The sequence below is a fragment of the Raphanus sativus genome, chromosome 1 (genome assembly GCF_000801105.2).
Source record: "Raphanus sativus cultivar WK10039 chromosome 1, ASM80110v3, whole genome shotgun sequence".
NCBI lineage: Eukaryota > Viridiplantae > Streptophyta > Magnoliopsida > Brassicales > Brassicaceae > Raphanus > Raphanus sativus.
The window spans coordinates 24,291,679-24,432,934 of NC_079511.1; the positions used below are offsets into that span (position 1 = coordinate 24,291,679).

Here is a 141,256-nt window from a genome sequence, read left to right on the forward strand (position 1 = left end):
TGAACTAACTAAATGAATAATTGTGATAACTATATTTTTATGTATATATATATATATATATATATTATATATAATTAATTATTGTGGTCTAAATATAATAAATATAATTGAAATAATTGAAATGAGCTAATTGTATGAGATGTGAATTTTATAATAATCAGTAGCCATATATGGGTTATTAATTATGATTTATCCTTAAATTCCTATATTGAACAACAAATATTTCATGTTAGCTATAATTATATGATACCGTACTTCTAATAATATTTCATTTGATATTTGTAACATATTAGGTTGTTAGGTTGTTTGTGGAGATGGTGATATCTACATTTTCAGGATTTTTTTTTTGTCTTGATTGATATGTTACTACAAATTATGAGAAACGTTACATAGACGCGATATTACAGCCTACAATACTACCTGTCTTGTGAAGATTCACGTCTGACTGCATCACTCTGAGTCGCTGTGTGAGATCCATTTTCTGACGGTATTGCTTGCACCATGCTGAAGATCTCTTGTAAGCTTTTTTCGCTAATTTTCTGCATAATCTGTCTTTTCCGGGAATTGAAACCCAGACTTCCTCCTGTAGAAATTGTATTGCCTGGGATTTGAACCCCAGACCTGGGTGTAAAAACCTTTAACCTTGACCATTAGACCACGACGCTTCAACACATTTGTAGGATTTACATGTAGGTTTAAAGGTTTAACAGGATGAAGATCATAAATTCAATATATTTAAAATATTCTAAAGCACAAAATATGGAATTAGACTCTTTCTTGTTACATAAGGTTGAGTCTTTCTAAAATTATGGTACAGAAAAAAGTTTGGAATCATTCAAAAGAAAATCTCTTTGAGCAATTCTTGGGTTCATTCTCCTATAGTGAACCTTATATGTTCACCAATCAATAAGAATTCATCTTTTCATATTTAGTATCTTTTGAGAAAGGAAAAAATATTATCAATCTATATTATATTTTTAAAATAAAATAAATAAATAAAAATAATAGTAGTTGCAAATAATTTAAAAATTTTAAATAAAATTTTAATACCATCAACAAACACACTAAACCCTAAATCCTAAACTCTAAAGACTAAACCCTTTGGTAAACCCTGAAACCTTGAATAAATCCTAAATCTTTTAAAAAAAATTAACATAGTCAACAAAACACTAAACCCTAAACCCTAAATCCTAAACCCTAAAGTTTAGAGTTTTGGATTTAGGGATTAGTGTTTAGTGTTTTGTTGGCTGTGTTAATTTTTTTTAATTCAAGGATTTATGATTTATCCAAAGGTTTAAGGTATAAAATTTAGGGTTTAGTGTTTAACTGATGGTACTAAAAATATTTTTTGAAAATATATATATTTTTCTGCACTTACTATTATTTTTATTTTATTTTTATTAATAAAACATAATATAATTTGATAATATTCTGTTTTCTTTTTTAAAAATTCTGAATATAAGAAAATAAATATTTATTGGTTGGTGAACTTAGATGTTCAGCCTTAAGAAATGAACCTAAGAATTACTCTATCTCTTTCCCCATCGCTGATCCAGATGACAGGTTGTTATCATTCAAATATGTCTCCTTTGTCGTTATAATTTGAAGAGGTACATAACAATTTTTGAAAGCCATTTTGGCAGACCATGATACCCGAAGCCGACGACGACGTTGAACCGCTGCAGAAACCGAAGAAGACGAATGCTCAGCCACTGTCATTTTATTACTATAAACAGTGATGTTTTGCGTCATAGTTTGAGTTAGAGATCCATGAATCAGAAAACACACAAATGAAAGCTTTGAGGAAAATGTATCAAATGGTTACAAACTGGAGAGAAGTGGAAATGCAACAATGAAAGTTTCCAGTTTTGAGAAATACAACTTGAGAACAGTGACATTCAAGCAAAAGCACAACATAAAACCAAAACCAAGTTTTTCTTTTTCTTTTTTTTTTTCAACACCAAAACCAAGTATAAGAACTGAAAGGATACACTCACACACATATGACATATGCAATGGGGCTTCGTAGCCTCATTCAAGCAAAAGCACAACATAAAACCGAAACCAAGTTTTTTTTTTTTTCAACACCAAAACCAAGTTTAAGAACTGAAAGGATACACTCACACACATATGACATATACAGTGGGGCTTCGGAGCCTCATTCATCAACTTCATTATTCCTGTTCATGCTCTCGGAAACTCTCCCTGGCGGCTCTCGGTAGATTTCGGCAGTGTTCCACAACAAATTTTTTCAGGGATGGAAGAGCCGGAGGAGTTGAGCATATCATCTTTAATTTGTCCAAACCCCTTAAACTGAGGGATTCTAGCTTCTGAAAAGGAACCTTCATGTCAGGATGCACATTGCCAATACGCATTCCCTTCTCCGTATTTATTATTTCTTCTAGGCTTCCTGAACTTCCCACATGTAGATGCTTGAGATTTGGAGCAAACAATAACCAGGTCAATTCTTTTGGACCTTCCAGATTGCGTAAAAAAATACTTGAGAGGTTCTTGAAGCATGGAGAACTGTTACATAGAAGATCTTCCTTCTCTTTGTTTTTCCAGTCTATCTTTATCTCTGAGATTTTGGACAACTCAATATTAAGTTCTCGAAGACCACCCAGAGCTACCGTGTTCAATGTTACAACCTTGGTGAAACAACTGATAATCCAAAGGCGTTGAACACAACTCGCCAGTCGCTCCACTCTTTGGATACTTTCCAACATTAAAGCATCTATCACGTTTCCTGTTAAAATCTTCAAGTGCTCTAAAAGTTGAAGCTCTTCAATTGAACTTGCATCAAATTGAACACTAGAATGATATAGTTTCAAGACCTGAAGATTTGGTAAGCTTGTTCCTATCCCATCAATGCTTTCAATCCAGGTAAACTCCAGGTCCAGGCTTATTAGTTTCCTTAACCTCTTCAAACCAACTGATAAAGAACTTATACTTGTGTATGATAAATTGAGGTATTGCAAGGAAGTCAAGCTGCAAATTTCTTCAGGCAATTCACTAAGATCACGGTTACACGAAAGATCCAAGACGACAAGGACTGGCATAAACTGAAAGAAGTTACCCGATATACCCTCCAACTTGTTATCCCCGAGAAGTAGAGTCGAAAGGTGGGGGCATTCGGGACAGTAAGCTGTCTGTTCAATTAGATTACTCATCAACGAGATCCTTCTCAGACCTGACCAGTCGATGTCCCCTGGTATAAGGCCTAGCTTCACACCGGTTTTGACGCATTGTTTTTCTTCCTCTTTTCCAAACGTAGACCCTACCCAAAGAGCCATTTCACGTAGCACATCATGCATTTTCACAGCAGGCGTGAATTCTTTTTCGAACTCCATCAATAGATGCGCACGAACTAAGGAACCAATTATAACATGACCTTGGTTGTTACTTCCATCTTCATCTCTCTTTCCCTTTATAAATCCTTCGCTGATCCAATATTCGATCAACTCCTCCTTCGTTATTTCATAATCTTCCGGGAACAAAGAACAATATAGGAAGCATGATTTCACCTTTTCATCCTTTAAACCATCATAGCTGAACTTCAAAATTGAAAGAATCTTTTCTTCCATACCTGGAAACTCGTGGCTCTCCGTACTGATAACATCAATTGCATCACGCCATTCGTGTACATCCTCTATACTTGACATGGCTTTGCCAATCACATTGAGTGCAAGTGGCAAGCCATAACATTTTTCGGAAATTTTTTTTGCAAGTGCGGGAATATCCGGATGGCGCCGCTTTAATGGGACTCCTCCAACTGCATTTTGAAACAGTTCCCACGCTTCATTCTTTGACAAGCAATCAATTTTCAGCTCCTCATCAGCTTCCATGTCTCTGCAAACTTTCTTTGAACGAGTGGTGAAAACTATCTTCGATCCATTTTCCTGAGTTGGATGTGGAACTCCAATCTTGCTCAAATCTACCTCGCTCCACAGATCATCTAATAGCAGTATAAATTTCTTTCTTCCTAGGATTTTGGCTATGGAAGATACTTTCTCATCCTCTGTTTGATCTTCCCATTCCTTGTCAACACGTAATCTTCGTAGAATCTGATCCCGAATGCTCTTGTATTGCAAATCTTTAGAGACCACAACCCATATCACAACATCAAAGTCATTCAACTCTTCCGAGAATTTGTTGTTGATAGCATATAAGAGGGTTGTTTTTCCAATTCCCCCCATGCCATATATACCTAACGTTCTTCGTTCAGTTTTCAAGATGCTGTCCCATGCCTTTCCAACCATCGAATCCAAACCTACTGTTGTTTGGATAAATTTCTTCTCCACCTTTGGTAAAGGTCTCATTCCGGCCACATCTTTGAAAACTCCTTTAGATAGAAGCTCTTTGACTTCTTCCAACTTCTTCGATACCTCTTTTCCATACTCATAGCTTGATATGCAATTTTCGGAAAAATATCCAAAAAGAATCAATCTATTGATTTCAGTTGGTGTATCCTCAAGCAGAATACTGACATGAGAGTCAAGACTTTCTACACTTGACAACCATCCTTCTACTTGAGCAAGCCGCTCCAAACCTTTATCTTCTTCTACGGAAACTCTTGTTAACAGATCAACTCGCATACGTCTAAGTTCTTGTATAGTTCCCTCCAGAGCCTCGAGATTAGCCTTTATCATATGAATGTAATTTCCATCACCAAATAAGCAGTTGCAGGCTTGCTGTACCGCTTCTTTCCATGGTAAATCTAGTGATAGACAGCCTCCCATCTTTGCTCAAACTTTCAGAAAGAAACCAAAACCAAACTCACTGCTTTGGTGAATGAACACCAATAATTTTGCTTGACGTGATTAGAAAATAGTAAGACACGAGAGAAGACCAATAACTCTACACCAATAATCCATAAACAATAATAATGAAGACCACTTGGATTATATTAACATGAGATGAGGTACACCAGCCAGATTATATTAACCACTCGTGGACTTTAATTTTATATCCTTTTGTTATCTAATAGATAATATTAACAATGAGATGAGTTACAACAGCCGGATTATATAAATATTAACCGTTTGTGGACTTTAATTTAATAAATAGAATTTGATATGCGCTTCTAAAGCGCGGAATATTTTGCATTGTGAAAAATCAAAAAATGTTTATGCCACTTAGTCACAAATGTTAAAACTGTTAAAGCTTTTTTTCTGTCATTAGTTAAAATAGATAAATCTCTCATATTTAAATTCATCTCATTTTTATCGATTTTTCTTAAATTTCAAACCCGTGTCGTGGTTCCCCAGAATCATTCCTTTTAGACCTTTTTTTCTATTAGGATTGATCATCTAGTTCTGTATAAAATTATTTTTTACAGGAAACTTGCGTATAAAAATGTTAGTACAAAAATATTGATCGCTTTTGTTTATTTATGAAATATAATATTAAAAATAAAATAGTTATATATATCATAATAATTTAAATATTATTGATAGTAATTTTGAAAGCAAACAAATATATTAATAAAAATATTACGATTTGAAATAATTGATTTGAAATAGTTTTTATAATATGAAAAACATATATTATTGAAAAAAATATAAAAGTTGTATGACTAAATTGGTTAGAAATAGATTTCACATTATTATCATAAATGAAATTCTAAAGAGAAATATTTGGAATGACATATTTTGTAGATTACATAGATGAAACAATTTTTAATAGAATATTTATGTTTCAATAAGAAAGATGGATAAAAAAGGAAAATTTGAAGAAATACACTCACATGAGATTATAATTTGAAAACTACACTATTGTTTAAGTTTTTGGAAAAATACACTTATGGTATATATAAATTTACTAAATTGTCCAATTTTAATATTTTCTAATTCCTAATTTATAATTTATTTTATATTTAAATTAATCCTTTTACAAAAAAGATTATTTTTTAAAAAAATCTATAGATTATCTACACAAAATCTTTTAATATCTTAAAATTTTATTATTAAAAAAAACTCATGATAACGTCTCGTCTCCTTTTCAATTTCTGAAGGTCTGGGTACGAGACATTGGTTTTTGGTCATCAAAATTCAAAATTTGCAACTTCACTTGGATATCACAGAACAGGAATAAGTCGCAGATCATCTTTCGAAATTGGATGTACCTCAGTCTTGTTCTTTTATTAACATTTTTTAATGTACCCAGACCAATTTTAACTTTTCTCAATCATGACTACACTGCTGCAATAATATAAATCAAGTTGTCCAAAAAAATCAGTGTTTTCTAGTGTTGTTGGATTATATAATATTCAAAGTCAAACAAATTAAGCACATATATGAATAGACATTTAGAACTTGCTCGTACATAATGACTTCTAGGAAATTAATATTATGTAGAGAATGCAAACAAACATGACTTGTTTATATAAGGTTAAGAAAATAAAATAAAATATATAAAATATACAAACTTTATGGATCTTGATAAAGTCAAACAAATCATAATTTATTTATTTTATTATATTTTGTTATTGTAAATTTTAAAATGCTAAAAAAACATATTTATCTCAACACACAAATTATCTTAAACATAAATAATTATAACTAGGTGTTTACCCGCGATTTCACGGAGTAATATTATATGAAGGTAAATGTATTTTTTATAATGTTATAATTATTGAATAATAATTAGAATAATTAAAATTTAACTTTTAACTTCATAGTTTGATAATCAAAAGTTTCACATTAATTTTTTAAAAAAGCTGTGAGATTTAAGATAATCTAACAATATAAATCGGGAAAATCGCATTTTAAACCCTCAAGGTTAACAAGAGACGCACTTTAAACCTTGGCGCTTAAAACCTAACACTTTAAACCATCAAACCTACAAACTTAACACATTTAACCTCTAAACTGTCCCCCGTGTTTCCACCGTCGAAATGTTAAACGGAACAGTAAACGGAGTTTACAGACATATTAACAGACGTTTTAAATAAAAAAACGTGCTAAACATGTGCTCTATTAACTTGACGAAAATCAAAATCAAATTGGGGATCTAGGGTTCATAACTCAAACCCGACAAAAACAGAGGAGAAACGAGAGAGAGGAAAAGAAAGAGAGAGTTAAAGAGAGATTCTCGCAGGGAGCGAAAGATGATGTCTCAAAGCGATAATTTCCAAAGTGTGGGTTCCCAGAGTGCAATTTCTTCTTCCTCGGTTGAGCATAGAGTTCTTTGTCACTGTGATCGCAAGGCAAAGATTGAGAGAGCTTGGACTCGTGAAAACCCTGGGCGTAGATTCTTCGGTTGCAAAGGGCGTCGAGTTGGGAATGGGTATGAGAATTGTAACTTTTTCGTTGGTTTGATGTGGAGAAACCACATGGATGGCAGCATTTGGCTTTACTGGCAGCGAGAGACATAATCCGAGAGCAAAAGGAGGAGCTAGCCGTTTTGAGGAACAAGGTAAGTACTCCAAATCATGAAGGCTCCAACTTGGACATTTCGAATGAACTTGCAGAAAAATTTAAAGAAAAAGTTGAAGAGTGTTAAGCCTTGAAGAAACAAGTGTTGATACTAGGTGAGAGGAGTGATGTGTTTCGTAATGTTCTTGTGGCCTCCTCGGTCGGATTTGCTATCGTTTTGGGAGGGATAATTGTGATGTCCAAGTACTGATGTTGTTGTCTTAAGGCTTGTAGTGGATGTGTTGTAAGGCTTGTAATGGATGTGTAAGACTTTTCTTTTGTTATTGTGTTGTAAGGCTTGTAGTGGATGTGTAAGACTTTGTTCCTTTGTTATTGCAGTGTTTTGTAAGACTATTTTTAAGTTAAAAATTGCATTGGATTCTTCTTGATTATGATAACAAAGAAAAAGTTTAACACAATGAAGTTCAAAACATGAGTCTGAAGCCGATAATAGAGTAAAAACAAGAGTCTATAGCCGATAATAGAGTCTACCAAACACGAAATAGATGCTAATATCAAACACCAAAACAAGTCGAAAATTCAAACAATTTAGTCTTCTGTTGGAGGATGGCTGCTTTCGCCTTGAGCAGGCTGGATGTTAGGGTCTTGTGGGTTGAGGTTAGACCTATCATAAACCCGGTCGCCAAAAACTTCAAAAGGACGATCAGTGTAAGGGCTCCAAAATGTCCCAACACCATATGGAATGGTAGCAGTTTTCCTTATCTTCAGTGGTCGCCCTGTAGGGGCCTTCTTCACATGTGGCTTGACCTGATTTGTTGAGGACGAAGGTTGAGGAGCACTAGAACTTACATCAACCACTCTGTTATCAGTTGAAGGTACAGGCTGAGAGCTGCTTACAGACACTGTTGTTTTCTTTCTTCCTTTTGGCTTTGGTGGTGGTTTCGGATGGTCCTGAAACATAATCATTATTTTGAGACAATTTATGGCTTCAAGAAAGACAGCAAAACAGATGATAATATACCTCATTTGGATGCTTTCGAGGTCGGCCCCGTCGGTTCTTTGGTCCTTCTACAGCAACAGGTTCATTCTTGCAACTTGTTTTAATGTGACCAGCTTGCTTGCATTGGCTGCAATGTGGAATTCTTCCATGTCTTGTTGATTTTCCTGCATTTTTCAGGTCTTCAAACGGTTCTTTTCTCCTGTCTCTGGTCTTTGGACGTCCTCGTGGTTTACGTACTTCAGGAACGGCAATTGGAGTCTTGTATGTCTTCTTCCAGAACTTCTCTCCATTCACAGGTTTGATGTTATCTTCGTATGTTGTCTTCAAGACACTCGTGTAGTAGTACTCTGCTACATACCTCGTTGCATCATCTTCATTATCATCCAAAACACACACAGCATGCTTGCACGGTATACCAGTTAGATCCCATTTTCGACAAGCACATTGGTGAGTTGCTAAATTCACCGTATAACCACATTCGAACTCATTCACCTCGTACACATGCTTGCTACTGCGTAGTGTCGAGCAATATTGCTTAGCAACTCTAGCCTTCTCTAATACCGCCATTGTAATTGGTGTGACAAAGGTGTCACATTTCTCAGCTTTCATAAACCTTCTTGATACCCTTCTCATAGCCTGTCTTCGTATGTCCTCTAGAAGATTAATCACTGGTTTCGACCTGGCCATCTTGATAGTCCTGTTGAAACTCTCGGATAAGTTGTTGTGAACATCTGCACAATGAGATTCCACACTGAAGAATGCACGGCACCATCTACGTGGTTCTGTTGCTAGTAGAGCATCGCAAGCTGTTTGATCATAGTCCTCGAGCAGCTTCATTCGCTCTTCATATTCTCCTTCTGTAAAGCTGTACGCCACCCCCCAAAAGAGATTCTTGTATTCTGACCTTGAGAATCCTTGTTTTCTCCAATTAGCATAGATATGCCTCGCACACATACGATGTTCAGCGTTAGGAAGCTCAGTCTCTATCGCAATCACTAGCCCTTTCTGCGTATCAGATATAATAGCCAGCTGCTCTCCATTTCCTAACTCTAAATCTGCTTTCAGCTTCTTCACAAACCAGCCCCAAGTATCTTTATTCTCACCTCTAACTACTGCCCATGCAATTGGATACATTCTGTTATCTGCATTTCTCCCAACGGCTGCAAGCAAATCACCAGTCAACTCCCATTTCAGAAAACATCCATCCAACCCAATCACTAGTCTACAACATTTTTTCCAAGTAGTCCTAAACTCCTCGAAACAGATATAGAAACAATCAAACATTTCCACACCATTTTTCATGATAGTGCAGAGATCAGTTTTGATACCACTGTGCGTTCGCTTGAGCTCATCTTCATAATCCCACAGCTTACCAAACTGAGTTGTTTGCGCTTCCAATATGGAGTCCAAGGCAATTCGCCTGCCTCTATAACACTTTGAAAGTGGAACCACAATATTGTATCGCTCCTTGATTGTGTCTTTGATGACAGAAGCTTGTAAGCTAATATTCCTGCGTATTTCTTCTCTAAATAACCCTGCAATGACGCCTTGCTTCAGCATTGAAACTCTGCTTGATTTGCCATGATTGTGACGTATATGGCAGACCTTAACAATTCATTTATTGATAGGTGGTTCAAAGGAGCAGTATACTCTGAATTTGCATTTCTTACCGCAGCAAACAACAGCAATTCTGTTTGATTCCGACCTAGCCATCTTCACATCGTACTGTGTCTTCAAGGAGTATCTAAGGAGTTGGTCTTTGAACTCCAAACCTGAGTTAAACTTCTGGAATAACCAAATGTATGGCGGTTTTTCCAAATCGCCATGGAACTTTGGCTTTCCATTCCTTCTCCCTTTTGGATCATCCCATTGCTCCCACTCCTCCTCTGATCCTATTGGTGTATCTGGACAAGCAGCATCTTCTTCCAACACACATTCCTCATCACTTTCTTCTGCTTCTCTTTCAGCTGCTTCTTTTTCTTCCAAATTTTGATAAGCTTCTTTTCCAAGATTTGCCATAGAACCTTCTTCAAAAACTGCCCTAAACCTTTCGTCTTCATCACCATCTCCAGCATCTTTAACCCCTTCATCACCAATATCAGCTGTTTCTTCCTTTTGGCCTTCTTCAATCACATTCTCATCAACTGTACCAGCCTGAGGAGCCACATTCTCTTCGCCTTCTTCAGTCTCATTCTCATCAGCTTGAGGAGCCACATTCTCTTCACCTTCTTCCTCTGATTGCTCAGGTTCGTCATCTTCTATTGGCCTCTCCACTTCTTGTTCTCCATCGCTCTCTGAAAGCTCTTCTTCTTCATAATATCTAACATCAGAGACATCATGTTCAATGAAGATATCGATCTCACCAGCTTCTTTGCCAAGACATATCAAGATAAATATATCATCAGGATTTTCTTCAAACACATAGTTCACTGTGTTCATATCCTTCGCAATATCTTTGTACCATACAAATCTTATTGGAGCACTAATCTTTGCATCTTCTCTGCTGAAGCGTACAAATTTATCCCAAGAGATGTCATACAATTCCCACCGCACAGAAGTTACAAACAACTCTCCCATGAACTTGTAGTCACCGTCTTTTTTCTCCATAGTTCCACCGACGTGGATTCTCAAATCAATCATCGACCCTTCTCTGTAGAGTAGAGAAAAGAAAAAAATGTTAGAACACAGTGAACAATCATCAAACACCCAAAATCGATATATGGAAAGAAAAGAAAGCTTACCCCATTTCGAAAGAGCATTCGATTTCGTCTTCTTCCTCTCCCTTCGTTGTCTCCTTTGTTTCTCCTCTGTTTTTGTCGGGTTTGAGTTATGAACCCTAGATCTCCAATTTGATTTTGATTTTCGTCAAGTTAATAGAGCACATGTTTAGCACGTTTTTTTATTTAAAACGTCTGTTAATATGTCTGTAAACTCCGTTTACTGTTCCGTTTAACATTTCGACGGTGGAAACACGGGGGACAGTTTAGAGGTTAAATGTGTTAGGTTTGTAGGTTTGATGGTTTAAAGTGTTAGGTTTTAAGCGCCAAGGTTTAAAGTGCGTCTCTTGTTAACCTTGAGGGTTTAAAATGCGATTTTCCCAATATAAATCTAAGTCACTAAAAGTTTTTTTTACATGAAGTCTATTATAATTGGCTCAGGTAATTGACTGTATAATTAAATTTTATTTTATTTTAATTTTTGAAAATTCAAAGAGAGAAAAGTGTAAATACTCTAATTTTCACAGAAAAAAGAAGAAAATAGTTTTTTATTTATTTGTAGCTCCAAGATGAGGATCATAAGTTTTTATAACTCTGACATCAAATTTGCTTATTTTTTTTACTTATGTTTTTTATTTGTTTGAATATTTAAATATATTCTGAATTTAAAGAAAAATTAATTTTTCTTTTATGTGTGTTTTTAAAATATTTTTCCAAAACAAAAGTTTTGGTTATGATTAAAAATAATAAAATTTAATTTTAGATTTATTAAAACTTGGACGACTTACAGCATAAAAATAAAACTTGAACATTTAATTATAATTAGACGACTTTGATGTAAGTCGTTTTAGGTTACTTTTGAAATTGAAAAGTAAAACTTAAATATTTAGTTTTATCTGGATGACTTACACGGAAGTCTTCTCATAAAAAACTTACACAGAAGTCTTTTAGGGTTTTATTCCGAGATTCTGATCAAATATTGGTTATTATAGAAGACTTTCGTGTAAGTCTTCTACCAGAAGACTTCCATGTAAATCGTCCAGATAAAATTAAATATTTATGTTTTATTTATCAATTGCAAAAGTAACATGAAATGACTTACATGGAAGTCGTGTAACTACAGTTAAATATCGAAGTATTATTTTTCTACTGGACGACTTTCTTATAAGTCGTCTAGGAAAAATCAAATTTCTTACACAATCCGGTCAAATGCAAAACTAACTTGTTTATCCTAGATGACTTGCCGGAAAGTCTTCTCTGGTATTTTTGAAATTTTATCGTTAACAAAAGTAAACTAATATTTACAAGGGAAAACTTCCAAAGAAGTCCACTGTAGAGTAGAATTTTCTGGAAGTATTCTTTTGTAAATTTTCAATTGCAAAAATGATCCACATGGATGACTTCCTAGAAAGTCTACCAGAAGACTTCCACGGAAGTTTTATGCGTCAATGTTTAATAAAGTTTCATTTTCTCTAAAGCTATAATGAATTTTAATATTTTCTTGTCAATACATGTATATTAATCAATATTGGGGATACTGAATAAAATTTATAACTTAATTGGTGATATTTATGAGATTACCAACATTCATTTTTATTAAAGTTTGTAGCTGATCCGAGAAGACTTCTGTGGAAGTCTTCTACGTTAGCTTTTGTAAATTTATTAAGTAACTTCAAAATGTGTTCTTTTAGCTTTCAAAAGTGTTAAGTAACTTAAAGAATATCAAAGTCATATGTTTTAATGTGTCTTCTTAAATCATAGAATATATATATATTTAACTTTCATGAAAGTTGAAATTTTAATTTTCACTTAAAATTTGAGTTTTCCTCTTAATTTTTAATTTCCTCCTTAAAAATCCCGTTTAAAATTTAAGTCGTCCTAGAAGATTTCCAAGAAGTCTTCTAGAAAACTTCCCAAGAAGACTTCTAGTGAAAGTGTTCTATCTTTGAATTTATTAATGCTTGTTCTTTTGTGAACTTGACTAAGTTTTATTGAGAAGTCTTCTCCATTTGTTGTAATAAATTTGACTAATTTTTTGTGTTATTGTTTTTTGCTATTGAAGTTGTATCAACAACCTCAATAATGTCAAGTAATTTTGGCAAGATAATATTGTAAACAGTGAACATATTTACCAAATTGTTTCATTAATATCTGTTCAAATTTTCACAAAAAATCACAACTAAAAGAGTACACATAGAAATCACAAGACAGATCACAAACAAACTATTATAGATCAATCCTCCACAAAGACAGGCTTAGAATCCACTTGATATAAGACAAGACTCGTCAGAGGACATCTAGGAAGTCTTCTAGCACATTATATGTTAGAATACTTCTGAGAAGTCTTCCCATAAGTCTTCCAAAGTCTGACTCATATTTGAAAAACCTGCAAATCCAAAAATGTTCAAATGGTTTCAAAAAGAGAAAATAAGTGGAAGATTAGATATATCTACCTTAAAGAACACACAATAATATATATCCAAAAAATTTAGATCTACCTCTTAAGGAGTTAAAGATGAGAATCATGTGATAAAAACCTACAAAAACAAGATAAATAGTAAGAAACACATGAGAAAAAATGAGAAATTGATATAAAATTTTGTGTTTTCCTGTTTAAAGAGATTACAGATAGGTTGGAGAATTTTAGTTTTGGCAAAAGGTAAGAGCTTTATGCAACAAAGGGTTACTAAATGAAAAAAAATCAGATATTAAAACTTACCAAAACGCTCAGATATGTTATGATAGAGGAGAAGTTGAAGAAGACTCTGTTAGGAAACTTCTTGGAAGTCTTCTAATGCATTATATTTTAGAAGAGTGCCGAGAAGTCTTTCAAAATCTCCCGAATCTGAAAACATGCATATCAAAACCCAGATATGAAAAACCTGCATATCCAAAAACGTTCAAATGACTTCAAAACAGAGAAAATGAATGGAAGATTAGATACATATACTTTTATATATCACACAAGAATACATATCCAAGTTGAAGATGAGAATCATCTGATTAAAAACCTGCAAAAAAAATATTAGTGAGAAAGATATGAAACAAAAAATGAAAAATTCATATAAAATTTGGTATTTTCATGCTTAAAGAGATTAGAAAGAGGTTGAAGATTTTAGTTTAAGAAGAAAATAAGAGCTTTATGCAACAAGAGGTTACTAAATGAAAAAAAAATCAGAAATGAAAACTTACCAAAATACTCAGATTTGTTATGAAAGAGGAAACATAGGAGAAGACTTCAAGGAAGTCTTGAAGTCTTCTAGTGCATTATATTCTTGAAGACTTTCCAGAAGTCTTCCAAAGCCTTCTAGATCTGAAAAACCTGCAATTCATACTAAGATCTGAAAAACCTACATATCCAAAAATGTTCAAATGGCTTCAAAACATAGAAAATGAGTGGAAAACTAAATAAAAATATTATTATAGAACACACAAAAATTGATGCTAGGAGTTTCAAGGCTCCTAAAACAAATTTTGTAATATGAGTGAAATGTCGAACCAATTCCAAGGGATTCAAAGCACCAAGAATGCAAGTACTTCCTTAATCTAAGTGCAATCGATGATTTGATGATTTCTAGAACCTAAAATGCAATAACTAAACAATAAAAACAGTAAATCAATGAACTTTCTTTTATGAGAAAGGAGAACTCATGGGTATAGGAATTTAGACCTTGGGTGATCAAGCTTCGAACTAATGATGGCAACAATCAATCAAACTAATCAACCTTAAGCTTAGACACAATCTTAAACAAACTCTATGTCTAGATGAATGCTCATTTGCTAACATATTTCAGACATTAAATGTCTTTGGCTGAATAATATAAAAGCAATCATTAACAAACAAGTCTATTGGCTATCTTAACACCCTTAACAACAAATATCTTTGGTAAAGTGTGTTAAGAGCTTAGGAGAGTTGACTCAGACATATCATCGAACACCTTGTGGGTGGGAGATGTCTAAAGATCAACTTTTGAGAGGCCAACTCAACAGATGCATTACGAATACTCTCCTAGGCAAGGAATAAGGCTTGATTTATACTAAAACATCCTAGAACTAACTTAATCACCCTAAATCTTCCTAACCCATGAATTCAATGGTGGATTACTCACTAAAGTTCATGATCATTCTTAAACTCATATTGAGTTTCAGATTGATCATAAACAGAGATGAAATAACAGAAATCAACAAGAAATAAAATAAGAACAAGAGAATCAATGATCCAAAAGATGAAATCTCCAATAGTTTTTGATGTTTACCAAGTAACAAAAGATAGATTAGCCTCTGGTGGCTTACACAATACTTAAACTTAGGTTTTAGAACAGAAAAACGTGCATAAAAATGACTAAAATGCCCCTGAGAAATGTTTAAGTTCGAGATGAAACGGGCTCGGAGCGACCAGGAGGGGTCGCTCCGCACGGCCGCTGCAGATGAGACGAGCGAGCTGGCCTTCTCGCTGGCTCGGGACCGCTCCAGTTGATGATTCACAGCGACCAGGATGGGCCGCTGGGACGGGTCGCTCCGGAGAAGACGAGCGAGCGGCACGGGCCGCTGAGGTGAAGCCGCTCCAGGCTGGTGAGGTCGCAGCGGGTGGTGGGAGTCGCTGGGGTGAGGCCGCTCCAGGTGATGAGGTCGCAGCGACCGACGGGACCCGCTGGGGTGAGGCCGCTGTGGCTTTGGTCGACTCTAAATCAGTCCTTTTGCCTCTTTTGAGTCCCCAATGCATCCCAAATGCTCCATATGGTACTCCAACACCTGATAAAGACTTTTGTATGCAAAATGCAACATAAACATGCCTAAATCCTATTCTAGATGATCAAAATGCATGCGAATATGAAGATAAAACAATGGAAATATGCAAGACATCAAAAATACATATCTAAAATTTCTAGATCTATTTTAAAGGAGTGGAAGATGAGAACCATGTGATCAAAAACCTACAAACAAGATAAATTAGTGAGAAAGACATGAGACAAAAATGAGAAATTGATATAAAATTTAGTGTTTTCAAGTCAAAGAGATTAGAGAGAGGTTAGAGAGTTTTAAAATGAAAAACACTACATTTTTTCTTGCAACCATTCGAGAGGAAGAGAAAAAATGTGTAAATTTTTTTTTTATACGGAGACCAAAAATTTCATTTAGGTCAAATATTTTCGATTCCGAAAATTTCAGGGAAGTCTTCTAACCCGTAAATACTATTCATCAGAAAATTTCATGGAAGTCGTCTAAACCTGTAAATACTGTTCATCAGAAGACTTATGAAGTCATTTAGACCTTAAATATAAACCCTAATCTTAGTTAACTAACTAAACACTTCATTAAACTTAAATTCAAGTTAAAAGTGTTTATTACATATAGAATTGAACACATGTATGTCAAAATTTAATATTTTTAAAAATATTAATTTTCCAAATTCGAACCCTAAGAAAACATACAATACTACAACATATGTTACCAAACCCTAAACCAAAGAATACTATGACTCACTATATTCATTCATCTATGTTGAAAACAATTCAATTGTACTTCAATTGTACTATATCTTAATTTATATAATTTACAAATGTATATAATTACATGATTTTAGTTTTTCCCCCAACAAAATATTTTTCATAAAATTTATAAATTATTTTAAGATCTACTATTTGAGAAGACTTCCAGAAACAAATTTCGAGAAGACTTATAGAACCTCAGAAGACTTACAAAAACTCAGAAGACTTTCCGGAGTTATATTCGTAAAAATGAATTCTGGTTTTTTTTTGTCGTAAGAGGCTTGTTGTAATTTCAAAAAAAAATTATGTTAGTTTTGAATTTGATTAAAATTTGAGTATACTTTTGCATTTAAAATCAAGTTTTGAGTCTTATTTGGCAAATTCTCCAAAATATTTTACGATATTGGTTTTTCACATTTCATCAAAACTTATGTCAACAAAAAAACAAAGAATTAATCTCATGAATTATTTTTATCTTTTTGACCACCAAATTTAATCCTATAAAAAAGAAATGATGGAAATCACATCAACATTAATATATAATCCAAACCTAGATTAGAAAGAAGCAGGTAAAAGTAAAAAAAAAACAATAAAATTAATAAAAATACGTAGTAGTATAGCTTAAGTTTGTTGAAAAGTTTAGTCAAAATAAAAATTTAATGAAAATTACATGATATAATGCATAACATAAAATTGAATGATAAATAAAGAAAAATCATAACTAAGAACAAAAAATAAAAATAAATAAATTTACAATATTGTTTTCTCACGTTAAATCAAATCTACGGTAATGAAAAAAGAGTGAATCTAATTAAATTTATTTGTTTTCTTTGCCACCAAATTTGAACTTAGATAAATTAACAGAAATCGAAGGAAGTTATAACAAGGATTAATACATAACCAAAACAAAGATTTACAAATTAGTTTGAAAATTAAAAGCAACAAGATATAACAAATAAAACAATAATAATTTGATAAAAATACATAATATAAGTTTAATTTGGTGAAAAAATTTAGTAAAAAATATAACTTAGTAAAAGTATACTATCTAATAAAAATGTAAACATCAAGTATGAATAGAAAAAATCATAAGAACACAAAAGAAAAAATCTATTTATGATATTATTTTTTCTTATTTTATCATACCTAAACCACAAAGAATTCACATTTATATTTTCTTTCTTTGTGGTTGCGATCTCAAGTTTAGAGAAATGAACATGAAAATGATGGAAAAGTACAACCCATGTCTAATACATAATTAAAACAATTTGTATTTTGGTCTCATGGCAAAGTGGCCAGCTATCCGACAATAAATGCCAAATATGCTCATTACCGGTTATATATGAAATTCAACGTTAACGTTTTATATGTTGCCCGTATAGGCAAAAATCAAAGGATGTATCATTTGGTCACTAACATGTTCTTACTATTTGGTGATGTTTGGTAAAAAAAATGAAAAGATTTTACAACTAGGAGATTTGGAGGAGCAGGAATATGTTCTTTCCGTAGATTTTCAGGGTCTTCGACTCTTCATGGAGCAACATGTGTACTACATGGTATGTAACTTTACAATCAGGATTATTGTTGAGAATTTGTATTTGGGCAGCTATTCTATAATTATAAGGATCATATATGATTGATGTACGTTTTTTTTCTAATTTCGGCTGTCAGGGTATCAATCAGAATTTTTGTAATTTAAATAAAGATTGGTGGATAATAACTGATGCAGAGGATCAAATTGAAAAATGTGGAGGAGAATTGATGTATATATGATTGACTTTGCTCCGCCACTTCATCCTGAATTTTTTGAATGTTCAACGGATTTTATCTCTGGATATGCAGAGGCTAACTCTTCCGGGACTTCAAGAATAAAGAGAGGAAGACGATACAGGCCACCAAAGCGAATGCGGAGGTTTAAGCCAAAACTGGTTGGTGCGGAGAGAGAGGATGTTACGGGGAAGGAGAAAGGGGAGTCTGTTGTTAAACAGGCTGCTAAAAGAAGAGCTGAAGCTGTGGCGGGAGAATTTACAAGAGTTGCGAGAAGGTCAAAATCTGAGGTGGTCCCAAATGGGGGACTGCCCGATCTTTAATGCGACTTCTGAGTTGGAATTGTCGAGGTTTGGGACGGTCTCAAGACTCGACAATTCCCCGTCTCAAGGAGATACGTAAAATCTTTTTCCCTGAGATTATGTTTTTGATGGAAACTAAGCAAAGTAAAGACAAAGTAGTTGATTTGAAAGTTGTGTTGGGTTACGATAGAGTAATGGTAGTGGATCCTATTGGTTTGTCGGGGAGATTAGCTCTAATGTGGAAGCGGGAAGTCAGTGTGGAGGTGAAATTTGCTGATAAGAATATCATAGATTGCTGCATAAGGTACAGAGGACAGTGCTTCTTTGTTACTTTTGTCTATGGTGAGCCAAGTCAGCAAGGAAAGAGGAAGGTTTGGGAAAGGTTAATGAGGCTGGGAGCTGGGAGGAAGGAGAGTTGGGGTTTGTTGGGAGATTTTAATGATATCTTGCACAATGGAGAGAAGATTGGAGTTCCGATCAGAGGAGATAATTCTTTTCTGGATTTTGCTCAAATGATCCAGGTCTGCGAGATGAAGGAACTAACTGGGTTTGGTGATAGTTTTACTTGGGCAGGAGTAAGATATAAGAAGTATATCCAGTGTAAGCTTGATCGTTGCTTTGGAAACAAGCAATGGAGAAACAGTTTTCAGAACTCAACACAGACGTTCATGGAAAGGCTAGGGTCGGATCACAGACCAGTTATGGTTAATTGATGTGTGAGCAGGACAGTAGAAGATCTGACTTTCGTTTTGACAAACGAATGGTGGGCAAAAACAGAGTCGAAGAAACGATAGGGGAAGCATGGAACAGAGCCAGAGGGATTGGGAACCTATCGATAGTGGACAGTATAGGAGCTGTTAGGAAGTCTCTTGGAAAGTGGAAAAGAGACAATCATCTTAACTCAAATGAACACATGAAGAAGTTAAGACATAAATTGGAGTTGGAAACGTCTTCTACAGCCCCTTGTTGGGAGTGTGTGTGTGTGAGTTAAACACAGAGATCAATAAAGCGTTTCAAGAAGAGGAAGAATTCTGGGTGCAGAAGAGTAGAGACAAATGGTTAGTGGTGGGAGATAACAACACCAGTTTCTTCCATGCCTCTGTAAAGGCATGTCGTCAACAGAACCATCTGTCAAAGCTTGTTGATGATGAAGGTAGAGATCAGAGCTCGCTCCCTCAAATGGGGAAGATTGCCACATACTACTTTGAAAAGCTCTTCTCTTCTTCTGCGTCGAATGAGGTTATGGGTTTCTTTGCTAGTCTAGCGCCTAGGGTCTCAGAGAATATGAACCGTAAGCTGATATGGGAGGTCACTGATGAAGAAGTGAGATCGGTTGTTTTCTCAATCAAACAGTCCAGTGCTCCAGGCAGTGATGGGATGAATGGACTGTTCTTTCAGGAATATTGGGGAATTATCGGAATGGAGATTGTGAAAGAAGTTAAGGCTTTTTTCAGTACTGGTGTGTTTCCATTGGAATGGAACTTCACACAGATATGTTTGATTCCAAAAATCACAAATCCTACTTCAATGGTTGATCTGAGACCGATTAGTCTATGTTCCGTGCTATACAAGATTGTGGCTAAGATTTTGGTCTCAGGGATCAAGCCACTTTTGGAGCACATTGTGTCGCCTAACCAATCTGCGTTTGTTCCGGAGCGTTTGATATCAGATAATATCATCATTGCCCACGAGATGATACATGGGTTGAGGACGCATGATCATATATCCAAGGAGTTTATGGCAATAAAAACTGATATGTCAAAGGCGTATGATAGAATTGAGTGGAATTACTTGGAAGGTTTGATGATGGCGATGGGTTTTCACGCTAAGTTCAGAGAGTGGATCATGTTCTGTGTACGCTCGGTCTCCTACACGGTGCTTATCAATGGTGAGGAACAGGGGAAAGTCTTACCAGGTAGAGGGTTGAGACAAGGAGATCCTCTGTCTCCTTTCCTCTTTGATTTATGCACTGAAGTTTTATCACATCAGTTAAATGAAGCAGAGAGAAGAGGTGAGATATCGGGGATTAGATTCTCCGCGGATGGTCCTGCGATACATCATTTATTCTTCGCGGATGATTCCCTATTGTTGCTAAAAGCTAATGAGGAAGAGTGTGGTGTGGTTTGTCGGATTCTTAAGGAGTATGAGGTGGTATCTGGTCAGATGATTAGCCTTACAAAGTCAGCCATCACTTTTGGAAGTAAAGTGGAGAATGGAATGAAAGTGAATATCAAAGAGATATCTGGGATAACAAATGAAGGAGGTACCGGAAAATACTTGGGATTACCGGAATGCTTTAGTGGCTCCAAGGTAGCTATACTGCAGTACATCCACGTGAAGATGACGGCTCGCTTTCAAGGGTGGCATGCTTTCTTTTTATCTACTGGTGGAAAGGAAGTACTACTAAAGTCTGTGGCTATGGCCATGCCGGTGTTTGCAATGTCGGTTTTTAAACTCCCGAAAACTACTTGCAAAATGCTTACAAGTGCAATGGCTAATTTCTGGTGGAATGCACAAGATGGAAAAAACAAGATGCATTGGGTCTCTTGGGATAGGATGTGTCTTGATAAGAAAGATGGGGTCATGGGTTTTAAGGATTTGGAAAAATTCAATCAAGCCCTGCTGGCTAAACAGGGTTGGCGTCTCCTAATGGACCCAAACTCTCTGTGTGCACGAGTGATAAAGAGCAGATTCTATCCTACTGGTGACTTCTTAGATGCAAAGATTGGGAGCAGACCATCCTACGCTTGGAGGAGCATGTTATTTGGTAGAGAGCTGTTGGTGAAGGGGCTAAGAAGTAATGTAGGGTCTGGCAAGAGCATTATGGTTTGGACTGACAAATGGCTCTTTGATAAAGAACCCTTGGCACCTATGAGGAAACAAACTTTCTTCAATGTAAATTTAAGGGTGTGTGACCTTATCAATACTCAAACAGGATCTTGGGACCGAGAGAAGCTGGAGGAGGTTTTCTTCCCAAGTGATATTGAGCTGATCATGAAGATGAAACCTGCTTTTGGGAAAGAAGACTCATACGAATGGGTACACAACATATGGGGAGTATACTCTGTTAAGTCAGGGTACTGGTTAGCTTGTTCGATTGATAAATCTGCTGTAATAGTTGAGGCACATAGTAAACCATCTCTGAATGATTTGTGAAGCCAAGTTTGGTCAGTGAACACTACTCCAAAGATCAAAGTGTTCATGTGGAAAGCATTGTCCAATGCCCTTGCGGTTTCAGAGGAGTGCATCGCAAGAGGGATGAAGGTTGACCCTCGGTGTCAAAGGTGTGGAGATGATGGAGAATCCATTAACCATGTTCTGTTTTCTTGCCCTGCAGCTAGCCTGGTGTGGGCGGCATCAGGTTTTCCGTTTCCACAACGAGGTTTTGAGAACAGGTCTCTGTTTGAAAACTTTAGCTACTTGTTGAGTATTGGGAAAGATTCTCGAGTGCCAAAAGAACTACGGCAGGTCTTTCCTTGGATACTATGGATGCTGTGGAAGAATAAGAATGCTTTCTCTTTTGAAGGGAAAGATTATGCAGCAGAAAATACAGTGGCAAAGTGTCGGGAGGAGGCTACACGATGGACTGAAATAACGGGTGTAGCAAAGGCGGAAGAAGCTAAGAGGAATCAATGCAAAAAGGTTGATTCAACGTGGAGGGCTCCAGAAAGAGAAAGACTGAAGTGCAATATTGGGATCTCGTGGTGTAGAAAGACGAATTTGGCTGGTATGGGATGGATTGTTAGAACCAGTAGTGGTGATACTGTTCTACATAGTAGAAGAGCTTTTAATGGTGTCTCATCACTCATGGAGGCTAAACGCTTGGGACTTATATGGGCTGTGGAGAGTATGACTTCGCTTAAGCTGCATAATGTATCTTTTGAGGTGGAGGATAGGGATTTGGTGGCTTCGGTAAATAAGCCAAAGTCTTGTCCAACGTTGCGAGCATACGGTGAGGAGCTTAAAGAGGTTCTGAACTGTAGTCGTGAATGGGAACTGGAATCGGTGTCGAGAAGGGCAAACACGGTGGCGTTTAAGATTGCAAGGAGCGTAACAGAACAAAAGAGGTACCAATCCTATGTAGCACAAGGGAGTCCTTCTTGGCTACGAAGCTTACTTGTGGAGGAAGGTTTGAGGTCACGAGGATGAAGATGGGTCTCTTGACAGTTGGAGGTCGAATAAGGTGTAGGGGTGGTAGTGCTTTAGGCCGTGACCCCTGTTTCTGTTTTATGTTTTTCATCGTTTTGTTTCCTGTCTATGTTGCGAAGCTTTGGCTTCATGGGTGTGTTACTTCTTCATTCAAACATTTCTCAAGAGTTAAAAAAAAAATAACTGATGCAGAGTACCTGTGGTTGGAAACCACATTATTTCAATGAAATATAGTGGACGTTTGGTTTCAATGACTATAAGAATTGGATATATAAAACATCCTTTTGGTAAAAATAGAAAACATATATTCTTTTAAAAAACTTAAGTACATTAAATATAACTAAATAATAATGGAAATATAATGTATACAAACTATAAAATATAGTTTAATATATCCTGAATATATTTTCTATTTGATTTATTATAACAAAATATTTGCAAGAATATAGCAACTAATTACAATACATTCAATAACAATATTTAAACCATTTACTATAATAAAAAATACTCTAAAATATTGAAAAATACATATTGACACCCGCACGGATGTGCAGGTTGAGATCTAGTATATATTATGACCTCCGCTACCATTTGAAACATTTACTTAACAAAGACTAATGAGAAGATTAATTTGTAAGTTATAAACTTTTATGGTATAAAGTGAACAACAACATTCAGATAGAAATGGGACACATTGTTCTTTTTCTTTTGGAGTGTCTATAAGTTTTAGAATCCAAAGGAGAAAAGTTAAACCAGACAGTATTTCCGGAAAAAAAAACAGATTCTATACAGGCAGTAAACATATGGTGGCTTAAGAAGCTTTCATGTCGTCCATACCAACACTAGCCTGCGAATAAACAAAAACAAGAGCAATAGAATCAAAGGTAGTGGTGAAATTCGAAGATATTGCAATTATTTGAGGTTTTAAAAGTCCATGTTTACCAGAAATTTGTGATTTTCTTGAAGGAACATACCAAACTCTGAGCAAAACCTTTCCATGTCGGCATTCATGTCACCAGAACCAGCTGTAACCTCCATGAACTTCTTCCTGTCTGGGGCAAGCTTTAAACCCATCTGATAAAAAGGAAAAGGTTTACCATTTATCAGGAAATTAAAATGAGACAGGTTGGTAGAAAATGCGGTTCAAACAGTGAAAGGAGTGCAAGTAAAGTTGGTACAGAAGAGGTAGAGCTAGAGAGCCATCCGTGCCATTTCCTAAGTGTTTTTTGGTACGAGTCACTACAAGCTTGTGACATTGACCAGTCTTGATGTGCTAGCAAGTTGCGGAATACCTCCACTAAGAAATCCATTGCTCTGAAAGAATCAATATATGTTATTTTCGTAAGAAAAGTGGTGTATTGTGTTTACATGCCGATGTTGTTTACCTGGTTAACCAGAGAAGAGCGTTGGTACAACTAGACGATCCTTTTGCTGTCTCCGACTCGACTTCACCTTGAACAACGGTGTACAAGCACTTGTACTTGTCTGGATCAGACAAGTAGTTCTTCTCCAACCTCTACAGAAGAGACGGACAAACAATTTCTAATGTAAAACAACAATCCAATGCACAGAGGTCGTGACGCAAGTACATGACATTTCTCTACACTTATATATTACTAGGTCGGAAGAGTAAGAACTGAGACAATGCACTTTTATCAATGGTTTGTACTATGAATGCTAAACAGATTTGTGATCTACGATTACCAAAATCATGAACCAAAAAGCTTACTTCCTTTTAACCTAATCTCTCTTAGAGATTAGGTTAATTCTTGGAAGCTTTTATATTATTAATCATATGAAATCCTTATATAGGAAAACTTCAAGTACTTTACCGATATGTTGCCACTAATTACAAAAACTCTTAATGTAAAATATACTAATCTATCTAACCATAGTCAAACTTTACCGATATGTTCCCACTAATGTCAGCTTTCACGATAGTCAGAGCGAATCCAAACTTACCTGGGAAAACAGAAACCAAAAAAAACAATGAATCAGAGTTATTCTTGAGTTCACCAACCAATAGGATTCAAGTATTTTATATTGATATCTTATAAAATATTGTTAAATTATATTATGTTTTCAAATAAATAGCTCAAAATAAATAAAAATAGTAGTAGTTGCAAAAAAAAATATTTAATAAAAACCCTAAATCCTTAATCTTAAACCCTAAACCCTAAACTCTTGAGTAAATCCGGAACCTTAGGTAAATTCTAAACCGTTGGATGAATCATAGTTTTAAAAATTAAAAAAAAAATATTTTTTTTGCAACTACTACTGTTTTTTATTTATTTTTAGCTATATATTTTAAAACATAATATAATTTAACAAGATTTTCTTTTCTTTTTAAAAGATATTAAATAAGAAATACTTGAATCCTATTGGTTGAACCCAACAATAAGTCAATGAAAAATCATCCAAAAATGTCAAAATCTCCACTCATAAGCATTTAGAGAGCAGAGAAGTATAATCCTTTTGTTACCAATAGCGGGCAAGAGGTTCTTGCAGAGGTCAAGAAAAGGCAAAGTAAGCATCTCGCCTTGTTCAGATTTGACATGTTTCATTCCTTCCAAACAAGGCGTTAACACATTCCCTTCCATTTTCATCTCTTCACTGAACTGAAAACGAGAAAAAGAGGAAATCTCAGATATTGTTTCATTCCTGTTCATGTCTGGGAAACTCGCTGTGGCAGCTTTCGGGAGCTTTCGGCAGTGTTCGACAACAAATTTTTTCAGGGATGGAAGAGCTGGAGGAGTTGAGCATATTCTCTTTAATTCATCCAAACCCCTTAAATTGAAGGATTCTAGTTTCTGAAAGGGAACCATCATATCAGGATGCACGTTGCTAATATGCATTCCCTTCTCCTTATTTATTATTTCTTCTAGGCTTCCTGAATATGCCACCTCTAGATGCTTGAGATTTGGAGCAAAAAATAACCATGTCAATTCTTTTGGACCTTCCAAACTTCGTAAAACAATACTTGAGAGGTGCTTGAAGTATGGAGAAGTACTGTTACATATAAGATCATCCTTCTCTTTGCTTTTCCAGTCTATCTTTATCTCTGATATTCCCGACAACTCAATATCAAGTTCTCGAAGACCACCCAGAGCTACCGTGTTCAATGTTAAAACCTCGGTGGAGATATTAATCATCCAAAGGCATTGAATACAACTCGCCAATCGCTCCACTCTTTGGATACTTTCCAACATTAAAGCATCTATCACGTTTCCTGTTAAAACCTTCAAGTGCTCTAAAAGTTGAAGCTCTTCAATCGAACTTGCATCAATTTGAACACTTGAATGATAAAGTTTCAACACCTGAAGATTTGGTAAGCTTGTTCCTATCCCATCAATGTTTGTAAGCCAGGTAAACTCCAGGTCCAGGCTTATTAGTTTCCTCAACCCCTTCAAACCAGCTGATAAAGAACTTATACGTGTGTATGATAAATTGAGGTATTGCAAGGAAGTCAATCTGCAAATTTCTTCAGGCAATTCACTAAGATCGCGGTTACGCGAAAGATCCAAGACGACAAGGGATGGCATAAACTGAAAGAATTCACCCGGTATACCCTTCAAATCGTTATCCCCGAGAAATAGAGTCAAAAGGTGGGGGCAGTTGGGACAGTAAGATGTCTGTTCAATTCGATTACTCATCAACGAGATCCTTCTCAAAACTGACCAGTTGATGTCCTTTGGTATAAGGCTTAGCTTCACACCGGTTTTGACGAACTGTTTTTCTTCCTCTTTTCCAAACGTAGACCCTACCCAAAGAGCCATTTCACGTAGCACATCATGCATTTTCACAGCAGGTGTGAATTCTTTTTCGAACTCCATCAATAGATGTGCACGAACTAAGGAACCAATTATAACATGACCTTGGTTGTTACTTCCATCTTCATCTCTCTTTCCATTTATAAACCCTTCGTTGATCCAATACTCTATCAACTCGTCCTTCTTTATTTCATAATCTTCCGGGAACAAAGAACAATATAGGAAACAAGATTTCACCTTATCGTCCTCTAAACCATCATAACTAAACTTCAAAATTGAGAGAATCTTTTCTTCCATACCTGGAAACTTCTCGTGGCTAGACTTATTGAGAACATCAACTGCATGACGCCATTCATGTACATCCTCTCTATATGACATGGCTTTCCCAATCACATTGAGTGCAAGTGGCAAGCCATAACATTTTTCAGAAATTCTTTTTGCAAGTGTTGGAATATCTTGATGCCGCTTTAATGCGACTTCTCCAACTACATTTTGAAACAGTTGCCACGCTTCATTCCTTGGCAAACAATTAATTTTTAGATCATCATCAGCTTCCATGTATCTGCAAACTTCCTTTGAGCGAGTGGTGAAAACTATCTTCGATCCATTTTCTTGACTTGGACGTGGAACTCCAATCTTGTTCAAATCTACCTCGCTCCACAGATCATCTAACAGCAGTACAAATTTCTTTCTTCCTAGGATATTGGCTATGGAAGATACTTTCTCCTTCTCTGTTTCCTTTTCCCATTCCTTGTCAACACGTAATCTTCCTAGAATCTGATCCTGAATGCCCTTGTATTGCAAATCTTTAGAGACCACAACCCATATCACAACATCAAATTCATTCACCTCTTTGTCAAATTTTTTGTTGATATGAGCTAAGAGGGTTGTTTTTCCAACTCCCCCCATGCCATAAATACCTAACGTTCTTCGTTCAGGTTTCATGATGCTGTCCCATGCCTTTCCAACCATTGAATCCAAACCTATTGTTGTTTGGATATCTTTCTTCACCACCTTTGGTACAGGCCTTTTTCGGGCCAACTCTTTAAAAACTCCTTCAGATAGAAGCTCTTTAACTTCTTCCAACTTTTTCCATACGTCTTTACCATACTTACAGCTTGATATGCATTTTTTGGAAATATATCCAAAAATACACAATCTTTTGATTTCAGTTGGTTTAACCTTAAGCAGATCACTGACCTGAGAGTCAATACTTGCTACCCTTGACAACCATCCTTCAACTTGAGGAAGCCGCTCCAAACCTCTATCTTCTTCTATGGAAACTCTTAATAACAGATCTTCTCGCCTTTCTTGAAGTTTTTGCCTAGCTGACTCCAGAGCCCCAAGATTAGCCTTCATCATATATATGTAATTTCTATTACCAAATAAGCAGCTGCAGATTTGATTCACCGCTTGATCACATGAGAAATTTAGTGCTACACAGCCTCCCATCTTTGCTCAAACTTTCAGAAAGAAACAAAACCAAACTCGCTGTTTTGATTAATGAACAGAGAAAGAGGAAACACCAATAGTTTTGATTGAATTAGGAGAAAAGCCACCAACGAAGACCAATAACTCTACACCAAGAATTCATAAACAATAATAACTAGGAGATGTTGACAAATTAAATATACTAGATTTTTGACCAGTGCCGTTTGTGTTTGTATTCTTTTTGCTTTTATGTATTTGTTACTTTTTGTTATTTTACTGATTTTTTATTGCAATATTTTTTAAGGGTAAATTTTTGTTTATTTTCTACTATAAAGATATGTGATATGTTAGGTTATTTATGAATTTGGTTCAGTTTTGGTTTTTTTTTGTTTGTTCTGATAAATGTATCCATATCTTTACAATATCTTATATATAATTTCATATAAAAATATTTTTTTTATTCCAAAAAATCTACATTTTGAAAACGTGAATCAAGTGTAGTATAGCATAAAGTTTTTTTTTGTGGTAAAAATATATGTATAAAGTTGTTTCATATTTTTTTCTTGAAGCTTCATATATGTATAAAATCTTGACTGATTTTATGGTGATAGCTAACCTTTCTGTTAAATAGTTTTTTTTTTTGTTTTTGACATGTTAAATAATTTTAAGGTGATAACTAACCTTTCTGTTAAATAGTTATTTTTGTTTTGTTTTTAACATAGTTAAATAGTTATATTAAACATTGCATATGGTTATTTGATATACCAAAATGTTTTATTTATAAATGAGAACATGGGAAATGGAATATATCTTGAATACATTATTTTAAACATTGGCATCATTTGTCCAACATCGAATTATATTTATATTTTATATTAAATGTTTTATTGGTCTTTAACATTTATTTTAATACTTCTCTGAATTATAATGTATTTATGATTATTTTTATATTATGTATTTTGATTGTGTCCTTTTCTTACATATGCTTTAGATTAAAAAAATTAGCATGTATTTTAAAAACCTACCTTACTAAAATTAAAGTTATGTTGTACCAAATAAAATTATGTAGTTATTAAATTAAAATATAATTAAAGTATAAATTAAATATAGTATTGATTATTTAATTGATCTTTAACTTATTGTGTTTGTTAATTGTTATAGTTAATAATCCACATCTACATATTTTTAATAAAAAAATCCTGAGAAACTAACATATTTTAATTGTTGGTGGGGAAAATAACCTTACACATCAATATATACTATACTAAAAGCTAAATAAGCTTCATAGATAGAGTGTCCACGTCACTCTTTTAATTCCAACCAATGAGAGCCTTTGCATACATCCACGTCAACACTTCTTTCTCTATGATGGGCCTGAACCGAACTCGGTATCTGGGCTTCGAATTCGCGGTCTGTCTAACAGCCCGTTAGCCCAGAACAATCTCACATCATTTTTTTTTTCTGGTAAAACACATCACTTCTCTTGCGTTAACCCTAAGCGCCGCCTGCGATTGACGAGTCGACTCCTGTTCATCTTCCTCTTCCTTCCGTTTCAGAGCCAATCGGCTGTGAATTCAATTGGTGTGGAGATTCTTCTTATGTATGAAATCATGTTCTACCCCGATAGTTTTGTTCATTTTGTATATTAGTTTCTTTCAATTTTTGAGTTTCCTTTCGCTTCATTCTTCAATCAAAAGATAGATCAATGTGTGTTTCCTTCTCTTCTTTTGATTGGCAATTTTGTTTGCCCATGGCTGTTGGAGTACTTTAGATATGGAAGATATAGACTTTCGCTTTTCAATGATTGTGGTGACTGAGCTGCGCAGTTGCTATATGTAAAATCAGTTCTTCCTTCCAGTAGGATGCTCACTACCAAGTTATAATCATCAACACTCATGTGCTCTTTCCTCATGATTAAAAACTGTCTATGGTAAGAGATTGCAGCATGTACATTGTTTCAATCTTAAATCTTTGTTGTATCAATCCCTTCACTATCACTGCTGATGATTTGGATCTGTCTGAACAAGACTTTTTGGACAGGTTTATAAGATTCTCCAGTAGAACGATGAAAACATTGCCAAGTTTGATGCTTTTGGTCTGTTTGTATCATAAAAGCTGTTTCTTTCTTTCACAGTATGGCTTATTTGCTTAAAGTTGTTTGTTTGTGTAGCTAATGAGGGCTCCTTGATGGTGTTATAGTCTACTGGAAGCTAGGTGGGAAGCTGATAACAGCTCCTTCTTTACCAGAAGTACAACTCTCTCAATATGTTCCTTCTTTGGAGAAGCTTGCTACTCTGAGCCTACTTCATCATGTAAGTTGCACTCATGAAAAAGAAAAAATTGCACTCATGTTTTTTTAAACGTAGTGTATATATGTCTCCATCTAACCACAAATCTAATGTTACAATTTTTTTCAGGTGTCTAAGATGTATCAGACGATAAGAATTGAGTTTCTAGCTCAGCTGGTCCCTTTCTTGGACTTCTCAGACGTTGATAAGATATCAGTTGAAGCTGCGAAACAAAATTTTGTGGCCATGAAAGTTGATCATGTGAAGGGTTATGTAACTTTGGAAATCTGGTTAGCCAATTCTGCATTTAAGTAGTTTTTTTTTAACTAAAACTTTTGAAAGTTTTGATTGATTGATTTTGACTTGTGTCATGTTTCAGGGTATTGAGTCTGATGCGTTGAGAGATCCTCTGACCATATTTGCTGAGACTATGAACAAAGTAAGAGCCATGTTATTCCCTGCTTCAAGTAAGCTTGGTGACATAGTAGTAGTACCAACTCTAGGGGAGACTGTTGAAAAGGAGCATAAAAAACTGCTTGCTCGGCAATCAATCATTGAAAAGAGGATGGTAATGTTTCTTTCACGTACGTGTTAAGGCCTTATTCATACTTGAGACAAAGTCTCACTGTGCTGTGTTTTTTTTTGTTTTAAAGGAGCATGAAGAGGAGAATAGAAAGCTTAAAGCTGAAGAGGCGGAACAAAAGAGACTTGCCTTAGTTGTTGAAGAGAGGAGGAGACAGAGAATCCTTAGGGAGGTTGAGAAAGCTCAGGCTTTGCTAGAGAAGACTGAGAATCACCAGGTAAAGGTAGAAGAAATGGAGAGGAAGCTCCTTAAACTTCCTAAAAGAATGGATACCTGGAACGAGCAAAGAGAGAAGAGTCTATCCTTTTGATTGAAGCTGCATATCAGCAATGACTCGTAGAGTAAATAGAATCTCATGAGCAGGAGCAAAAGGTTAACTTTTTTTTCTTAACAGTGGTTTCTAAGTTTGAGGCATACAAAGGTCCTTATAAGTCTCTTCTGTTTTGTGTAGCGTGAGGTCGGGCTCAGCAGGGAACGTCATGAGAGTGATCTCAAGGAGAAAACTAGAATGTTTTCAGAATCTTTTGTTGAGAACATGGTCAGTGATGATGTCTTCATTATGCTAATTTTTTATGTTTTATTCTTATTGTCAAGTAACTCAAATCAAAATATTTTATTTCCAGGAACTATTCCAAAATAGAGTGATAAGGCTTCGAGAAGCTGAGTTTGAGAGACAAAAGAGAGAGAAAGAGGAGCATGTTCAAGTCAGGAAACAAGAGAGAGATGTTAAAAAAAAGCAAATATATTATTTGAAATGTGAGGAAAGAATAAGAAAGAGGAAGAAGCTCGCAAGCAGAGAGGTAAGCAAGTTTTTTTTATATAAGTTTTGGTTCTCATTCTGTGTAATTAATATAAGTTTTGATTGGATGTTCAATTAATATAAGATCAAGGTACAGAATGAGAACCAAACATGAAAATAAGAATTCGATAGTGGCGAACGATAAAACAATAGTTTAATCTAAGGTGCAGCATCCACATCTCTGTGTTTATTTATTCCTTTTGTTCAGTTATCTCTTTTCTGTCTCAAATCAAAATCATATTAAAAAGATTCTAACTTGACGAGACTGTATACTGCTTTTAACCAATGTGTACTCTTTTAGCTCCTCTCCGTATTGATTATGTGAATAAACACTTTTACTATTGCTTCCAGGAAGTGGGAGACGATTCCTTATGCTGCTGGTGTCATTGTCCCTCTAGCTTTAACCCTTTTGGTCCGTAACGCTAAGAAAGATAAGAAACGAGGCGTGATTGTCGATGTCGTCGGTGGAGATCCATGTCATACCGTCAGGAACCACCAGTTCAGAGATCCCGTCAGCTCTCACTGGGAAGACATCTCCACTCTCCCAGATCTTTCTTCGAGATCTCGTGCAAGAACCACAGCGACAGGTTTTTGCGGGTACGAGAGAAGAGTGGTTCATTGTGTTACAGGGTTGATTCAGGTGCAACGTCACTGTGGTTACTATCTCTTCATCTTTGGGAGAGGAAGCTCTTTGTCAGTGACAACGTCACTGTGGTCACTCGCTCAATGAGGTTAGCTCTTTGCTTCTCTTCTCTGTTTGGCCATTTAAGTTAATTTTAACGGAATACATTATTTAACCAAGCTGTGTTATCTCTTTTACATTTATTTTGCAGATATGTTTGATGCGTCTGTTTGAGAAGTGACACTAAAGTATATTCTTCAGATGCTGCAGGTCCTTCACAATCTTCTTCAAAATACATTCCTAAGTTCAGGCTTAGCCACCAAGCCACTGAAGTTTAACAACATATGCTGCACCTCTGGTCGAAAGAGACCAATGTGGCAATGGAGGTGAGCGACCTGGTGGTGATTCTTGGCGCAGTGAAGAAGGAAGATATGCAGTCAGAAGGAGCGGCGCCCCAAGGTCTTCCTTCTCATCAAGAACCTCTCAACGAGGTATTGATAGATGCCATAAGGTGTTTGTGAGGAAGATAAGAGGTGAAGTTGAGAAAGTCAAGGAGAGTGACGTGGCCGGAAGTAGGGGCGCGAAAGATTTAATGAAGAAGAGGAAACCTTCGGAGGGAGTGAGAGGGTTAGCACTTAGCCGTTAGAAGTTGCAACGGAGCTGGAGTGTTCGTTGGATTTAAATAAAAGGAGAAGAGATTGCAGATATTTTCTTATGCTTTGTATGTTGTAAGTTCACTTACGCTATGAGTCTTGAACAATCCTGCGTAGTAGAATTTTGGTCTCAGTTCCCATAAAATAAGAGTTCAGTGAAGAAACAATTTAATCAATTATATACATCCTTTTATAAAATTAAATTTATAAGAAGAAATTTACCCGGGCGTAGCCCGGGCAAAGACCCTAGTGATAATAACAATTAAATATTGAGTACATGATATCAAATGTGCCAAAAATATCCTGAAAATTGACGTTAATCAAAAACTAATGTAGATTATCTCAAGTCTTTACTATATAGTACACGAAGTTATTCTTCTAAATGATTTCTTTTTTCTAATTAATATAACTTAATAAAGAATGTTAGTTTATTTATTATTGTATTATTTGTTACTATAGTTCAACTGGAATTTGTTTTAATGAATTTTAGGATTTTTATTATTTTATTTGCGTTAGCAAATCTCCTGTTAAAATTATTTTTTTATGAGTATGTCATATTCTGGCAAATGACTTTGTAGTTTCACTTATTGGTCAATATATAAGAATATTTATTTAGGAAGTTAAGACGAATTCTGAACCACACAACAAAAACAAACATAAAAATCATTAAAATCATTAACCCACAAAAACAAAGACCGAAGAAAAGAAAATCAAGCAACTGAGATAAAAAAAGATGATTGATGGTTCAGACTTGCCAGAAATTATGATGCATGAATAAAAGCAAATGGGCAAGCCACGACTTGGGAAATATATGGACGAAAGAGAACAAAGTTTCAAACCCCTAGAAGAAACTTAGCAGGTTGACTCAAAAGATTGTTACTGCTATTCCTCTGTTGGTTTTGGAGCTGATGCTTCCTTGATCTCATCCGCAGCATCATCCTAGTAAATATCATCCAACAATATATAACTTAGTCCATTAAACTGGGATAAATGAAGAGAGCCTTCAAGGATTATATGGGAACATAACCTGCATGTCGGATGTCCAGACTCCAGAGAGTGAGGTTGTCACGGAGAAGCTGCATGATCAAGGTGCTGTCTTTGTATGACTCTTCACCTAGAGTGTCCAACTCTGCTATCGCGTCATCAAAGGCCTTCATGATACATACACAGCAACGCGTATAGATGAGGAATACAAAATAATACAGCAAAGATGAGCAAGGCAAGTGCTTATATTCAAAGGATGGTGATTACTTGACAGATTAGTGGGAATCAAGTACCTGTTTGGCGAGGCTGCAGGCACGATCACTAGAGTTAAGGATCTCGTAGTAGAACACAGAGAAGTTCAATGCCAGAGCTAGACGGATTGGGTTAGTTGGTGCGAGCTCTGCATTCACAATATCCTGTAAAGATAGTCCACAAACAAAGGCTCAAAGATCCCCTAACGAAACAATACATGAAAGGCTTATGAATCCACGAATCACAAGCTAGATCGAAACCAAGCCAAGCTCAAAGATCTTGTTCACATTCGAACTATTCTAGACGATGCAGATCCCTAAATTAATCGAATATAATCAACAAAGGCTTACTAATCAGCTTAGATCTGAGATTACCTGAGCAGATTTGTAGGCGGAGAGAGTGTTTTCAGCTGCGTCTTTCCTCTCTTGACCAGTCTTGAACTCAGCCAAGTAGCGGAAACGAAGAAAGGTGAAAGTGGATGTCGAGTCGGCGAGATATCAGTTCATCATCTCTCAGTTTTGATGGGCTTCTTGGCCCAAACGTATATCACGACGGATGAATTAAAAAAGTAAAGCCCAAGATAGGTAAAACGTATCTGACATGGCAAAACGAAGCTCCTTTATTGGATGATTTTCGGCGATGACGTGGACATCCTCCCCATGGCTTATATTTGCCGTTTAGTAATGTATTCTAGACGATGCAGATCCCTAAATCAATCGAATATAATCAACAAAGGCTTACTAATCAGCTTAGATCTGAGATTACCTGAGCAGATTTGTAGGCGGAGAGAGTGTTTTCAGTGGCGTCTTTCCTCTCTTGACCAGTCCTGAACTCAGCCAAGTAGCGGAAACGAAGAAATGTGAAAGTGCAATGTCGAATCGGCGAGATATTAGTTCATCATCTCTCAGTTTTGATGGGCATCTTGGCCCAAACGTATATCACGACGGATGAATTAAAAAAGCAAAGCCCAAGATAGGCAAAATGTATCTGACATGGCAAAACAAAGCTCTCCTATTGGATGATTTTCGGCAATGACGTGGACACCCTCTTCATGGCTTATATTTGCCTTTTAGTAATGTATATACTTGGTATGTTGCCCGCATATGCGGGCATAATCCATAATTTTCTAATGCTGTTTATTTATCAAAAAGGTAGATACATATTTATTCCTAAAATTTTGGAAGATTTTGGGGATCTTCTCATTTAAACCAAAGTCCAACACTTAGATCTCCATGAAAATAGAATAGAGATTAATAGCAACTCAGCTACCATTAATTATTCCTAAATATTTTCACATAAATTTAAATCTAGCAATTTTTAACTAATTTATATATTTGTTCATAAATCTTAGAAAAGATTTGACGTGAGTATCTCCTCATTTAAATCTAGATCTCAAACTTGATCCACACGAATAATAAATGTTAATAACTACTAAATTGCCATATCTTTATTGAAGAGTGCACATGAAGCTACTCCATTGATGGACATCGAACACAAGTTTTGGAGGGGAAACTCTAGAATGTATTTTTGCTGATGAAATAGTAAGTCATCACCTTACTAAATTGTCAAGATATGTTTTATATGTTCGTACAATTTTGATCATTGTTAATTTCGTGTGTTTAGGGTAGCAAAATACACGCAAGTTGCAAAATAAATCTGATGTTTCGCCTGAAACGAAATCTCCCAATTAGTGAATGGAGATTCGTTGAACACTTCAAGGTTGTTGCTTCTAGTGGTACAATTACGAAATACAAAGTTAAAATAATAAACAATAAGCAATACAGTTTCGTTCAACCAATTTAAAGTTCTGAAATGTTTATATATATCATAAAAATAAAAACCAGCCCAATATCCATGCGGATGCGCGAATCAACCTCTAATATTATTTACCACAATAAACTAAAGTAGTAAAGATTGTACCCATTAACCTTTTGTTTTTCAAGATTTTATAATATCATAAAAATAAAGATCCGTCCAGTTGGGCGGGTTAAGATCTAGTTTTCCCTTAATTATATTGCTCTCCTAACTTTTTTGGTTGGATTTGAAAATATCAAAAAGTGACATGAAAAAATTAAAATTATAACAATTGTGAAATAAAATATTTTAGGTTAATTGAGTATAACATATGATAAACTTATCAATCACTTCAACTATATGTTGCAAAAATCAAACAGTAGATTTATAAATACTCATTAGAGCTTTATTTCAAACTTTAAGAGCTTAGTTTCATATATATAAACTGGCTTAGCAATTTTAATCATTTTTCTTTTACAAGTTCAGAGATTTTGTTTATTCCTAAAGCGAATTTTTGATATGGCCCTTCTCAAATTCATTTTTAGATCAAAATAACAATATATAAGGCTTTCCTCCTTATTTATATAATTCAGAATAGTTGATCTTTTAACTAAAAGAATTAGAATATTATCAAGAAATCATATCTTCTAAGAACCCGGCTGATAATGGAGTTTTCAAGGTTCCTTGGATCAAATCAATGTAGTATAAAAGATTGTCGAACCCACAGAGAACTAGAGATCTATACACCAAGAATATACAAACTCTCTTAATCTAAGCAAATAGAGAGGTGAGGTGAATTATAAACTATGAAATCAAATGTAAAGACAACTAATAGCTACAACTAGAAATAAGCTAAGAAAGACAAGCTTTTGGGTAAGGTAATTGATCAGAGATGATTGACTTCAGATTAAGATACCAGACATCATCGATTAACGAATGCTCTAAGATCTAGATCTCATTTAAATAGATTCATCAACTCCTGTTGGCCTAAAACAAGCAAGCATGCATGAATCACAAGTCTACTAACCACTAAACATCTCGGGCATCAACTTCCGTTGGCCAAATATGTAAAGGACAATACTAAGTTCGTTCAAGCATTTCAACAAACACCTTCCGACGTGAAATAACTTAGAATCTAAATCTGAGAGATCAAGTCAAATCTAGCATTAAGAACCCTTAGCAAGCTTAAAACAATGTTAATCTAATCAAAAGCATCATCAATCATCCATCTTTCACTCTAATCCACCAACCCAAAAGCTCTAAAAACTACTCACTAAAAGTCATAGAAACCCAAGAATCTGTCACCAATTCTTGAAGATTCATGTTTAGAGAAGAGTAGAAAAAATATAAACAAGATAAGTACTTAGATTAATACTAGAATCAACAAGAGTTTTTAGATCTAAAAAAAGAGAGAAAATGTGGTTGAGGTAACTTAGGGTTTTTATCACCCTTAACAACATATATATATAGGCAAAGCTCCATTGGGTTTCAAAATCAAAGACCCAAACAAAACAGTTTCTCTAGAGCATCAATGTGTAAGATGCAGTTTTCCTAAAATGGTCATTTTAGGGTTCTATATAACTTTGCAGATTTCCCTACAACAACAAAGTGCTGAAGACAAGTTCTTGAAGTGGACACTTCAGAGCTGTAAATAAAACTGTGTATCTTCTTCTTCCTCTTCAACTTTGACCCCTAACTTCCATTTTATACAGTTTGATCCTTGATTTCGCTCCAAAACTTCTAGTAGTGCATTCCAGCTTTTATATATGCAATATGTGTAAATGCAATACCTTATGACACCTAAATGCAACTTCTAGACACTAAAATGAATAAAATTGAGAGCTAAAAATATGTAAAAACACTATACATCAACTCCTCCAAACTTGCTTATTTACTTGTTTTCAAGTAAACTTTCAAAAATAGTAAAGGAGAAATGTTGAAAATAGGGGATTTAGAACAACAAAATTCACATTCAATATTTAACCCAACGTCCTTCAAAGTAGTTATAAATTGTATTACCTAAACAATCTACTAATATGATTCATCATTGGCAAATGGCAACACATCCGAAACTTAGTTAGGGATAAGAAAGTAAACAACCACTTAGAATTGTTTTTTAGTAGAGCAACAAGTGAATGTAATTAAAAGTCACAAAGTGACCCCGAGTGAAAACAATTCCTTTAAAGATCTCCAAACCGACGTCGTTTGTTGTTTCTGTGACTTAAAAGATCCCGAAACGGTGTCGTTCTTTTCAACTGTCGTTTCTCTTTTTTTTTTTTTTTTTTTTGCCTAGAAGAAGAAAGGAAGTAAACACCTTTTCTCTCTCTCCTTTGATCCCGTTTGCGTTTCTTCTTCGCCGGAGCAAAAAAACCTGTCTCTGTCAGCTGATCGATAACAATCGTATCAGCACCGTCGATCTGAATTTCTCTGTTGCGAGGGATGTCGAGATTCAGAGACAGAACAGAGGATTTCAAGGACTCTGTTCGCAAATCCGCCGTCTCTAACGGCTACAACGAGGTACACAACAAGTCCCCTTTCTAGAGATCGTATTCGTTTAGAAATCATCTGATCTTTTTTTTTGTTTTTGTGTTTGCGTGGTTGAAGGCTAAAGTGGCAGCGACAATGGCGTCTTTCATCATACATAAGCCAAAGGAGAGGTCTCCTTTCACCAGGGCTGCTCTCAAAACGGTAACTTTTACTTGTTTGATTCAAATCAATTAACTAGTTTTTGCATTTCATGGAATTGCTGTTTGTTTGTTGGTTTAGCTGGAAAGCATCAAGGAGTTGGATCAGTTTATGATGAAGCATCGTAAGGACTACGTTGATATGCACAGGACTACTGAACATGAAAAGGATAGCATTGAACAAGAAGTAAGTAGAAGACTTGACCATATTTATTGATTTTGAAGTCCATCATTGCCTTAGAAGATAGTGAGGGAGTTATTATGTTGTTACATTCTTATATCTGCTTTGTTGTTGTTTGTTTGATAGCGCTATGTGTTGTTTAATGTCATTGAAACCTTTGTCGGCAGATCACTGCTTTTATTAAAGCCTGCAAAGAACAGATCGATGTTCTCAAAAACAGCATTAGAAATGAAGAATCAAACTCCAAAGGATGGCTTGGCCTCGCAGCTGATAACTTCAATGCTGATACTATTGCACACAAACATGGAGTGGTATGATAATATGCACTAATGTAGTAAGCCAACTTTGTTTTTTTTTTTCCTGATTCAGAGTTTCTAGATGTGTAGATGTAATGGTAGAATTATGGTGGTTGTAGGTTTTGATTCTGAGCGAGAAACTTCATTCAGTCACTGCACAGTTTGACCAGCTTAGAGCGACTCGTTTCCAAGATATTATTAACAGAGCTATGCCTAGAAGAAAACCTAAGAGGGTCACGAAGGAAGCTACTCCACTTAATGCAACTCTATCAAATAATAAGTCCGTAGAACCTGATGAAATTCAGGAGGCCCAGCCTCGTAGATTACAACAACAACAGCTTCTAGACGATGAAACACAAGCCCTTCAGGTAACAAAGACAACAACTTTATCTGGTCTTCAAAAAAACTTTGATGAGTTTTGTACTTGTGCTAAATCTTGAATAATTTTTAATTCTTGAAGGTAGAGCTGAGTAATCTTTTAGATGGTGCTAGACAGACGGAGACTAAGATGGTGGAGATGTCTGCATTGAACCACTTGATGGCAACTCATGTTCTGCAACAAGCCCAACAAATTGAAGTTTTATATGACCAGGTTTGGATTTATTAACTCCTCTCAAGCTAATGCTACCTTTAATTTGAATCCGGATGCTATTTTTATACAGTTCTTCACCTTGTGGCATTCAGCTAGAGTAGAATAGAGATAGGAAAGAAACTTCGTATTGGTCCAGTTTGAATTGCTCTTCAATTTAGTTGTAGGAAAGGAAACTCTTTCTGTTTTCAGCTGTGCTAAGTTGCTTAAACCCCCATTTGTACGACTGAACTGACTTCGGACGTATTTAGTTAACTCCACGTTATGGTGGTTCTCTCTTTGTGTGTATGTGTGTGTAAATTGTGGTCTGTTTCTTACTCAGCTTGACACTAAAAATGCAGGCTGTTGAGGCAACGAAGAACGTGGAGCTTGGAAACAAAGAGCTTTCTCAAGCAATCCAACGTAACAGCAGCAGCAGAACCTTTCTCTTGCTGTTTTTCTTCGTCCTTACATTCTCCGTCTTGTTCTTAGATTGGTACAGTTAGAGACACCGTTCAAACTCCAAACAACCTCATTGTGTAGTTTTTCTTTAATTGTTAAACGCATAAATTGTGAAAATTTGGGAAGGTGTTTGATGTTACAAGAAAAAAAAGTATGAAACTTTGAAAGAGATTTTGTTTGGAAGTCACCGCTCATTATTACCAAAGTTGACACCTTTGAGATGTCTGAACATAGAACTCACGGTTTGTTTGACTCGTGGCCAGAGAGGGTGACGTAATGAAAGATAGATGACCTAAAACGGGGGGACAAAGTTTCCTAAAACGGTGTCGTTCACTTCTGTAGTTAAGAGTCTCTCACCTTGGATGTGCTTTTTGACCTCCTCCTCTCTCCCTCCATCCAAAAGAAGCACTCTCTCTTTCTTCTCTCTCTCTCTCTGAACCTGCTCTGCCTTCTCCAAACCGCCGGAGCAAAAAAAAACCAAAACAAAAAGTGGTCTGAACGCAGAAAGAGACTGACTCCACATTGAAAAGAAACGCAGCTGAGTAGCCCAAATGAGTATCTGGATCTCCGGTTCTTAGGTACAGCTTCTCTTCCCAGATCTCTTTCTCTCTCTTTCTGGAAGAAAACTTCTTTTTAACAAGTTGTGAGCTTATGGTTGCATGTTGTGCTGTCTTTAATGTTTTCTACTGGTTTTTGTTGGTTGCAGGATTCAAGAAAGGAGCATACTTTTGTCTTAGCGAAAGAGATTACCTTCATTGAGTTAAAACTATAAAGTTTTGATTTTTTTTTAGTTAGGTCAGTTCGAAAGTTTTGCCTTTTTTCTCTTTGTTTGTGTTCTTTTTGAGTGTCTTGTTGTGTAATGGAGAGTAATGATGACCAAAACCTGAAGGCTATTAATGCTTCAGTAGGAAGATTGGTCTGGGTTCGTCTTCGTAACGGTTCTTGGTGGCCAGGACAGACTCTGCTTCATGAAGAAGCTCCTGAAAACACTCTGCTTTCTCCAAAACTCGGCACTCCTATAAAGCTTCTAGGTCGTGACGATGTTGGCATGTGAGTCTCTCTTCTCCACTATCTCAGTCTCTTTGTTCTTGATTATTAGTTAAAAGTGTTTTGTTCTGTTTCTTATGGTTCCAGTGATTGGTACATTCTTGAAAAGGCCAAGAGCGTGAAGGCGTTTCGCTGTGGAGAGTATGCTGCTCACATTGAGAAAGCAAAGGCTTCTGCTGCTGCAGCTAAGGCTAGTAGTAAGAAGACTGTCAAATGTACTCGCCGAGAGAATGCCATTATCAGTGCACTCGAGATTGAGAATGCAAATCTTGCAAAAGAAGAGCATCCAGACAATAATCTCTGTGGCTCATCCGGTGAGGAGGAAGATGATGAGGTTACAGTTACAGACTCTGAAGACGAACTTGACTCAGCGACAGAGCTACTGCAATCCAGTATGTCTTCCCAAGAAATAAATGACATTGGAGCTTTGGTTAAGGTGGAGCCAAAGAGAAGAAGAACACCGAATGATTCTGAAGATGATGGAACTGAAGGAACCACCAAGCGAATGAGAGGTCTTGAGGATATTGGAAAAGAACATGTGGGTGCTATTGTCATACACAGGCAAGAAATGGGTTCGGTCTGCGATGTAAACCTCAGCGATTCAATGTCGAATGGCTATATTGCTAACAACGCATGCTCGCCGTTGTCACTGAAAAGAAAAAGGTCGCAAGTGGTAAATGCTAATGAGTGCTCTAAAAGGAAAAACCGACGGCGGCAACTGACAAAGGTGTTAGAGTGTACAGCTATGGTCAGTGTCCCTGGTACCTCTGACCAGCTGGTCACATCTGGAGTGGAGCCTGTGGAGTCCATGAGAAGTGTATCTGTTGTAATCAACAATAACTCAGACAGCACCGGGGAAAATGCTCCTGAAAATGTTGTTGGAGCCTCACATAACAACAAGGCAAAGGACAGTGAAATTTCAAGCTTATCAGTTTCTGCAGAAGACGATTCTTCTGACCAATTGTATGATGTTCCACTAACTGGAGAGGCAGAACACTTTGCAGGTATCAATGGTTTTAAACCTTGTTTAAGTGCTATGTTTATGTTTATACAGATTTTGATTGTTCTTGTTGCATGAATCTACATGTCTTCACTGCTGCAAAGTAAAGAAAAAAAAGCTTACTATTCTCTTCAAGTTGGTTTTTGTCACATCATAGGTTAAAGGAGTCATCTGACACTGACCTCTGAGTAGCTTAGGTGTTTCCTAATATTTGACTTGTTTTTTATAACTAAATGCTTTCTCTATACTTTTGGTCTTGACTTGTTTGCTTCTGCAATGGTTATCTGCTATTACTGTGTGTTTTCTCCACCTTCTTAGGATCCAAAGGTTTGATATCTTAGCTCTTATCTAGTGGTTTGTGAACAGTGTCGTTTCTTCTGACCTCCATTGTCACTTTTGGGTTTGATATCTTAGCTCTGATTTTTGTGGTTTATGAACAGCTTGCACCATGTCCTCGTCAAGGACAGCTCTTTTTTCTGGTTTGACAAGGCGGTGTGGTCGTAGTTACCATGATTTGTTTGTTAACAAAGAGGCAAATAATGGATCTGCTTGTGCAAATCCACCAGATACACAACTTGTCATCTGGAATCGGAACGGGATTGAGAAGAGCACTTCTAAGTGGAAGCTAAAAGGAAAAAGGAACTCGAGGCAGATGAGTAAGAAACAAGAAGCGAGGAGAAGTGTGTTCGGCGAAGAAGCTAACAACAACAACAACGTTCCTCTGCTTCTTCCTGCGCTGTTCGAAGTGAAGATTGAGGTAAAAGCCAGCTGTAACAAGCCCCGTGTTCCGCTGGTTTCTCGTATGAGTAAACTTAATGGTAAAGCTATTGTTGGGCATCCTGTAAGTGTTGAGGCCTTGGAAGAAGGCTATTACAACGGTGGTGTGGTGATGTCTCAAGCTGATGTGAAGGCAAAGCCATTGTCCAAAAAGAAGGGCAAGAAGAGTAAATCAAATGGTGCTTTTGGGAAGTCATCCAAGTCAAAGAAGAATTCATCTTCCCTATCTGTAAAGACAAGAAGGCTCTCTACTCTGACGGAAAAAAGCAAGAAGCCGACAATAGAAAAGCTAAAGGAAACGGTTGTAGCTTGTATACCGTTGAAAGTAGTCTTTAGTAGGATAAACCAAGTGTTGAAAGGCTCAGCAAGACAAACAAAACACCGCCCATTGCCATCTGCTGTCAAAACATGAGAGAGAGGTGGCTTAACTTTTGGATGGCTTTTACTTTCTTTTTTCTGTTTGTTTTACCTTTCATAGATCTGTAATAGGCTGCTTTAGGAGACAAGGCATCACTGATGGGGGTTTTACTGTTTTGGGTACAAAGACTGAGACTTTTTGAGTCATGCAGAGAGAGGCAAAACATGGGTAGAAAAGACAAGTTGCAAGTGAGCAAATGTATATATAGCAGTAGTTTAGTGGTTGAGAGGTGTAAACTGAAAGATTTAGAGGTTGGAGAGATGAGATTACTGCTTAGTGAGAATTTGCTTGTTTCAGGTTATTAATTCACACTGTTTGTTCTTGAACTCTCATGTTCTTTTCTTGATGTGTGTTTTATCTTATAGTCTCAGTTCCTTCAAACATTGTTGTTAGTAAACTATTTAAGAGACAACAAAAATTTCAAAGCTTTTTGTTCTTAAAGACTAAACCTTTTGTTTTTTTAAGAGAATCAGCAATGTAAAAGTTAACTCCACTCTAGTATGTACGTCACTTGTTGTGTTGGACTCTTTGTTCTGATTCTTGTTTTCTTTCTTTTTTTTCTAGAAAAAGTTAACCTAGTGGATATCACATCACCTTTAACAACATCGTGTCATCAAGATCAAACACACTTAATATTCTGCAAAATATACAATTTAAAATAGAAAAAAATATCTTAAAAAGGACAAAAATATAATATAAGAACATTGAACACGTTTTGCATGTGCGTGTTTGTAGTAGTAGTTTGTATCTACAACAAATGGGGGATTCCCAACAAATGGACAGGCCAACAAATTCGATTAGAACCATTCAATCTGTGTTGTTTTTTCTTCCTGTTCACGTGTCACACTTACCTAAAATGAAACTGAAAAGATGAAAAGATTTTTCTCAACAAAAGAAAAAGATGTTGAAAATCAGAGTACAGTGAAAGTGAAATGCACTAGTCAAAGACGTGAGCTTCTCTTCTTTGTCAACTTGTCTTTTGGGTCAAAAACACATGTGGAGAATAGTTGAACTGCACTTGTGTTGGCTTATTTACACTTTAGGTTTTTACACGTTGGGTAAAAACTCTTTTCAAACACTTATCAACTTGATCATATAATCAACCAAGGAATGATTTTTTTTTTTGGTCAAAAAAAAGAAAAAGAATGATTATTTTATGAAACATAGATGCAGTTTGTTTGTGTAGTGAGTTAGGAAAGGACATAATTACCTTCAAAAATCACGATTCCACTAATATTTTATCAATCGAAATTTATAACTACGAATGTAAAAATATTGATTTACATAGTAACAGAAAACACAAAAATCTATCAAACAAAAAGAAGATTAAAAAATTATTTTCTATTATCTTATATTATAATAATATTTCTTTCCTAAGCAAATAATTAGTATTTTTAACTGCAACAGTTATGTTATAAATATAATTATTCTAAATTTTATTTTTATGACATAATAAAAATAATGTATTATGTTAATAAATTTATAAAAACCAAAAAAACATCTAAGCATATTAAAACTATTTTTAATTTTATAATGATCTCATATTATCAATATTTAAAAAATTAATGATAATTTAAATTTAGAGATAATTTGCATTTCAATAACCCACAAAAGAAAAAAACTTATTTATAACTTTTTTATTTTATAAGTTCACGAGTTGTCATTGCTAACGCTATTTTCAGATTTTAAATACTGCTTTTTGCTTCCTGTTTCCCTGCTTCATCATCACGCAGAGAAACTCTCTCTCTCTAACTCTCTCTCTTCATCCATCTTTCCTCAATCGCTTGGTTTTTGAACTCAAAAACAATAAATTGAAACCATGAGTTTCTGCAAATGGTTTTCCTTTCTTTTGATCATTCACTTACTAAACTCGTCTCAGCTTTCATCTTCATCTTCCTTAACCTCAAATGGGTTTTCACAAATCCCTCCAAAGTTTCTTGCTTTAGCTAAAAGGAACGATTTTTATGATTGGATGGTTGGGATCAGAAGGAGAATCCACGAGAACCCGGAGTTAGGTTACGAGGAAGTAGAGACATCTAGGCTCGTTAGGACAGAACTGGAGAAGATGGGTGTGTCTTATAAGTACCCAGTTGCTGTTACTGGGGTTGTCGGATATGTTGGAACTGGTCAAGCTCCTTTTGTTGCATTAAGAGCAGATATGGATGCACTTTCTATGCAGGTATAACTGATTTTGACTTGTTCACTCTCATCTTAGAAGTTATAAATATTAAAATTATTATGATTTTTCTAATTAAAATTATTAAGAAATGTTTATATTCCCAAAAATATCAGATCCAGTCCATGATATTTGTAGTTTTATTTTCTTTATGTTATGGTTTGGATTGTTGGAGTTATAATGAGAAATGTTACTGTATTTTGGGGTGGATTCTTGTTGAACAGATGGTGTTGGATTGTGTAGGAAATGGTGGAATGGGAACACAAGAGTAAGATTCCAGGGAAGATGCACGCTTGTGGACATGACGCTCACACTACCATGCTCCTAGGTGCTGCCAAGTTGCTCAAAGAACACCAAGAGGAGCTACAGGTTGGTGTGTACTGGATTTTTATTATGAATTTGAAGTAATCCTGATCTTTGAGTTCTTGTACATTTCTTTGGACTATCTTAGGGTACTGTGATTCTAGTTTTCCAACCAGCTGAGGAAGGAGGAGGAGGTGCAAAGAAGATAGTGGAAGCTGGAATGTTGGAGGATGTGAGTGCAATCTTTGGTTTACATGTCACAAATCAATTGGGGTTGGGTCTTGTGAGCTCAAGAGAAGGTCCCTTGTTGGCTGGTAGTGGCTTCTTCGAAGCTAAGATAAGCGGGAAAGGAGGTCACGCAGCTCTTCCTCAGCACGCCATAGATCCGCTTCTGGCAGCTTCAAACATTATCATTAGCTTACAACACCTCGTTTCACGAGAAGCAGATCCGTTAGACTCCCAGGTATAAACATTATCTTCAAGTGTCTCTCTCTATATGGAATGTGTGTTGATGTATATGCAAATGTGTTTGCAGGTAGTTACAGTTGCTAAGTTTGAAGGTGGTGGTGCTTTTAATGTGATTCCAGACTCTGTTACCATCGGTGGTACATTCAGAGCCTTCTCAGCTAAAAGCTTTACGCAACTCAAGAAAAGAATTGAACAGGTAAGTAGTTTGACTGAGACTTTTGTCTTCCTCTTGAGACTGACTCTTTCAAACTCTCTTTGTGGTTCCAACGTTTCAGGTTATTACAAGGCAAGCGAGTGTGCATATGTGCAATGCAACAGTTGATTTCCTTCAAGAGCAGAAACCTTTCTTCCCACCTACCGTTAACGACAAAGGCTTGCACATGTTTTTCAAGAACGTTTCAGGTGATATGTTAGGGACCAAGAACTACTTGGAGATGCAGCCGTTGATGGGATCAGAGGATTTCTCTTTCTACCAAGAATCAATGCCTGGACATTTTAGCTTTGTGGGAATGCAGAACGAAGCTCATTCACCAATGGCGAGCCCTCACTCGCCTTATTTCGAGGTCAATGAAGAAGTGCTACCTTATGGTGCTTCCCTTCATGCTTCCATGGCCACAAGATATCTTCTTGATTTGAAAACTTCATCGCCTAGTAACTCTAGAGATGAACTTTGATGTCCTCTTTAAAGGGTAACAGTTTTAATTCTTGTAACTTTACAGAGGCTTCCATGTAAAGATTAATAAGTTTTTATGCAATGTGAAGCTTTTGTTAAGGAATCTGATGGCTTTGCAGAACCTTACTGCAAAGAAAAGCCACAGTGGTTAAGGCCTCTTGTAATGAGAGAGTTTCGAGTATTAAATGTATAAACAGTTTCATCATTCTATTTGGTTTGTTATATACATTTTAATGTGAAACAAAAAGCTGAAACCGTCAAACTACAAAGGAAGCCAATGTTATAACACTCCTAAGTTTAGTTACGCTTATGCCTCATTAAGATGACAAATCAGATGAGGCTTATCTCAACAGATTCATCTGACAAATATTGTCAAAGAATAATTAAAACCAGACTCTTATTTGAAGGTTTACTACTCTAATGTATGACTGCTTATTCATGGGTTGTGCTTTTGAGGAAGGATCAGATAGAAAAGGAAGATACAGAAATGGAATGGAACCTGAGAACACACTTAGACAGTGGAGAAAATGGTCTCAGTGGTTTGAAATTAACCTCGCTCTTGAGGTTGTTCAAGACATCAGTTACTATCCCAAATTCAAAGAGTTTTGTAAACCTCCATGTTATGTTGATGAGCATTACTTCCCTACATTTTTGGCTATTGAAAACCGGATTTTGCTGCTAATAGAACACTGACATGGGCTGATTAGTCACCCGGATGGTGCTCACCACCCGCGTGAGTTTGTTATCTCTAAAGCCTGCCTCTACAATGATCAACACACTCAAGTTTGTTATCTCTTCGCTAGAAAGTTTTCTCCCAGTGCATTAGAGCTCTTATTGGAACTTGCACCCAAGGTTCTTGGGTTCTAACATATCTTGATCTTGGTTTTGTAATTATTAGTGCTTCAGTTTAGATTATAAAATCTGATCACTATTACTTAAGTGTCTTCTTCCTTAGGGATATTATAGGTATTGTGATGGTGTTGCTCAAACAAAAAAAAAGGTATTGTGATGGTTAAACATAGGTTTGAATTCTTTTATTAGTCCCTTAGGATGTTATGAAAAATTCAAGGTAAATTCACTTCTTCTTCTTCTTTTTTGTCAACAGGTAAATTCACTTGAAGGCAGTTGTTTTGGCATTTTCATTTGCATCTTCATGGTGAAAAGGACATGTGACTACAACTAAATGGGATCAAAAACTATAGAAACTGGAATCTTGATGAACAGGTAATAATAGTATTGGTGTTTCAAAAACAAAAAAAAAAGTGTTCCAAGAAAAGTAATAGTATTGATTTACACTTTCATAAATGTGAGTGTCTGTGGAAACATACAAGTCCGAAGATAGTTCAACAAAATAGACTCAGCAAACAGAGAAATCCATGTAATCTACCGAGCCGTTGGGTTCACGTCAGTGTCAAAAGTCAAGCTCACTTCTATAGAACTCTTCGAGTCCATGTCTCTACTCGCTCCACCTCTTGAATTTTCAGATGCAAGACACTCTTTTAATCCAATAACAACTTGACTCATGGCAGGCCTTCTCGTTGAAGAAGGATTCAGACAAGACATTGCTAGCTCAACAGCTTTCCACACTGAACCAGAATCATAATCTCCATTTAGACTTGGATCCATAATGCTTATTATGTCTCCTTTTATAAGCATTAACCCCACCCATTCTGCTAGATGTGACTTTTCACGGCTTTGATCGATCACATGTCGGTTAGTGATGATCTCCAACAATACTATTCCGAAACTATAAACATCACTCTTCTCTGTCAACCAGTTTGTTCTATAGTATCTGGAATGAATTAGAAGATAATTTTTTTATCAGTTTTATTTCTCATTGAAGAAGATGTGGAATGTTATAAGCAGTTATATACTTACTCGGGATCTAGATATCCAGGAGTTCCAGCAACAACTGTTGAGACATGAGTTCCGCCTTCAGTTGGAAATGACCTTGAAAGCCCAAAATCAGCAAGTTTTGCCTCAAAATGTTCATTCAACAATATGTTTGTGGTTTTGACGTCTCTATGAACCATTGGTGGTGTACAACCATTATGCAAATACTCAAGTCCTATGTCACAAAATTAGGAAGGCTTAATCAAATGAAAAGTAAAAAAAAAAAACAAGCATCAGAAAAATCATAGAAATATGCCTACCTTGTGCGGAGTCGATGACTATTTTTAGTCTAGTTCCCCAATTTAAAAGAAAGCGATTACGTGTTCCTGTGTTTTGAATGAGAAATGTATATATGTATGATATCACCATGAATTTACAATAATACAATTGGTTATTATTTATGTCTGCTGACCTGACATATGCTCTTTTAAGTCTCCATTGGCCATGTATTCATAAACTAGAGCCAACTTATCTCTTTCGTCACAGTATCCAACAAGACCAACCAAATTTTTGTGGTGCACTCTAAGAAGAAGTTCTACCTAAACACCAAATCATGATTCAAGAACTTATGATATTAAAGATAGTTTCTTTTTAAGTAGTGATGATGATTGATGAAGGTGAAATCTACCTCAGCTTTGAATTGTTTATATCCTTGAGATGATGAATGAGAAAGAATCTTAACAGCTACTTGTTCTGCACCATTCACAACACCATGATAAACGATTCCAAACCCTCCTTTACCAAGGACTCTTTGGAAGTTATTTGTCATTGTCATAACTTCTGAATAAGTAAATCTTCTATTCTTTGTCATTATTTCCTGTGGAGATGATCTTCCATCTGATGATTGCATATACGATGGATAAGCATGCATGTTTTGATATAATAACTCATGAATTTAGTTTTTGAATATTACCTTCAAGTTTTGACTCTTTTTTCTTTCTGAGAACAAGGAACATGATGAATGCACCAATAAGAACGGCTAGTGAAGCAATTGATGCAATCACAGGTACAATGATACTCTTTTTCTTATGTTTATCCTCTCCATGGTTCACACATGAACCAGCAGTGCAAAGAAGATGAGGGTTGTTGTCGACACTGCAAAATGCAGAGTGTTGTTCATGATGACAAATACATCAATTCATATGATAGCAATTTAAAAGAAAAAGAAATAATAGCTTACTTTAACTTCATTCCTTTCTTCTGAAATATAGAGGGAGGGACTGATCCAGTGATATTATTACCACTTAAGTCTCTGATATAATAGATAAACCAATAAAACATAAATAATCATGTTGCGGAGAAAGCCTAGCGAAAATAAAATGTCAAAATTGTAGTCTCATGAGAGACTTACATGACTAAAAGTGATCTTATGTCAGCTAGAAACTCAGGTATTTCTCCGGTCAAATTGTTATTTGACAAGTCCCTATCGTTAACAAAGTAGAAAACATATCAAATTTGATTCATATCCGAATTCTAAACAAATTTTAAGTTTGGTACACCGTGAAGATGCTTACAACTTTTCCAGGTGAGTAAGGTTTTGGATTGCTTGTGTGATAGTCCCAACTAGTCCACTTGAAGATAAGTTCCTAGAGAACGTGAGATATCCAGTTTAAAACTGACATAATTTTGAAAAGTAAGATAAAATTATTGAGTTAATTATCGTACAAGGAAGTTATTATTGGTGGAGTAGAATTATCCGAGTTATCGCAATTTAGACCATCCCACAAAAACTGTATGGGCACACATGGATCTCCTTGCCAACTGATTCTATCCAGTCCAAAACTATCTTGAACATTCTTGATACCATAAACTGCGATTGTAAAGCTTGATGATATCAGAAATCAATACACAAAAACTCAAAAACATTTGTAGATATATTAGATCAAAGAACTGAAATCTGCATACCGTCATCTCCATTTGTTTCCATTTGCGGGAAATTAATCTCAGTGAAAGCCTCCATAGCATTAAGTAGAGGTGGAAGAGTTGATTTTGAAGTCCTCAGAAGCTGCAAAAGACATGCTCCTTCGTCACATTGCTCTGGTTTTACGTCGAGCACTGTTTCTATTTTTAATGCTGTAGGAGTATAAGGTCCATATGAATATTTTCCATTCATCGTCGTGTTGAATTCCCTTGTGTCGTTGGCTCGTAGAGTCTGAAGCTCTGCAAAGTGCATGTAGGTGTAGAACTTTGCAGTAGGAGGCTCTACGTCCCATGTAATGTTCAATGTCTCGGCATCATTTAGAGGTGTTGCGCCCGTTGCTGCTACCACTTGTGGTAGCTCATAGTTATTGGTAATATTTACCGTTAGATTCGTTGTTACTTGTGTCCATGACTTCTCGTCGAAGTATGCAAACCAATGTCTATCATAGATATCATCTGGATACCTGCCACAATTTTGTATTAGACCACATTTCTTAATATAATATTTTCTTCTGTTTGTGTTTTTCAAATTACAAGAGAATTTTAGTTTTCAAAAATATAGACTGAAATTCTCACTTGAAAGAAAACACACTGGCAATTAGAGTGAGTATAAAAACCCGAACCTGAATGAATCTTATTCTAGAGTATTTCATGTTTTACCCAAACTATACCAGACTCGAATCAAATCCCGAATAAATACCCAAAATACCAAAGCTTCAAGTGAATACCTAACATAAGTGTGTAAAATATAAATAATTGACTCAGACATTCAACTTAATGTGTATTTGGATATTTGGTCATATTTTCAAATATATATGTTGTATACCAAAAACTTTTCTGAGTACTTTGTGTAAGTTCGGATTTCAAAATATTTTTAGATAATAAACATGTACGTGAATCCAAACCAAACCGTAAAAATCCAAACCAAAATCGAATCAAACCTGAATCGAACACAATTCTTATGTGAATACCAAAATGAGACTTAATAGTATGCTCCCAAAAACATGAAATCTGAATGAATACTCCAAACACCCAAAAGTACTAGCAAAGCTGTCTCAAATTATATTTAGACCATGTTCAAAAATTAACTATATATTTAATGATGTATTAAAATAGTTTAAAAAATTATAGTTTTATCTATATATATTTGAGGTTTCTTTTAAGATCGTATCTAAAATTTTAGACTAAAATTTATGTATTTATTTTTTAAATATTTTTAATTTCTAGACATGGACCTTGTTGCAGTTGACCACTAGCAGATGCTGTTAGATGGTCATGCGTACTAGCAATCTATGTAAATCAAAAGGAAATTTTAAATTTAAAACTTTATTTTGATAAAAAGGGGTAACAAAATTGTGGTTTAGTTTGAAGAAATATGCAAGTATAAGTTTTCTTCTCCAATTATAACACAAATAATTAAACACTTATGTTTCATGTAATGTGGAAGTTTGTATCATTTCTTACCGTATACCAAGACCGGAGTTGCTAAGGTACACCCTGAATAAGTACTTCAACGAGCCGCTTTGAGTGACGTACGCAGTTCTCCGCAATGGTCGTAGCTCCAAGATATTTATGAAAGGTATACTTGTTCCTGTCTTGACAAGACATACCTGTAGAGAATTAGATCTCGTCACATGGATGATCTCCTCTCTAGTATCATTTTTAGACACGGTTGTCCATATATTCGGACCGAAGTAAAGGTCAAAGTTTGGGTCGGTCTCAAGACCATCGTAGTTTCCATATACGAACTTGGCCATGATCAGGTACTTGGTGTCGCGTGTTACATTGAGAGTGTAGCAGTTACGTACTCCATCTGGAAAATATCTCAGTGTCGTTAACGGTTTAGTGTAGTTGGGTTCAAACTCCTTGGCGATTCGACCGGTTTTACCAGTGTTAACTAAACCGATATCTGATGTATATGATAAACCGGTTGGGAGTGCGTTGTAAGGAGACTCATGAGGGGGTAAGCCGCAACCCACATTGATGAACCCTAGATGAGATGATATATAATGGATTTAAAAAAAGATCTTATAATCGAAAAACCACAGATATATAAATATTATATTAAGTACAATAAAAATGTACGTACCGGTTGAATCTTGAGCTTGAACAAGATGAAGTATCAGCATGAAAATAGCAATGAACACACAATGTCTCTCCATACTTTTTCCCCACTGTCCAAAGGGGAGAGATCTCTTTTATTTTTGAGATAGAAAGCAATGCGTATCAGTTTAAGATTATAGGAACTATATTTCAAAAGTCAAATACTAGTATGAATCGAATAATGTATGGACGACAAATTTTCTAAGGTGCAAAATGATTCGGTAAGGCAAGTTGCGAGAGAAATGACAAGAATGATAAGTGGTCAAAAAATCACTCACGTCTTTCATCAAAACCACAAAAGCGTTGAATAAATAAACACGCTTTAGTTTAGTCGACATGGGAAAACTATGAATTATTCAGCCGAAACTGAAGCTGATGGTGAAAGCTCAGTGATGCATACATTTTGTATTTTGTTTTTTTAGTATAAAAGAAGTTGGCATGCAAAAATCAATAAAACAGACAACGGAAAAAAAAAAGCACAAAGTTCGATTGAATCACGTATTCGGCTTTGACTTTTGAATAGCACTTCATTGTTTGATCAGTGATCATTGTGGGTGAAGTTTACTAAATGAATCTCCACCGTCAGAAAACGATCATAACTTCAAGAGTTTTCTTTTTGTTTTGCTTTTTGTTTTGTGGAATTGAGTTGAGTTTAGAGAACTGAATTTATTTATCATACTATATGTAATAACATGCGTCTGACATGAAATGAGATTATTAATTTCATTATTTTTTAAGATAAGAAGATATTAGGTCTATTTAATCTGAATATTGTTTTGGTTTTAGGTTAGTTTTTATGTTTTTAATCTATTAAAATATAGCAATCATTCTAAATCAATATTTATTCTATTTATTCGGTAAAAATACTCGAGATTTTTAAAAAATTTCAATGATAACCAAAAACTATTATTATTTGTTTGGTTTTATGTTATATGAATTTTATACAATCCTGTCAAACCTATAATTTGATATTATAATTTTTAAATGCATGGTAAATCAAATCAAACTTAGATAATAATTGAAGAAAAAGAAAAAAAATATTAAGACAAATCATTTAATTCCAATTTGGTTGATTGTGAATGGAAACATTAAAAAAAAAATATTTCAGCTTCCAAGAGGATTAGAATCATCACTTCACTTGTAGTGAATATTTGGTTATATATGTGTTCACGTAAATATGTACATGTATATAAGGAAGGCAAAATATTTGTAAATTTTGATTTGATTCATTATCTTTTTCGATTCGAACAAAAAATCTGGATATTCGTAACTCTACGAAGAAAAACAAATACTAATATGCAATTTCCGCAAAAAAATGAAGCAAATCGTAAATACTAATATTTAAAAAATTGATATTCAATTTGATCCGTTATATGCTTATATATACATATATTTAATGATTTATATATATAAGTTACAAAAATAATATATTCTATACATGTTTTACAATATTTTTATTTACTAAATTTATTAAATTAGGTATTAATATCCAAAAGGTAAATAAGTTTTTTTGTGTATTAAAATTTTATTATTTCATATTATTTTAGATTTTATTTATTTTTAATTTATTTATTTATTTTAACGGATCGAAACCGGTTAAAAATCTAATTTTCCGGATATCCAAGACATTGTTATATCCGGATGGCTACGAGTCTAATCGGATAATTGATTATTCAGACGAAACATATTAGATCACAAATACCTCCAAAATCGTGGATATCTGATTCGTGTCTACTCTTACATGTATGTGTATGTAAAAAATATATAAAGATGGTTGATGAATATATAAATATACCGTAATTAACGTTAAAATATATTTTTGTTCAAAATAACACATGAAAGATAATATTCTATTAAAATAAATTAAGTAAGAATAAAATAAGCCTATACAATAGTTAATTTTTTGTAAATTGTATTTTATGTAGAACTTTGTATAACTCGTAGAACTGTGAATGTGAGTTTTTTTATGGAAAAAACGTAAAATAATATATAGTGTGAACATAATTAATTATGTAGAGTTTGTCTATACGTGACATGTCAGCGTATTCGTTCTCAAATCACAGTAAAATTATCACGTGGTAAATATAATGTAAATACATTAAATGATAATATTTCTCTTTTAATAAATAAGTGATTCACGTGCACGCGACAACAACCTAAAATTATTTAGGTCAGCTGTTTCATTTCTACTATTTTTGCTTGAAGAGTAGAAATTTTTTAAGATCCTGAGAACAGATATATTTCTTATTTATATTTTAAACATACATATACATAATGAATTAAAAATTAAGGAAAATTTAGCAAAATACATTCAAATGAGATTATATTTTGAGAAATACATCGATTTGTTTTGAAAACTACACTTATTTATAAGTGAAATGATTAAAAGAACCTAATTAGATATTTATAATAATTTTAATCTCAAATTGAAATTTATATTTAAAATCAAATATCTCCACTTTTTAAATTTATTACAAAACTCTGTCGGTATATGAAAAAGATGAGAAAATATACATGTGACAGTCTGAACTTAACCATCCGTCTCTCCTGCTATGTCATTAACATTTGAGTTAGAAGGCCTCTTTTTCAACCCTCTGTTTTGACTGGTTCTTAGTCTTCGGTGACTCAATCATAATTTTTTGTTTCACATGAATATTCTGTAGCGAGATTATTAGTTATGTGTCGTAGACTCGTAGTCCGACTCCGAAGTCATTTTAGCTGACAGAGCAACGGATGTCACCGTATATCTATTTTTTTTTTTGATCAACCGTATATCTAATTTTTGTTGATGTATATATCTGATAAATTAGAGGCTCCAAACTTGCTCAAAAAAAAAAAAAAAGAGGCTCCAAACAAACGAATAGAATAAGTACATTATTAAATATTCCCATAATTAAAAGTTATGTACATATTTTAAATATTTAAAAATTAAATGTTTTAAATATTTAAGGATTAAATGTGTCCTCTGTTAATTAATAAAGTTATTTGTGATTTCAATTTTTTTTATTAAAACATGGGCTAAAAATCTTACTACATATGAATAAGTGTACTTTTTTTTGTCACGAAAAATAAGTGTACTTTTCAAGAAACAATTAAAGACACTATATTTTTCAAATTTTAATAGGGTATTTTGCAAATTATACCTAAAAATTAAATTCTATATATTAATAAAATAATAGTATGGTTCTATATATATACTACATATAACATTTTCTTTCACCTGTTAATTAGGACTGGGCAAAAAAATCGAACCCGAAGAACCGAACCGAATCCGATCCAAAAAAGTAGTAACATACCCGAACCGAAATTGATAAAAAATCCGAACGGATTCAAATTTTTGGTATTTAAAAAACCGAACCCGAACCCGATCAGAACCGAAATATTTCGGGTACCCAAATGTATCCGAAATATATTAATATACCTATATATATTAACTAATTTTAGATTTAATGTATATTAAAAGGCATCCAAAAATATATGATACTTTTAAATTGTCCAAAATACTTTAAAAATATATACAAATACTCAAAAATATATACGAAAAGACCCAAACCGAATCTGAATGGATACCCGAACGTCCACCCCTACTCCTAGCCTTCCTTTGACAATTGTTTCCCAAAATTAATCAAGAACAAGAGTAAATGGGTAGAAAATAATGTTTGCAAAGAATGATACGTTGACGGTATCCAAATACACACACAGAAGAGTGTATATATCATGTTCTATGTAATAGTTTATCGCAATGAACATCCATATCCGAGTCTTTAATTCAACACAAATAACAAAACAAAACACCGACTGGATTAGTTTCAAAAAAAAAAAAAACACCGACTGGATTTCTTCAAATACATTGAACATACATTGCTTCAGAAAAAACATAAACGGGCCGGGAGATTCACAATGGAAAGCAAAACAAACAAAAAACAAAGCAAATAGTATTCCATAAAATTACATCAAACATATTTTTGAAAGTTATCTAGCTCCAGGGGCAAACGCAGAGAGACTATAGTCAACTGAATTATTTGTGTACATCTCTTGACTACCCTGTCTCCTTGCAATTTCCAAGGCCACGCACTCGTTTAGCTCCATCACAACGTGTGCCATTGTTGGTCTCTGGTTAGAAGACGGGTTCACACAAGCCATAGCCAGCTCTACGATCTTCCATGCACCGTTTGTGCTATAGTCCCCCATCAGTTTTGGGTCAATGATGCTCCTGATGTCTCCTTTGGTGAGCATGAACCCAACCCATTCATTAATATGAGGTCTCTCTCTGGTTTTATCTATCACAGGCTGGTTTGTGACTATCTCTAGTAGCACTACCCCGAAGCTGTACACGTCACTCTTCTCGCTTAGCCAATTTGTTCGGTAGTACCTGAAAATAGTATCAGAGAGATATATATTATATTTTACTTTCAGTCCACAACAAGAAAACTCAGAAGATGGAAAGATCAACTCACTCAGGGTCTAGATAGCCTGGTGTGCCTGCAACCACTGTCGAGACATGACATTCACCATCAATAGGGAAAGATCTCGAGAGACCAAAGTCGGCTAGTTTTGCTCCATACCGCTCAGTCAACAAGATGTTGGTAGTTTTGACATCTCTATGGACCATAGGAGGCCTACATCCATTGTGTAGATACTCAAGTCCTGTTAAAAATAGTTACTATTAGTGCCAGCCTTGCTTACAGGCAGAAAACATCTTCTTCTATTAATGAACATATAAAGCTAGAGACAATAAGTCGAGTTGTGTCCACCTTGAGCTGCCTCAACGGCTATTTGCATCCTGTTCTCCCAGGTTAGGACATTGCCTCCACGTTTTCCTGTACCGAGTTTCAAATGTTTTAAATTTTGGAAGTAGAGTAGGTTAGGCCAGAGTCATGTAGTGAAAGTGTTTACCAGACATATTTTCCCTCAGGTCTCCGTTTGCCATGTATTCATAGATGAGAGCCAAGTTATCTCCATCATCACAGTACCCAACAAGTCCCACCAAATGTCTGTGGTGAACTCTTAAAAGAAGCTCCACCTGAGAATGTTAACAAAATTATCATTTTAAGACTGCCAGACTTAATAATGTTGAAAACAAAGATTAACATTTTGTAAGCATACCTCAGCTTTGAATTCTTTATAACCTTGAGCTGATGAATGAGAGAGCATTTTCACAGCTACCTCAGCATCATCCAAGTTTCCATGATACACTGTTCCAAACCCTCCTTTGCCAAGAACCCTCTGAAAGTTATTAGTCATCTTAAGTACCTCTGAGTAGGTGATCCTGCGGTCCTTTGATATGATTGATGGATTGGATGATCTTGTCTCACTTTTAGCTATACCGGGAGTGACTGATGGGGGTCCTGGAGCTGTTTAATCAATACAAAAGTGAGTGAAAAGATGAATAGAATGGGTTTTCATTTTTTTCATTAATCTCAAGAACGTACCAGCGTTGGTTTCTGGTTTTTTCTTCCTAACAACGAAGAAAATGGCCAAGATAACTACCAGAGCGAACACACCAGCCACTGATGCTGCGATGGCAACCACTGGAGCCTTACTACTCTTTTCTTTGATAGCCGGTTTTATGGTACCATCTAATCTGTAACCATTAAAAGAGAGAGATGAAGGGAGTCTGGTATATTTATTAAATCAAGTAAAGTATATTGATCATCTTACATTAGTGTTAAAGATTTGCTGTTTATCCTTTCTTGAAGAGTGGTTGGAACTGTGAGATTAAGCTTCGGGTTTCCACTCAAGTTTCTGTGTAAGAAACAAATTTACTAAATCCTTTAGAACAGAACAAGAAGAACGGAAAGGGGAAGAGAGAAGGGTGAGAAAAGAAGCTCACATGAGTTTCAACAACTTCATATCAGCAAAAAATGCTGGAATCTCTCCTGATAAATCGTTCTTTGATAAATCTCTGTCCATAAAAATAGAGAGAGAAACAAAAGTTATTGCAGAGTTATTCTTTTCTTTCACCACAAGAAAATCTTATTGGTGTTACAGTTCAGATACTTACAGCTCTATTAGCTGTGTTAGCTTGGATATGTCAGATGTTATGGTACCGGTCAACTCGCTCCCATTCAAGTTCCTATTTATTGTGAAACAGAACCAATAAAAGAGTATTGTAATATTTACATTCATAATATTTAAAACCTTGTGATGAAGAATAGATAACATACAAGGATATGATCCGTGATGGCTCAGAATCAGGATAACTACAGTTCAAACCTTCCCACCGGTAAAGCTGAGGAACACATGGATCTCCTTGCCAGCTTATCTTTTTGCGTAAACCATATGTGTTCTTGATATTCATCATAGCAGAAACTAATCATCACATTCAAACTCATCTTAGGTTAAAAGACAAGACGTTTTTATCATCATAGAATGACATAGGAACGAACATGTTTACCTTCATCTTTATCTGTCTCAAGTTGTAGAAGGTCTACAACTGTATAAATCTCGAGGGCGTTGAGAAGAGGAGGAAGAGTTGAGTTACCAGTCATTGTAAAAGTGAAATTAAACTTCCCATCAGAAGAACTCATGGCCCTTGGATTGGCGAAAGATGAAATTTTTAATTTTTCAGGCCTTAAAAAGGGGTACCAAAGACTACCATCGTTGTAAGTAATGTTAAACTCTCTGATGTCATTGGCTTTTAAAGTTTGGACTTCAGCAAAATGCAAGTAAATATATGACAGTTCAGTGGCTACATCAAGTTTCCACCATATGCTCCATGGCTCACTAGCATTTACCGGGACACCAGCAGTTTTTATCACGGCTTGAGGCACTTCGTAGAAGCTATTACTTGTATCAACATTAAGATCAGTGCTTATCGTTGCGGTATCAGAATTCAGGAATGGACTCCATGCTTGGTCGTTTTTGTCCTCATCATATCTGGAAACATGCATGTTTTTTTATTTGTTACTCGAGAACAGGCAAAGATCATACAAGTAACTGTTAGATAAATACAACGAACATGTTGAATAAATTAAAATGATCGGGATTAAAATTTCCTGAATAATTTCAAAGAGTTGAATCAGTAAAAAATGAGGGCGGGCAGTCTATAGTTGAAAACATGCAGCACTGCCTAATCCAAGGTAAAAATTAATTTTAAATTAAAATAAAGATTGAATTATGTGTTGTCTTTTCTATTGGTTATTGAGATATTTATTGGTTATTAGAGCTTGTCCATCCATATCTCATTTGCTTTTTGCAGATGATAGTCTGTTTTTCTGCAAGGCGCAGAAGGAAGAATGTCAAACTATTCTTAGGATTCTAAAGGAGTATGAGGCGGTATCAGGTCAACAAATAAACTTTCAGAAATCTTCTATACAATTTGGACACAAAATAGAAGAAGCTAGCAGACAGGAATTAAGAGATATTTTGGGAATTCAAAATCTAGGAGGAATGGGCTCTTACCTGGGATTACCGGAGAATATTGGTGGATCCAAAATACAAGTCTTTGGGTTTATACAGGAAAGGTTGAACAGTAGGGTAAATGGTTGGACTTTCAAATTTTTACTAAAGGTGGAAAGGAGGTGATCATTAAATCCGTGGTAACGGCATTACCAAATCATGTGATGTCGTGTTATAGGTTACCAAAGGCGACTGCAAAGAAATTAACGAGTGCGGTTGCGCAATTTTGGTGGAGCCCAGGAGGGAGTACAAGAGGCATGCATTGGAAATCTTGGGACAAACTAGTGTTAAGTAAGGAGGATGGAGGCTTGGACTTCAAAGACCTTACGGATTTTAATACGGCAATGCTTGGAAAGCAGCTATGGCGACTGATTGAGAAACCCAAGACTTTATTCTCACGGGTCTTTAAAGGACGGTACTTTAGGAATGCTTCACCCCTAGAACCGATCCGATCATACTCTCCGTCGTATGGCTGGAGGAGTATTATCTCTGCTAGATCTCTGGTTAGCAAAGGACTAATCAAAAGGGTGGGAACAGGATCTTCTATCTCAGTATGGAATGATCCATGGATCCCATCCACTCGCCCGAGACCAGCAAACAAAAATCTTCACACTAACTACCCAGATCTTACAGTGGATTCTTTAATTGATTCAACTACAAGAACTTGGGATTCGCAGGCACTTCGGACTTTGGTAGATCCTCAGGATGTACAAATTATTGAAAGTATACCGCTTAGCAGGAACCGATTGGAGGATAGGGATGGATGGCATTTCACAAACAACGGAAAATATACGGTGAAGTCAGGATACCAAGTAGAGAGAGTTTATCCTGATAAGGAGAAACCATTAGCAGTATTTGGACCTTCAGTTGATGCTTTGAAATCATTTTGCTGGAAAGTAAGATGCCCACCAAAGCTTAAACATTTCCTATGGCAATTGGTATCAGGGTGCATAGCAGTGAGAAAGAATTTGCAGGCAAGAGGGATAAAAGGGGACATATGTTGTGATAGGTGCGGCGCTCCCGAAGAATCCATAAATCATGTGTTTTTTGAGTGTCCACCAGCGCGTCAGGTATGGGCTCTTTCGCAGATCCCTTCCAGTCCAGCTATTTTCCCTTATCAAGGTCTTTTTACAAATATGGATTATTTATTTTGGAGAATTGATCCGAAGATGGAAACTTATCAGTATGCTTGGATTCTATGGTACATCTGGAAAGGAAGGAATAATAAGGTTTTCAGTAACTTAGATGTGGATCCGAGAGATACTTTGAAACTGGCAGAGACAGAATCAACACTTTGGATGGAGGCACAAAACGCAGATACACAGAATTTGGTGCGACAAGTTGAGGTAGTACCACAGACGGCAATACCAGGACGTTGGTGTTTCATAGATGGTTCGTGGAAAGACAAAGACAGTTTCTCCGGCCAAGGTTGGTATAGTACTTTAGAAGGTTTCGACAGTTTGATGGGAGCACGGAATGTCAGAGCAAGTCTTTCTCCCCTCCACTCGGAGGTAGAGGCTCTGATATGGGCAATGGAAAGTATGAAAAATTTGCGTCAGTTCAGGGTTACGTTTGCAACGGATTGTTCTCAATTGGTAAAGATGGTTTCGGAACCAGAGGAATGGCCAGCTTTTGCAAGTTATTTGAAAGATATAAAGACCCTTAAAGACGGTTTCATCAACTCAGACATTATTCATGTACCAAGACAGCAGAATATGCAGGCGGATCGACTAGCACGTAGTGCCAGGACACAACCGTCTTTTGTTGTTCACATGGATGCAGAGTTGCCGGCATGGTTTTCAGCGACCGGATGAGAGTGTGTTTGTTTTTCTGCTGATGACAAAAAAAAAAAAATTGAGATATTTATAATATTTTTCATCTAAATTATTTGACATTAATGATTTCATAGTAGATTAATTTTTGTATATAAATTTAGACCAAAATCTTCATTTTTATACTATATAAATAAAGACTTGTTTCATTTGATGTCATATTAAAAATCAATCTTTTGTAAAATGGCTTCCAACAATTTTTTTTTGTTTTTACTGTTTGAAAATAAAATCAGTTAATAATATAAAAAGAAAATAAAAATATTAAAATATTATGAAATTGTTATTTTATTTTAATTTGATTTCAATCAAAAATTGTTTTAGTATGTAGTTAAAAAATTATAAGAAATAAAAATATGAAAAATGGTGGGTTAAAGTGTTGAATTCTAATAAACTAAAATATTGTACATGTTAAAATTAAAAAGAATGTTGGATAACTAGGTGTATTAGAGAAAGAATGTGATGTGGAATGTAAATAAAAAGGTGCTGAAAAACTTGAGCAGTGTAGATAGTCTAACCTGATGACCCTTGAACTGGTTGAAAAGTATACTCTGGCGAAGCGCTTCAGTGACCCGGTCTGTGTGACGTAACTTTTATTATTCAACGGCCGAAGCTCAAGCGACGAGATGAACGGTGTTGTTGGTCCTGTCTTAACAAGACACACTTGAAGACGTTCTTGCGTTACGACATGAATAATCTCGGTCATTGAAAAATTTGCTACTCCTACTATCGTAACAGAAGACCATTTGTTAGGACCAATATGAACATCAAAGCTAGGGAGTTGATTCAGGCCATCATAGTTCCCATACACAAAGCTTCCTCTGATCAGATATTTGCTGTTGGCTGTGACGTTGAGGTTGTAGCAGTTTCTTTGACCATCAGGGAAGCTTCTCAAGGACCAAAGTTGTTGCTGAAACTGAGTCTTGTACGAATCATTGATCTTCCCAACCAATCCACTATCAATGTAATCTGCGTCTGATTTGTATGTTATATTCGTTGTCTTCTCCACGTAAGTTGTGTTCTTAGGCACCAATCCACAATCCAAGCTAATGAATCCTATTCATGACCAACATCAGAGAGATAAACAAATAAAAACTTTCAAAAAGAGTAATAATAAACACATCATCATATCTCAAGAACCTGCTTGGTTTTGAGCTTTGACTGATCTCGTAATGATAAAAGCGATGATCAAGAAAAGAAGAAACCAATCAAGAAACTTCATTTTTTCTTGAATAGCTGATTAGGTTCAGAGAACACTATTATTCATTGTTCAGTGCTGTTTGATTAGAAAAACTTGAGATAACATTTATATCGGTCAACTTTGTGCAAAGTCTTCAACATTAGATTATATCAGGTGATTGTACCACTAGCCTTACTTGCCTACGACATTGTTTATTGCGTCAGGCCACTAGGTTTCAAATTATATAAATATAGTGACATCAAACGAACGAGTCAATTTTGGCAATTGTGATATGTGACCTCGTGTTCGCTATGTTGCCTATAATAACAAAGAGCTGATTCTTTTTTTTCTGCAAAGAAATGTTATTCTATTCCTCAGATTTGATGTGATCTGAATAGTTTGATCGGAATAGACAACCAATAAAATAAAGTTCTCTATGTAAAGATCTTGCCGTCATATCTAAAGAATCTGAAATTTGATTTGGTGTTCTTGGAATATGAGTAATATTAAAATCCAGGAAACATATATGCAAAGTCTATATCCTTTCCAATTATTTTGTAAAACTTGGCCAGACATGTAGTTCCTTAATCATGGCTATCAAATCTTTGCAGTCTATTCCAAAACTCTGATATGTCAAGTATTGCAGTATACTCTAAATCGCCTGTTTTGATGGGTATTTTGGGCCCATCAAATCAACACCTTTTGATGAACCATCTCCTTTAGTTTAACTTGCTCTTGGTTTCCTTGATGACACTTGATGATTAGGCCGGCTGTGTCTGTTACTGCGAGCAGACGGAGAACCTCGATGGAGGAACTGAGTTTTCTTACTGCGAATGTCCAATGGAGCACTCATTTTGTTGCCACTCTTCTTACTCTTAGACCTTCCGTAAGAAGTATCACCAGCATGGCGTGATGGTTCAACTATGTTAGAGGAATGTTGTCCAGCTTACATCTCCATAAGATCAATGCCCAACAAATCGTTATCCTGAACATCACATTCCATCATCATGTTTATCAGCTAACTTCATATCAGATAAATCTCCAGAGACAAGTGCATCCTCATTTATTGCTGACGTTTTGGGAGAAAGTGAAAGTGATCGAGCTGTCTCTTTGGCTCGGAAGGTGACATTCGCATTCAAAACCACCGTGCGCGATGGAGTCACGATTGTGCTGGCCAGATTCTTTTCTTGTCGCATTACAACCAGCTCATCATTCTCTTTTGATTCCTATTGTCCACTAATCTCGTGAGGACCTTCTGTGGGTAACTTTTCACACTGAGTAAAGCCACTGCTGCTTAATACATTGGTAAGATTATCATTTTCCATATTCCTTGGCTTTTCAGTCCTCTCCTTTTTGCGCCAAGTAAGTTCTTGCTTATGGACATAAGGTCCTGGTTGATACCTAACAAAGAGCTGATTCGCATATCTAGTTTCGCGATAATATATATAACTACCACCTCTAAGATTAAACTTTGGTGTTTATTATTATTTTACAATAAAATTGTAAACTTTACACTTAATAATACCATGGTTCAAGATGTGCAAATATCCAAGATAATAAGAGCATCTTTAGTGACAAATCTCTCTAAATAAGTACCTAAATATTAGTTTATTAATATTTGTAAATGTAATATGTTATGCAATTAAAATTAATGTTTTCTAAGATGTACCTGTAAAACCTGACATTTGGAGAACAGTATCTCAGAATAAGTTTGATAGTTTTTTTTGTATAAAAAATAAGTTTGATAGTTTTTTTATAAGTGATAGGTGTTTCAACTAATTACTCTTTTCTAGCTTTTATTTTTTATTAATATTTTCTTCAGATGTTGAGAAGATCAACATTGATAAAGCTCTTCTCAAAAGTTTCTCAAAAGACTAAAATTAAAATTTCAAAATTAATAAAACTAAATACAACAGGATAAGTCAGCAAATATTCTCTTTCCATTTGTTTTGCATCTCTGAGAGAAAAGACACCTTTGTTCTCTTTCTTCGCTTTTCTGTTTTTTTCAAATATTTTTTAGTTTTTGAATGAGAAGAGTTTTGGTGAGAAACTACCAATGCTCATGTTCTAAAAGAATCCACCACAATATTATGTATCTCACCAAAACTATTTACACTAAAAACGATAATAAAAGTAGAAAAAAAGACCGACAAAAAAGTAGAAAAATGAGAAAAGCAGAGATTATCTTTCATTTAAGAGACTCAAAATAATTTGTGAAAAATCCTCATCATTAGTTAGTATATTGTGATTGGTTTGACTTTTATTTACTTAAAACTGTAAATTTGACTAGTTAAGAGACTTCTGAAAAAAAACTCCCTGTAAGCGATGATGCTCATAATATCAAAAATCATAGTCCAAAACTTGGATTTTTAATTATGGACTACTTTGATCCAAGCCTGTATCCTGAAATCCAATCCACAATCCAAGCTGGTGAATCCTATTCATGACGAACACCAAAAAGATAAACAAATAAAACACTTCCAAAAGAGTAATAAAAAAACATCATAATGTTACGAAGAACCTGCTTGGTTTTGAGCTTGGACGGATCTCAGAATGGTAAAAGCAATGATCAAGAGAAGAAGAAACCAATCAAGATACTTCATTTTTTCTTGAATAGCTTATCAGATTGAGAGGACACTATTATTCATTGTTCATTGCTGTTGATTAGCAAAAACTGAGATAACATAAAATATTGGTCAACATTTACCAATTCTTCAAATTTTACCAAGTCTTCAACTTTTACCAAGTCTTCAACATTAGATTATATCAGGTGGTTGTAACACTACTACTACCACCCTTACTTGCCTACGGCATTCTTTCTGATGTCAGGCGTGGAATATAACTTAGATATAATATAAAATGTGGAATCATATAAAAATAAGAATATGAAATCCACCAATAAAATTATTAACGAAACCAGAAAGAACGAAAGGGAAAATATATAAAGCGTATCAGTTGCCTCTATTCTAAGTCATTCGTCTTCTACACAAAACAAATGTAAAAATGAGAGGGAAAAAATATTATGAAAATAACAATATATTTTTTGGTTCAATTTTGAAAAGATAATATATTTCAGTTTCTTTTAAACGTAATCCTGATTCTATTGGAATAAAACAAAAACTGAGTGTTTTTAGCGAGTCAATTTTGGCAATTGTGATCTATGACCTCGTTAAACTAGATCCGAGACTTGATATCATGAAACTCCGGATCCGGATCCGGATTCGGATAGTGATTTATCCGGCAGATCCGTACGGATTCAGATCGGATACGGATCTAGACCTATTATATATTTATACCATATGTAGTTTTATATAAAATAACTAAAATTTTATTTTTATTAAATTTCAATAATTTTCAATTTTATTTAAGGAAATAATTTTAAGAGCATTTCCAAAAAGTCATTTTATTTTGAAGTTTGCAAAACTTCATATTTGAAGTTTTAAATTAGTCTTCTCCAAAAGCAAAACTTCAAACTTAATATTATAGTCTTTATATTTATGATACTTAACTTAAATTCATAAAACTTTATAAATAAATAGCACATATATAAAAATATTATAGATATATTAACTAATAAAATGATACAGTAAAATATATAGTATTACATAGAAATACATAATTAAATATTAAATTAAAAATAAAATATTACATTATTCTATAAAACTATTTTCGTAATACTTCCATATATGATCTATTAGTGCATTTGTTAAGTTTATTTTCTAATAATGTTGTTATCTAAATCTAGTTTTGGAAAAACACTTATTTTAAAGTGTTTATTTAATTTTATGTGTAAAAATTAAAATTATAAAAGAAAATTTGAAATATTTATAAGTTATTAAAATTTTGACGGATTAAAAAGATTAAAAAACAAAATATTTAAGAATCATAAATATAATATGTAAATGTAAAGACCAAAATACAATGAAAAATATGAAACTTCAAATTTGAAGTTTTGACTAGTGACACTCTATATTAGAAGTTTCACTATTCAAAACTTCAAATTTGAAGTTTCGAAGTTTATTTTTGGAGAGCAGAAAACTTTATATTTGAAGTTATAGAGTGTATTTTGGAGATACTCTAAATAGACTAAATAAATAGTTATAGTTAGTTATTAACTTAATTTAAAATTTAGTTTCTGTTTTAAATAAAATGTTCGGATCTAAATATCTGTGGATATTCGGATTTTAGTCTGGATATCCTAACTCCGGATATCCTAAAAGTCAGAATCTGAATCCGAATAGCATTTTACGGATGCGGATTCCTGGTATACCCCGATATTTAGTTTGTTTTACCACCCCTACTTTAAACTACGCTGTGTTTGAAAAAAAAAAAAAATTAAACTCAGTTTTTTTTTTTGACATCAATTAAACTCAGTTACAATCAAGAAAATTAAACTACATTGTCTGCAATTACAAAGAGCTGACTTCCATTTTATAATTGCTTCCGCATCTATTTTCGCCACAAAATACTACCACCATTGATTGTTGACCTTTTTGGGAACAAAATTGATAGTTTACGTTGGTGTGTGTTTTTATATCTTCTACAATGAAGTTAGTAAGTTTTCAATCAATAATACCATGCAATTATATATATAAATAAAAGAAAATTTATATAAATGAAATATTGTACTACAGTATATTTTTTAAACAGGTAAATAATATTGTATTGTTTCGCTCACGCGCGGACAGATACAGCCTCAGGACCGCAGCCACCGGATCCGAACATTACTCGTTTTATTATCACAAAGGAAAATACGAACTGGGAAATTTTCCAGTTTTATCTGGCTCCAGGGTTAAATTCAGAAGCCGAAGAGAGATTAAAGGCAGAAGAATCTTTTGAAGGCATCTCTTCACTACCTTGTCCCCTCGCATTTTCTAAGGACATGCACTCATTTAGCTCCACCACAACCTGTGCCATTGTTGGTCTCCGGTTGGAAGACGGATTCACACAAGCCAGAGCCAACTCTACAATCTTCCATGCACCGTTTGTGTCATAGTCCCCCATCAGTTTTGGGTCGATGATGCTCATGATGTCTCCTTTAGTGAGCATGAACCCAACCCATTCATTAATATGAGGTCTCTCTCTGGTTTTATCTATCACAGGCTGGTTTGTTATGATCTCTAACAGCACTACACCAAAGCTGTATACGTCGCTCTTTGTGCTTAGAATGTTTGTTCTGTAGTACCTGAAAGAGTTTACTTCAGTACTCATTTGAGCAAAAAAAAAAAGACAAAACTGAAGTGATTGATTCACTCACTCTGGGTCTAGGTATCCAAAAGTGCCCGCAACCGCAGTCGATACATGGCCTTCACCATCTATTGGGAAAGATCTTGAGAGCCCAAAGTCAGCTAACTTTGTTACATACCGCTCATTCAATAAGATATTTGTAGTTTTCACATCTCTATGGACCATGGGAGGCTCACATCCATTGTGTAGATACTCCAATCCTGTTACAGTTAGTTATTGTATTTGCCAATTTTCCTTTCAGACAAAGAAAAAAAAAAGTCTTGTAGTGATTAAAAATAATAAGGTCAAAGGTTTTTTTTCTTCACCTTGTGCTGCCTCTACAGCTATTTTCATTCTAGTTTCCCAGCTTAGGACATTGCCACCATGTTTTCCTGTATTGTGTTGTAATGTAGTGAGATTGCACCAAAACTTAAGTCATCATATAGTTAAAAATGTTTACCTGACATATTCTCTCGTAGGTCTCCTTTAGCCATGTATTCATAGATCAAAGCCAAGTTATCTCCATCATCGCAATAACCCACAAGTGACACCAAATGTCTATGGTGAACTCTTAAAAGAAGCTCAACCTGATAAAAATAACAGAATCGTCATTTCACAATCAGAAATTTATGTCTAGGGGATTTATGTCTTGTTTAAGTACCTCTGCTTTGAATTCCTTATAACCTTGAGCTGATGAGGGAGAGAGCATTTTCACGGCTACTTGAGTATCATCCAAGTTTCCATGATACACTATCCCAAAGCCTCCTTCGCCAAGAACTCTCTTGAAGTTGTTAGTTATCTTCGGTACCTCAGGATATGTGATCCTTCGGTCCTTTGTTATGATTGGTGGTTTGGATGATCTTGCCTCTCTTTTAACTAAACCGGGAGTGAAATGTAAAATGAATAGACTAAAGCTAAACAAAATATGTGAATGTAAAATGAACAGACTAAATCAAAATTGTACTTACTTCTTTTCCATCGGACGACGAAAAAGATGGCTAAGATGACTAGCAGAGCTAACACTCCAAAGACTATAGCAACCACTGGAACCTTTTTTCTTTCACTCAAACTGTAGTCGTCAAAAGTTATGGCAAACCGGAAAAGAGAAAGGAAATATGAAGTTTAGTGTGGCACTACATGTAAGCGGTTTTCTTTTTGCAGTTATATATAATTTTTATCACTAAATAATTTGAGTTTTAATCAATGAAGTATGGACATCTTACATTAGTGTTAAAGAATGGCTCTTTAATCTTTGCTGAAGTGAGTCTGGAATTGTGCTATTGAGATTTGGATTTCCACTTAATTTTCTGCAAATTTAGATAGCTGAAGGCTTCAAGCTTTCAAAACAAACAAAATAAAATATAAAAAGAGAGAGAGAGGCTGTAAGGGTGTTGATATAATAAAAAGCTCACATTCGTTTCAGGGACTTCATATCAGCAAAAAAATCTGGAATATTTCCTGATAAATCGTTCTTTGATAAATCTCTGTTCATCGAGAGAGAGAGAGAAATATCGTTTGTAAAGAGTTATATAGTGTTAAAAAAAAGAGTTATATAATAAATTTCCACCACGATAAACCATATCAACTACTTAAATTTAGTGGTATTGAGGCACTTACAGCTCTATCAGCTGTGTTAGCTTGGACAGTTCAGGTGTTATACTACCAGCCAACTTGTTCCCTCTCAGATTCCTAATATTTTCATACCCAATAGAGTTAGAATTTGTGAATAAAAAACTAAAGAAGGGTACTTGAGATGAACAAGAAACAAAGCATAACAGAGATATGATTCGCGGTGGCTCGGAGTCTGGATAACTGCAGTCTAGTCCTTCCCACCGATAAATCTGTGGAGCACATGGATCTCCTTGCCAGCTAGTCTTTTTCTTCAACTCATAAATTCTCTTGATGTTCATCATTGCAGAAACTGATCATTCAGCAGAGATCCGTAAACCATGCAAAGTCAAAAGACATGAACTATTTTTCTTTTGTTAAAAGAATGGGTTTAAATGAACATGGTTGAATTACCTTCATCTTGGTCTGTGTCGAGCTGTAGAAGGTCCAAGCCTTTATATAACTCGAGGCCATTGATAAGAGGAGGAAGAGTTGAGTTACCCGTCTTGGCCAAAGTTAGATTGAATTTCCCATCAGAACTTATAGCCCTCGAATTAGACATGGAAAATGGTTGACCATTACAATAAATGTTTAATACTCTGCTCTGATTAGCTTCAAGTTTATGGATTTCTGCTGAATGGATGTATACATATATCTGTGCAATGTTCTTGTCGACACTCCAATCTATTGTCAGAGGCTGACTCTCATCTGCAGGTACAGCGGCTGTCTTAGCTACAAGTTGTGGGACATCATATAAGCTACTTGTATTGACAAAAAGGTCCGTGCTTATTGACTTCATGTGGCTGCCTAAGAATGGTGTCCAGTTTCGGTCGTGGATGTCATCAGCATACCTATAAAACCAGAGAGCTCTCTCCTTTTCTTGTTAACTCAGCAGAAAGAGCAAAACAAAAACACAAATAATAATATACAGGGGAGGGCCAGTGCCGGGAAACTTAATATAATCACATTTTTTCTTTATTTAAAATAAGTCTCCATATAAAATTCATAACCTAAAATTTGAAACGAACCCAAACCAAAAAAAACTCATGTATCCAGTCCAAAATGTAAAAAATACCAAAAAAGATATTGTAGAATGATACAAAACATATATGAAACTAAAGTATTATTACCCGAATCCGAATGGATAATCAGAAAAAAACTTCAAAAATTTGATCTAAATGTTCAAATTAATAACAAATACAAATATTTGAAACAAAAAATATGTACTTCTTGGAAGCTCCTTTAGTCTATCAGTTTGAATAAAAGTTCATTAATGCTTTTACTCCAAGAGGTCTGAGTTTCAAACCCATAAAACAAAAACTATGCATATTATGGAGAAAAAAATGTTACAAGAGAACTTTGGCATGGTACATGTTGTATCATCGGACATGAATTTCATAGGGCAGTTCGAAGTGGTGAAGTCAGACTTGTATTCTCATAAAATGGTACAACTTTGGGCGATAGAATCGTCTATATAATATTTATTATCATTGTAATAGCATAATTAATCAGACGTTAGAAAATATTTATTTCAAATATTCAATTATATATTTATTATGAAATGATACCTAAAATAAGTATGTAGATTTTAAATAACTACTTTTTTAAACATAAATAACTACCTTGAATATCAAATTTTGTATAAATAAGTATTTATTTTTATGTTGTATTTTTTAAGTCCTAGATTTAACTTCAGATATATCTGAACTGAGCCAATGTAAACTGAATCCATACAATATATAGTTACTTTATGGATTTAAAGATGTATTTCAAACTAGAATTAAACCTGATGTATATGTACTTCAAAATTTACCAGAATGTGATATATGATGTGATTTAAGTTAAAAATTAAAATTCAAAATACCCAACCCCTATCCCAACTATAAATATTTATTTTATCAAATATATATACACTATTTTCATACTCTATCTATAAGAATTATATTATTATGTATTTGGTGGGAGTTTTGAAAAAAATATATTTTGCATTTGGATTCAAGTATAATCGTATATATACGAATTAGTAGGCATGTATAGTTTTATATTAATAAATAAAATATAATTGATTAGTTACTTAAATTTAGTGTTAGTATAAACAGAATTCATTTTTAAACAATAGATTAGTTATTTAGTTCCTTAATTTTAGGCAAAAATATATATATTTAATAATAATTAAGTTAGATACAAGTAGAAATAATAGAACCAAAAAAATATGGTCCAACCTACATTATTTGTAAGAAGATAAAAGTTGTTTTTGCTTTAATAGTATTGACATATATAAATAGTTTGGTCCCAAATAGGCTAACATAGAAATATGTATTGATTATTTCAAACCTCATAAATCATAGGACGGTATTCTATGGATGAATTTCAAATAAATGTTATTTTTAAATAACAGAATAATTGATGTTGAGGCAGCCACTGACAGAATAAAAGTCTTTACAATGTTTGTTTACAGGGATCATGTGTTAAAACGTAGATATCAAGATTTAGAATATCTTACGTGTTTCTCAACGACACGAAATGGATTTTGGTTTATGATTGCAGATTTCAGTGAAATCACTGGTCATAATGAAAATGAAGGAGGCAGACGACACCCTGATAGCTCGTTCTTGCCTTTCAGACATAAGCTAAGTGACTTTGGCATGTTAGAGCTTCCATTTATTGTGAATATGCTATCATAGGTAAAAAAACAAACATGAAGAAAAACTATCAGATGTCGACTAGACAGAGCTGTTGGAAATGAGGACTGGCACGAGAATTTTCCTCACTCAGCGATAAAGTACTAGAGGTTATGGAGATCAGACCATCGTTCGGTCCTAGCAGACATTCTCACAAAAACAATCAAGAAATAAAAAAAAAATCAAATATGATAAACGATGGTTGGATAATGAAGAATTAAGGCAATTAATTCTCAAAGGTTGGAAGTCTCTTGATGCAAATATTATGGAGCATATCTTCAGTTGCCGCAGAGCCTTAAACCAGTGGAGGAGACATAATAAATTGAATTCGGAAAAAGACTTCTGGAGTAGCTCAAAGAGAAGGTTTGGGATCTATATTCGAATGACAGTGCAAAGACCAAAGAAATAGCAGAGGATTTAAAGGAACTATTTGATGCTATTAAGGCAGAAAAGATGTTCTGAAAAAAAAAATAGAATTCCATGGTTTAGAAGGTGACAAAAATACAAAGTTCTTTCTTTCTTTAACGTAGCAAAGGAGAGCATGGAATTGAATCATGCAGCTCCTAAATGCAACCGGAAATGCGGTTGAGGATGAGGAAGGACTAGTAACCAATGCTACTGGTTATTTTAGACAAATATTTGAGTCATCTAATCCGGAAGATATCGCAGAAGCATTATCAGTGGTTTCAACAACAATAACTGAGGCGATTAATGATGATCTCACAGCCCCATCACAGAGTTATAGGTGAAACTGGTGTTTATTGCTATGCATCCTGAAAAGGCTTCAGGGCCAGAAGGGATGACGTCCCTCTTCTATGAGATATTTGGGGATATGTAAAGGAGGATTTAACATATATGGTTAATCGATTCTTTTTTGAGAGGACAATGGCAATGCCCTGAACGATACCAATATCTATCTAATTCCAAAGATAGATAAGCCTACGAAAATGTCCCAATTAGCTTGTGTAATGTCAGCTATAAGTAAATCTTTAAGGTCTTACGCTAGAGGATAAATAATTTTTACCTGATCATATTTCTGAAATTCAGTCATTCTTTGTTGCTGGAAAACAGATTACATATAAGATTATGATTGCATAAGAAATGTTCCATGCACTGTGAAAGAAACCAAGTGGAGGATCTAAAAGAATAGCCATTAAAACATTTATATTATTAAAACTAAAGTACATTTTGGTACTGTTTGGAAATATGGATATTATGATAAATGAGAATTGTTTGGAAACATTGATAACAAATTAAATACTTCGTTTTATTTACACATTTGGCCATTGTATTTACAATAAATTAAGTACTTCATTTTTTGTATTTCTTTTATTTACATATTCTGCCACTGCATTTAAAATAGATTAATTACAATGGTTATTGTTTCTTTGTGGTGAAAATAAAAACGCAAACTGATATATATATAGTATATACTATATAAAAATTAAATATAATATTATCTTATTTAGTTTAGTCAGAAAATAAAATATCATAAAATTAATAATAACTCATAGAAAACTAATGCAAAAAATAAAAAAAATTAGCATGTTTTCATTTTAAAATAAAACAAAAAAGCAACATGTTAATATATGAATAGTACAATTACATCAAATTGCATCAAGTTATAATTTTTTAATATAGTATTATGTACAAATAAAAAAACTATTATCAAACATCTATATTATAAAATAATATATTCTACTTTATATGTAAATTATAAAATATCAACAATATACATGAGATTGATTTTATAAAACCAACAGTTTATCAGTTCGTGTTGAACACAAGTTAAATCAAACACCCGTGCGGGGGCACGGGTCAAGTTCTCATATATGATTAAGGGGGATGTATTCAATTTAATATTTGATGTGATTTGATTTTTAATGGAGTTTTAGATGATTTTAATAAGTTGCAGAGATTTAGGTGATTTTTGTTAAACTACTCTAGAATATCACCTAAAACAATGAGATTTGAGTTTTAATTTTTTTAACTAAGAAACTCCACCGAAACACCCTAAAATCACCTCAAAACTTTAAAACTCCACAACTTAAAATATTTTCAATAACAGTGGATTTTAGAGTACTTTACGAAATGTCAAGTTCAATAACAGGGGATTTTAAATGAATTTTTAAAATTCATGTTTGAATAACAGTGGATTTGTCATTTTAATACAAATCACCTGAAACTCTCGGTTGAATACACCCCCCTAAAGTTTATGATAGGATGGAGTGGTCACTTATAAAAGCAGTTATTTGGAAAGTGAGATTCTCGGAAGTGTGGAATGACTGGATTATGTGTTGCATTACTTCGGTTAAGTACAAGGTACATATGAATGGCCAACCAAAGGGAAATGTTTTCCCAGAAAGAGGTCTACATCAAGGAGATACTTTGTGTCTCCTTTCATTTTTATTCTATGTACGAAACCGCTCTTTAGCCTTCTTGATTATGCAGAGAATCAAGGAAAGATAACGGGAATGCGTGTTACAAGTGTTGTCCCTCGATATCTTACATTCTCTTTGATGATGATAGCATTTTCTTCTGTATGGCGGAACCCCGTGAATGTGAAGAAATTATGAAATTAGTTAGGAAATACAGACAAGCATTAGGCCAATGCATAACTTTGATAAATCCTCTCTACTCTTTGGTAAGAGGGTCCATTGAAATGTTAGACATCAAATTAAATATACGCTTGGGATCCAGAATGGAAAAAAGAATGTGATCGTACTTAAGGATTCCAGAGGATATTATTGGTTCCAACTGTAAATTATTTTCATTCCTCAAACATAGATTACTGAATAGAGTGAAGGGATGGACGGGAAGATGATTATCAAAAGGAAGAAATGAGGTCCTAATTAAATCAAATTTGCTAGATCTTTTGATATATGTTATGTCTAGTTTTATTGCTCCTTGAAATATATGAAAATCTCACAAGTGACATTGCACAATTCTGGTGAAGTCAATCCACCAAAAAGAGGAATTTACTAGGCAAAATAGGAAAAGCTTTATTTACCTAGAGAAGAAGACGAGATTGGTTTTCGTATGATCCTTGAGTTCAGTATGTCGTTATTAGCAAAACAATTATGGAGATTTGTCTAATATCATGATTCGTTAGTTGGTCGAGTTTTAAATGAAAGATATTATTATCGATTGAACTCGCCTTCACGAATATGCTCAGTAGATAGTCCATCCTATGTGTAGGCTAGTACTTCAACGGTACGAAAACTATTGTTATTGAAAATTAGACAAAAAAATCACTCGGGATATGAAGTTAATGTGTGGGAGGATCCTTGAATCCCAATCTCACCAGCTAGGCCGTCTAGATCTTCAGCACCAGTCTTGCACCCGTGACTGCGAGTCATTGACCTTATTAATGGAGATTCGAAGGAATAGGATGTTAGACTAGTGGCGAATTATATTGTTGAAGATGATATGCCTCTAATGTGGAGCTTGGCTATAATCTCAATTCATCATCATGATACCTACTGGAACTACACGAAGAGTGGACAATACACGATTAAATCGGCTATTGGGTAGCACGTAATGTATTGAAAAATAAAGAGGAGACGAAACCTGGAACTAAGTATAACCAAGTTTCAAGCTTTGCTTGGAAAATAAAAGTACCTCAAAAGATATGTCATCTTATATGGCAGGTGATAACAGACATGTGGCAGTAACGAATAATCTGACACGCTGTAATATGAGATGTGATAACTATTGCCCGAGATGTGATAACTATTGCCCAAGATGTGGCGAACCAGAAAATCAATTACTCATGCCATTTTCAAATATCTGCCAGCTTTACAAGCATGGTTTCTTTCAGCGACACCATCTAGCCCTAACATCTTCCTCTAACGAGTATTTATGCCAACATAGAATACCTACTATGTAGAAAGAGTAGTATTGTTGACCCAAAGTTAGATAGAGATCCTTATTCGTGGATAATATATATATATATAGTATATCTGGAATTCTCTGAATGATAACCTCTAACGGGAATCTTTTGGAACTATCTGATATTCAGAAAGTAAATGTCAAGCCTAGTTCAACACAAACGATATGGTAACACCAATTCCATAAGATCGCAGTATTGAGGAGTCCCAAGTCTTAAGATTGGAAAATGTTTGTATGATTGATGGGTCATCAACTTCCATGGCCTTGTTCAGTGGTTGTGGCTGAGTTTGAATGGACAAAAACTTGGAGAAGATTCAACTTATGGGGACATGGAACTATAAACGGCGAGAGTCTACCTTGCATTCAGAAGTGGAAGCACTATATGGACAATGAAGAGTATGTTTCAGCATTCGACATGTGATAACTTTGAAATGGATTGAAAGGATCTGATTTGCGAAAAAGAGGCTTTAAACTTAGTAGAGTTTTGCGATATAATTGGAGACGATAAAGACTTTTGATGATTTGCTTCCCGGAATTCAAGATCTCTCACATCCATTGTTTTGAAACCCGACCTGGACACTGAACCGGACGATTTACCGGATCTAGGTCATCGGGTCGACCGCGGGTTGATAAATAAACTGATATTATTATTATATTAATATATTAGCTATGACAATAAAAATACAGAAACTAAAGTTAAATATTTTCTAATTTTTTAAAACATAATATTTAACTATTTTCATTTGACATATAAAATATCAAAAAAAATTAGACTATTTAAAAACTGTTGTAACAAGTTAAGAATTAAGACATCTAAAAAAAGTCAAACATAAAATTCATAAATATTTAAATGTCTAATATGAATAATAAATCCAAATTCAACTTGAAAATCTAATTTTTAATTGGAAGTTTAGAATATAAAACAGAATTTAAAAAATAACTAAAAACAAAAAAAAAATGTAAAAGTTATCTTTTGATTCAACGATACCGGGTTTTGGATTTTAGTGAATTTTTGCGAGTTTTTACGGATTTTTAAATTTTGTGTTTATCACAAAATCCAAACCAAATTTACTTTGGGTCACCGGGTTTATCGGTTCAACCGCTGGTTCGGGTAGGTTTCAAAATACTGCTCACATCTAATAGCACAAAATAGAATTTTGGATATTTTAGCTGTAACTACGAGATATTTCTATTTTGCAGAGAATTTTGCTTTATTGGTATACTATCCGATATGGTTACCAAAAAATTGTTGGTTGTAAAAAAAGAAAATCGTAGGACTGTACATAATCTTTATGGCTCATTCATTCTTTACCTGACGATGAATGTACTGGGTGAAAAGTAAACTCTTGAGATCGTGACCAACGATCCACTTTGTGTGGGGTAAGTTTCGTTGTTCAATGGACGAAGTTTCAAGGAGGAGATAAACGGGGTCGTTTTTCCTGTCTTAACAAGACAAACTTGAAGACGGTCTTGTGTTAAGACATGGATCATCTCGTGGACTGAACCATTTGCAACTCCAGGAAATGAAACAGAAGTCCATTTGTTAGGACCAATGTAAAGATCAAAGCTTGGGAGTTGATTTCGACCGTCATAGTTCCCATAAACAAAGCCTGCTCTGATCAGATATTTGAGTTTAGCTGTGAGGTTGAAGTTGTAACAGTTTCTTGTACCCTCAGGGAAGCTTCTTAAGGACCAAGTCTGTTGCAGAAACAACGTCTTGTACGCGTCATTGATTCTCCCGGCTACTCCACTTTCGATGTGATTTGCATCTGATTTGTATACTATTTTCGTCGACACCTCGCTATAGATTGTTTCCTTAGGGACCAACCCACAATCCAAGCTGATAAATTCTGGTCACGATCAACATTATTAAATTCCTCCATCTGCAGATTAACTAAAGCTAGAAAAAGAAGAAAACAGAGTAAAAACCTGATTGATTTTGAGCCTGTACTGATTCAAAAATACCATATGCTGATGTCATCAAGAACAGCAAGAACCCATGAAGAAGCTTCATTTTTTTTCTCTTTTTTTTTCTTCTGTATGGGATAATTGCTCCGATTCAGAGGAAGCTATCCTTTATTGTTCACTGGTCTAAGATTGGCGAAGACTGAGATAACATTGTACAGGTCAATGAATTTTGGCTCTAATAGGATGTTGGCTGTGTCCTAGCCAATCTTATATGGTTATTGTTGAAATCAGATAAACGTTTGCTGTATGTATATGATTGTAAACAAGAATAACTCTCTTATTGCCTTAAGGAAAACTTACTCAAACCTTAGGTGTTTACAAGCTCAAGTAATCCTCATCATAACTCGATGGGTACTTATATATAACAAGACTAAAAACGTGAAACCCTAGTCAAATAAGATAACTACAACTCTAACATATTGTTTGTAGATAACTCCTAAAACAACTCCTCCATCTTTATCTCATTTCTCCGATAGACTAGGATCCTTCTTATCTTGTCTCAGTCTTGATCTCTCAACTTCATGCTTATCTCAACAATCTCCCCTTTAAGCTTGAAGTTGGCTTGTGCTACCTCTTGAACACCAATGTACTTCCTCATCTCTGCAAACTTGATCTTGCCGAGAGCCTTAGTCAAGATATCCGCTTTCTGTTTGTTACCTGACACATGCTCAACGTCCACAAGACCTTTCTCCACACACTCGCGTATGAAATGGTAACGCCTATGGATGTGTTTACTTCTCCCATGAAAAACAGGGTTCTTTGTGAGTGATATAGCGGACTTGTTGTCCACTCGAACTGTTATCCTCTCACATACTTCACCAGTGATCTCACTCAGTAGCTCTTGAAGCCATATCGCCTGCTTTGCTGCCTCTGTAGCAGCCATAAACTCAGCCTCGCAAGATGACAAGGCCACGATCTCCTGCTTCTGAGAGCACCAAGTGACAGGACTTTCTCCTAGGTAGAAGATATGCCCAGTTACACTCCTTCCGTCATCGGCGTCAACGTTCAGTGAGCTATCACTGTACCCAACTAGAGCTGGTCTCTTGCCTTCTCGCCAGTAGGTAAGTCCGTAAGAAGCAGTGCCCTTTAAGTACCTCAAAACGTGCTTTAAAGCAGAGTCGTGTGACTCTTTCGGATCAAGCATGTATCTGCTTAGAACTCCTATGCTGTAAGCCATATCAGGACGTGTGTGAATCAAGTAGCGTAGACAACCAATAGTCCTTCTGTATCTTTTTTCATCAATAGAGTTTTCTTCCGTCGCCTTTGACAGTTTCAATCCCATCTCCATAGGAACGCTAGCAGAGTTACAGTCATCCATTCCTGTCTCAGAGAGAATCTTAAATGCATATCTTTCTTGCTTCAATGTAATCCCACTATCATGTTGCATTACTTCAATTCCCAAATAATATGTTAGCTTTCCCAGATCACTCATTTCGAACTTAGCCTCCATCTCAGTTTTAAACTCAATAATCATTGACAAATCTGAGCCTGTGACTAACAAATCATCTACGTAGACTGCCACAATGAGTAGATGCTCCTTCTTCTGTCGTTGATATAGCGAAGGCTCCTTAGAACACCGTACAAACTTCAAGTCTCTCAAGATCTTATTTAACTTATCGTTCCAGGCTCTAGGGGCCTGTTTCAAACCGTAAAGAGCTTTGGAGAGTTTGTATACCTTGTTCTCACTTCCCTTGACTGCAAAACCATCAGGCTGTGAGACGTACACTTCCTCCTTTAAGTCGCCATGAAGAAATGCAGTTTTCACGTCAAGGTGATGAACTTCCCAACCATTTGAAGCTGCCAAAGCGATGATGAGACGCACGGTTTCAATCCTAGCAACAGGGGCAAATACCTCATCGTAATCAATCCCATGTCTCTGCACATACCCCTTTGCAACAAGCCTTGCTTTGTACTTGTTTATACTTCCATCAGGATTGCGCTTAATCTTGAAAACCCATTTGAGTCCAATAGGTTTAGCTCCTGCAGGTAACTCAACTAGAATCCAAGTCTGGTTCTTCTCAATACTGGCTATTTCATCCTTGCAGGCATCTAACCATACTTTCATCTCCTTAGCTTCTGCAAAGTCCCATGGCTCTTCGTTAATCGACATTAGAAGCCATTCGCACTCTGTTTCGGCCAGCAAGATGTAATCAGACAAGTACTCTGGTGGTGTTTTGATTCTTGTAGAACGCCTTAGTTGAGGCTGAATCTCTTCGTCATCAGATAGCTCTACATACTCGTTATCTCCTCTGATACTACTCTGCTCTGTTCTCGGCTCTGTTCTCTGCTCTGTTTCTGCAACTCCTTTCTCTTCCTCTGTCTCAGCAGACTCAATTTCTTTCAATCCTCTGTTTCCGAAAGCCTCAAAAACAATACTAAGAGAACCATGATTAGCCTCTGCTTCTGTTTTGTTCCATCTCCACGCTTCATCCTCCATAAAAATCACATCCCGACTCACTGTGATTTTTCTACTTGATGGATCAAACAGTCGATAGGCTTTGGTTCCAGGCTCAGTTCCAAGGTTAACCAAGGCTCGAGACCTATCATCTAGCTTCTTTCTTTTCGGAGACTCAACTCTAGCATATCCTACGCATCCAAACACGCGCAAGTGTGACAGGTTCGGTTTGTTCCCCTTGAAAGCCTCGTATGGAGTCATAGCTGAGAGGGTTCTTGTCGCAGTTCTATTGATCAAGTACGTTGCATGCCGTATAGCCTCTCCCCACATGTAGTTTGGAACCCTCATATGCTTCAAGACACTTCTTGTCATCTCCAATACCGTTCTGTTGCGTCTTTCTACTACCCCATTTTGTTGGGGAGAGTATGGTGCGGTGAGATGTCTCTGAATCCCATTTTCCTCACAGAACGTGTTGAACTCTGTCGAGGTGAACTCTCCTCCCCTGTCTGTTCGTAGAGTCTTGATAGAGACCCCAGTTTCTTGCTCTATTGAAGCCTTGAACTTCTTAAACCTCCCAAAAGCTTCACTCTTATCCCTTAACAGCATTGACCACATGTAGCGTGTGTGGTCATCTATGATCACGAAAATATATCTGTTCCTCCCAAGCGTTGGTGGACTGATTGGACCACAGAGGTCTCCGTGTAGTAGTTCAAGCTTCTGAGATGCTCGGAAGGATGTTGCCTTGGGAAAAGGTAATCTTGACTGCTTTCCTAGCAAGCACGAGACGCAGGTTTTCTTCTCAACAACAAACTTAGGCATTCCTGAGACTAGATCATTGTCTACCATTAGTTTTATATTGTCGAAGTTGATGTGGCCTAACCTCGCGTGCCACTTGTTAGAGACGTTACTTGTTGATACTTGCAAACATTTCACACTCTCAACCTCAAGTACCACTTTGTATAGCCGATTTCTTCCTCTGTTAGTCCTTACCAGTAACCCTCCGTCTCGATCATACACATTTAGAAAATCTTCCTTCATTCTGATCTCACATCCTCCTTCAGTCGCCTGCCCCAAGCTTATGATGTTGCTTCTTAAACCCGGAATGTAGTACACATTCGACATCTTCTTCTTTACTCCATTCTTAAAGACAAAGTTGATAGAGCCCTTTCCTTTGATGTCAATGCGTGAGTCGTCACCAAACTTAACCTTTCCTGTGATCGTTTCGTCTAGTGTAGTGAAGTAGGAGCGGTTTCCAGTCATATGGTTACTGGCTCCATTGTCCAGATACCACACATCACTCTGATCTAGACTTGACTCAAACGCATTAATCATCACTTTCTCTTCATTGAGAAAGACTACTTCGTTCAGCATCAGCTCCTCTGCTTCGTGTGTCTTGTCATCTTCCTTAGTTTCTTGTATCAGCTTCAGAAGACGATCAGGACAGTCGCTAGCATAGTGCCCCAACTTATCGCACCGGTAACAGGTAATTCCTGTTGCATCTCTCGGAGTAACAGAGCGTCCACGACCTCTTCCTCTGTTCTGAAATCTTCCACCACGTCCACGGCCTCTGTTGCTTCCATTGAAGCTTCTCTCTTGTTGATGATCAGCGTTAGAGTACAGTAGCTTACTCTGTTCATCAACTGTTTCTTCTTCTTCCCCTACACGCTCTTCGTAGGCTTTCAAACGGCCAATGATGTCTTCGAAACTAGTCTTTTTGAGATCCAAGACTTGCTCCAAAGCGGCTACGATGTGTATGTATTTTCTGTGGGGAAGACTCTTAAGAAACTTCTTAACAAGCTTCGACTCTTCTATTTCTTCTCCAAGTGCAGCAGACTTTGAGGATATCTCTGAGATCCTGCCAGTGAACTCATCAATATTCTCATTGTCTTTCATTTTAAGACGATCAAACTCCGCCATGAGAGTTTGCAGTCGAGCCTCCTTCACTCGATCAGCACCCATGTGTCTTGTCTTGATGGCATCCCAGACCTTCTTTGCCGTGTCCAGTTCTCCTACTTGCAGAACAAGTGACTCGGGTATAGACTGTACTAGTAGTGCCATGGCCATGTTGTTTCTCTCATCGTCCTTTTCCTCTGTCTCAATGATGTCCCAAACTTTGTGTACTTTCAGTAGGATCTTCATCTTAATTGCCCATACAGTGTAGTTTGTGGAACTTAGTATAGGGCATTTTATCGATGATGATCCTGTCTCCTTTGGTTTTGCTACAGCAACCGTTAGATCCCCCATCGTTTCAACCTATAAGCTCTGATACCAGAGTGTTGAAATCAGATAAACGTTTGCTGTATGTATATGATTGTAAACAAGAATAACTCTCTTATTGCCTTAAGGAAAACTTACTCAAACCTTAGGTGTTTACAAGCTCAAGTAATCCTCATCATAACTCGATGGGTACTTATATATAACAAGACTAAAAACGTGAAACCCTAGTCAAATAAGATAACTACAACTCTAACATATTGTTTGTAGATAACTCCTAAAACAACTCCTCCATCTTTATCTCATTTCTCCGATAGACTAGGATCCTTCTTATCTTGTCTCAGTCTTGATCTCTCAACTTCATGCTTATCTCAACAGTTATATCCCACAAACATATCTTAGAAAGGGAGTTTTTGGAATTTTCCTCTTCTTCTTCTGTTCTGTCGATTCCCTCGTGACTGGGGCATTTGCTTCAGAGATCACCCATTAGGTCGAGATAACTATCTTGTGGCTATAACTTGTGTGACTCTGTTTCTTAAGCTTGAATTAAGAAAAGTTTCAAAGCTGAAATAGAAATAAAGAGTCTCCTTATGTCTACTCCCTGTTTGCAAACCACGCTTGCATTGCAGTGGTGAATCTTCTGTAGAAGCCGGAAACCGAATCAAATATAAACGATAATATAAAAGCGATGTTAAGGAAAAGATGAAATGAAAAGGCGATTTGAGAAACGTTTTGAAAACATGAACATTGAATCGAGATATAATTCTCTTTCCTTAACTCTAAAAACTAGATTCTAATCCGCGCGGATGCGCGGAAATATTTATATTTATACTTTTAAATTTAAATTTTATGATTTAGTGATATTTTATAAAGTTTTGGTTCTCGTCCAGATTGTATATTTTAGTTTTTGGTGTAGTTCCGGTTTGGTTATAGATTTTGGTTTCCAATTCAAAAATATAGTAATAATCCGGTTATTTATGAATTTGAGGTAGATATGGGTTTTAATATTTTAGTTGGTTTGAATATAAATGTTCTTTTTCGTCGAATAGAAATGTTAGAGACCTGATAAAATTTTGAGTTCAATTCGATCATGTGGATCTGAGTAGGATATGGAATTTTTCAGTCCTGATTATGATTTAAGTAGCTATATTTTTTGTTAGATTTTCAGTTTTTATTTTCTGTTATTAAATATCTTTATTAAATATGTTTAGACATCGGAATATATCAAGTTATATACTAATCCAGAAAATATATGATAATTTTGTACATCTATTTCATAAAAGTTAGCTGTATATTCAACAGTAATGATTAAAATATACTAATATATTTTGAAATATTAAATATTTTGATATTTTAAATTAGATTTTTGCATGTGCTTTAAAATGCGAGATTTTTAAACATAATCCAAGCTAATTTTATCATTTAGGTTTTAAAAAGTTTTGTATATTTAATTTACTTATTGGTTTTAGTTATTGTAAACCCTAATATATATTTTTTAATATTGCTCTAATATGATTGATTTGGTTTTCGGTTCAAAAAATATAGTAAAAATTTGGTTTTTAAGAATTTGAATTTTGTTTGGATTTTGTTATTTAGGTTTTTAGATTTGATTCAAATAAAAATATTAGGAATCCGACAAAATTTGGAGTTCAGTTCTAGCATGTTGACTAAATAGGATATGGAATTTTTGGTTTTGATTCTGGTATAGATAGCTATACCTTTGTTACATTTTTTGTTTTTTTATTTTTATTTTTTGGTTATTGAATGTATTTATATTTCAAATATGTTTAGGGAAATTGTATATCTCAACGTTATATATCAAATGAGAAAATATCGGCTAATTCTGTATCGTTATGTGATAAAAATAATTTGTATATTCAATAATTATGATCAGAGCATACCAATATAATTTTGAAAAAAATTAAGAATATTTTGCGTGTAAAAGTCTTTAAAAAATAATAATGTTTACGGTTTGTGAACCATCTATACTATTAGAATAGAATGTTGTATTGTACATTATACCATTTTGTAATGAAGTAACACGTTTTACAATTTACAAATTACAAATATTGAATATATCGATACTTATAAGGTTTACAAATATTGTATCTCAGTTTATAGATACTATTGATGATCGTTCAACTCTATCATATCTTCTTTCAAAACTTTTGTATACCATTAATTGACAAAAATATTAATTGACAAAAATATTGTAATCCATTTGGATATATTAAAATGGTTAAGCATTTATATAGGAAATATTTAATTAAAATGATTTGTAGGTTAGTTGCACACGATTCTGTTGGTCTTAGATTTTATTATGCAACATTTAAATAAGTCCAAATTTAAAACATGGCATGGTAGAATTCAAATAAGATTAAAATTAATAGATTAGATTTGATATGGTCCATAAATCATCTTACAGCCTAAAAAACTCCAAACATGCCAAAACTTAAATAAAAACTTTTATGGTAGATAATTTTTAGGATTCTATTTTAATAGAGTAGATATTCGCTCCATAGTGAGAGGGGACTGTACGAATATTGAACTATAATGTCTAACGAACTAACGAACGATTACGCTTCACTCATGAACACTCTAACGAACTATAATGTCTATGAAACACTCTTGAACTAAAAAGTTACGTTAAGAGGATTTTGCTGGTTTCGATGTGAAAGAAAAAGTTAGAAATGAGAAAGGAGGGGAGGTGTTATTTAAAGTGACGGAGGAAACCCACTTCTCGCAACAGCTGCTGCACGTGGACGAAAATCTCGCGAAGGTCGAGGGAAGTTGAGTTTCGAAAACTTATTCCCCAAGACTCGCTCTTATCTCTTTTAAACTCGAGTGGATAACATGCATGGCGTTTTTGTCGTTTCAAAACAAATTGCATACTGTTTTTAAGAATCAGATGGGTAAAATTGTCGGGCTTAACTTGGTCCAACAAAAAATTTATTGGGCCACTGATAGTGCTCAAATTACCCAGTAGAGCTTACTCTCTCAAATAAGAGGTACAGCTGTAGTACTTAGGGATCGAATCACGAGGAGCTAGGGAACCAATTAAATAAAACCTACTAATCAATCCTAGGCAAGGTTAGTTTATATGATAGAAATGAAAATAACAATTCCTAAATGAGCAAGGCAGTTGCTCTAACTAACAATATGAAGGGTTGTTTAAATGGGATAAAGAGTGCTAGACATAGGGTTTCTATTCAGGAATGGAGATTATAATCTCTATAAATGCCTTAATAAGTTGCTTGCATGATACTATAGATCTCAGCCGCTTAACATATGTGAATGAATCACTGGTTAAAATATCTAGATCTCTGGCCACACATTTCGCATGATGACACAGAAAAAGAGTCGGTCGATATCCTTTTGAGATATCGAGCGATACACCTTTCGCGGCGCCGATCGATTTACCAGTAGGGTATCGATCGACGGCTTCTAGATCTGCCTAGGCGCGAACCGAATATGACCGTGAGGTCTCAAGGAGGAACTGTCGTTCTTCTCAACGGGAAACAAGCATCGCTCAAATGGATAATTCAAGATAATTAAGATCCTAGTGATCTATGTTCTAGTTAGCTACTCTAAAACAAGCATAGGGTACAATCCATTTGATGAGTATCACAACTTAGAAATTATAGCTTGGGGCTAATCCCTCAAACCTATTTAAACCCTAGATCTAACAAGTAGACTACTCAGACATAGCTAAGCAATTCATAACAATAGATAGATGAAAGAATTGCATAGATAGAATAAAGTAGAAATACAAAAGGAGATGAGAAATCTCTCCAATCTCTCTCAAACAAATAAAACTCTAGTCTCTCTCTCACACTCTCTGCTTTGGTTGTGAAAAGCTTCAAGCATCAAAGGGTTTCAAAACTTGCCGTCAAAAATACTTAACAGGAGTATTTAAGCATTTCCATTAGGTTAAAAACTCGTCAGGGGTAATCTCGTAATTTGGTGAAGTCTTGGTGAAGTAGTCGGCTAAACCATTTTGTCCTTGATATCGATCGACAACACTAAATGTGTATCGATCGATTATAATCTTCTAGTACGCGGATCTTCTCAGCTACATCGATCGACAACTCAAGATGAGTATCGATCGATTGTAATCGCAATGTTGACTTCCGACTTAGTCTTGAATGGTCAACTCGGGTGTATCATCTCTTGTACTCCAAAATGCTCCAAAAACATCACTTTCTCACAAAATGCTCCTGAACCTGAAAACATACCTAACAGGCTAGAAAACAGATTAAATATATAATAAAATACTAGTATACCATGGTTAAAAACGGGTGAAATCCATGGTATATCAACTCCCCCAGACTTACTCTTTTGCTTGTCCTCAAGCAAAAACATTAGTCTTTGGAAAAGGTTTGGAAATAGCAGGAACTCAAGGATTCAATATATTGAAGTCATCACTCTATGGGTTTGCAATTCATGTATAAACATCCTAATCACAGAAGTTCATTATGCCTTATCCTAGCTTAGCAACTAAACTCATCTAGTCAACAACATAGCAATTCTCATCTGACATTCCCCTCTACTAACCTCATTTCTTAACATAAAATAAAGTGCAGGCTTTACCTTGGGAGTATCGATCAAAGAACACATGGATTCAACTCAAACAAGTATCTGAACACACAGGTAGTCTTCTCTGATTCTTTTCTCCCCTCTTCTCTCTTCACTGAATCTCTTATTAGTTTCAATTTCAACAGGTTTCGATGCCACATAGGTCATCTAGTCCATCTCATTGACATTTGCGTTGTAACTCATACATTTTTGACAAAGTGTAACGAATATTAGGGTCGCAGGAATCACTCATATCCCTCGTTTCCACAATGTGTGATCTCGAGATGCCGAAGAGAGCGAAGGAATGGAACCAGAAACACACAGATTTTTTACCTTCCAGACTTGTAGGAGGATTCCGATCCAGTGATATCCAAGCTCCAAGACAAGCAAATAAGTCAGTATTAGTGTTGGTGGTCAACTTTGGTTCCTTCAAACAATCTTAGCTAGTGAATATAGATAGCAAGTTGATCCACTTTAGCATCTTTAGTACTATCTGCAATCAGTAATCTAGAGTGGTGCTAAAGAGTAGTCAAACAATCAAATATAAATCCATATCAATGTTCCTATTTAATACTTATGCGAAAATAATTTTGAAAACCAATTTAAATAAAAACCAAAATAAAAACACATATTAGTAAACTCCCCCCAGACTTAAATTACACTGTCCCAGTGTAACATCCGGTGGTGAGGTAAATAAAATAAAACGTAATAAATATAACAAGTTAGAATGAATAAACCTGATCGACAAGATGTCGATCGATTCGTAGTGGTATACGTCGATCATTAGTAATGGTCGTGTGGTGTCGAGCGATATGAATGGTGAATGTCGGTCGATGGAATTATCATTCTACTTGGATCTAATAAAAACTGCGAAATATAGTCGAAAAAAATAAAAGCAAAAATGAAAATTAAAAATAAAAATAAAATAAAGAAAAAGAAAACCTAATAGTGGGTTGCCTCCCACTCAGCGCTTGGTTATAGTCATTTAGCTTGACTGTGGTAGGTGAATGACTCATGGGGTGCAGTGAGGGTTTTTGTTCGCTGGCGGGCAAACACTTTCCTCATCTTTGGACTCAGCATCAGTGAAGCTTCTTGTGGCATCACTTGATCTTGTCCATCAAGGAGATATCTTTGCTAAATCGGCTTTGATGACTTGCAACCTTCTGACCAAATCTTCTGTGTCTAACAGATGCTGATAGAAGTTAAATCTAGAATGCTCAGGTAGATCTGCATGTTGGTCTTTGGCGTGCTGGTTCTGAAATTGTTGATCCTTATCTGCCAAAGCGGTGGTATCGATCGTCGCTACAATAGGTATGTCGGTCGCTTCGCTGGGATCACTGTCGATCGACTCCGTGTCAGATTTGTCGATCGATTCTGAACGTTGGCCTTGGTACTCAAGATTGCTCTGCATAGTGCGTATCTCATTCTTCAAGAGACCAGTAGCTCTGCAAAGGTTGGTCACTCTTTCATTGAGAGTCTCCTCAATATTATCACTTCTTTCTATGAGTCTCTCCTCCATAGAATTCATGGCTACGTACAGCTTATGTTTGATCTCATCAACTTCTGCTGTGGTGCAAGCTCTCTTCGCTGGTGGTGGTTCGGTGTCGATCGATGTTGGTCGATGCCTATCGATCGATGCTTCATTGCTATCACGTAGATCAATATAAGCCTTAATGATGCTCATATCTCTTTCTAGCTTGTCTAGCTGTCGTGAAAGTGTATCCAGGTATTGCATGATAGGTGAACTTAAAAGATCATGCTTCTCTTCGTACGATTTCATCCTATCTTCCAGTTCTGCGAACTCGTGTCGATCGACGACGAAGGATGTGTGTCGATCGATGGAAAAGTAGCATTCAGAGCTTGGTCATTCTGGCGAATTGTATCCAATTCTTTCTGTAGAAGATCGATCTTCTTGCTTAACTATTCGACATTGTTGTTGAGAGGGCTGTAGACGTCTCCAATCTGTGTATTGATGTAAGAAACCTCCCATTCATCTTTCTTAGGTGATGAACGTTCTGGTCGGTCCATGGATGTAGTCTTGCCGATGTCGATCGATGGTACAAGTACTATGTCGGTCGATACTAGTGGCGTAGCCACTTTCTCAAGCAGGGTCAAAATGTTTCCAAGCTCCACTCGTATCCCAGCCACATCATTCTGGAAGTCCTTGTAACTGACATCCAAAGGCTGGAAAGTGTCTTCCACCAATGTGTGCATGTTTTCCTCAAGGTGTGCCTGAGCTCTCCATACATCAGTCACCATATCATCCACCTCCTCTCTACTGTACGGCATTGGTGGTGGTGTGTATGCAAGGTAGGGGCGTGTGTGTGTTGGAAGTTGTAAGCAACCTCTGTGAAAAAAGGATGCTCTATCCAAAAGTCTCTTTACTTGCTCCTTGGTAACATGGATGATCTCACCATCAACTCCTCTAGCATAGCCAAACTCGTCTCTGTAGACACCATATTCATCCTTAGCTTCCCACTTGAATCTCCTGGATCCATCGGTATTGAAGGCACGTCGTCCAAACTCCAGTCGTCTGTCGGGCGATCGGACTCTTGGTCTATCGATCGATCCTGGATATCCGCCGTCGATCGACGGTGTTGAAACGATGTCGATCAATTGTGAATGTCGAGGTTGACCGAAGTGTTGAGGAACTGAATCCTCCCTTGAGTTGGTGTTGTGGTTGTCCTGGACGTGTTGTAGGATGTTTGGATGGCTACGTTGCTGTGTGAACAGGTTTTCTGGTCCATTGGCAACTTGGAGGATGTCTGCTATGTCCTCTCTGGTTATGTGCAGAACTCTTCCATCCATAGCTCTTGCATAGCCATCTGTGTCCCTGAAAATTCCAAATTCATCAGGTGTTAGTGAAACGTTCCTGATATCATAAGGTTCATGAGATCTCGGTTGAGCTCTGTTGATGGTGTCGATCGATGGGTGTGTGTTGGTGGCGGTCGATGGTGCACGTCTAGCTGCACGGTTGGATCGATTGATCATGTTATTGCAATCTTCCATTGATGAATCTCTGAATGCTGGAAGCTGCTGGGTAGAAGGTGAAAAATTTTGAATTTTCGTGGCTTGAGTTGTCAACCTTTTATACCCATATGTTGTCCTAATCGGTGAAATTCCGATTTTGTCCTTTAAGTCGTCCGTGTTAATATCGGTCGATATTATACTGGCAATGTCGATCGATGGACGATGTCGTTTTGCTGGATAAAGTAGATAATCGATCGATGGTGGGCGTTTGATGTCGGTCGATTGTGGTGCAAATCTGTCATTCTCCAAGTAGATTTCCCAAGCTCTCTCTTCCCAATAGTCTTCATCATATTTTTCACAGTGGTCTCCACTGTGGGAAGAGGTGGCTATGTTTACTGCAAAACTCTCATGAAATCCGCTATCTGCCCAACTCCTTATTGAGTAATCATCTTCCTTTTGGTTGGGTGGGATGGCGAAATTCGGGTAGCAATGATCTGGTAGATCGAGTTCATCATCTGGTGGGTCTCTGTCGATCGATGATCCATTGTTGTTGTCGATCTCCTCTGACTTGAATGTGTCGATCGATGAAGTCAAAGTACTGTCGATCGATCCCGAGTACTCTGTTTCGTACTCAACTTCACAATGACAAACTGCGATGATACCAGTATCATCTTCCTTTACCACTAATTTGGCTGGTGGTTTGTCAAGCTTGACAGGGTCGTAGTGGATATCTGGATCTATCATAGTCAAGCACATCCTGTTGGTCTTCATGTCACATATGGCTCCTACTGTAGCCATAAATGCACTTCCAAGTAAGAGGGAAGAGTTCCAATTTAGCTTGATGTCTAGGACATGAAAATCCACAGGGACGATAGCATCACCAATGTGCACCTCTAGGTCTTTGATGAAGCCTCCAGAGTTTCTCTGAGAGTAATCCACGAAAGTAAAGATCTGTGGTGAAGGCTCTACTTGCAGGCCCAGATGGTCTGCCATGACTTTTGGTAAGATGCTGACTGATGAACCAGTGTCACATAGTGCGTAAGGAAATTCAATACCTTGTACCACACAGGGTATGCAAACTTCCCAGGATCACTCTTCTTTAGCAAAGTAATCATTTTCCTCATCTCTTCTCTGACGTTGTCAAACCTTCTCCTAATGTCAGTTTCAGTCTCCCTTGTTTCTCTGAAGAACATCCACAATCTCTTTGTGAAATAAACCTCCTCGAAAAGTTTTTCCGGTGGGATTCAGATAACTCTTTTAGTGAAACCATCAATCTCCTTTTCATTAGCTTCCCTCTTAAGGTTTTTAGGAATCTTATCCTTCCGACTCCTTAACCTTCTTCCTTCAGTTCCCTCTGATGTAGGTGTAGTGTCTGAAGGGTTACCAGTGATCTCTGTAGGGTTTGTTTGTGGTTTCGGTGTGGGTCTGAGTGCATTGATTCTGTTGCTGTCTATCGATGGTAGTTGCACTCGGTATATGAGAGGTGCGTGTCGATCGATAGGTGGAGAATAGGGTCGATCGATACGGTTCTCTTCATTGTGTCGATCGATGAGTGGCTCGTCTCGTCGGTCGATATCTTCGTAGGTGTGGGTGGGTGGGTATGGATGAGAAGCCGTGAATTCAGCATGTGTCAATATCCTAACCGCGTTGCATTCTGCAAGCGTTTCCGGAAATGACATCGTCGATGTCGATCGATGTGGACTAGTTGGTGTCGATCGACACCATTGCGATCCACCGAGACTTAGCGAACTTTCTACTTCAAAGTCTCCTTCTTGTAGCTTCTCCTGTTTCACCACTTGCCAGAAATCATCATCTATGATAGCATTGACGTGGTGTTTCCTGTTTCCTTCCCCTACTTCCTTAGAAGTTTCAATCCTCCTGATAGAGTCTTCAGTCTGGACAATCTGTGTCTCAAGTTTCTTAACTTGAGTGCAGATGGTATCTATCCTCGTGGTCAGATTGTTAAAGACAGAATCAATCTTCCCATTGAAGTCTACTGTAAGCTTCTGCTGACCTTCCAGAACTCTATCAATCATGGCATCAAACTTACTCTCCTGGGTGGATGGCGGTGGGTTTTGGTAAGCTGAGTTGCTGTAGTTCCTTGTGTTGGTGAAGGGTTTCTTATACTGTGAACTCTGGTTGTAGTTACTCTTCTGACCACTGCCAAAGAAGTTTCTGTTTCCAATCTGGTTTCCATATCTCTGAAATCCAGTACCTCCAATGTAGTTCACATCTTCCTCTGTATCATCCTCTCTAGCATCTCCTTCTTCAGCTGAGCAGACTGGTTGCCCCAGAAATGCGTGTAAAGCATCTATCTTGGCTCTGACTTCATTCATCAGGTCTTCACCGATGGCTGCAACCGATTTCTTCTTGTCAGAGTCAGTGTTCTTGGTGTTGCTGCTGTTGGCTAGGTTCTCAATAAGTCTCACAGCCTCTATTGGATTCCTAGTGTTGAAGTTCCTCTCACTAGCGGTATCAAGAGCCATCTGATACCTTAAGGCGATACCTCTGTAAAAAGTGCTTAACAGCTGCACTTCATTGAATCCATGGTGTGGACAGTCTCGCTGGAAGAACTTAAATCTGATCCACGCGTCTTTAGAAGTCTCACTAGGCTTTTGCGCAGAAGTGGCTATTTTGCTCCTTAAGTCTTCAGCGCGTGCCTCATCAAAGAAATTACGCAGGAAGGCGTTCTTGATGTCGGCCCAGGATGTCAGTGATCCTGTAGGTAGCTGCTTGAGCCAGTGCGAAGCTTCTCCAATAAGTGAGTATTTGAAGAGCTTGCAGAGTAGGTAGTCCTCGGGGACTCCATCCAAACGAATAGCAGCGATAAGATCCTCGAACCTCTCCAGATGGTCCATAGGATGCTCGTGTGATTTCCCAGAATAAGGTATCTGAGACACGAGAGAGTAGTACTGAGGCTTGAGCTCGAAGTTCGGCTTCTGAATCTCTGGAAGTTGAATAGCTGATCTGTTGGTGTAGTACTCGTCTGGACGGTTATAGTCTGCCAACGATCGTGTTTGAGCTTCTCCTGTAGCCTCAGCTTCAGTTTCAGGGATTATGTTTCCCTGTGCATCTAGCTTCTGACATGTTGCATTACGCAGATGACCATCTTGGTCATACAGGTTTCCATTCTCGCCCTGCGTGAGAATGACAATCGCGACCATGCTTCGCGGAGTAGTGTCGATCGATATACGGTTAGAAGTATCGATCGATGTTGATCGGTGAACGGTATCGGTCGACGGTGCTGTCTGAGTGTCGGTCGACTGTTGAACGTGAGTATCAGTCGACGGTAATGCGGTTCTGTCGATCGATGCGGAGCGTAGGTCTTTGCGGATTGAGCTTTCCAAGTGTGCAAGATCCTCTGAGAATAATAGTTGTTTTCCCTTGTTGCTTCTGGTACTGCTGGGCATGTACCTGAAAAGACAAGAAAAATTTAAATAAGAAAGGGGGTAAAAGAAAAACCTAAGATTAATAAGATTAAATCTAATGGCGATCAAAGCTCCCCGGCAACGGCGCCAAATTTGATAGTGCTCAAATTACCCAGTAGAGCTTACTCTCTCAAATAAGAGGTACAGCTGTAGTACTTAGGCATCGAATCACGAGGAGCTAGGGAACCAATTAAATAAAACCTACTAATCAATCCTAGGCAAGGTTGGTTTATATGATAGAAATGAAAATAACAATTCCTAAATGAGTAAGGCAGTTGCTCTAACTAACAATATGAAAGGTTGTTTAAATGGGATAAAGAGTGCTAGACATAGGGTTTCTATTCAGGAATGGAGATTATAATCTCTATAAATGACTTAATAAGTTGCTTGCATGATACTATAGATCTCAGCCGCTTAACATATGTGAATGAATCACTGGTTAAAATATCTAGATCTCTGGCCACACCTTTCGCATGATGACACAGAAAAAGAGTCGGTCGATATCCTTTTGAGATATCGAGCGATACACCTTTTGCGGCGCCGATCGATTTACCAGTAGGGTATCGATCGACGGCTTCTAGATCTGCCTAGGCGCGAACCGAATATGACCGCGAGGTCTCAAGGAGGAACTGTCGTTCTTATCAACGGGAAACAGGCATCGCTCATATGGATAATTCAAGATAATCTAAGATCCTAGTGATCTAAGTTCTAGTTAGCTACTCTAAAACAAGCATAGGGTACAATCCATTTGATGAGTATCACAACTTAGCAATTATAGCTTGGGGATAATCCCTCAAACCTATTTAAACCATAGATCTAACAAGTAGACTACTCAGACATAGCTAAGTAATTCATAACAATAGATAGATGAAAGAATTGCATAGATAGAATAAAGTAGAAGTACAAAAGGAGATGAGAAATCTCTCCAATCTCTCTCAAACAAATAAAACTCTAGTCTCTCTCTCACACTCTCTGCTTTGGTTGTGAAAAGCTTCAAGCTTCAAAGGGTTTCAAAACTTGCCGTCAAAAATACTTAGCAGTAGTATTTAAGCATTTCTATTAGGTTAAAAACTCGTCAGGGGCAATCTCGTAATTTGGTGAAGTCTTGGTGAAGTAGTCGGCTAAACCATTTCGTCCTCGATATCGATCGACAACACTAAATGTGTATCGATCGATTATAATCTTCTAGTACGCAGATCTTCTCAGCTACATCGATCGACAACTCAGGATGAGTATCGATCGATTCTAATCGCAATGTTGACTTCCGACTTAGTCTTGAATGGTCAACTCGGGTGTATCATCTCTTGTACTCCAAAATGCTCCAAAAACATCATTTTCTCACAAAATGCTCCTGAACCTGAAAACATACCTAACATGCTAGAAAACAGACAGATGTTAAAAACGGGTGAAATCCATGGTATATCAGCCACCACCGCGTCCACGCCGAGTCGACCAAACTCTTTAGTTCGAGAGTGTTTCATAGACATTATAGTCAATTACACTCTCGTAGAACATAGACATATATATACTGTTCTATTTTTCTCTTGCTAGGCGATGTGGGACTTTGCTCCACTGCCTCTTTCATTTAAACCAAGCCAACAAGGCTTTTTTATTAAAACCCGTAGACCCATTTCGTTTTCACATTGCCATTTAATATTTAAGCCAATGGGCTTTGATTAATTGGCCCAACATCTTCCACTTCCAACCATGCGTAACGACGTAATACGGTTTCGAACTCCTTTGTCAATGAACTTCATTATAGCTGCAGAGGTCTGAAGCCCTTCCCCATGCTTTCTCCCATTCCCCTCCCTTCAAATAGTGTGAATGGAAATTTGAAAAACATATCTCAGTAGAAACATGTCATTTACATTCCCTCCATTATTTGCTAAAAGATCCAAAATACTGTTCCAGTCCGTTGTGAACCGAGTACGTAGCAGATTTTTAGTAAGACTCACCCATATTTGCTGAGAGTACTGACAACTGAAAAAAAAAAAAAGATGATCTCGTATCTCAATGTGAGTCTGACACAGAACACAAGTAGCATCGGTATTAGGACTCCACTTTCGTATTCTTTCCCCTGTAGCTAACCGGTCATGAACCGCTAGCCAAGTAATCACTGAATACTTTGGAGTCGCTCCTTTGAACCAGATAAGACGATACAAGTTAACTTGCTGAGACTGAGTTCTCGTCTGTTGCCATGTCTGATGTGAACTAAAATGTGGTGCATAGGAGTCTCCAATGTAGACAGTAAAGGCAAGACACAAAAGGTCTGGAAACAAAAGGAGATTGTGGTTTCAGAAACATTAAGTTCTGTTTCTGAAACAGAGCGACAAGATGATCTGGTGGATGCAAGAATGGGCTTTGGACACTTGAAGGCTGAGACAAGCTTCACCAAGATGGGCTCGCTGGAGACTATACAAAAGCCCATTCAAATTCACAACAACACAACGGCTACAAAGGACGTAAAGCAGAGCAAGGAACAAGACAAACAAAGTGGTCCTGCAACGTACGGAAAGGAGAAGCCAATAGCGTTATAGAATCGGTTCCAGCTGTTAGGGATCCAATGAAGAAGTAAAGACCAAAGTGACATCTAGGAATCGATCTAGGGTTTTGACACTTTAGTATAAATACTCTTCTCCATTGTAAAGAAACCTTTAAGCAAAACAGAAATAAAATGAAAAGCTTCAAGTTTATCTTTCTCTAGATTTCTTATTGTTTACATGGTATCAGAGCTCAGTGAGCACATCCTGAGCTATGGACAACGCTTTAGATCTTTATTCTCAACCCAAACTCAACATCTCAAACTGTGTTACAATCAAACTTACTGAGCGCAACTATATACACTGGAAGCGACAGTTTGAGTCCTTTCTCTCTGGAGTCGACCTTCTTGGCTTCATCAACAGCTCTTCTCCTGCTCCGGTCCCTGTCATTCATGTTCCTCAGATAGGAAGAGGTTATCGTGATGTACCAAACCCTGACTATCAGCTTTGGGCCAGATCTGACCAAATAGTCCAAGCTTGGCTAGTAGGGTCTCTTTTAGAAGACATCCTCAGCGTGGTCTTAGGTGCACAAACCGCACAAGAGGTCTGGACTTCTCTGGGAAATCACTTCAACCGAGTCACCTCCTCTTGTCTGTTAGAGCTCCAACGCCGTCTCCAAACTGTCACAAAGTCCGGTAAATCCATGACTGACTATCTAAAGGAAATAAAGGATCTTTGTGACCAACTCAACTCTGTGGGAAGCGCTGTCACTGAGCAGATGAAAGTCTTTGCGGCTTTACAAGGACTTGGGCGTGAATATGAACCGATAAAGACAAGTATTGAGGGAGCCATGGATTCTCCTCAAGCTCCTACATATGATGACATCGTTCCTCGTCTCACCGGTTTTGATGACCGTCTCAAGTCTTACGACAGCTCTCAGTCTTCAGTGTCTCCTCACATGGCGTTTCATGTGTCCTCTGCTGAACAACCTTACCCTTCTAACCCCAACTACTCTTAACAACTGCCTCATTACACTCAATACAGAGGTCGAGGGGGCAACAACGGGAGAGCTGGTTATGGCAGAGGAAGAGGATACTCTACTAGAGGTCGTGGTTTTTATCAACAAGTTGCTCCTCCAAACAATCCGTCTCAAGGTGATGCTTCAACTCGTCCAACTTGCCAGATTTGTGGACGTTTTGGACACAATGCTCTCAAGTGTTACAGGTGCTTTGACATCTCTTATCAGAGCACTGATCAGCCTTCTGCAATGGCTGCTCAACATGTTTCTCACGATCCTCCTGCTGCTGGACAAAACTACAATGGGACTGAATGGTATCCTGATACTGCTGCTACAGCTCACGTCACGAACTCTCATCAAAACCTGCAGCAATCTCAGCAGTATCATGGAAACGACTCTGTTATGGTAGCAGATGGCAATTTTCTTCCAATCACCCATGTCGGTTCAGTGCCTCTGCAATCCTCATCAGGTATACTATCACTTAAAGATGTATTGGTTTGCCCTGATATTGCCAAGTCATTGCTCTCTGTGTCAAAGCTTACTGTTGATTTTCCTTGTGAGTTCACTTTTGACTGTGATGGTGTATATGTTAAGGACAAGCTCACCAAGCAAATCCTGACCCAAGGCAACAGACTTAAAGACCTATATATTTTGGAGAACTCATCTTTTACAGCTTTCTACTCGGCGAGGCAAGTGGCTGCCAGTGCTGAGGTGTGGCATAGAAGACTTGGTCATCCAAGTGCTGAGATTCTGAAACTACTATCAAGAAAACAAGCTATTAGTGTCAATAAAATTATGTCATCGATTTGTCAGTCATGTCAACTTGGCAAAAGCTCTAGGCTGCCTTTCTCTGATTCTGTTTATGTGTCTAGTAGACCTCTGGAGAGGATTCATTGTGATCTATGGGGTCCCTCTCCAGTTAACTCTGTTCAAGGCTTCAAATATTATGTCATTTTGGTTGATAATTACTCTCGCTACTGCTGGTTCTATCCTCTGAGACAGAAATCTGATTTTCAACAAATATTTATCATGTGGCAAAATCAAGTAGAGAAACAACTAGACAAGAAGATCCTTATGTTTCAATGCGATGGAGGTGGTGAATTTATCAACAACAGTTTTGCTGCTCATCTCTCTTCTCATGGCATCAAACAGCTGATCTCCTGCCCACACACACCTCAGCAAAATGGCATTGCAGAGAGGAAACATAGACACATAACAGAGCTTGGTATGTCCATGATGTTTGAAGGCAGAGTTCCTCATAAGTAGTGGGTTGAGGCTTTCTTTACCTCATCCTTCCTCGGCAATCTGTTACCCTCTTCGAAACTGGCAGACAACAAAAGTCCTTATGAAGCTCTCTTTAACAGAAGACCAGAGTACTCTGCTCTACGAACATTGGGTGCTGCATGTTATCCTTCGCTGCGACCATATGCAGATAACAAGTTCGATCCCAAATCCCTGCAGTGTGTGTTCTTGGGATACAATGAAAAGTACAAGGGTTACAGATGTCTTCATCCTCCAACTGGGAGAGTCTATATAAATAGACATGTTGTATTCGATGAACAAGTGTTCCCTTTTGCTTCTACCTACTCTCATCTGCAGCAACAGAGTTTGACTCCTCTGATCTCTGCTTGGCAACAAGGCTTCAAGACCACGACACCTGAACCTGTGCCTCAGGAATCAGCTGGGTCTATACCTACACCTGTTCATCAATACAAATCTCCTGAAGCTGTACTGCAAGTGACACCACTGCAGGTTATTCCATCCTCAGTCTCTACTCGGTCTGCATCTACATCTACTGTGCCTCCTACTGCTAGAAATGTTCCTGAAAACGTTTCCTCTGACAGAATAAGAACTGCACAGAGTGTGAGTGAAACATCTGGTATTCGATTTGGTACCTTACACAAGCTATTCTGGACAAACCGACACCTGTGACAGTAACAGTTGAAGAAAACAGAGTTGCTAGTAACAGTGTTCTGCAATCTTCGTCAACAAGCAATGTCTCAACTTCAAATGTGTCGGGTCAACTACAACCATCTCCCTCTGTGCAAGAAACAAGATCGAATCTTCCCACTCTCACAGCTCCGCTCAACCAGTCAACTCATCCTATGATCACAAGATCAAAAGTGGGGACAACAAAACCGAACCCTCGATATGTTCTCTTCACTGTCACCACTACACCTACTCCTCCGAGAACTGTCACTGAAGCTCTTAAACATCCTAGTTGGACTGCAGCCATGACTGAGGAGATGGTTTCGTTTGATGAGACAGACACCTTCACTCTGGTGCCTTATCAACCAGACATGCATATACTTGGCTGTAAATGGATAAATCGGGTTAAACTGAATGCTGATGGGACTGTGAAATGTCTGCGCTCTCGTCTTGTGGTTAAAGGATACGATCAAGAGGACGGGATATATTATCTTGACACTTATAGTCCAGTCGTCAAGTCTCCAACAATCAGAGCTATTCTTCATCTGGCCACGGTGAATAAATGGGACATAAAACAGTTAGATGTGAAGCATGCTTTCCTCTATGGTGACTTGAAAGAAACTGTATATATGCATCAGCCTCCAGGGTTTATCAACTCAGAGAAACCGGGTTATGTCTGCAAATTGAACAAGGCTATCTACGGTTTAAAACAGGCTCCTAGAGCCTGGTTTAACAGGTTCAGTGATTTTCTGTTGGATTTCGGCTTCATCTGCAGTCTTAGAGATCCATCTTTATTTATCTACAGCCGCAACAACGACATCATGCTGCTCCTTCTTTATGTCGATGATATAGCTCTGACTGGCAGCAACAACTCTGTCATCAACAAACTTCTTGAAGCTCTGAACAAGGAGTTTAAAATGACAGACTTGGGTCGATTTCATTACTTTCTTGGGCTACAAGCTCAATTTCACTCAGAAGTCCTAAATCAGGAAAAATATGCAGAAGATCTGTTATATATTGCTGGAATGTCTGACTGCTCGCCTGTCTCTACTCCTCTCCCTGTTCAGCTGCACCGAAATCCCGATGAGACTCCTCTGTTCGCACAGCCTACTTACTTCAGAAGTTTGGCGGGCAAACTTCAATACCTAACCTTGACAAGACCTGATCTCCAATTTGCAGTCAATTATATATGCCAAAAGATGCATGCTCCGACGGAGAATGATTTTCAATTACTAAAGAGAGTTCTCTGGTATCTGAGAGGCACAACAAATCTGGGAATCTCGTTCAGCTCAACTACAAACTCCACAGTCAAGGCGTACAGTGATAGTGATTGGGGCGGTTGTCCTGACACAAGAAGGTCTACAGGTGGTTTCTGTACATTCTTGGGCTCTAACCTAATCTCCTGGTCGGCTCAGAAACAACAATCTGTCTCACGAAGCTCAACAGAGGCCGAGTACAGAACACTCTCAGACACCGCTGCAGAAATAGTCTGGCTCATGAATATCTTGACTGAAATTGGAATTCCCATCTCTTCTCCACCTGAATTGTTTTGTGACAACTTATCGGCTGTATATCTCTCTGCTACACCAGTTATGCACAAGAAGTCCAAACACTTTGAGGTGGATTTTCATTTTGTAAGGGAAAAGGTAGCTCTGGGCAAACTCATCGTTCATCACATTCCTGGAGTTCAGCAATTGGCAGATATTTTTACAAAATCTCTTCCAGTAAAGACGTTCCAAGAACTCAGGTTCAAACTTGGTGTGGTCGCTTCTCCCACACAAAGTTTGAGGGGGCATGTAGACAGTAAAGGCAAGACACAAAAGGTCTGGAAACAAAAGGAGATTGTGGTTTCAGAAATATTAAGTTCTGTTTCTGAAACAGAGCGACAAAATGATCTGGTGGATGCAAGAATGGGCTTTAGACACTTGAAGGCTGAGACAAGCTTCACCAAGATGGGCTCGCTGGAGACTATACAAAAGCCCATTCAAATTCACAACAACACAACGGCTACAAAGGACGTAAAGCAGAGCAAGGAACAAGACAAACAAAGTGGTCCTGCAACGTACGGAAAGGAGAAACCAATAGCGTTACAGAATCGGATCCAGCTGTTAGGGATCCAATGAAGAAGTGAAGACCAAAGTGACAGCTAGGAATCGATCTAGGGTTTTAACACTTTAGTATAAATACTCTTCTCCATTGTAAAGAAACCTTTAAGCAAAACAGAAATAAAATGAAAAGCTTCAAGTTTATCTTTCTCTAGATTTTTTATTGTTTACATCCAACTCCCTTCCACAACCTGATATCATTTTCTGAAGATAACCCTTGCAGTCTAATCTTCAGTATTTCTTTCTCAATATCAATCAGGACGTCGGACCATTCTCTATCTCTTTCAAACCTACTAAATGATTTTTATTTTGATTGTATGCGGGAGAATACATTATACAACACTATGAAAGCTAAAGGAACGAATAGGTTGGATACATTATAAATATCTCTTTTAGACTTTAGAGCTGTCACTGGCGCGGAATTGACTCTAATTCTTATAGGTCAACATAAAAATCTCTGTGCTGAGCACCACCGTTATCCGAAATAGAGCATCCTAGTCCTTGTTCTGACGTTTATTTCAACAAGGAGGACTCATACGTAAACTGATATGGTCTTTTTCAATAGTACTACTCCATTTCATTAAAAAAAATCTTGTGATCCAAGCAACTTACACATTACAAAGGCTAATACCTTTTCAGGAAAATCCATATGCTCCTACGTTAAAGTACATGACTATCTTAAGTTAAAACACTTCAATATGAACAGTAAATTATTACAAACAACATAGCTTCAGAATCACAGCACATCACACACTTTCAATTTATCTCGCTACAGGGGAGAAATCTGAAGCAGTGGATGGGCTAAACTCCGTAGAATTCTTTGTGTACATCTCTTGGCTACCATGTTTCCTTTCAACTTCAAAAGCCAGACACTCATTTAGCTCCATCACCACGTGTGGCATGGTCGGTCTTCGGTTCGAAGACGGGTTTACACATGCTAGAGCCAACTCGATAACCTTCCAAACACCATTTGCATCATAGTCATCCATAAGTTTGGGGTCAATAATACTCCTGATGTCCCCATTTGTGAGTTTGAAACCAACCCAATCTGAAATGTGAGGCTTCACTCGGGTCTTATCAATCACAGGCTGGTTTGTAACCATCTCTAAAAGTACTACACCGAAGCTGTAAACATCACTCTTCTCGCTTAGCCAGTTGGTTCTGTAGTACCTGACATATTGTATCAAAGAGAAGTAATGATTACAAATTCACAATTATTCGTTTTAAAAAAAACAAAAAAAATGATTGTTTCACTCACTCAGGGTCTAAGTAACCAGGTGTTCCTGCAACGACCGTCATGACTTGAGATTCACCATCTATTGGGAAAGATCTAGACAGCCCAAAGTCGGCTAGTTTCGCTTGAAACCGCTCATTCAACAAGATATTAGTCGTTTTCACATCTCTATGAACCATAGGAGGCCTACATCCATTGTGCAGATACTCCAGACCTGTTACAAATTGTTTTTTTTTTCATGTCAGTTTTGTTTTCAGACAACATAGACACAATTTGTCTTGTAGTATGTAAAATCAAAATTTTTTCTTCACCTTGTGCTGCCTCTACAGCTATTTGCATTCTGGTTTCCCAGCTTAATACATTGCTACTGCGTTTTCCTGTATTGGGTTTTGAATGTTTCAAGTGTTTTAATTGAGGGATGAAATTGGACTGCACCCAGTTTAAAGTCACTAAGTGGAAGTGTTACCTAACATATTCTCCCTCAGGTCTCCATTTGCCATATATTCATAGATCAAAGCTAATTTATCTCCATCATCACAGTATCCAACTAGTCCAACCAAATGTCTATGGTGAACTCTTAAAAGAAGCTCCACCTAATAAGGATAACAAAAATGATTGGAGAAACTTAAAATGCCATTAAAAAGACAGAAGACTAGTAACGGATCTGTGCCTTGTTGAAGTACCTCTGCTTTGAATTCTTTATACCCTTGCGCTGATGAATGAGAGAGCATCTTCACAGCTACTTGAGTGTCATCCAAGTTTCCGTGATACACTGTTCCAAACCCTCCTTTGCCAAGAACTCTCGCAAAGTTATTAGTCATCTTCAGTACCTCTGAATATGTGAACTTGCGTTCCTGTGTCATGATTGATGGGTTGGATGATCTTGTCTCAGTATTAGCATTACCAGTGGTGACTGATGATTCCGGTCCTGAAGCTGATGAACCACAAAAGAACTGAGTAAACTCTTACCAGCTTTAGTGAACCTACTGTCTCAATCTGGTGATCATACATACCTTCAGGAGATTTCTGTTTTCTCCTTGTGACGACAAAGATGATAGCCACGATTACTAGCAGTGCAAACCCGCCGGCCACTGACGCAGCAATAGCAACAGCTGTAACATCTTTATTCTTTCTCTTTACTGTCGGAATCTGGTTTCCATCCAAACTGTACACATTAAAAAAAAAAAGGAATTATAAGTTTGTGAGACAAAAAAAAAGACTTGAAACTGTTTCAGACCCTATTTGAGTCTTACATTAGTGTCAAAGATTTGCTATCAATCCTTTGCTGAAGAGAGTTTGGAATCACTGAGCCATTGACCTTAGGGTTTCCGCTTAAGTTTCTGCAGATGACAAAGACAGAATCTATCACAACAACATACAAAGAGAAGAGCAAGCAGGAACCAAGATAAGAATAGTCATTTTTTAGAAACTTACATGAGTGTCAACATCTTCATATCGGCGAAAAACACTGGAATGTCTCCTGATAGATCATTGTTTGATAAATCTCTGCATGGAGAGGAGAAAATGAAAAGGGTTTGGAAGAGTTAATACTTTATTTACTTGTGTGACAAGCTCAGTTTGCTTACAGTTCTTTCAACTGTGTTAGCTTGGATATATCAGATGTTATGCTACCAGTCAAATTGCTCCCTGTCAAGTTCCTAACCAAGAATCCAGAAGTTAGAACTTGCGAAAACTGAAAGAACCTTGATGTGAACAAGAAGCAACATACAAGGATATGATCCGGGGTGGCTCTGAGTCTGGATAGCTGCAGTCTAAACCTTCCCACCTATATAACTGAGGAACACAAGGATCACCTTGCCAGCTAGGTCTTTCGCTCAGCTCATAAGTTACTTTGATGTTCATCATAGCAAGAACTTACATCCATCATCACATTTCAAGAACTCATCTCAGAAACCAGATAAAATTTTCAAAAAAACATATAAAGAAATGAGTTTAAAGAACATGCTTAACTCACCTTCATCTTGGTCTGTCTCAAGCAGTGTAAGGTCCAAGACTTTATAAATCTCAAGGGCATTGATAAGAGGAGGAAGAGTTGAGTTACTGGTCATGGCAAAAGTGAAACTGAAATTCCCATCAGGAGAACTCACAGCTCTTGGATTGAATATAGTTGTTACGCTGAAATTTGGTGGCCTAAAATTGGAATACCATCTTTGGCCACCGTTATAAGTAATGTTGAACTCTCTTGTCTCATTAGCTTTAAGATTCTGGATCTCAGCGAAATGCATGTATATATATGACTGTGCAGTGGCCTCGTCCAAGGTCCAATCTATAGTCAGAGGCTGACTCTCATCTACAGGTATAGCTGCAGTTCTTGCCACAACTTGTGGCACATTGTAGAAGTTACTTGTATCAACCGCAAAATTGGTAGTTATTACGGAATTGTTTTTATCTATGTATGGAACCCATGTTCGGTCGTTGATATCCTCATCATACCTAGATAGAGCCAAAGAGCCTCCATATTTGTTACTTTCAACAAAAAGAACAAAATAACCAATACAAAGACAATACAATTTAAAAAAAAACAAATAAAAAACAAAATGTCAAACCCTTTTCATTACCTAACGAACGTTGGCGTGGGTGAAAAGAAAACTCTTGAGACAGCGACCAACGATCCACTTTGCGTGACATAAGTTTCATTGTTCAATGGACGAAGTTCCAGTGATGAAATAAACGGTGTTGTGTCCCCTGTCTTGACAAGACAAACTTGAAGACGGTTTTGTGTTAAGACGTGGATCATCTCGTGGATTGAACCATTTGTAACTCCTAGGGTCGTAACAGTAGTCCATCTGTTAGGACCGATGTAAAGATCGAAGATTGGAAGTTGATTCAGATCATCATAGTTCCCATAGATAAATGTTCCCCTGATGAGATACTTGCGGTTGGCTGTGAGGTTGAAGGTGTAACAGTTCCTTTGACCATCAGGAAAGCTTCTCAAGGACCAAGTCTGTTGCTGAAACTGCGTCGTGTACGCGTCATTGATCTTCTTGGTCACTCCAGTTTCGATGTAATTAAAATCTGATCTGTATGTTATATTCGTTGACTTCTCCACATAGTTCGTCTCCTTAGGCACCAAACCACAGTCTAAGCTGATGAATCCTGTTCATGATCAAAAGAAACAAAGTGTTTCTCAATCTGCATAGACATCAAGATTCAATGGAAAACTGAGGAAAAAATAAAGAAGAAGAGTAAAGAACCTGATTGATCTTGAGCTTGAACCAATTCAAGAATGTCAAACGCTCTGATCAAGAAAGGTAAAAACCAAAAAAGAAACTTCATTCTTGTTTTGGGGTTGTGTGTTCTGTTTCAAATGTTGTTGTTCATTGCTCTTGATGGGCAAAAAAATGTGATAACAATAGTGTTTGGTCAATTAAGAGGGCTAAGTCCTCAACATTAGATTATTCAGGTGATTGTAACATTACCCTTACTTGTCTACAAATTCTCTCTATCTTGTGGAAACATTCAACATTATTAGTATTGGTGGAAGAAAAAAATTTGGGAAATTCAAACGAAAGTAAATAAAGAAACAGAAAGAAACAAAGTGAGAGAGAGTTTCAAGTTGTAAATAAATAAAGAAAACTAAAAAAAATGAATAAGTCAACTTAGGTATTTCTGATTTGTGACCTCGCCGCTGCGTATATTCCCTGAAAAATTCAAAGCCTGGACTTTAGTTAGATACTCCTCCATGTATGAATTATTTATGTTTTAGATTTTGTTATTATATTTAAAAAATAATGGTTTAAAATATTTTTTTTGATGACTTTGATATTCGGATGTTCCCGGAAAAGATCTGAATAGCACCTAATGACCGTCCACTGAAACATAGTCGGAGGGTCTACCAAAAACATCCAGGTGACCGCCTTTTTCACTACTCCATATAGACATATGAATAGTGAAATTTTATTAGTAATACTAAAAATAATAGACAAATAATATCTTTATTATTTTTTAATTTACATGAAATATAGTTAAAACATCAAATATTTGTATCTAGATAGAGTATGTACACGAATTTAATCTCATGGTTGTTTTGGTGACTATTTTGTGATGACTGCTCTTGAACAAATCAATGAAAAAACTTGTTATTGTTATGAACCGACTGGTTCAGATGGATGTTTATCCAAAAGATACTTACTGGGCTTTGGCCCATTAGTGGTCCATCTTGTAACCGGCCCATTAGGGTTTCAGACATTGTAACTCCTTATATAAGGAGCTCATATTCGACATTAATAATATACACATTCACAACACGTTATCAGCACGAGTTAAGCTCAAAACCCTAGCAAAATTCGTAGGTCACCAAAACCTTAAAAACTAGCCGCATCTTAAAACAGTCATATCTCCCTAACCATAACGACCTAGACGGCGAGCCACCTATCATTCTGAATATCTCGACGAGACGAAGCCATCGCCGCTAACCTCGCGAGGATCCGATCTTAGACGCGCCGGCACGCTCTGTTTTAGTACGCGCCGTCAATTGTTCAAGAACCCTAATTTTGACGCAACTTCAAATAGATCGTTCTCTCAAACCATAACGATCCAGACGACGTGCGACATACCAATTTGAAGATCTTGAAGAGAAGAATCCATAGCCGCAAACCTCGCATCGATCAGATCTCATATGCCCCGCCAAGCTCTGTTTTAGTGCGCGCCATCAATTGCACAAGAACCCTAATTTTGACTCTACTTCAAATCGATCGTTCTCCCAAACCGTAACGATCCAGAAGACGTACGACATATCAATTTGAAGCTATTGAAGAGGAAAATCCAACGCCGCAGACCTCACCTCAATCCGTGATCAGACGCGTTCTCTACGACAGCTACAAGCCGTGCCGTCAAAATCAGAAATAAACCTAAGGCTGCAAACTTTTCTCTCTAGTGTTGTTTACAGCCGATTATCTTTGATCTTACTAACTCTTTTTGATAAATTTGTTTAAGGAAAACAAAGGATTCCAGTAAGATCAATTGAGGTTAATATTTCCAAAGGAACCAAGGAGAGAATCGAGTTAATCCAAAGGTAAGTCATCAAACCCTAATTTTGATTGATCTGATTTTTATGAAAAATGTTTGAAGTTGAGATTAGAACTTTGGAGAACTCGTATACTCTGGTTGATTGAATCATTAGGTTGCTAGATTTGATATAACAAATTTGTTTAATAAACAAACCCTAAAGTTCATGAAATTTAAAACTTATAAAACCCCAAACCGAATCGGATTATGAAACTCTTTAAACCATATCCAATTATTAAACCCTAATCTAAACCGGATTATGAAACTTATAAAAACCAAATCCGAATTGTGAAAACATTAAACCAAATCAGTTTATAAATCCCTAAACCAATCGATAGTATAAACCCTAATTTGGTTGATAGACCAAATCAAAAATTAGAAAGTTTCCATTTTTAGAAAGTTTCTATTTTTAGAAAGTTTCCATTTTTAAAAAAAGTTTCCTTTTATAGAATTTTTTTTTCTGGAATTTCCATTTCATAGAATTTTATGGAAAACTTCTCTAAAATTAGATTTTAAAATCAGTTTTATGGAATTGCCATACTCAAAATAGTTTTCGAAATGAAACTATGTGGTGAGGTAGTGACTGATGAAGATATGTTGGAAAAGACATTCTCCACCTTTCACCCTACCAACTTATTATTACTACAACAATATAGAGAAATGGGCTTCACTACCTATACATCTCTAATAGCAAGATTTTTGCAAGCTGAGCAAAATAATGAATGCTGATGAACAGTAGTGAAAGAGAGTTTACGAGGCCAACTCCATTACCACCAGCTAATGCACTACCAGCCGAAAGGGCTGATCTAGAAACCAACCGTGTCAAGAGAGGATATGGACATGGGGGATGGTCTAAGTTGTGCAGTAATTGTGAAATGGACAACCATTTGGCTAAGAGATGCAGAACTCCTAAGTATCTAGCTACTCTTTATCAGCAAAGCTTTAAAAGAAAAGCTAAGATGGTTCGGAAAGATGAAGGAAAATTGTCAAAGATGTTCTCATGGATCATGACAAGTGTGATCGTATGGATCACAAGAAAGGATGATCCAACAAAGAATAAGAGAATAGATCACCATATGGAGTAAGACATGTTGACTCGACATCTAGCCATTAGTGTTCTTACTTAGTTATTTCATACCTTATTATTTTCCTTTAAACATTATTCACTTTCTTTGGTTGCTATCTTTGAAAGAGTCAATAAATGAAAGATTTTATATCATAAACAAAACGTCCATTCATGTGAATACCCTTATGATGTACAGTGGATCAAACCACAGACATCTTAAGACACAAAATCCATGACCAAATATCCTATTGCCTCAAAGGTACACAAAGAGAGGACGTGTACAATATAGAGGTCGTGTGCATTGTATTCACATTTGAGGCTATGTACACAAAGAGAGGACGTGTACAATAATCATTCTTATAAGTGAAAGACTTAAGAATTGATGAATGGATAGTTTCATAATGAATCCATGGGAAAAAGAAACAAAGTGTTTCCTTAAAGAGAAACCGCCCAAAGAAGATTGTATGATGGCAAAGACTACAAGTCTTGGTAAAAGCTAAGTGAACTCACGTCTAAAAGTATTCAAATATGATATGTCCATGGGGATAAGTGTTAATCACTCCATGTAACATGGACATACACAATATTGAAACATCAAAGAGTTCACAAGAACAAAGATAGACTTATCCCATTCAGATTAAACCAAAGATAAAGGAAAACATGTTACTTCAAAACGTCCAAGTGAATATAGATTAAAGTGCTCACGTCTCAAAAGGGTTTGATAAACATTATATGATCATGGAGAATGTAGAAAACATCTCATGACTCAATGTAGACGTGAAAATTCACAATGAAAGGAAAAGAATAGAAAAGAAGTAAACTAAAGGCAAAGGAAAAGGTCCCTTATAAATCGCCTTAAAGACTACATGTCTTGATATATGCCAATGAACTCACGTCCAAGTGCTTCATAAGCATGAAATGTCCATGAGGGTAAGTGTATAGCACTCCATGATACATGGACATACATAAGAATATACGTGGATGAGAAGTAAAAGAAAGATGTTTCACCATACAGTTGAAACTAAGAGCAAAGAAATGAGTTCCTTTCAAAGCTAAGACTATATGTCTTGATATGTTCACATCCTAAGCACTCAAAGAGTATGATATGTCCATGGGGGAAGAATAAGAATAAAACACACCTTTTATTCTACATGGACATACACACACAGAAGTGAACATTGATACCCATCCCATTAACTGAAACGGGTCAAAGGCCAGACACACCTCATCTTAGCACATAAAGAAGTGCCACTTATAAATTCTATCGCTCCACCACAGAAATATAAGATGAGAGGATGGGAATAGATGTTGGATATTATATAAGTTCCCCATGTTTCTAAGTACCTTGAGCCATCCACGGACAAGTTGTTTAAAGGCTAGGTACACGGATAGTCACCTCAGTGAATCCGAACATCCAACATTAAAGGGAAGCTGGATAATAGAAAATTATATGGAATCAAAACATCCTTATATTGGCAAGATCCTCAGACTCTAGAATGAGTTCTAGAAGTCCATAAAGTTTATACAAAAGCTAGCTTAATATAATTGCCAGATTCCTGACCCGAATAGAATGACTAAGTCATTTCTACCAGCTATGAATGCACCAAATAAGATTTGATGTTCAAGAGAACACAATCAAGTTGCTACTGAATCTAAACAATTTAGATCAATAAGTTCTAAAGATAAGATCCCTCGGATATTAAAGTAAGGTGCAAATCCGTGGATGAGGGACTCCTAGACATAATCAAAATGTACATGTACAAAACTAAAACAGTGATCACGGATGAGGAAACCATAAGAAATGGTTGTACCTAAGGTACCTAATGATGTTTGGGACGCCAAACTTCAGGGTATTGAAGGACATAATAAAACCTCAATAAGATATGTCATGTCTAGGACACAAAGGAACAAACGAGTACTCGAAACTAATGATAAAATATGCGCAATGTAGCACTTGAGATCATGAGATCAATGAGGATCATGAAACCCACGTCCACATGAATGCATTCAAACATATGAGATTAAGATCAAATAAGAAAGTAGACGTGGAGTTAAGGGAGGATAGGTCCCATAAGTACGGACACCTCTAGATGCTAAACCAGTTGGACAGAAAACAGTCTTTGTGAAAGAAATTTCTATGGCGAGATACAGTTAATGTAAGGCACGACCATATGCATAATATTAAGCATAGTCATGTGCACAAGGATTATCACAAAGACCAGGAATCAATTAAAAGGAGATAAGCTCCTTATGGTGGATGCAACAAACATTGAGATTCCTCGATAAGTCTGGCACATAAGAAAAACTTATACTTGCGGTTCAAGGATGTAAACCGCCTGATTATATAAGTCCACTGGAAAATATATATATAAGTCTCAGAGGATATAGAGTTGTCTAATGCAACAAAGTTCTCGAGAACTAGAGTATACAAGAATATTCTAGGAACCTCTGGAGACACTTCCCAAAAGACTATCTAAAGAAAGCATTGAAATGAATGTTTTGGGAAAGATTAAATTTGGGACAAACAAAGATTGTTTGGGACTACAAAGTGAGTATCTTAAATATACTTAAAGATGAAATCCTTGTGCATCAAATAAAGCATAGATTAAAGATGTCAAAACGATAGGTATGAACCATTATGTAAAGCGTATAAGGTTCATTGACCCTAAATGCTTACTATAAAGTCTATGGCTCGCCCCACTGTATGGTAACATAGTCCCATAGTCTATATATCTGTACATAGACCCATTTGGTCATAAGGACGACAAGAAAGTTGTGCCTTAGTCCGGATACAAGCCAATGCAAGACTCATGGTCGAATGGTTTTCACTTGGTCCGAGTACTGACCCATTTTATTCTAAGAAGGAACATGGTCATGAGACCATCTGAGATAGGTCACGGATTCTTTGATCCTAGATTGGACAGAGACATATTTCCTTGGTCTAGAAAAGACTCAAGGCACATCCGGATGTAAATATTCACAAGTGAAACTATAGTTAAGTTTAAACTTAATACTATACATCTAAATAATTTCAAAGTACAGTATGATCATATATGTTGTTAAATGATCAAACCATGAGGCATTGGAAATAAAGCCATACATGTCCCTTGCCAAAAGTGCCATTGGCGCCTTGCCTTAATGTGTTTGTTACACACATCCGAACATAAGCATTGAACTAAGCTTATGTTATTTCTAAATATAAAGGCAATGAGACAGGATTGAAATATCCTTTTACTAATGTTTGAGATTATTTTATACTAACCAAACCCAAAGATGTGTTTGTTTGGTTTTGTTTTTGATTATGATACAGGTTATAAATTGGATCCATACATGGATAGTTCTCAAACAAGCAGTATGCACACGTTGGAAAACAAATATGAAGAAGTAAGAGTCCAACCAAAGACATGTCAACTGGCTTCTTCACCATGTCTACATCAGCACCACGTCCATGAGACCTTCCTATCAGTCCAGGACGTGCACATTACGAAGACCAGCTCAGAGACTTGGCGTCCATAAAATTCCCACCAGTCTACTCATACGCCAACCTCAGGAGCATATACGGAGGTACAAATCAGGGGAAGTGATACATGTTGTACTCTTTTTCCTTCACCATGGTTTTATCCCACTGGGTTTTCCTGGTAAGGTTTTAATGAGGCAACACCAAGTAATTGGTAAAGTGTATCACGAGCCCAAAAAGGATTTGGTATCTGGCGAACTCAAGATGGATTCAACATCCAGGGGAAGTGTTATGAACCGACTGGTTCAGATGGATGTTTATCCAAAAGATACTTACTGGGCTTTGGCCCATTAGTGGTCCATCTTGTAACCGGCCCATTAGGGTTTCAGACATTGTAACTCCTTATATAAGGAGCTCATATTCGACATTAATAATATACACATTCACAACAGTTATAATCAGGGTCGGTCAATAATCAATATTAATATGGATCTTGATAAAAAAATTTAAACTTCAAAATTTTACTTTAAGAAGGTTTGGGGCATCAGCAGCAATAGAATTTTTCAATAGAATTCTTCCCACATTTTATATTAATATAATCTGTTATATATTTAAAATTTAACTAGAAGTAAAATACAGTCACTTATAATGTGGCACATGTATCTTGAGTACCTCAAGCACAATACAAAGTCTCTTTATTCAGAGATGATTTCTTATTTTTGCTCCCTCATTCTTCATTTTCTATTTTTAATTAATAAAAATACTAGAAATTAAGGAAAATAAACCATCAGTGCACTTGCTCTTAGTAAATTTTTTGATAAATGAGATATTTAATTAAATATGAACCCAAATTAAGCTACTATACGGTTTAGAGTATTCTTATCAATTTGGAAAATCGAATGTGCATTTTATATCCTCTTTTAATCGTTTTATTCGCCTATACATTATTGTTTATCCCAAATGGTAACATAAAAGCTTATCGTTTGCATTGTAATTGTAATTTAATTTAATATTTTTACTAGATTTTGACCCGCCCTTGAAAGGGCGGGTATTATTTTCACTTTTATAAAATATATTATTTGTTTGTATTTATTGAATGTATTTATTTTAGTAAAATATTCTTTATAATAAGTTCGACATATAGAGTCTTTCTCGTAAACTATGTGTTTTTGGCTTTGTTTTATTCCCTCTCTAATAAATATATTTATTTGGCTTGTTACTAAAATAAATAATTTTAGAACGCAAATGTATAATACTTTAATATTGATATTTTGTTTAAACAATGTGACATATTTCTATATTAATTAAATTATTGTATTTTAATTTTTTATACAAATAAACATATTTGTGTAGTTTGTTGTTAAAAAAATTGATTTTGAATGCAAGTATACAGTACTTTTATATTAATATTTTGTTATGTGCAGCCATTATATTTTGTTCAAATATAAATCATTTTCAAATACTTTTGTTATTTGAACATTTTTAGTTTCCTATACATTAGAACAAAATTCATACAGACCCGGGGGATTCAATTTGAAAATCACACATAAATCTATATCCAAACATGGCCTAATATCAAAACCAAAAAAATCTATACCCGAAAAAATTGACCAGTACCTAAATGGGTACCCAAATATTTATTTCTAACGGATTCCGTAAACAAATAAAAAATATTTTATGTGTTTGGCTAAATTAAGTGAAATATAAAATTTTATCCAGTAATATTTGTAAAATATTAATAATGATCAATATATGAATATCGATTTGTTTCAGTAAGTTTTGGAATTGTAATTAATGAATTTTAATTGATTTGAAATGCAGTGGTATAATCTGTAAATAAAAAAAATACAAAAAGGAAGTACCTAAAAAGAAATATCAAAACCCAAAAATATATACCCGAAAGAAACGACCCGTACCTAAATGGATACATGAATGTATATGCCTAACTGATTTTGTAAACAAATAGAAAATATTTTTATGTGTTTGGATAAATGAAGTTAAATATAAATTTTTATTTACTAATATTTTTACAATATTAATAATGATCAATATATGAATATCGATTTGTTTAGATAATTTTGAAATTTTAATTAATTAATTTAAATTAATTTTAAATGCAATGGTAGAATCTATAAATAAAGAAAACACAAAAAAGAAGTACTAAAAAGAAATTTCAAAACCCAAAAAAACTATACCCGAAAGAAACGACTCGTACCTAAATGGGTATCCGAATGTTTATGCCTAACTGATTTTGTAAAAAAAAATATATATATTTCTATGTGTTTGGTTAAAATAAGTGAAATATTTTTTTAATAGTAATTTTACATATTAATAATGATCAATATATGGAGACATCAATTTGTTTAGATAAGTTTGGAATTATAATTAATTATTTTCAATTGATTTTAAATGTAGTGGTAAAATCTGTAAATAAAAAAAATTACAAAAAGGAAATACCTAATTTTTTATTAATGCAATGACTAAATGTGTAAATAAAAAGAAGTAAATATATTGCTATTCCTTTTTCCAAACAATTCTCATTTAATATTGTTATCCGTGTTTCCAAACAAACTTCCTTTTTAAACTCTTATCCAAGTATCCAAACACACCGAAATTGTACTTCAGCTTTAATAAGATAGATTATGATACTTTGAATGTTTGTTATGTAGATATTTAATTTACATTTTTTAATCTAACTTTATTTAATTTAAAAATTAGATACATAATTTACATAGACATAAATGAAAACATATTGATATTGGAAGATTACTTAAAATAAATAAAAATCCCTCCAAAAATATGGAAACTAGATATAGAGTTCATAGAATGGTTTGAAGGTCGTTGATAAAAAAAAAGGAATGGTTTGGATGTCCACTGAAGAGTGAAGATGCATGTAGTGGGGGAAGTGTGAAATATGGGAAAGTGATGCTCCTACAATAATGGGGAGTGTAAATGATTTGATTTTAAATGATGTAAAAACGAAGAAGTAAAGTTTCCAAAGAAAAACGAAGCAAATGTAAGAAAATAAAATAATGTTTTAAATTTGAAGAAAAAATCAATATTCCAAACAAAAGGAGTATGAAGTAGTGGTTAAGAATGCATACGTTGCTGTGTCCTAAGGGCTTTAAACTGAGCAGCAATTTGGTCGTAATCAGGAAGCTTGGGATGAACATGTTTGGGTAACAATCTATTTCTTACTTTCTTTTCTTCCTCTTCATTCTTCACCCAAAACACATTGTATACTATATGATAACAGTTTGATGATGATGATGATCTTCTCCTTGGACGAATTTTTTCTCTCCTCTTATAGTACCTCAAACTTTCCATGTCCTTAAACCTTCTTGATGATAATGATGATGATGATGATGATGATGAGAGTGATGGTCTCTCTTCTTCACTACTTTCTCTGAATCTGAATACTCTATGATCATCTTCTCCAACTTGATCCTCATCTATGTAATCATCCTCCATTGATCTCTCTTCCTTGCTCTTCTCTTCTTCCACATCAGTGAGGCTAAATTTATACACTTCTGGTGACTGATCATCAGAGCAACTATTTAAATCTGAATCAATTACTTTCGTATCTTCCTCTTCATTTACCTATACACACACAAGTCCATAAGAATTATGAATCCAAGAACACACGTAATCTTGATTACATACAACAAGGACAAGTAAAAACAATCACCTGCTTATCAACTTCATGTGTATATTCCAGCCTTAACATTTCTAAACGTAGACCATATTCTTTTGCTATTTCATCCAACAATGCAGACTTCAAATCCTCTGGCACCGTAGTTACCGACAGTTTCTCTTTGATCTATGTATTCAGCATAAATTAAAATTATAAAAAGGATTTAAAACATTTGTGAATGAAATGTTTTGTAACCTGGAGGTTCACAAGATGTCCAGGGAAAAGCTGAAGAGCCTTTGTTACGTAGTTTTGACCGTAACGTTGAACAAAGAGCTCTCTGATGCTAACTAGCTCAGGTAATTCACCACACCTCGAAGAAGCAAATACAAGACTTGAAACCGCTTCGTTAATGTCGTCATTAACCAACTCTCTGCAAGTTAATATCTATCGAGTTAGTGTTTTAATTATTGAAATAAGATAATATAAAGGAGGATTAACAAACAAGCAAAAAATGATAAATAACCTGCGTTTCCTAATGGAGGAGAAGTGGAGAAGGATAAACTCAGAGAACCGAAGCAACAAATCATAGACTGAAATGGAGTTTTGGACAAGGAGTAGCTGTTTGGTCCGAAGGAGAGCTCGTGTGTGATCATTGATGCGGATGAAGAGAGCAATGTCATCACGTAAATGTCTTGAAATTGCGTAGTTCTTGTTCTTGAGTAAGCTAAGACGAGACTGAAGCTGCTGCAACAGTTTTTTACATTTGGAAGCTTTCCGCCATCGATGGAACAAGAAACCAAACATGACTAAACTCAGTTCTTGATAGAAAGAGCGTGGGGATTTGTCAACTACTTATGGGAGAGTGGTCATTGACGGTTATTATTTTTGCCTCCCTTTTTTAACTGCATCATGTTTGTGTTTAGATCAGCTATTGAGCCGGAAAAAGCATGGCCCATGTGAGTTGAAACTGCATCATGTTTGGGTTTAGACTTCATTTGAAGTCTAATCTCATATCCAATAATTTAATTTTGTATTTGACAAAAATCTCAATTAATTAAAAAGTAGAATTTTGTTGAAGTCTAAGTTTTTTTTTTAAAGATTAATAGAACTGCATGAAGTCTACACTTCAATTAAATTTGGCTAACATTTTAACCTTTTTATCAAATAGAATTAGCCTATTTTTGTAAAATAGACTTCATGCGACTACTAAAAAAATATTGGCAAATATAAAACTCACCAGATGCATAATTCAGATGAAGTCTATTATAAAAACAAGGTCTAATCAAATGCAAAACTAACTTTATATACGTATAATTATCAGTAAGTTTACCATATTCTTTTACAAATTAGGTAGATAGCAAATCAAAAATAATTTTTTGATTATTACATAGAATTCAATTAAGTTACTGTTAGAAAATATTATTTCTTTAATTTTGATAAGATCGAATGAAAGGATTTTTGATTGAGTAAGTTCAAAAAAAAATAAACTACATTTCTTAAATTTTCATTTATATAAAAATATATTAATAACTCAAACAAAATTAAATTACCCACAAAAACATCAATCTTTTTTTATGCTTGCAAAATTTGTATGGTTTACGTGATCAGACTAATAAAATTAAGTTTACATATTCTGTTAGCAAAAATCCAATTAATAATTAATATAATATTTAATAGTTACTACTTAAACTGATATGATATGAAAAGTTATGAAAACAATTCTTTTAGAAATATAAAAATACAAAATTGGAACAGTGTGATCTAAAACAGTTGGTTTTTTTCTAATAACTGTGGGGATCCAAAAAAACTGTTGGTTAGTTGCCAAACTTATTTTGGCAATTACACTACTGAGTAAGTCTACAGATGAAAATATACACATATCTGACTAATGATAAAAAAAAAAACTATGTAAATATCAGCCAGACTTTGCAACCGTCCAAACTTTCAATATCATCAAATAAAAGATGGTTTGACATTTCTCATTAAATGAATTACCAAAATATAAAAGTTGTGCTTGTGAAAATGAACATAGGAGAGTTTTGAGAAGAAAGTGGAGAACAAATAAAAAAAATTAACCGGTGTAGAGTGAAAAGAAAATAGAATAAATTCAAAGTTAGAATTTTAAGAATTTTTAAATTGGTTGTTCAGGAGAAATTGATGATAATAACATCATTGTAAATAAGAAATAATGTTTAGGTAATTTATGGTTTTCACAATTTTGAAAAAAAATTGTATTTTTATAAATATTTGAAAAGAAATAAGAATTATATAGAGAAAATGGTAAAATAGAGTAGACAAAAAAAAGAGGTTATGTTTATCGTTGGCTTCAAATTTTAGGTTATTCTTCCAAAACTCTCATATGTTACTCAATACAACCTTCAAAATGAGTTGTTGAACTAATTCAAATACTTATAACCAAAATCTAAGACCATTTCTAATGTATTTTGCTATTTTCACCTTTAAAATAGGGGAATTTAGAAGAATTCTATAATAGAAGTAATCTCTAAATATAGAGTACACCATTTCTTCCTTTATAAATACAAGCAAAAATAGAAATTTTATTATAAAATAAGAAATATTGATGAATTGGAACAATTTAACTTTTAAATGATATTAAAGTTGAAAATAACAATGGGTTGGAATTGATCTAAGTGTAACTAAAATAGAAATCATTCACGCAAAAGATGTTGTTTTTATCACCATTTTCCCAATAAACATCTCATCAATATAAAGTATTGTTTCTAGTGACCCAACTCCCAAGAAAGTTAACACATGGCTAAAGACTTTTTTTTTTGTTGACTTTTTTTTGTCATTTGTTAACTTTCTTGGGAGTTGGGTCATTACAGACTAAACTATAAGATCATTACAGAATCAAACATTTTTGTTCGATGCACACAGAAGGCAATTTTCAATTCCATAAATAACTTAAAACTTCAGTACATTCAACATTCATTGCGTTAATTAAACAGCAAATCCTTTCAACTCACCACGGTTCAGAACCAGGAGACAAATTAGAGTCAATAAAATTTTCATGACTCATCACTTGACTGACTCCCTTGTTTCCTGATAATTTCAGACTCCAAACATTCTTTAAGCTCCATCACAACGTGAGGCATTGTCGGTCTATAATCGGGGATTGGGTTTACACAAGTCATAGCCAACTCAATAGCCTTCCACACACCGTTTGTATCAAAATCTCCCATCAGTTTTGGATCAACAATATCCATAATACTTCCTTCAAGGATCATAAATCTAACCCAGCTTGTTATGTGATATCCCTCTCGGGTTCTATCAGTCACAGCCTGGTTCGTGATGATCTCTAATAGCACTACCCCGAAGCTGTACACATCACTCGTCTCGCTTAGCAAGTTTGTTATGTAGTACCTGAAAAGAATATATATTTACTGATGTTACATTTCATATTTTATATTACATAGTATAATTTATTTCTTTTGTTACTTACTCAGGATCTAAGTAACCAGGTGTTCCTGCAACTACTGTTGATTCATAAGGTTCACCATCAACCGGACAAGATCTAGAAAGCCCAAAATCAGCTAGCTTCGCTTCAAACAGCTCATTCAACAATATGTTACTAGATTTCACATCTCTATGGACCATGGGAGGTACACTTCCATTGTGTAGATACTCCAATCCTGTTACAATTAATGGTTTACTATCTAAGTCAGTTATTCATTTTATATTTAAAGAATCATAATAGCAAAGACATTTTTGTTTCATCACCTTGTGCAGCTTCCATAGCTATTAGCATTCTGTTCTCCCAAGTTAGAACATGTCCACCGTTTTTTCCTGTACCAAATTTCACTTGTTTTTACCATATGAATCACACCAAATGGGAATCTCTTAATGGAAAACTAGATTTTGACCCGCGCTTAGAAAGCGCGGGTTTGTTTCCGAAATATATATAAGATAATATATATGTTTATGTATAATACTCCCTCTGTTTCATTATAAGTGTCGTTTTAGACTTGTGCACACGGATTAAGAAAGCATTTAATTTTGCATATTTTCAATATAAAAACATCATTACCGATATAATTCAACCAATAGAAAAATAGAATAGAGAATAAAGTTAATAAATTTTGCATTGAAACTCTAAAACGACACTTATTTTGCAACGAAAAAAATTCTCTAAAACGACACTTAATATGAAACGGAGAGAGTATCTAAAACGGAGAACTGAATTATACCAAATTAAAAAAGAAAACAAAACTAAATTCATAAATAGCGGAGAAAATATAGCCTTGAAACCGAAATATTGAAACTGAACATAGAACCAAATGGGTACTTCAATTTTTAAAATACAAATTATATACTTACAAATATTATTTATATCTAATTTCTAAATAACCAAATATCTTAAAAATACTTTATATAAACCAAATTACCTAGAAACCAAATTACTATTTTCTCAAAACATTAAAAATTATCTGAATTATCTGATATTTTTATATGAACAACTCGAATTATCCAATATTTAAAATTAAAACCCCATATTATATGATATTATAAATCCATAATTAACAAAAAATCCTTAATCGCCCAGAATTGAATTAAACCCAATTTTTTTGTTTGCATATTAGTCGCTTTGCTACTGAACCGAACCAAAAAATTTAAATAACTAAGCTGAAACCAAAACAAATTTTGTAAATACCTGATATGTTTACACAAAATTCATATTTAATAGAAATTCTATTAATTAAAAATTTGATAAAACCAAAAACCCGCTATTAACCCGTGAATCGACGCCGCTTGACCCTGAAAAAAATCCCTAAAAACTTATAATATTTTTTATAAATTGATTAAATAGGGAAATGAAAGGTATAACCATAATATATCGTTTAAAATTATAATGGCATATTTTTTTAATATTTCAAAAAGAATTAAGGTTAGTTATAAAGTGCAAAAGAGAAGATTATAAATCATTTGGATTGGTTTTATGGATACACAACAACATGTGTTTTTGATACTTTATAGTTATGATTCAGATGCTTGAGTATTGGGTTTTTGAAATATTTAAAAGGAATATCTTATGTGCATATATATATTTTGAAGTCGTTGTTTAGTTTGTTATAAGATATTTAAATATAGAATATTTGGTTTGTTATAAGTCAAGAGAGATTCATAGTTCAGAGATATTTTGAATCTCAATGGCTGGTTTTATGGAAATAGAAGCATCAATTTAAAGAAACGATCTAATTCAAAGCTAATCTATGTTTATAACTAAAAATTTATTATATGTGTAATTTATTAAGATGAGAATAGTTATGTTTATTTGCAGTTATTTTTCAATGTGAGGTCAGACGTTCGTCGCACATCAATTTTTCTTATTGATGTGAAATAGAATGGTAAAATATATCTTGATAGTTTTGTAATTAGTATATAGTAGATCTATTCATATGCAGGTGACTTTTTAAAAGTAGGAAGAATACATATGCAATAGAGATGTTGGAGCGAGTTTTCAAGAAAAAAGGCAAATTATTATCATAAGACGTTGGTCAAAACATGGTTGGCGTAAGTTAAAAAAAAAACATGGTTGGCGTCCATATAATTCATCTTTTGAAAAAAGTTTAAAATGTAATAGATGAAAATATATTTAAATTTGATAGCAAATGATGATTATTGTTTTAGGAAAGTAGATATTGTCTGATATTCTGTTATTATAGTAGATATTCAAATGATTAATATAAATTATTAAATAAGACATATTCAACAATAAATGAAATGGTCTTACAATGATTTATAATGAAAAGGTCTAAACAACCTTTTATAAGTAGATTTTTTCAGAATGTTTCTCTTTTAATAGAATAGATGTTTACCTGACAGATTCTCCTTTAAATCTCCATTGGCCATGTACTCATAAATCAGACCCAAGTTATCACCATCATCACAGTAACCCACAAGTCCCACCAAATGTCTATGGTGAACTCTTACAAGAAGTTCAACCTAAGGAACATAAGAACGATTAGAAACTTAATAACAAGAGACTGATTGCTCTATATATTTCTTATTATAATTCACCTCTGCTTTGAAATGGTTATAGTCTTGAGCAGTTGATGAATGAAAGAGCATTTTCACAGCTACTTGCGTACCATCTATGCTTCCATAATACACTCTTCCATAGCCTCCATTACCAAGAACTCTCACAAAGTTATTCGTCATCTTTAGTATCTCAGAATACGTGAATATTCGTTCCTTTCTGACTGATTGATCGGTTGATATCGTTTCACTATTAATGTTACTAGGGACTGATACAATGGTAAAATCAAAATGAAATTATTTAAATATAAAAAAAGTTTCATTCTATATTTTACTTGTGTGTAAGACCTGATTCCATAATTATACTATACCTTCACTATGTTTTTTCCTTGCAACAATGAAACATATGGTAAAGATAGCTAGTAAAGTGATCACACCAGCAGCCACCGATATAGCGACAGCAACCAAAGGAAACTTTCTACCCGATTTTTCATCAATACTACAATCATTAAAAGTAATGTGAAATGAACCCAAAAAGAAGGGTTATAATAGGGAAATTTAAAATACTTTTTAAACCCGGAAGAAAGAAAAAAAGGTTGTGAAAAAACATCTTACATTAGTTTTAAAGTTTTGTCATCTATCTTTTGTTGAAGAGAATCTGGAATTGTGAGATTGAGCTTAGGGTTTCCCTTTAAGTTTCTGCGAATGAGAAAATTAATAATAAATCTTTAAAAAATACTCTCTCTGTTTCAATATATTTGATGTTTTGGTTGTATGCACAATAATTAAGGTATACACTCTTTTCTAAAAAGTAACATTAAAAATATAAATCAACCAATCCTTTAAAATAAATACTAAACATTATTGGTCACACGGTTTTCTATAAACAAAGAATAATATAAAATTATCAAAACATCAACTATTTTGAAACATCAAAAACTCTCTAAAACATCATGTATTTTGAAACGGAGGGAGTAGAAAATAAACAAATCAAGCAAGAGTTCAATAACAGAAACTCACATGACTGTCAACAACTTCATATCAGCAAGGAAATCTGGAAGCTCTCCCGATAAATCGTTCTTTGATAAATCTCTGTCCATTTTAGGGTAAAAAGCTTTTGAAGAGTTAATATATATATATCATAAAGTCAAAAAAAGAAAAGAAAAACAGTTAAAATATATCAAATAAACAAGTTTACTTGTGTTTTAATAGTTTCAGACATGCTTACAGTTCTCTTAGTTGTGTTAGGCCAGCTATATCAGGTGTTATGGCACCTTTCAAATCATTCGCTGCCAACTTCCTAATGTTTAAAGAATTAGAATCTGTGAGAAACTCCGAAACAAAAAAAAAAGCTTATGGAATATAAACGAACGAAATAAAAGGCATACAAGGATATAATGCGTGGTTGATCAGATTTCAGATAAAGGCACTTCACGCCTTTCCATCGATAAATTTTAGGAGAACATGGATCTCCTTGCCAGCTTATTTTTGTACTCAATCCATATGTTTTCTTGATGTTCATCAAAGCAGTAACTGATACTCAAAAGAACCAGATAAGTTAGGAGATTTATCACATTAGTATAGAGTTTTTTAATTCCATCTACTGTTACTAAATCTTATCCAAAATATGTTTTCTTGTGAAAACGATCTATAGTTTGTTGTTTCCTTTTATATTTAAAAATAAATCGAATTGAGTTTGTAATAGAATGTTTTTTTCTAAAATAAAACTTACCTTCATCTTGGTATGTCTCGAGCCCCAAATTTTCAACGACTGTATAGACCTCAAGGGCATTGATAAGTGGAGGAAGGGTAGATTTTTCAGTCATTGTAAAAGTGAAATTGAATTTCCCATCTGGAGAACTCAAAGCTGTTCGACTAAAGATAGTTTTGATGTTGAGTTTGCGAGGTCTAAAGAAACTTTCCCAAACCTTACCACCGTTGTAAGTAATGTTGAATTCTCTGATTTCTTTAGAGCCAATATTCTGGATTTCTGCGAAATGCATGTATATATATGATGGTGCATTGTGGCCAAGATTCCACCATATATTGAGAGGATGAGTAGCATTTGCCGGAAAAACTGCCGAGTTTGCCACATTTTGAGGCACATCGTAAGAACCACTACTTGTATTGATTGTGAGATTAGTACTTAACGACACGGTTTTGTTATTTCTGTATGGAGCCCATACTCTGTCATGAACGTCTTCATAGTACCTAGAGAGAGAGAGAGAGAGAGAGAGGAGAGAGAGAGAGAGAGAGAGAGGCAAAGATGCTTCATTTTGTTAAATCAAAGCAATATAAGAAAATAAAATTTACAAGTTATTATATAAATGTGCTACAAGAAAATCCATGTTTTATATTACCGTACGTGGAAGCTTCTAACTTTAGTCCCATTACTTTTAATAGACCCGAAGTCGGTCTTTGAAAATTTATATTAAAAGAATAGCACAAATTCCACATTTCATTAAGTTTATAATTTGCATATGAGTTTGAATGGTATATTAGATGATGAATACTCGAATAGAAAAAAAAATAGAAAATGATGGAATAATGATAACTGACCGAATGGTTAAAGATCGTGTTTAGATTAATATGTTTTTTATATGTATAACACGTACATAACATTTCCTAAATACTGAGTTTCAAAATAAAATAAAAACATTGGTAAATATTATTTATTAAGTGATTTTTAAAGATTTATTCATGTATCATCACCACATTTATTCTTAATAAAAGGATTACATGTTTTTACTATGACATGTCAAATTTCATTTAGTTTACAAAAAAAGAAAAGAAAAATGTCAAATTTTATTTATGAAATTTTACATTTTTGGTAAGATTCTTAAGATATAAAATACGTATCATTAATGAAAATTTTAAAGTAACAACATAACTATAAATATTTAAAATTTTCACAAGCTAATAATTGTAAAATAAAATTACAACTTTGTAAATACTTATATTTTTCAAAATTTATTGTAAACTTAGTTTTAATTAAATGTTTGAATTATACTTTAATTCTTTAGTCGATATGAAAGCAACTAATAAAATCAACAAATCATTAAATTTATTAATGTATAATCACCATAAGATATATACCTTGAATTAATGGCAGTGGATTTAAAAGTTAAACATAATTAATTTATATCACTTAAATGTAAATATAATCCATATTTTATTAAGTAATTAATATTAACTTATCATTTGTATTACCTAAAATAAGCAAAACCTCAAATTTATACATTTAAATATTTACATATTAAATATACATATTAGTAAATGAAATGTAATTTAAATTAAATTAATTTTCTCTAATTTAATTTTTACAAAATTTACAAATAAAAATAAAAAATTGATAAGCCATACATAAATAAAACTTAAAAAGAATATTATGCTCATATATTAAAAAAAATTTTGAGAAAATACTAGAAATTAAACTTTCTTTTGAGAATAATATGTTTTTTAAATTATTATTATTAGTATATATGAAATTACTTGTGAATAAGATGTTTTCTATATAACAAAATATCTGAGCGTTCTTCTTTCTTGCACTAGAAAGAAATGAGACCTCGGATTATGTACCTGAGTGAAGATGGAATCTTCGGAAAGTAAATTCTAGCGAACAACTTTAACGATCCAGTTTGAGTTAGGTACGTATTATTGTTCAACGGACGAAGTTCCAAGGACGATATAAACGGTGTCGTTTCTCCTGTTTTGATAAGACAAACTTGAAGCCGGTCATGTGTTAAAACATGGATGATCTCGTAGACGGAAGCATTTGCTACTCCTTCAAGTGTAACAGAAGTCCAATTGTTAGGACCAATGTGAAGATCAAACTTAGGAATCCGATTAAGACCGTCATAATTTCCGTACACAAAAGTCCCTCTGATCAGATATTTACTGTTCTCTTTAAGGTTGAAAGTGTAACAGTTTCTCTGACCCTTAGGGAAGCTTCTTAAGGTCCAACTCTGTTGTTGAAACAGTCCCTCGTATGAATCATTGATCCTCCCGACTAATCCACTGTCAATATAGTCCGCGTCTGATATGTAGGTTATATTCGTTGTCTTCTCCGTATAGGTTGCACTCTTAGGCTCTAATCCACAAGCCAAGCTGATAAATCCTGTTTATGAAAATAATATAATCAAAGAGACAGATATTTAAACATATATATATTAGAAGCATCATGATTTAAACAAAAAATGGAGTAAGAACCTGATTGATTTTGAGATTGGGCTGATTGAAGAATGGCAAAAGCCATTATCAGGAAAAGCAAAAATCCATTGAGAGATTTCATTTGTCTTTTTCGTTAATTTGTTTGCAAATCTTTACATGTAGATCAAAATAATCCAAGCTGTCTTTAAAAAAAGTCAGAAACTAGTTATTTAGAAAATAGTTAATAGTATAATATATTAAAAGTCCTCATTTCCACAATTTGATGTTTCTTACTTTTATAGTACATGGTCATACATATCTTGACTTCTTTTTACATATCATATTGTTGACTTTTGTTTTGAATGATTAAAAGTCAATGAAACATTTAGAATGAATTCAGTCAATTTTGGAAACATTGAGGCCCTGCATAGTTAGAAATCTCCTATATATATATATATATATATATATATATATATATATATATATATATATATATATATTGATGTATAGTAATATACTTATATTGATATCTATAACATAAATGGTTGGTCTATTTTGGAATTTTTTTTTCTTTTTCTTTGTTTCATTTTGATTCAATAATAATATTTTTTTAATTATACAAGAATATCATAATTCCACAGAAGTGATCCCGACTAACATATTGCCACATGTTGATCTTATATTTTTGATAATACCGAAATATTAATTTTTCATTGGCCGGGAGTTGAACCCTAATTGCTTCATCATATTAGATTTTGTGCCACAAGTTAATCACCACTTATGTCCTGGTTGATCCAATATAAAAGATGAGTGACCAATATAATAGACTCATCTTTTATTGAGTAATTGAAACTTTGTTTTTTCATAGGATTTTCTTCTTGATCTAGAATCAAAAGGCATGGGGGTGGTGCATACGATATACGAGGATTGAATTTGATTTCATAGTCGGTCATATACTAAAGAATTTTAATAAATTGGTAGTAAAAATTTAGGTTCGGATATTCGGATTCGGATTCGGATCCGGACCTATTATATATTTAAAATATTTAAAATATAATTATATTTATATATGTATACCATATATAGTTTATATATAAAATAACTAAATTTTAATTTTATTAAATTTCAATAATTTTTCTTTTTTATTTTTAAATTAATTATAAATAGGCTAAATAAATTGTTAATTAGCTAATTTTTAATTTAGTTTTTTTTATAAAAAAGGTCGGATCCGGGTATCCATTGATATTCAGATTTTAGTTCAGATATCCGAACCTCGAATACCCGTAAGGCTCGGATCCAGATCCGGATATCCTAATATACCATGGATATCCGGTCCGTCCACCCCTACGTATACATGACAGCTTAACAGTCTAAAATAATACAAATTATTAAATCAAAAGCAACACAATTCAACATCATAAGAATTCAATTTCATGCTAGACTATAAATAAAATATTCACTACTCAATTCTAAAAAAAAAATTAAGTAAGCTTACTTTTTGAAATATCTTGTTAGTAAAGTTAATTTTAGAATAATAAACACATGAGAATTATAGGTAATAAACTACACCATAATTTTAGTGACATATCTCATTATAAATATTTAAATATTATATGCATGATATTAGAAAAGAATGTTATCACGTGAATTGATAATAAAAACAATATCTAGAGAGTAGATTGTAATAATTTTTTTAAATTGGCAACTCCAACTATAAACATTTAAATGTCAAATATAAATAACTAAAAAAAAAACCTATGGAGTGGACTACTAACAACTTTTGAATGTTCTATTTTTTTCATATATACTAGGTGTTTAGTCCGCATATGCGGACACAAACATTTTATATTTACTTATTAATATATATATATATATATATATATATATTACTAAGAAAAAATTATAGTTCTTATTAATGTTTTCATTATAAAAATTTAAGTATTATATCTTTCTGAAATTTATTTGTACATTATATTCATCTTTAAGGAATAAATCTTCAAAATCATTCAGTATTCTCTTTTTAATTATACAAAATAATTGTTTTTACTTGATTAATATTTAGTTATGTGTTTTCTGTTTTTGAATTTTTAACTTTCTTATTAATATATAATTTTCGAATAACAACACAATATATATAAGAATTTTTTTTTTAAAAGTATATATTTTAGATTTTGGATAATTCTTATTATTATTAATTTTAATCACTTATATAATCAAATAGATTATAAATTAGTTTTTATTTTTGACTAAATTATATAATTTATTCATTAAGGGAATAAACCATATTAAACCACTCTAACTTTTAACGTGAGGGTTTCGTTGCGAAAAATCGCTTCGAAAATAATAGTATAGACTAAGTGTTTGGCCCGCATATGCGGGTATAAGAATTATTTTTTTTATTTTAAAGTATATATTTTAGATTTTGGATAATTCTTATTATTATTAATTTTAATCACTTATATAATCAAATAGATTATAAATTAGTTTTTATTTTTGACTAAATTATATAATTTATTCATTAAGGGAATAAACCATATTAACCACTCTAACTTTTAACGTGAGGGTTTCGTTGCGAAAAATCGCTTCGGAAATAATAGTATAGACTAAGTGTTTGGCCCGCATATGCGGGTATAAGAATTATTTTTTTTTATTTTAAAATATATATTTTAGATTTTGGATAATTCTTATTATTATTAATTTTAATCACTTATATAATCAATAGATTATAAATTAGTTTTTATTTTTGACTAAATTATATAATTTATTCATTAAGGGTATAAACCATATTAACCACTCTAACTTTTAACGTGAGAGTTTCTTTGCGAAAAATCGCTTCGCAAATAATAGTATAGACTAAGTGTTTGGCCCGCATATGTGAGCATATACATTTTATAGTTACTTATTAATACATCAATTTAAAAGATTATAATGGTAAAAATCCGTATTTTTTTCATTTGAATATTCTTATGAATTATGTTTTTTTCTTGGAAATTCTTATGTATATTATATTCATTATTAATAAATAAATTTTATAAATCACTCAATATTATTTTTTTTAATAATAGAGAAGTAATAAATTTACTTTTTTCTTGAAAACTGTTATGTATACTATATTCATAATTAATAAAAAAATCACTCAATATTATCTTTTAATTATATAAAGGTAATAATATTAATTGATTATTATTTAGTTATGTATTCTGTTTTTTAATTTTTAATTTTTTATTAAAAAGATATCTTTCGGATAATCACATATATATATGATCATTATCTTTTTATTTTAAAATATATATTTTTATGTTTTGGATGATTATTGTTATTATTATTAATAATTAAATTTGATCATTTATCTAATAAAATCATTAAAATTCTTGTTTTTTTAAATAATTTATATATTTTATTCATTAAAGGTATAAACGATATTAACCGCTCCAAAGTTTAACGTGAGAGCTCCGTTGCGAAAAATCACTTCGCAAATTAATTATAGAAAAGTAATAATTTTACTTTTTTCTTGAAATTTGTTATGTATACTATATTCATCATTAATAAAAAATAAATCACTCAATATTATCTTTTCAATTATATAAAAGTAATAATATTAATTGATTATTGTTTAGTTATGTATACTGTTTCGTAATTTTTAAGTTTTTATTAAAAGATATCTTTCGGATAATCACATATATATATGATCATTATCTTTTTATTTTAAAATATATATTTTTAGATTTTGGATAATTGTTATTGTTGTTAATAATTAATTTTGATCATTTATCTAATAAAATCATTTAAATTCTTTTTTTATTTTTTTAATTAATTTATAGATTTTATTAGTTAAGGATATAAACATATTAACCGCTCTAATTTTTAACGTGAGAGCTCCGTTGCGAAAAATCACTTCATAAATTAATTATAGAAAAGTAATAATTTATGTTTTTCTTGAAAATTCTTATGTATAATATATTCATTATTAATAAAAAATAAATCACTCAATATTATCTTTTCAATTATATAAAAGTAATAATATTAATTGATTATTATTTAGTTGTGTATTCTTTTTTTTAAATTTTTAACTTTTTATTAAAAGATATCTTTTGGATAATCACATATATATATGATCATTATCTTTTTATTTTAAATATATATTTTAGATTTTGGATAATAATTATTATTATTATTATTATTATTATTAATTAATTTTGATCATTTATCTAAAGAAATCATTTAAATTTGTTTTTCATTTTCTAAATTTTTTTTTTTTTTTTGTCATCAAACATACAGACTCATATTGACTCTGTACACCAAACTGGTAGCTCGGCATCCATGTGAATGACAAAAGACGATTGTTGTCTGGCACTACGTGCTAAACGATCCGCCTTTGTATTTGCCGTCCTTGGTACATGAATGAGCTGTGAACTATGGAAACTACTTTGTAGACTCTTAATATCCTCCAGATAACTTGCAAACGCCGGCCACTCTTCTGGTTCTGAAACCATCTTCACCAACTGAGAACAATCCGTTGCAAACGTAACCTGAAACTGACGTAAATTCCTCATACATTCCATTGCCCAAATCAATGCTTCCACCTCCGCGTGCAGGGGAGACATACTTGCCCGAACATTTCGTGCCCCCATTAAGCCCTCATAACCCTCCAGAGTACTGAACCAACCTTGTCCCGAGAAAGAGTCCTTATCCTTCCACGAACCATCTACGAAGCACCATCTCCCTGGAATTGAGGGAGGCGGATGTACTTGCGGTGGTATGGATTGTCGGGTAGTCAAATCTTGGGCCGCAGCCCACATAGTAGATTCCGTTTCAGCCAACGTCAGTGTATCCCTGGCATCCATATCCAGGTTACTAAAAACCTTGTTGTTCCTTGCTTTCCAGATATACCATAGTATCCATGCAAACTGATGATCATTCATCTTGGGTAGAACTCTCCAGAATAAATGATCCATATTAGTAAACAATGATTCCGAGGGGAAAACGTTTGGATTTGTTGGTATAGTCGATAATGCCCATATTTGCCGCGCTGGAGGGCATTCAAAAAATACATGATTCAAAGATTCCTCAGCACACCCACATCTATCACAATTAATTTCTCCTTGCATTCCCCGGGATTTTAAATTCTTTTTGACCGCGACACACCCTGATACAATCTGCCAAAGAAAGTGCTTTATCTTTGGTGGGCACTTAACCTGCCAACAAAAAGCTTTCAAAGCATCTACCGTCGGACCATAAAAAGCTGGTTGTTTTTCTTTGTCAGGGTAAACCCTTTCCACCTCATATCCTGATTTAACCGTATATTTTCCATTGTTGGTAAAATGCCAGCCATCCTTATCTTCTATACAAAACCTACTAAGAGGTATACTTTCAATAATATTCGCATCCAATGGATCCACCAAGGCCCTAATGGCTTGTGAGTTCCAAGTCCTAGAACCTGGAGTAATAAGAGAGTCAACCGTAAGTTCCGGAAATAAATTGTGATGATTTTTGTTTGCAGGTCTCGGGCGAGTGGTTGGGAGCCAAGGATCATTCCATACTGAAATAGATGAACCTGTTCCCACCCTTTTAATTAGTCCTTTGCTAACCAGAGATCGAGCAGATACTATACTCCTCCAGCCATATGATGGAGAGTAAGAACGGATTGGTTCCAGGGGCGAAGCGTTCCTGAAATACCGACCCTTGAATACTCGGGCGAATAGAGTATCCGGTTTATTTATAAGACGCCAAAGTTGTTTGCCAAGCATTGCCGTATTAAAATTCAAAATATCCTTAAAACCCAAACCTCCCTCCTCCTTAGGAAGGCATACCTTATCCCATGATTTCCAGTGCATTCCTTTCGTACTACCCCCAGGACTCCACCAAAATTTCGCAACCGTGCTCGTAAGCTTCTTTATAGTAGTTTGTGGTAGTCTATAACAGGACATTACATGGTTTGGTAAAGCCGTAACCACCGACTTAATGACCACCTCCTTTCCTCCTTTAGTAAAAAACCTAAAAGTCCACCCATTTATTCTTGTATCTACACGATCTTGTACGAATCCAAATACTTGTACCTTAGATCCACTTATATTTTCTGGTAAACCCAGATATGACCCCATACCTCCTATATTCTGAATCTCCAATATGTCCCTCATCTCTTGCCTCCTAGATTCCTCAATCTTATGCCCAAATTGAATAGACGATTTTTGGAAATTTATCAGTTGACCCGAGACTGCCTCATACTCCTTTAGAATCCTGAGAATAGTCTCACATTCATCTCTTTGTGCCTTACAAAAGAAAAGACTATCATCTGCAAACAGCAGGTGAGATATTGATGGGCAAGCTCTCGCTACTTTCATTCCCGTCAATTGTTTTCCTTGTTCCGCTTTCTTAATGTTCGCTATCAGAGCCTCTGTACACAAAATAAAAAGATATGGAGATAGCGGGTCCCCCTGCCTAAGACCCCTTTGTGGGGTTATAAGACCCTTTGGTTGACCATTAAGTAATACCTGATACTGAACCGAAGAAATACATTCCATTATTAGTTTTGTCCAATGTGTGTCGAAACCTAGCTTATTGAGTAGTGCTTGGATAAAATCCCATTCCGCCCTGTCATATGCTTTACTCATATCCGTTTTTATCGCCATATACTTATTTTGACAAGATTTATTTGTCCTCAAGCCATGAAACATCTCTTGAGCAATCAGAATATTATCTGAAATCAACCTCCCTGGTACAAAAGCCGATTGTGTTTCCGATATAAGTCTTGGAAGACATATTTTCAGCCTCTCACAAAGCACTTTTGATATAATCTTGTATCCCACATTACATAGACTAATGGGTCTCACCTCTGTCATCCTTGTAGGTCTTTCTGTTTTTGGGATCATACAAATATTGGTAAGGTTTAACCTTGGATCCATCTCTCCTGTAGTTAAAAAACTATTAACCAATTCCACCAGATCATCCTTTATAATATGCCAAGAAATCTGAAAAAAGAGAGCAGTCATTCCATCCGGTCCCGGTGCCTTTTCTGGGTGCATCATAAACAAAGCTTGTTTCACCTCCTCCTCCGTTGCTACCCGGAGAAGACGTTGGTTCATCTGAGATGAGATAGCTGGTGTTACCTCGTCCAGGAAATTATCAAAATTGGAAGGATCAGTAGTCGTGAACAGATTCCCAAAGTAATCCACGGCTACCTTTTCCACTCCATCCGCATCCGTTATCCAAGTACCGGTCTCATCATAGAGCCCCACAATCCTATTGCGAATCCGTCTTTGCCTTGTAAGTGCGTGATAGAAATTAGTATTTAGATCCCCCGATGAATACCACATATTCCTGCTTTTCTGATGCCAATACTCTTCTTCATCCTTATATGCATCCTGCAATTTCTTAGAAACCTCAAAAATCTCCTCTTGTGATCTTGAATCATCACTTTGTACCTCTTCCAATGCTTTTTGAAGCTCCGCAATTTTTTCCTTTCCATAGAGTGGGTTATTTTTCCTCCAAGCCGCAATCTCATGCCTGCAGTTACTAATTTTTGAGACTATATCCTCTGGTATACCTGGACCCGATTCCTTCCATCCAGAAGCTATTGATTCCAAGAGACCCTCTTGCCCAATCCATCGTTTATCAAAACGAAATTGCCCTTTTCTTCTACGAACTTTATCTTCAATAAAAGCAACCACCGGTCGATGGTCCGACCCTACCATTCCTAAATATTCTGTATACGAAACCGGGAAAAGAGTATGCCATTCCTCGTTGGCTAGTGCGCGATCCAAACGACATCTGACTGTAAAAGCTCCCTTACCCTTTCCTCGCCTACCTTGCCACGACATTTTGTTTCCCCGTGCCGGAAACTCGAGTAACCCACTGTTCCTTATCATGTCATTAAAGGGAATAAAAGAATTGGCACTCCGTAACGCTCCTCCCTCTTTCTCGTGGTTGCCCCTGATTTCATTTAGATCTCCAATTATAAACCATGGGTCCGATCTCGCCAACCCATACCGTGTCAATCTCTCCCATACCTGTTCCTTTAGTTTTTGTACCGGATCACCATATACAAAAGTTAAAAAAAACTTTTTTACCAAGAGTAACCGCTTCAACATCTATTATTCTATTGCTCGTATATAAAACCTGAACCTGAAATTCATTATTATAGAAAAGTGCTAAACCTCCACTTCTTCCATTCGGATCCACCGTAACCAAATTGTCATAACCAAAGTGTGTCTGAAGACCTTGTACAAACTCTGCATCTTGTTTTGTTTCTGACAAAAAAAGAAACTCTGGTTTATATTTGTGCCAAATATCTCGAAGATAACTCATAGTCCATTTACTTCCCACACCCCTACAATTCCAACTTAGAATTTTCATATTAAAAATTCTTTATATAGCTCGATTGAGCTAGGAGATACAGATTTAATGATATCTTGATCTCTCGTAAAACCAATAAAAAAGCCATCCACCACTTCGTAGTCCATATTATTTTATCCACCTTACACCGGCCATGTATTCGAACTAACCCATGCGTCATACTCTCTTGATCATTGTTCATCTGCTCAAAACAAAAGCGCCAATTATAAAACCTCCACCTATCAGATAACCATAAACTAACGTATTTTAAATTCTCAATTTTAAATGTCCAAATAATGCCAGTCATTGTCCTAGTATGTCCCAAACGACAGTAACCAATACCAAACCAGTAAAATCCAATTTCCAGTAAAATCCAAGTTTGCAGCAACCATAATCTATCCCAATCAAGAACCAATACCAAACCAGTAGCACCAAGTCTCCATAATATCATCATATGCTGTATTATTTTCCTACTTCGTGGCTCATGGTGCCATGTAGTAACCAAAACCCCTTGGTTCCATAGATATCCTTGCATACCAAACAGGCCTACATAGCCCTTAATGATTTCCCCTCTAGTAATAAAATACCCTGTACAAATTTTAACAGTACCAGAAAATCTTACAAATCTTAAATCAAATATGTTCCAGTCCACTCCTAAAGTTCCCAAAATAATCTGACAATCTTTCATTAAAATCTCCACTGCTAGTACAAAACCACCAGCCACTCTCGTCTTATCATCATAAAAAAATCCTCCGCAAATATGCCAATTACTTTGTATACTACTATCAGAGCAAATTCCTATGTCATAATCCTGCTCCTTAGGTTCGCTGACCAATATTATATGATAGCCATAATTGGCTAGCCAGACACGTCGCCATCGTAACTGATACCCATTCAAATCACCAAGAACACCATTTTTTATTCCATTTCAAACTCAATACAGAGTAAACCTCTGAACTCCAACACCACAAACCAATACAAATTGATAACCGAAACACAATAAAAGAAGTAATGCTCATAGAGCTTATTTCAACTAAAACAAACACAAAATAAAAACGATCCACTACCGCCATTACCAACCAGCTAGCACATCTCAAATAAGACCACTTATCCATATAATTAAGGCTTTGCGTGACCACTCTTCGGGTTTGAAGTACCCTTCCCCTCCCCGTTCTTGGGATTCTCTCCATTGCGATCCTAGAATATCCAATTTTGATCTCCCAATTTCCTTTTACAGCCAATAACCAAATTGATACAGAGGAGATGAAGATTGTACCTCCACTATTCCTCGATTTCTTCCTAATGGTGATCGAGATCGAGTTAAAAATGGCTATCCCCCCAGGAAACTTCTGCGATCTCCCCGAATCGCCAGATATCTCTTTTCCTTTCCCTTCCTCTGAGCTTTGATACCACAAGATATGGATTTGAAGAGATCCATTTCTTGTTTCCTCTTTTGTATCCAATGAATAAACCTCCGATTTTCGAATCTCCCTTGATCGATTCCATATCAGAACTCCCAGATCCACCGCAACCCTAATTGATCGTAACCTTGATATCCTCCGCCGTTCGTCATAGCTCCACCATAGTGTATCTATAATCTCGCCCTGATGAGCATAATATCCTTGCGATTCCGATTTGTTTCCCGGATCCCAGTCGTAATCGAACATCGAACCCTAGAAGTCCATCGCCATCGCTATCGCCGTCGTAGAGAGCGTTTTTAGCTTTCATTTTCTAAATAATTTATAGATTTTATTCATTAAGGTTATAAACGATATTAACCGCTCTAACTTTCAACGTGAGAGCTCCGTTGCGAAAAATCACTTCGTAAATAATAGTATATATAGATATTAATTTTGATCACTTATATAATCAAATAGATTATAAATTCGTTTTTATTTTTGACTAAATTATATAATTTATTCCTTAAGGGTGTAAACGATATTAACCAATTTAACTTTTAACGTGAGAGATTCGTTGCGAAAAATTACTTCACAAATAATAGTATAAAAGAAGATAGATTGCACCTATGTATGAAAAATAATCATATAAATATACTTCAAATATCATATTTTAAATTTATAATAGATTGATTAAAATAGTTAAAACAGTTTATGAATACAATCTATATTGTATATATAATTTAGAATATAATTAATTATACTATAATTTTTATAATATATTAATACTAAAATTTACAGTGTAAATTTTAAATTAAACAATTTGCCATAAAACTATACGTTCAAATAAATTTTATATATTTGTTATATATATATATATATATTACAATATAATAAAGTTGTAAATAGTTATGTTCTATATTTGACGTAAAACTATATAATTTACATAAATTTGATATATTTATCGTATATAATAATAGTCTAGTGATTCGATTTTTTTATAGTATTCGACTAATATATTTGTTTGTTCACGAAATAGATTAAATTAAGTAATATTTTTATTAATTTATCTAAATTGAAGCTTCCTTGTCTACTCACAAGTCTAATCAGCACGTTTTGAATCACATTTGAATTAAATAAATGTCATCTTTGTTATGTCATATTTTAGAATCGATGAAACTATAACGTTTCCTGCCAAAAAAAAAAAATGAAACTATAACGTTTTCATCATGATAATAACACATGGGCCAACATCAAGCAAATCCTTTCACCTAGTTACAGCCATGGTTTTTAGCTTCGTATTTACAGTTTCGGGACCAGATCAATACTTTGAAACACTTGAATCATCCATCAATCTACTTGAAAAATCTTCCTAAACTAAGTGACGTTTTGTTTGGAACTCGGAGATGCATCCGTGCTTCCTTCTAAATGCACCATCACCAATCTATTTCAAGTAAATAAAAGTGATGTATTGTTACTACAACTGCAACACATCAAGCATATAAACTAGTACACGTCTTCACTGATTCTCCAAAAGAATAATCATTACGAGACAGGAAAAGAGAAGGATATAAGAGATTTGTCTCTCTATAACTAACTGCTTACCTAAACTCTTATTGATCATTCCTCTAGACAAACTAAGCTTCTAGGCCATGGTGAATACTCAGGAAAAAAAGGTCTTTTAACTCCTAAGGTTTTATTGTTTCTTTTTTTTTTATCTTCCTTGGACAAGACCACTAAAGACTTGGCTGTTTCCAGCAAGAGTTGCTTCCCATTCAATGGAAGACAAGAGTATCTGCGAAAGCGATATAACCACTTGCTTCATGTTCGGTCTTAGAATCGGATCATCATCTACGCATTGCTTCGCCAACATAGCAATCTGTCCACACAAAAAAAAACAACCACTCTTCACAATGAATATATCATATGGTTTTACTATATATGTACCTACTACTAAGCCTATACTTCTTAGTTTACCTTGAATAAACAGTCATGCGGGTACAAATCCATCATGTTGGGATCGATAAACTCCTTCAAACTGGACATGTTCATAGAGTCTGGTGAGTTCTTAAGAGCCGCTAACATCTGCAACCAGAGAAAGAACGGTTTTGAGAATGAACGTTGCAATGGTTAAGTGGTGTGTATTAAACTCCAAGAACTTACAGTAGATGCCAATGGACGTCTTTCTGGATTCTTAGTTCCCATAGCCTCTGTTCTTATAACAGCTTCTCTTCCAGAAATAATCTCAAAAAGAACAACACCAAAGGCGTAAACATCGCTTTTAGAGGTGGCAAGACCGTCACTTAGATACTCTGGCGCAAGATAACCATATGTACCAACAACTTTGGTCACAGAAACTTCACCCTCTCCAGTTTTCTCAACGAGTTTCGCTAGTCCAAAATCTGATATCTAAGAGACGTGTGCAAAAGATAAAATCAACTCAATTGTACTGTATAAGAATCATAAGTTCAGACTCATACCTTGGCCCGGAATGCCTCATCCAGCAAGATATTGCTTGTCTTGATATCTCTGTGAACATAATGAGTTTTAGTATGTTCATGGATATATTCTAAGCCTCTTGCTGCGTCAAGTGCAATCTGATTCCTCATTATCCAAGACAGTGGTGTATTGCCTTCAATAACATTAATAAATATAATATCAATATCATCATCATCATCATCATGTTATAGTTATGCCTCTTTACCTTTGCTCTGAGGATCATGCAAATGGTTTTTGAGCATTCCCTTTTGCACATATTCATACACTACGAAAAGCTCATCACTGGTTGCAGCATAACCAATCAACTCTACCTTTTTACAAGAATAAAACCAAACCCAAGAGTCACAATCTCATAAAGAAGATTTTACACAGAAAACACAAAGGAGGATTTACCAGATTTGAATGATGAACTTTGCAAAGAACTTTCATCTCTGCTGCAAACTCTTTAGTCTTTGTAGCTGTCATCCTTTTCACAACAACTTCTTGTTCTCTAAGTAGACCAAAGTATACCGAACCATAGTTCCCATGACCAAGAAGATTAGAATCAGCAAACCCATCAGTAGCAGCACGGATCTCTTCATAAGTGAACACAGTAGGCTTCTCTATCTCAAACATTCCATCACCAAGAGCTGCTACACACATGTAAGAAAAAGACCGTTAGGAAAAGGAGAAACCACCATAGATGATGAGACCAAAAGCCAAACCTTTGGGAATAGCAACAACTTGATGATGATTGCTCTGAGTTTCACAGTTGGTTTGTCTGCAGCAGTTATACCGACCAGAACCGCAAAAGAAACCGGAGTTCCTAAGGATTTGGAAGCTGTGTCCACCACTATCTTCATCACTCGAAGAATTGCAACTAGATGATCTCAAACAGATGCATACAAGTATACATATGACGAGAAGCGCAAGCACAATTGTAAGACCACCAATAATCCATATATAAGGCACATGACCACTACCCTTTGATGTGTGATTCACCTGGTCAGCAGCTTTTTCAAAAATTTGGAGAAAACATAATACGAAGGTGAGTCTCATGATACTAAAAATAGTAACTTTAGATTCAGATAAAAAACATTAAATCAAAACCTGAGTTGTTTCTGTTGGTTAACGCAGGAGAAGGAGCAGGAGGGGTTGTCTTCTTTGCTTCATAAGGCACTCCAGGTACTTAAACAACACGACAACAACAAGATCATCAAAATGTTTTGTCTTAAAACCCTAATGCCCTAAAAAATTGAAGATCCTTTACAACAACACAAGATCAAGATCATCAAATCGTAGTGTCTTAAAAGCCTAATGTCCAAATTTGAAGGTTCTTTACAACACAACAAGATCAAGATCATCAAATTCTTGTCTTAACCCCCTAATAACGTCCTAAAAACTAAAGATTATTTATCACACAACGAGATCAAGATCATTATACGGTTTTGTCTTAAACCCCCAATAACGTCCTAAAAATTGAAGATTCTTTACAACACAGCTAGACCAAGATCATCAAAACGTTTTGTCTTATTCCCCTAATTTCCTAAAAAAAATTGAAGATTATTTACAACACAAGAAGATCAAGATCAAGATCATCAGATTGTTTTGTCTTAAAACACTAATGTCTTAAAAACTGATGATTCTGTTAACACAACAAGATCCAGATCATCTAATTATTTTGTCTTAAAACCCTAATGTCCTAAAAAATAAGATTCTCTGAAACAGGACGATGTCGTAAAAATTGAAAATTCTTTACAACACAACAAGATCAAGATCATCGAACTGTTCTGTCTTAAAAGACTAATGTCCGAAAAACTGAAGATTCTTTACAACACAACAAGATCAAGATCATCAAATCCTTTTGTCTTAACCCCCTTATAACGTCCTAAAAACTAAAGATTCTTTATCAGACAACAAGAACAAGATCATCATACTGTTTTGTCTTAAACCCCTAATAACGTCTTAAAAATTGAAGATTCTTTACAACACAGCAAGACCAAGATCATCAAAACGTTTTGTCTTATTCCCCTAATTTCCTAAAAAAAATGAAGATTATTTACAACACAAGAAGATCAAGATCATCAAATTGTTTTGTCTTAAAACACTAATGTCTTAAAAACTGATGATTCTTTACAACACAACAAGATCCAGATCATCTATTAATTCTTTTGTCTTAAAACCCTAACGTCCTAAAAAATAAGATTCTCTAAAACACGACGACGTTCGTAAAAATTGAAAATTCTTTACAACACAACAAGATCAAGATCATCAGACTGTTTTGTCTTAAAACCCTAATTTCTTTAAAATTGAAGATTCTTTACCGGAATCAAGCGGGATGTAGATGAGATCTCCGGTTGTGATATTATCAGGATTCAAGATTCCATTAACTTCCTCGATTCGATCCATACTAACACCAAACCGGCTCGAGAGAGACTGAACACTGTCTCCATTCACCGTCACATAACTCATAAGGTAGTTCCAGAGACCACTCGAGCAGCCACAGAGAAGCTGCACAGACACAACGACCCCGGCACGAGCCTCTCTACTGCTGTTGAGCGGAAACGAGAGACCAGAGTAAGCAGAGACGACAGCATCGGAGACGGAGCCACCGTTTTGTCTGATTGTGAATGTCGTGTTCG

General features: G+C 35.2%; 14 protein-coding genes and 2 pseudogenes across 17 annotated transcripts in view; 6 read left to right on the top strand and 10 right to left on the bottom strand.

The window, feature by feature from the left end:
• Positions 1 to 1,775: 1,775 nt before the first annotated feature.
• On the bottom strand, positions 1,776 to 4,927 carry LOC108838722 (probable disease resistance protein At1g15890). Its single transcript, XM_056988556.1, has 2 exons — positions 3,587 to 4,927; positions 1,776 to 3,484 (listed from the first exon to the last, which is right to left on the bottom strand). Exons 1-2 carry the CDS (start codon positions 4,737 to 4,739, stop codon positions 2,175 to 2,177), a joined length of 2,463 nt encoding a protein of 820 aa, XP_056844536.1. The 5' UTR covers positions 4,740 to 4,927; the 3' UTR covers positions 1,776 to 2,174.
• A 2,181-nt stretch (positions 4,928 to 7,108) lies between these two features.
• On the top strand, positions 7,109 to 7,730 carry LOC130497750 (uncharacterized). The gene is made up of 4 exons (XM_056990852.1): positions 7,109 to 7,298; positions 7,345 to 7,416; positions 7,532 to 7,619; positions 7,712 to 7,730. Exons 1-4 carry the CDS (start codon positions 7,109 to 7,111, stop codon positions 7,728 to 7,730), a joined length of 369 nt encoding a protein of 122 aa, XP_056846832.1.
• Positions 7,731 to 18,845: 11,115 nt separating this feature from the next.
• Positions 18,846 to 22,800, top strand: LOC108849362 (uncharacterized). The gene is made up of 4 exons (XM_018622911.2): positions 18,846 to 19,355; positions 19,429 to 19,496; positions 19,611 to 21,734; positions 21,810 to 22,800. The coding sequence occupies exons 1-4, from the start codon at positions 18,846 to 18,848 to the stop codon at positions 22,798 to 22,800; spliced, it is 3,693 nt and encodes a 1,230-aa protein (XP_018478413.2).
• A 612-nt stretch (positions 22,801 to 23,412) lies between these two features.
• LOC108840511 (probable disease resistance protein At1g15890) lies at positions 23,413 to 28,346 on the bottom strand. Of its 2 annotated transcripts, XM_056988560.1 has the most exons (6): positions 25,283 to 28,320; positions 24,707 to 24,762; positions 24,186 to 24,316; positions 23,979 to 24,114; positions 23,743 to 23,874; positions 23,413 to 23,647 (listed from the first exon to the last, which is right to left on the bottom strand). In XM_056988560.1, the coding sequence occupies exons 1-6, from the start codon at positions 28,020 to 28,022 to the stop codon at positions 23,612 to 23,614; spliced, it is 3,231 nt and encodes a 1,076-aa protein (XP_056844540.1). In that variant the 5' UTR covers positions 28,023 to 28,320; the 3' UTR covers positions 23,413 to 23,611. The 2 variants fall into 2 exon arrangements, 1 of the variants encoding a protein (XP_056844540.1); XR_008935624.1 differs by lacking the exon at positions 23,413 to 23,647 and having other exon boundaries at positions 23,979 to 24,097; positions 25,283 to 28,346.
• A 1,582-nt stretch (positions 28,347 to 29,928) lies between these two features.
• On the top strand, positions 29,929 to 32,939 carry LOC130497751 (eukaryotic translation initiation factor 3 subunit A-like; annotated as a pseudogene).
• Positions 32,940 to 33,541: 602 nt separating this feature from the next.
• On the bottom strand, positions 33,542 to 34,679 carry LOC108836043 (14-3-3-like protein GF14 omega; annotated as a pseudogene).
• Positions 34,680 to 38,300: 3,621 nt separating this feature from the next.
• LOC108812486 (syntaxin-81) lies at positions 38,301 to 40,350 on the top strand. The gene is made up of 7 exons (XM_018584766.2): positions 38,301 to 38,493; positions 38,581 to 38,664; positions 38,743 to 38,847; positions 39,009 to 39,152; positions 39,257 to 39,505; positions 39,598 to 39,729; positions 40,068 to 40,350. The coding sequence occupies exons 1-7, from the start codon at positions 38,416 to 38,418 to the stop codon at positions 40,209 to 40,211; spliced, it is 936 nt and encodes a 311-aa protein (XP_018440268.1). The 5' UTR covers positions 38,301 to 38,415; the 3' UTR covers positions 40,212 to 40,350.
• Positions 40,351 to 40,485: 135 nt separating this feature from the next.
• On the top strand, positions 40,486 to 43,736 carry LOC108812476 (uncharacterized protein At1g51745). Its single transcript, XM_018584755.2, has 4 exons — positions 40,486 to 40,745; positions 40,874 to 41,217; positions 41,302 to 42,218; positions 42,655 to 43,736. The coding sequence occupies exons 2-4, from the start codon at positions 41,027 to 41,029 to the stop codon at positions 43,401 to 43,403; spliced, it is 1,857 nt and encodes a 618-aa protein (XP_018440257.2). The 5' UTR covers positions 40,486 to 40,745; positions 40,874 to 41,026; the 3' UTR covers positions 43,404 to 43,736.
• A 1,392-nt stretch (positions 43,737 to 45,128) lies between these two features.
• Positions 45,129 to 47,132, top strand: LOC108845113 (IAA-amino acid hydrolase ILR1-like 4). The gene is made up of 5 exons (XM_018618401.2): positions 45,129 to 45,588; positions 45,829 to 45,954; positions 46,037 to 46,351; positions 46,424 to 46,552; positions 46,632 to 47,132. The coding sequence occupies exons 1-5, from the start codon at positions 45,229 to 45,231 to the stop codon at positions 47,028 to 47,030; spliced, it is 1,329 nt and encodes a 442-aa protein (XP_018473903.2). The 5' UTR covers positions 45,129 to 45,228; the 3' UTR covers positions 47,031 to 47,132.
• Positions 47,133 to 48,232: 1,100 nt separating this feature from the next.
• LOC108827123 (probable LRR receptor-like serine/threonine-protein kinase At1g51820) lies at positions 48,233 to 53,091 on the bottom strand. Its single transcript, XM_018600505.2, has 13 exons — positions 52,932 to 53,091; positions 52,307 to 52,832; positions 50,828 to 51,306; positions 50,588 to 50,732; positions 50,437 to 50,508; positions 50,274 to 50,345; positions 50,103 to 50,174; positions 49,836 to 50,017; positions 49,551 to 49,759; positions 49,335 to 49,461; positions 49,183 to 49,248; positions 48,908 to 49,097; positions 48,233 to 48,821 (listed from the first exon to the last, which is right to left on the bottom strand). The coding sequence occupies exons 1-13, from the start codon at positions 53,002 to 53,004 to the stop codon at positions 48,413 to 48,415; spliced, it is 2,622 nt and encodes an 873-aa protein (XP_018456007.2). The 5' UTR covers positions 53,005 to 53,091; the 3' UTR covers positions 48,233 to 48,412.
• Positions 53,092 to 56,729: 3,638 nt separating this feature from the next.
• Positions 56,730 to 63,475, bottom strand: LOC108858921 (probable LRR receptor-like serine/threonine-protein kinase At1g51860). The gene is made up of 13 exons (XM_018632773.2): positions 63,316 to 63,475; positions 62,694 to 63,231; positions 59,343 to 59,824; positions 59,113 to 59,257; positions 58,950 to 59,021; positions 58,779 to 58,850; positions 58,607 to 58,690; positions 58,378 to 58,529; positions 58,052 to 58,299; positions 57,842 to 57,968; positions 57,700 to 57,765; positions 57,403 to 57,592; positions 56,730 to 57,317 (listed from the first exon to the last, which is right to left on the bottom strand). Exons 1-13 carry the CDS (start codon positions 63,395 to 63,397, stop codon positions 56,918 to 56,920), a joined length of 2,658 nt encoding a protein of 885 aa, XP_018488275.2. The 5' UTR covers positions 63,398 to 63,475; the 3' UTR covers positions 56,730 to 56,917.
• Positions 63,476 to 67,938: 4,463 nt separating this feature from the next.
• On the bottom strand, positions 67,939 to 78,907 carry LOC108808043 (probable LRR receptor-like serine/threonine-protein kinase At1g51880). 2 transcript variants are annotated; one of them, XM_018580255.2, is made up of 13 exons: positions 78,691 to 78,906; positions 78,074 to 78,611; positions 70,604 to 71,040; positions 70,358 to 70,502; positions 70,199 to 70,270; positions 69,994 to 70,065; positions 69,805 to 69,888; positions 69,550 to 69,650; positions 69,243 to 69,457; positions 69,042 to 69,168; positions 68,908 to 68,973; positions 68,613 to 68,802; positions 67,939 to 68,540 (listed from the first exon to the last, which is right to left on the bottom strand). In XM_018580255.2, the coding sequence occupies exons 1-13, from the start codon at positions 78,773 to 78,775 to the stop codon at positions 68,132 to 68,134; spliced, it is 2,541 nt and encodes an 846-aa protein (XP_018435757.2). In that variant the 5' UTR covers positions 78,776 to 78,906; the 3' UTR covers positions 67,939 to 68,131. The 2 variants fall into 2 exon arrangements, with proteins under 2 accessions (XP_018435757.2, XP_018435755.2); XM_018580253.2 differs by having other exon boundaries at positions 70,199 to 70,502; positions 78,691 to 78,907.
• A 23,498-nt stretch (positions 78,908 to 102,405) lies between these two features.
• On the bottom strand, positions 102,406 to 106,457 carry LOC130494242 (probable LRR receptor-like protein kinase At1g51890). The gene is made up of 13 exons (XM_018580250.2): positions 106,293 to 106,457; positions 105,657 to 106,194; positions 105,053 to 105,531; positions 104,807 to 104,951; positions 104,664 to 104,735; positions 104,512 to 104,583; positions 104,331 to 104,417; positions 104,091 to 104,242; positions 103,761 to 104,011; positions 103,544 to 103,670; positions 103,389 to 103,454; positions 103,102 to 103,291; positions 102,406 to 103,013 (listed from the first exon to the last, which is right to left on the bottom strand). Exons 1-13 carry the CDS (start codon positions 106,372 to 106,374, stop codon positions 102,605 to 102,607), a joined length of 2,670 nt encoding a protein of 889 aa, XP_018435752.2. The 5' UTR covers positions 106,375 to 106,457; the 3' UTR covers positions 102,406 to 102,604.
• Positions 106,458 to 115,718: 9,261 nt separating this feature from the next.
• Positions 115,719 to 117,066, bottom strand: LOC108849412 (uncharacterized). Its single transcript, XM_056990865.1, has 4 exons — positions 116,765 to 117,066; positions 116,518 to 116,692; positions 116,317 to 116,448; positions 115,719 to 116,228 (listed from the first exon to the last, which is right to left on the bottom strand). Exons 1-4 carry the CDS (start codon positions 117,064 to 117,066, stop codon positions 115,719 to 115,721), a joined length of 1,119 nt encoding a protein of 372 aa, XP_056846845.1.
• Positions 117,067 to 119,291: 2,225 nt separating this feature from the next.
• On the bottom strand, positions 119,292 to 126,556 carry LOC108849422 (probable LRR receptor-like serine/threonine-protein kinase At1g51860). The gene is made up of 13 exons (XM_056988596.1): positions 126,469 to 126,556; positions 125,839 to 126,376; positions 123,992 to 124,470; positions 123,648 to 123,792; positions 123,488 to 123,559; positions 123,280 to 123,351; positions 122,875 to 122,958; positions 122,631 to 122,758; positions 122,302 to 122,528; positions 122,100 to 122,226; positions 120,004 to 120,069; positions 119,726 to 119,915; positions 119,292 to 119,646 (listed from the first exon to the last, which is right to left on the bottom strand). Exons 1-13 carry the CDS (start codon positions 126,548 to 126,550, stop codon positions 119,292 to 119,294), a joined length of 2,565 nt encoding a protein of 854 aa, XP_056844576.1. The 5' UTR covers positions 126,551 to 126,556.
• Positions 126,557 to 137,564: 11,008 nt separating this feature from the next.
• The window catches only part of LOC108824911 (lysM domain receptor-like kinase 3), a 4,139-nt gene continuing 447 nt past the window's right edge, over positions 137,565 to 141,256 (bottom strand). Inside the window, exons 1-9 of one of the 2 annotated variants that reach the window (XM_018598297.2) lie at positions 140,939 to 141,256; positions 139,725 to 139,802; positions 139,340 to 139,627; positions 139,029 to 139,264; positions 138,841 to 138,946; positions 138,617 to 138,768; positions 138,300 to 138,545; positions 138,114 to 138,221; positions 137,565 to 138,015 (exon numbers count right to left, since the gene is read on the bottom strand). The exon at positions 140,939 to 141,256 is cut by the window's right edge and continues 447 nt beyond it. In XM_018598297.2, coding sequence (XP_018453799.2) covers positions 137,851 to 138,015; positions 138,114 to 138,221; positions 138,300 to 138,545; positions 138,617 to 138,768; positions 138,841 to 138,946; positions 139,029 to 139,264; positions 139,340 to 139,627; positions 139,725 to 139,802; positions 140,939 to 141,256 — 1,697 coding nt within the window. In that variant the 3' untranslated portion in view covers positions 137,565 to 137,850. Of the gene's footprint in view, positions 138,016 to 138,113; positions 138,222 to 138,299; positions 138,546 to 138,616; positions 138,769 to 138,840; positions 138,947 to 139,028; positions 139,268 to 139,339; positions 139,628 to 139,724; positions 139,803 to 140,938 lie in introns of both variants that reach the window. The other variant, XM_056988589.1, reaches the window with a different exon arrangement.

Bases quoted from the DNA above. Each gene is read 5' to 3' on its own strand.
- LOC130494242 (XM_018580250.2), bottom strand. From the start codon at position 106,374: ATGAAGTTTCTTTTTTGGTTTTTACCTTTCTTGATCAGAGCGTTTGAC. The intron at 104,952-105,052 runs GTGAGTTAAGCA...GATGGATGTAAG, and splicing joins TGAGACAGACCAAGATGAAG to TTCTTGCTATGATGAACATC. The intron at 104,418-104,511 runs GTAAGTTTCTAA...TGTCATCTGCAG, and splicing joins ATGAAGATGTTGACACTCAT to AAACTTAAGCGGAAACCCTA.
- LOC108812486 (XM_018584766.2), top strand. From the start codon at position 38,416: ATGTCGAGATTCAGAGACAGAACAGAGGATTTCAAGGACTCTGTTCGC. The intron at 39,506-39,597 runs GTAACAAAGACA...TAATTCTTGAAG, and splicing joins ATGAAACACAAGCCCTTCAG to GTAGAGCTGAGTAATCTTTT. The intron at 39,730-40,067 runs GTTTGGATTTAT...CTAAAAATGCAG, and splicing joins TTGAAGTTTTATATGACCAG to GCTGTTGAGGCAACGAAGAA.
- LOC108849412 (XM_056990865.1), bottom strand. From the start codon at position 117,066: ATGTTTGGTTTCTTGTTCCATCGATGGCGGAAAGCTTCCAAATGTAAA. The intron at 116,693-116,764 runs GTTTGTTAATCC...ATTAACTTGCAG, and splicing joins TTATTTATCATTTTTTGCTT to AGAGTTGGTTAATGACGACA. The intron at 116,229-116,316 runs GTGATTGTTTTT...GTGTGTGTATAG, and splicing joins CACATGAAGTTGATAAGCAG to GTAAATGAAGAGGAAGATAC.
- LOC108812476 (XM_018584755.2), top strand. From the start codon at position 41,027: ATGGAGAGTAATGATGACCAAAACCTGAAGGCTATTAATGCTTCAGTA. The intron at 41,218-41,301 runs GTGAGTCTCTCT...TTATGGTTCCAG, and splicing joins GGTCGTGACGATGTTGGCAT to TGATTGGTACATTCTTGAAA. The intron at 42,219-42,654 runs GTATCAATGGTT...GTTTATGAACAG, and splicing joins AGAGGCAGAACACTTTGCAG to CTTGCACCATGTCCTCGTCA.
- LOC108838722 (XM_056988556.1), bottom strand. From the start codon at position 4,739: ATGGGAGGCTGTCTATCACTAGATTTACCATGGAAAGAAGCGGTACAG. The intron at 3,485-3,586 runs GTATGGAAGAAA...TGTTCCCGGAAG, and splicing joins GGAGAGCCACGAGTTTCCAG to ATTATGAAATAACGAAGGAG.
- LOC108808043 (XM_018580253.2), bottom strand. From the start codon at position 78,775: ATGAAGCTTCTTCATGGGTTCTTGCTGTTCTTGATGACATCAGCATAT. The intron at 68,974-69,041 runs GTAAACATTTTT...AACACAATACAG, and splicing joins CCTACGAGAGAATATGTCAG to GAAAACATGGTGGCAATGTC. The intron at 68,541-68,612 runs GTGAGTGAATCA...AAACTCTTTCAG, and splicing joins TTTGGATACCTAGACCCAGA to GTACTACAGAACAAACATTC.
- LOC108858921 (XM_018632773.2), bottom strand. From the start codon at position 63,397: ATGAAGTTTCTTGATTGGTTTCTTCTTTTCTTGATCATCGCTTTTATC. The intron at 63,232-63,315 runs GTTCTTGAGATA...GGTCATGAATAG, and splicing joins CAAAGCTCAAAACCAAGCAG to GATTCATTAGCTTGGATTGT. The intron at 57,766-57,841 runs GTAAACACTTTC...AACTCGGTACAG, and splicing joins CCTGAGGGAAAATATGTCTG to GAAAACGTGGAGGCAATGTC.
- LOC108849362 (XM_018622911.2), top strand. From the start codon at position 18,846: ATGGTAGTGGATCCTATTGGTTTGTCGGGGAGATTAGCTCTAATGTGG. The intron at 19,356-19,428 runs GTTAATTGATGT...GGGCAAAAACAG, and splicing joins CGGATCACAGACCAGTTATG to AGTCGAAGAAACGATAGGGG. The intron at 19,497-19,610 runs GTATAGGAGCTG...CGTCTTCTACAG, and splicing joins GAACCTATCGATAGTGGACA to CCCCTTGTTGGGAGTGTGTG.
- LOC108845113 (XM_018618401.2), top strand. From the start codon at position 45,229: ATGAGTTTCTGCAAATGGTTTTCCTTTCTTTTGATCATTCACTTACTA. The intron at 45,589-45,828 runs GTATAACTGATT...TGGATTGTGTAG, and splicing joins TGGATGCACTTTCTATGCAG to GAAATGGTGGAATGGGAACA. The intron at 46,553-46,631 runs GTAAGTAGTTTG...CCAACGTTTCAG, and splicing joins TCAAGAAAAGAATTGAACAG to GTTATTACAAGGCAAGCGAG.
- LOC130497750 (XM_056990852.1), top strand. From the start codon at position 7,109: ATGATGTCTCAAAGCGATAATTTCCAAAGTGTGGGTTCCCAGAGTGCA. The intron at 7,299-7,344 runs GTAACTTTTTCG...CATGGATGGCAG, and splicing joins TGGGAATGGGTATGAGAATT to CATTTGGCTTTACTGGCAGC. The intron at 7,417-7,531 runs GTAAGTACTCCA...TGTTGATACTAG, and splicing joins TAGCCGTTTTGAGGAACAAG to GTGAGAGGAGTGATGTGTTT.
- LOC108849422 (XM_056988596.1), bottom strand. From the start codon at position 126,550: ATGAAATCTCTCAATGGATTTTTGCTTTTCCTGATAATGGCTTTTGCC. The intron at 122,759-122,874 runs GTAAGATGTTTT...TAATGATTGTAG, and splicing joins GACAAAACTTTAAAACTAAT to TATTGATGAAAAATCGGGTA. The intron at 122,227-122,301 runs GTGAATTATAAT...TATGTTCCTTAG, and splicing joins ATAACCATTTCAAAGCAGAG to GTTGAACTTCTTGTAAGAGT.
- LOC108827123 (XM_018600505.2), bottom strand. From the start codon at position 53,004: ATGGAGAGACATTGTGTGTTCATTGCTATTTTCATGCTGATACTTCAT. The intron at 50,733-50,827 runs GTATGCAGATTT...TTACAATCGCAG, and splicing joins GGAAACAAATGGAGATGACG to TTTATGGTATCAAGAATGTT. The intron at 50,175-50,273 runs GTAAGTCTCTCA...CTATTATATCAG, and splicing joins ATAAGATCACTTTTAGTCAT to AGACTTAAGTGGTAATAATA.
- LOC108840511 (XM_056988560.1), bottom strand. From the start codon at position 28,022: ATGGGAGGCTGTGTAGCACTAAATTTCTCATGTGATCAAGCGGTGAAT. The intron at 24,763-25,282 runs GTAACAAAAGGA...CTGTTTTCCCAG, and splicing joins GAACCTCTTGCCCGCTATTG to GTAAGTTTGGATTCGCTCTG. The intron at 23,875-23,978 runs GTACCAACTTTA...CCTTTTTATCAG, and splicing joins TCTCTAGCTCTACCTCTTCT to ATGGGTTTAAAGCTTGCCCC.